Raw genomic sequence first — 144,179 nt, forward strand, 5'->3', positions numbered from 1 at the left:
GACCCCTCAGCCTGCACATGGACCTCACGGCCCGCACAGGGACCCCTCAGCCTGCACAGGGACCCCACGGCCTGCACACAGGGACCTCACGGCCTGCACAGGGACCCCTCAGCCTGCACAGGGACCCCTCAGCCTGCACAGGGACCCCACGGCCCGCACAGGGACCTCACGGCCCACGCAGGGACCCCTCAGTCCACAAAGGGACCCTGCACCCCGCTGCCCATGTCACGGTGCCCGTCTCTGCGAAGGCTCTGCCCGCAACAAATCTGCCCCTAGCCTCGGTGCCACCCCACTGCCCAAGTGCCCTCCACACTGACAGCACTCCCTCTCCTCCTTCCACATCCAGGGAGAGGCGCGGGCTGAGGAAGGCAGCGGCTCCTTGGGGAGGGAGCCGGGACGTGAGGTGAGAGCAGGAAAGGGAAGCGCTCCCTCTCCGCGTCCCCTCCGTCGGGCTGGCCGGCTGCCCTCCCTCGCTTCCCGCCTCCCGCTCGGGCTGCTGGCTGCCATCCAGCCGCGGCTCCGGCCTTGGGGCGCGGGGCGGAGCCCGCCCGCCCCCGCCCCCTCGCTCCGTGCGCCCGGCGGCCCCTCTGACGGCAGCGGCGGCGTCTGGTGGTCCTCGCTCCGCGGTGAGTGCGGGCCGCGGCTCCGCCGGTGTCTCGGGCGGCCGGGAGGCGAGTGCCGAGTGCCGGCCCCTCCGCTGCCCGTCGGCCGCGGGCAGGCAGCGGCGGGGCAGCGCCGCCACATGCGGGCCCGGGCGGAGGGCGGTGGGCAGGGCCCCGCGGGGGGACAGGGGGGCCCGGCGGGGGACAGGAGGACCCGGCGGGGGACAGGAGGACCCGGCGGGGGGATAGGGGGGCCCGGCGACTCCCGGCCCTGGCTCCCGCGTGGAGGGCTGGAGAGGGTCTCTGTGCTTGCGGGGAGAGGACGGAGCAGCCCCAGAGAGGCTCCATCTCGGCGCGGAGGCGGCTCCTGTGGCTCCGGGCCCGGCGGCCGAGATGGGTCTGTCCGGCGAGCGGAGCGGGCCGGGCACACGGGCACCGCCATCGGCCTCTGCGGGACACAGACAGAGGAGCAGATGGAGCTTGGTGAAATGCGCGAGCGTGGAAGAGTTGTACTGTTCTGTCCTCCTCTAGGTGAAGGTTTTGCATTAATTTTCCTACTGTAACAACTCGAGCCTTGTCTGTTGGTATTTCAGTAGTATCTAAACAGTAGAGGATAGTGCACACAGCAACCCTCCTATGTTCCAAAAACACCAGTAGATCTGCACTACAAGTGACATAAGGAAGGGAGGGAAGAAACGAATTGGAAGGGGAAGCCTGGAAGTTGTCAGGTTTTAATTGTTTTGGGTGACAAAATTGTCTGTGTTGTGTTCATGGCACAGGCAGCAGGTGCAGGTGCTCTATAATAGTTGTGGAGATCGTAGCCTGGATTGCAGGTATTTGCTTTCCAGTCTAACCTGGCTGAGGACTGTGGCCGTGGGGTTGCCCAGTTTCAGAATCTGGATCGGGTGTATATTGGGATTGGTCGCTGTGTATCTGTTCACTGCATTGCCATGTTTCATAACACCACCAGCGTTCCCTTTTGTTTTTTAACTGGTGGTTGTACTTTGATATTTATTCCTACCTCTAAAGCTAGTGTGAGTGGGGGATGGGGGGAAGACCGAGAGGTCTGGACTTCTTTAGTATTAGCAGGAAACTTGGTCTAAACCAGAGGATTCTCTTACCAAACAAATGAAATTGAATGAATATCTCTGAGCACTCCGGGCTGTTGCTATTGTTCAGACTAGCTCTATCAATCCACAATACCTAAGTAAAGGAAGACCACCCTAGAGAAATATTAACACTGGAATGTTTATTTAGTGTTGCTTTGCTTAAAAGCAATTGTGCTCCATTAGAATGTCCTGGTAACTTCTGGGGATTGTTACTGCTTCAAAGAAAGTTAGAGAAATGTAATGGGCACAAAATGGGAAAGGTAGCTGATTCTTGTGCCCTCCAGGATCTGTACAATGTGTGAGGAGATACTGGAAAAAATATCAATACTTTCTAAGATAGAGGCAGTTCCTGGGGAAGATTTCCATGTGTGAAGTAGTCTCATCACTTAAGAGTGCTTTGCAGAGTATATCATGCAGACTACTGCTGAATTGAAAAGGCTTTCAAACTGCATACTTTGTCGTATTATATTTGTACTTTAGTCTGTTTTTTTTCTCTCTGGTTCCCTTTGGCCAGAGGATGATATGCTCCAACTTTGATACTACTTAGTGAAGCTCTTGTAGTAATAGTGGAAGAGCTGAAACAATAAATGCGGAAAATCAGAGAAGAAACAATATTTGAACAGTAAGAAAACCAGCAAATCTCTTTCACTAAGTGTTTTCCAACATAGACTGTCACAGTAGGCTTTTACCACTTAAGGGCTGAAAATTTTCTCCCTGCCTCTTGTGACAGTCCACTTAAGCTAATTGGAAAGATATGAATTGAAGAGTGGTCCTTTTCCATCTTTTGAAATACAGGGAAGATAGAGAGGAGTCTTAATTTCCAGACTGCTGTATTTGTGTGAAAGGGAGGTAAGATTTTTTCAGGGTTCTTGCCTTCAGTGCTGGCTTAGGGAATGGTTAGTGTAGAAGATTTTCTCTAGGTATTTTGTGCTTCATTGGAGGAACTGGAACATCCCACAGTTCCAGCGTCAGGACTCCAGATGCTTGTGAAAAAGGGTGTTTAGTTCATGTCGGTTTTCCCCCCCCCACCCTTTTTGTGTGAAAACTGGTCAGAAAACGTCGAATTAAAAATGTTTTGCGGAAACTTAGTTTGCCTCCCCATGGAGCCTGGCTGGTAAACTCTGCTAACAGCTCCTTTGAATTTATGAAATTGTATCAGATATACACTTGTTCTGCTTACAGACATGGGTTCTAGTCATCTACATGAATAGTTGAATAGCTGATGAGGTTGTAGGCAACAGTTTTTGTTGTGAGAAAATTGTCTTTATTTTCAGACCACAAATTCAGGATTTGTCTTGAAATGGTATGAAAAGTTAGGACTTTTCCCCCACCATGCCGTATTATTTCACAACAGTTGTAGTCCTCTCATCAGGTCTTTATCCTGAAAGGGCTCCTTCCATGTATGTGTTTCTGGTAACTCTGAAACAGTCCAGATGGCAAGTTGCAGAAAAGGAGTTTTAGAATTGTAAAGACATCAGTTCACAGAGGTGGTGTAATGGTACTGGTGTGAGTAGAGATTCACAGTGCTCCTCTGTTGTTTTTGCTTCCCCATGCGCCTCTGTAGTGTTTCTTCACTTTTCACATGAGTCTTTTGAAACTAACAGAGCAATACAGAGATGTCTTTTAATCCTGCCTACTGAAATTGAATCCAAATTTCAGACTAAATTTTTGGACACAGTTACAACACTCTCTGTATTCAGACTTCTTGCAGCATTTCCCTATTTTTTCTATTTTTTTTAACTAACACTGAAAGCTAGTTCTTTGTTAAAACTGGTCCAAGCTGCATATTTGTTAATGAACAGTCTAATGCTACTAACATAGGATAAAAGAGCAGCAAGTTTGTACAGACTGAGAAAGTAAGTTAAAGTTCAAAGTTGCCCTTTCAGGAGGAGGGAAAAAATATTTCAAGGCTTCATTTTTCAATGTTTGTAGTCTCCAAATAAGGTTCCCTGTATTCTCAGGCATATCACTGCTCATTTTAATTCATCAAAAAGGAAAATTAATCTCTGCTTTTTAACTGGGATGCTCAGTGGTGAGTCTGTTGACACAGCACCCCTGTAACACTTACACCTCCTTAATTACGGTCTGGATTTTATGAAGACTGTATTGTGTTCTAGAGGCTGTCTGAGAATACCAGACACGTGTGCTTCCTTGGGTTACAAAAAGCATGGTGAGATCCATAGAAGTGTTTTGACTGTCCCTCTAAGCTGTAAGTGCACAAAAACTGTTAAGTGAGAGAGGAGGAAACGTTTGGCTTTTCAGAGGGTTGACTTGAGGGAGTTTAATATCTATGTCTTGTAACTGGGCATGCATCTAAACTTCCAGCTGACTTGGAGCTGGAGTTACTTTAAGACCTAAAGGTTTGATTTCACAAGCTTGATCTATGAGCTGAACTTTCAGTTCCTTTATGTGCAATATGGCACTGCTAACAAAGTGAAATGGTCAAAATGCTTATGACAGCCTGTGAAATACATAGATTATAGGAATATGCAACTAGTAGGTAATCTGTCCAGTGCATTGGAAGTGTAGCACATTATGGCTTTAAATAATTGCAGTCAAAAGTTTTGGCTGTAAGGAGAAAGCAGTACAGTCTGCAACCCAGAGCCCTTGTTTTTTTCATGTGAGAGAGTTCTTGAATGTTAGAGTTGGAATGGGCTCCCTGAAACGTTGCCTAGAGATTGTTTAAAAACCGCTTCTTTATATATTACTGAATTTTCTTCCAGTGTGGAATGCAGTTTATACCAGAATAGTTGGTCGGTCATCAAATTGTTAGTGGAGTTCTCTTTTAGAGTCTATATGTAATGATGGACTTCTCTGTAATGAAGAAACACAAAGATTCATTCTCCAATCTCTGTTAGCACTGAAATCTCACCACTGACTGTTGACAGCAGTACAGCAGTGTGTATTTTTTGTATAGGGGCCTTATCTGTCCCAGGTACATTAAGTGTTAAGTAGTAAGAGATTCTCTTAATCAAAACAAGAACCCCATCTTTATTGCAATAGTAGTTACACTTATCTGTTCTTTGCACATTGAAAAGTAATTATAGCATTTTATAGTTTTATAAAACAAGACTCTACTTGTTCTAGTAGTGATGTTGAAGTCTATCCAAATGCTGGGGGCATGTGTGGGCAAATGTTTTTTTTTTTGCTTTTTGGTTGGTTGGTTTTTTGCTATTTTTTGGGTGGGTGGGGTTTTTTGTTGTGTTGTCACTGTGTCCAATTATCTCTGTTCATCCATACATTTCCCCTGGGTAACAAAAGCATTTTTCTTAGACAACTTAGATATTTAAACAAAAAACGTTTTCTACACACAAATATATTTATTAGTTTTTTGGGGGTTTTTTAAGCTGAATTGAATTATGGGTGGATTTACTTACCACAGTTTTACTACTACAGACGTCCAACTAATATTGGAAAGGTTGCCTTTTCATATCAAAAATGCAGACTTTTGTCAATGTGCTTAACCTGGGTATTTTCCTTCCTTGCTTTTCAGGCAAGATAGGCATACACAGAGCATGCTGCAATTCCAACAGAGCAGAAGTTCCTACATGCTGGACCTGCTAAGAGATTTTTGTTCATGGCTAAGCCGTCTATATAATGTGGGCAAACTGGAAGCAGTTATTAACATTTTTAATGAAGGCCCATTGCTGAGTAGATGTGAAACCATGAGAAGAGCTGTGTAAGTTTTAGAGGCTCAGGGGCACTGAGCAATAGCCCTGAATTTAAGAAGTGCTGTTCAGCCATATGTAACTGCTGGTAATGTCACAAAGTGCATGCTCAATGTTGTGATCTTGTATTTACAGCTCAGTAGGCCACTGCTCTACTGCAGCTCCCTTTGGATTGTTTCAGTCCCCAGCTTTTGCTTTTTTAGAGGTGCTTGTTGCATATTTGGCAGCTAAGTACAGATACATGGCACTTACATAGTCAGCTGAGTGGACTAAACTAAGAGAAATAACTTGAGGGAGTAGGAATGATAATTGAGATCAGATTCAGCGTGGGTGGAAAATGTATTTTCCAAGCAAGGCCGTGAATGTTCCCTATGTCCTCTGCCTTATCACCAGGCAAGGACTTTATCACAGCGTTGCTACCACATCTCCTCTTCTCTTCCTAGTTTTCAACTGGAAGCTTCAGCACGGAAACATTGTATTTTGTCATGTTTTTTCCCAGATTTCCTTCAAGTACCTGCACGTCTGAGCCTTTCCCTTCTTCTTGATGACTGATAAAATACCCTCTTTGCTTTGGCTGAGTCTAACCTTTTTTAGCATTTCTAGTGTCTGGTAGGGTGTTCAAATTAAAATGCTTCTTTACCGAGTATGTGCTTCGCAGTGGTGTCCAGGAATTTACCCACGTTTCAGGAAAAAGATCATCTATTACTTGAAATCTGTTTTAGTTCAGCTATTAGGTCTTTAGTTTTATGAAGAGGTATTTAAAATTAACCTCTTCCCGTTAATAATGTAGGCACCTCGCATTTAAATTTAATTTAAAGGACAGCAACTAAGAAACCAAAGATGGAATAGAAAACTGGAAAGTACTATGTGCTACAGTTTTCTCTTTTTCTGAATAGTGAGAGATAAGTGGGATGCTCTGATATCCATAAAACACTCCAAAACAATGCTGGTATTGATCTGGTTACAACAAATGATTATGAGACTAGTTGTTTTTTTTAAAAAATAATCCTTTTTTGTGGTGTGAAAGAGATCGTTGCTTTTAGTTTGATTAGCTGTGTTCAGTTTCACATTCAGCTCTAAAGAGCGTAGAATAGTATGTTAAAGTGATGTCTAGAATTGTTTTCAGGTTTTTTTCTCAAGTGTAGTGAGAGGTTAAGCACATTTTTTTCCTCTCTATGATCTTCATGAGATAATTTTTTCAACTGCAAAGTCACAGGATAAATTAGGATGCTTTTTCAATTCTACTGATTTCAATAAAATTTCTTTTGTTGTGTTTGTTCCAAGTTACTGCTTTTAAAGTGGTCTGAAGTAGAGTGTAGGAGCCACAGTCAATCAAGAATGTAACAAAGTCCCTTCCCAATCAAGGCTATGATGTGAGTAGTGCTGTGTTTATGTTGGACACTTAGAAAAGTTAGAGTAGTGGAAGGTTTGAAATCAGCACATGCAACAGATGTTTAAGCCTCCTGTGAATGTTCTTTAAAAGAAAAAGAAAGATTCTAAGTTACATTCTTTAATCTTTGTTGTGGAGATCCACATGAGACTTCAATATGCTTTGAACGTATTTGATTCAGTAACTATGAAGAGAAGACAAGGAAAGAGGATGGATAGACGTCTTTTTCCTTGTGTTCCCTTGGGCTTGTGCATGTTTCTTACGTCATGAGCATCATGGTTTTCAAACACCATAGAGGTCCCTACAGCCAGTAGGCATTTTTGCACTGATCTTTTGGTGCTAGTAAATATCTGAGCTCTCATGGTAAAAGTTGAGTTTGCTGGCTCACTCAATACAGGTGAAGTGAGGAATGTTGTTGTACACAGATTTTGTCAGTGCAAAAGCTGTATTAGAGTATCACAATGTAAAATTTGTGTTTCCAGAGTAATTTGAACCCTCCTGTGTCATGTCTAGGGATGCAAACAGTATGGAACAGCTGTTGTGGCCAAGGGTTCATTCTCTACTTGAAGGGCAAGATGTTGCATTCACAAAAAACAACTTCTTTTTATATTTGGAAAGTTTTGACCTCATCCAAATAAATTTGCTCCTCCTCATAGTTAGAATCTTTCTGCACTTTTTCTTGCATGGAGGAGAGAGAATTGGAGCAAGGAGGGAGGAAGGCCAGAAATCAGACTGAATGATGAGCTGATGTGCAGTCTGGCTAAAATGAGACATGTCCTTACAAGAGATGGAGATAGGTAGTACAGTGCTAAGCTGCTGCACTGCTGTAAGAAGGTGAGTGGAAACCAATACTGATACTTAGTGGCTACAGATTTAAAGATGATCAGCATTAGTATAAGCTGAATTGTGGGTGTTGGCAGGATTTTATTAGAAAGTACAGGAAGGGCTAAGTGAAAGCTGTCGTTTGTCTGGTACAGTTTATACCAGTCCTGTAACCCTCAGAGAAGGTTCCTGTTGTGAGATTGCTTGCAAAAAGTGAATTTCTGAGCAATCCAAACTGCTTCAGCTCCATGAGAATCATGCAGATACTTCAGCCTGCAAGGACACACACCTGCTGTTTGTCCGGTAGGCGACGGTCACTCCTTGCAAGTGTTTTCATGAGAACGTCTCAACTGTCTTCCTGACCTCCGGACATGGACCTCAAAACATTGGAATGAGATAATACAAACACTGGACTTGTGAGAGACAGGCTTTTAACCAATTAGAAATTCTAGGGTGTTGGGGTGAGACCCTTTTAGCCAATAAGATGTACCTCTAACCCTATATAAACCGTGTGCTGTGTGAAATAAAAGGTCTTCACTATAAACTTCATAAGCTTGTTGGTGAAGTCCTTTCTCTCCGCAAAAGTTTGTTTACTTTAGATTCCAGCAATGAGGTGCTACTTTTTTGTTTTTTCCTTGTTCCCCAATCAGACCATTTTCGTGGGCTCAGTGAGCTGGAACAGCTGTAGTCTGGGGCTGTGTCTGGAATTGCACAAACAGTAAAGAACATCTCTCTTGATAACTGGAGAGGGGAAATCGCTTCAGCTGGTATTGCTACCATTTTCCAAGGCCAGGATGAGCCCCGTTTGTGTGGGTGGCTGTTATTGTTAGGAACCTCTTAAAAGGAATTTGCCTTCCTAAGGCCACTATTCCACATTTTCAGGTTAAGGCAATCCACAGTTTCAGATGTGTCCTCCACACAAACAGTTTTAACGTTGTTGGGCAAAGGTTCCAGTGCTTGTTTTGGTAGGTCTGGGCAGGTATTACTGTGTCATGGGCTGGCCATGGTCCTGTGTCCTGCACTGGTCCCAGGAGCACAGGCGTCTGCTCCCCTCCCCTGTGTGCCAGCCTGTTTGCATATTTACATTTTAGTGCCTGCAAAACGTGAGTGAAGATTCTGTGCTCCAATTACAAGTTAACCTCTATCAAGTTAATAAAAAAGTTTATCTGTCACAATGATTACTTTAAAAATTTTTGTATGCTCAGTGTGCAGTCTTGCTCACTTGCATCTTTTTCCCATTCTATCTTGAGTTTCATGCTGTGGCCACTCGGTTTACACTTTACCCTGTGGAAACATAGTTTGTGTGATTAAGGCTTCTCTGGCTCTGTGAAATTTGCTATGGCAGTGCTGCTGGCTGGTATTTTTCTAGAGACTTTAGTTCTTTTTAGGTATTTCTGAATGACTTCCAGGGTTGTGACAGAGTTGTTCGTATTGGTGGGACCACACGGGTGAAAAGGATTATGCTTTGGTCAGACCACAGATTGGCTTGTTTGTGTAATTCACTTGATGAGAGAAGGTTTATACTTAGGTACCTCATACTGTGAACTAAAAATGCTCTGTTCAGGAAAGAGGGTGATATCTGGTAAAGAAAAGGTTAATATGCAGATAATGTGTCACAGCATCTTGAATTGCTTTGATTTACCAAGACACGGACTTGGATGGGAAATGTTAGAGCTGCAGTTTATACTTGGATGAGAATATGTGAAATGAGTACAGTGGACTGATTATGGTCATATCAAAGTAATGATCTGCATTATCTGTCAGGGGATATTCAAATATTTTCTTCAGCTACTCTTAGATTTTCCCATGAGAAGTGGATATGCATTAAATGATGTTCTTAGCTTGGAGGCAAAAAAGTAAAGCTCATCACGAGTGTAGCTAGCAAGGAAAGGAAGGAAGAAGTTAATTTTGATAATGCTCAATTGTAGAAGCAGAGTTGGCTTAGAGAAATACCTGAATATTCTATGCTGTTTCAAGATAATGACATCTAAACCTTGATGGGTGTGTGTGAGGGATGAGTATCTGCAAAGCTGGAAAGAGGAATCTCAGAAAATAAATTGTAGATGGGAATGGCAGAAGTGATGTATTTCAGGAGGTGTGTTTTGCAGTCCATTCATTTGCCAACCTTTTGGCTTCCCTGGTCATTCAGCTTTTTATCTAAAAATATCCAGTTTTGTTTGACTGAATTCTGGACATTTTTCTTTCTTTTACAGTATCTTGCTGCTTTACACTCTGGACCTTCCTTTGTCACCATTTCTTCTATCTCTCCTTGGTTGTTGTCTTCAAAGTACATGAATTTTGAATTTCAATAATAGTGGAATACTTCCTCCAGAAATGTATTCTATATAGTAGTATTTCCTGAACAGTCAATGAAACTGACAAGTGAGATAAATTAATTAATTCTTTGGCCTTGCTTTTTCTGTTTTTGGTGAATACTGGACTGTGTGCATCCTTTTGCACCAATCTCCAAGGCCTGTCAAAGGATACATCTCATACCTTGTTGTGGGGTTTTTTGTTTGCAAAATTAGGGTTGGGAAGATATTGTTCCCTGAATAAAGACAGGAACAGTGCTGTGGGAAAACATCAACAGATCTGGAAATCAGACCCGTGATTATTTCTCTTCTAAAAAAATTTTAATCATGACTGGGAATGTTGCCAGACACTGCAAGAGAATTCTTCGTACTGTTAAATCATTATCTTGATCCTTGGCATGTTTTGGCCTAAGCCTGTGCTCCCAAAAGAGGCCTGGGCAGAGTTCAAGTCTTCAGTGCATCCCAGGAACTGTTCCATTAGGCAGTTTGCATGCAGTTAACCTTTTCTGGAGATAAAGAGGTATTTATATAGTGAATTTAGGCCACTCTGTGGTAGTTGGCCTTGATATTGGGAATACCTCAGCATAGTTTAACTTTTGTAAGTGAACCCTAAAAGTTCAGGGTCCCAGTGGGATGCTCTATCCAGTAAGCCATTAGGATAGCCACAAAAAACCAAAATAAAATTAGAAAACCCCAAACCAAACAACACTCCCCCAACCCCCCCCGCCTCAAACTAAAATGATGTTTACAATAGAGTCTACCTGTATTTTCCTTTCAGTGGTGACCCTAACAAAATATCTGAAATCAGAGGTGTTCCTTTTGTCTGTGAAAGGGTTTGTAACATTAGTCTGTAACACTTTTTCTCAAATAAAACTATAGTGTTTTCTGTTTGCATTGAATTGTTTTTAATTTTAAATGTAAATGCCTGTCTGTTTAGCTTTAAATCAATGACATTCTTGCTAGTTTTTGCTGGGATACAGCTAATTTTCTTCCTAGTATGGGGCTGTGGTTTGGATTTGTGCTGGAAATAGGGTTGATATCACAGAGGTGTTTTTGTTACTGCTAAGCAGGGCGTCCACAGAGCCAAGGCCTTTGCTACGCCTCATGCCACCCCACTGGTGGGGAGGTTGGGGGCCCACAAGGAGTTGGGAGGGGGCACAGCTGGGATTCAAGGGGTAGTATCCCACAGCATATGGCATCATGCTCAGCACATAAAACTAGGAGAACATTTGAAGAGTGATGGTTTTTGTTTGCCTGAGTCACCATGATGGGGGCCCTGCTTTCCTGGGATTTCTTGCCCATGAGAAGTAGTGGATGAATTCATCATTTTGCTTTGCTTGTAGGCCTGGCTTTTGCTTTACCTATTGAAACATCTGGATCTCAACCCATGAGTTTTCTCACTCTTACTGATCTGATTGTCTCCTTGATCCTACCAGGAGGGAGTATGGTGTGCAGTACCTGAGTTGTCTGGGGTTAGATCATAACCCACCTAAGAAATGCGACCACTGTCATGGTGGTTTGTGAATTGCAGAGACACAAAGAGCTGTCTGGAAGCAAAGAAGTGAAGAGTGAAGGTGTTGAACTTCCCGTTGTAAAACTGTGTCCAAAGAAGGGCAATGTCTTATGAAGAGTGGCTGCTGGAGCTGGGTTTCTTTAGCCTGGAGAAGAGGAGGCTGAGGGGGGACCTTGTGCTCTACAACCACCTAAAAGGAGGTTGTAGCCAGATGGAGTTGGTCTTGACAGGATGAGAGGAAATGGTCTCAAGTTGTACAAGGGGAGTTTAGGAGAAAGTTTCTTCAGGGAGTTGAAATAGGTTGCCCGAGGAAGTGATGGATTCACCACCCCTGGAAGTGTTCAGAAGGTGTGTCAATGTGGCACTTCAGAATGTGGTTTAGTGGTGGACACGGCAGTGCTGGGTTTTCATTTAGATTGGGTGGTCTTAGAGGTTGTTTCCAACATTAAGCTTCTGTGATTCTAAACCATGGAGTATATCCATATTTTTCACACTTTTATCTCTGAGGAAATGTTGCATGTAGATTTGTAGTGAAAAGGGCATGACTAACAGTATATTTTTGTCTTATTGAAAGTTGGGACAGATACATTGTGGGCTGTGGGACATGTACTTTGTATGCAGGACAGATGTCATGAAAAAAATCCTTGATTTTTCTTGTGTTTAGGAACTCTGAGGGACTTGAACAACCATGAGCAACCCATTTGTACGGATTGTGGAGCCACTGGACCCAAAACAGCCTCTGAAGAAGTTCTTCAATCTGAGCAAATTGGAAGATGTGAGATACGGTATGTTGACAGCATAAGGAAAGCATTTTGTTAATATTGAGCTGAACCTGAACAGACTTTGCTCCGCTGGATGATATTTGGTCTCTGAAGAGAATTCAAAAGATGGTTCTTGAAAACAGAATTTGAGCAAAATTTAATTCTGTAAATTTAGGACTACAAAAATAGTGGCAAGATCAGAGTGATATTTTCTCAAGATACTGTGCACTCAGCAGTCTTGTTTTTCCTGAGCAGATGAGGAAGGCGAGGCAAAACTAAGAGCACAAGTTTTCTCATATACTGATAAGCTACCGTGAAAGGCTGGAAGGGATCCAGCACTGATATGATTTAATCATGTAGAAAGATAATTCAGTTTCAAAACTAGTGGTGCCTAGAGATTCCTTTCTGAGGAGACTTTTTCTTTACTTCCTCTGACACTTCCCAAATCTTTCATGTGGCACTGGTAAAAATCTTATAAGCTGTGCCACTGACTTAGATAGTGAGTATCTATAGCTTAGAGCTGTCTATGTCGGGTGCTTTTGGCCTTTCAAAAAAGACATAGATGATTAAGAAAAAATTAGGAAGCAAGAGGAGGAACATTTTCTTTGAATGTCAGCAACGTATATCCATTACAGGCTTCAATAAGTGAGAAATCAATAAGTAAGTGAGAAATCAATTAATGTTGGACTTGATGTGCGAAAAAAAGAGACGAGTGTTAAGAAGTCAATAAATACATGTATGGCATTACCAATTGATCCATTCCAGGACTGCAAGAGTGATAAAATCCAGACTCTTTAAAAAAAAGGATGCAATTCTCACTATCCAGCAGGAAAATGGAATAACTTAGTAACAGAAAAATGGGGCAGGGAGGGGCAGAAGAATATTTTAAAAAACCCCGACACAGTGGCAGCAACAATAATCTGCCAAAACCCCAAGCAAACAAATAGCCCCAAAACAAACGAAAAAACCCAACCACAAAAGCAACCGAAATTATTCTGAGTTACTGTGTCCTGAATAATGGTTGTTTGGGGTTTTTTTATAATAGCTGTGATGAGGTCTCACTGTGGTCTTGGGGACCCTGTGTAGAAGGTTGGGACAAACTTCTTGAGAGATTTTGAAACGTAAAAATATTCTTAGAGACAATCAAATGGCTGTTATTACAGTGGACCACAGGAGGAAGTCTTGAGAAACGCATGTTTCTTTCATTCACTCCCATTGCTTGTAGTAAAGTTGTCAGGATTGCTCCAATAGTATTTTGCATCATCTTCTATATTTCTAATTTGAAATAGATTAGCAGATGTACATCTGACTTCCATTCAGTTTCACTTTCCAACTCTTGAGAAGAGAATGCATAGACCACTCAAACTGTACTTTCCAACATGTTAGGTAGAAAAATATGTTTTTCTAGTGCATTTATGTCTGTGTTCAGTGGCTAGAGTAAGAGGAAACTGCAGAAAAACAAGGTGAGCATAGCATGTTTTCAGAGTAGCATTGCTGTGGAGGATAGAAAAGCTGTGGAAAAGTCCTTTCAGCAAAGATGTCTGTTGTTGCACAGGAGCTGAAATAATAAATCTGCTCAAAGAATTGAGTGGAAGAGGTCAGTTAGTACTGACCTCCTGACAATGCTGGAGTCTGGAAAAGAGGGTTTGATAATTTGGAATAAAGCCTTGTGAGAATATGGGGTCAGCACTTGAGAACTGTCTGCCCCAGGCATGGAGATTTGCACTTGCTGACATATGACTTAAGGTAAAAACTGCATTTATTTCTTGCCTCTTACCCATGCAGCACGCCTGCCATTTTCTATTCGAGTCCTCTTGGAAGCTGCGATCCGTAACTGTGATGAGTTCCTAGTGAAGAAGGGAGATGTTGAGAATATTCTCAACTGGAAAGTGATGCAACACAAGAATGTTGAAGTGCCATTTAAGCCTGCAAGAGTTATTCTGCAGGACTTCACGTGAGTCTAATGCTCTCCAAAGCTAAGAATATGGGCTTCTGAGAGTGCAGCAATGCTCAGCTTGGGTTGGAGGGATGAGCTGAGGGAAACAATAGCAGTGAGAGATTTGGAAAAGCTTTTTTCAGCTTTCCTGGATGTCATGCTACAGTCAGACACAAAAGGTAAAAGCATTGAGTGAAACTCTTCTGGGATGGAGAAGTAAATATCTTTACAAAACTACAAAACTGAGGGGAAGAAAATGAGATGGATTGCATTCAAATGCATTTGGACTGCATCCAAAAGAGGGAATTCCGAGCTTAGGGGTTTTGTTCTTTGAAGGTGAAGGGCATGTTGTGGTTCATTTTTTAATTTTTTTTTGGTTGTTTTGTTTGTTGTTTGTTTTTTGTTCCCCAGGATATCTTGCTTTCAATTTTCTACCCTTTTCCGTTCTTTTATTACCCACATCATTAGTTTCTCTTCCAAGACAAAATTATTTCAGATACATTTTTAAAGACTTCTCTGCTATTGAAAACGTGAATGTCTTTTTTTCCAGAAATTCAAACTGAGAATCCTACCTAATGGACTCAGAAAACTGCTTTGTTACTGCAGCGTGTTTAGCCCCATGTGTCAGTAATAATCACATAACAGTCCTGGTAAATATGGATAGTCCATTTTCAGGTGGAACAATAGCTTCTAACTGTTTTTAATACAGCATTTGACTTGCAAGTCGATTGTTATTTGTACCTTCATCCTCTTGCTTTATAAAACAGTTTAGTTCATTGATGGTAAGCCAGTTGATTTTCTTTCTCAACAGTAAAATGTCTGGACTGTCATATCTTCTATTTGACATTTTCGCAAAGGTTATTCAAGTGCCAGAGACCCAGTACAGCTCAACTCCTGAAAACATTAGGAAAAATGGGCAAAACCTCAATTAAAAGAAGTGCTGATTTCCTAGCTATTTTTCACCTGCTGGCTGTTAACATTTTGAAAAGCTGGAGCACAAAGAAAGATGAACTTCCAAGCTACTGTGGGTTCCCTCTGTTACTGCACTTCTTTTTTGCTTCTGCTGAGTTTTAGAAATTTTCCTGTAAGTGTGCAGAGCAGCTGCATTCCTGAAAAATGAGATCTTGGACAGGCCTCTGAGGAATATTTTGAAAAAGGCACCTATGGCAACTTTTCAAAAGCCATACAACAATTACATTCAAGTTGGCCTGGTTTAGAATAATTTAATTTCCTAGTTTGGAACATTCTGTAATTATTCTAAATTCTTCTAAATACTGTAGATGGATGTTGTGTCTGTTGCATTTGAGTTGTATAACATGTGGAAGCTGGCAAAATAATTCTTCCACTGCTTCTTTCCCACTCCTGCCCTCCCCGAAATTCCCCTAGGTACCACTATAGAGTATTTGCTATTTTCCTTGTAATATGGGCATCCTGGGATGTCAAACTGCTTCAGACTACTGAACAACATCAATTAATTGTGTCAAGATTAGATAATGTGGACCCTTTTTCCCATCTGTTCTTTGTAAACATTCATGATTTTCAAGGTAAAATTCTGTGGGAATTACAAAGCCTTTAGTGTTTGTGTTGCTAAAATGGCAATAGCTTCCTTATAGTCAAAGCTGAAAGTGTAAACTCTTACTGCTTTGGGCTGCTCTTGCAGAAATGTAGTATTTTCAGCAGGTTGCTGACTGATGCCAGATCCTTGAGTGCACATCAGAGAATTCTTTTTGTCTCAGCAGCCAGCAAAATCAGATAGGCAAATGTGTAAGAGGGTTTCCCAAGCTGATTGAAAGTATCATGGTAAAACATACCTCAGTACAAGCTGCGAGAGTGAGAAGCTGAGGAGGGCCAGAAGCTTTGTTAAATACTGAAATGTGTGTGATCACTTCAGTAAGTCACGTGTTGAAAGACCAGAAGTTCTGGTTACTTATTCCTTATTTGCTTATGGATAAACTTGCATTGAAAATGGAGAATGAATGAGAGTCTATGGTGCGTTAGTTTGACCTTTTGTACAGTTTACCAGCCTCATTTAGGAAGGAAGACAGGCTTAACTTCGGGATTTAAAAATCATTCTGTTGAATGAGACACACAAACATATAGAAAAAGGCCTTTTAACCTTTTTCTGAGTTATTTGGAGTTCAAGGTGTTGCTGGATGGTCACAAGATATGTGAGCAGACAGAAATGTGAATGTTGGCCTGTAGCTTGAGAACATGCTCTTTTGAATGCTGTTTGTATTATAAGGTCTATTGTCAGTGGTAAGTATAAGAATTTGTTAGTAGAAATGCATGATGCACCTTACTTCTGCCTTTTGTGTTTTTCCAGTGATCTGCCAGGATAGTTAAATCCACATCTGAAAATACAGTTATTCTGCAAGGGTGTTTTGCAGTCAAGTCCTTGTAATTTAAGAAATTTCATGCCCTGCTCTGCAATTTTCAGTTGAAGTGTAGAAGGTACCAAACAGCTCTGATTACAGAGAAGATTCTCCTGTGCTTGCAAAACTTGGAAGAGATGACCCTTGCCTTTAAATCAACTAAATAAACCTAGTAAAGAATAAAAGAAGTAACATTGTTGTTTTCCCTCTCCCCAATTCGTTTTTGAACAGACTGAGGAGGAGGGAGTGGAACAGAGCAAAAGAAGAGAAACCAGTTCAAGGTCCCCAAGGAATGCTGTCTAGGAATAAATTTCCAGATTCCCAGCCAGACATGTTAAACTGCTTCTATTACGTGATGAATTTTTAGCTTTTTAGTTTAGCTTTTAATTTTTGCAGTGCTCAGAATATAGATACAGTTCTGTCCCTTTTGCTCTTCTGACTTTGTCTTCTCAAGGGTCCCTGCTATAGATAAATAATCCCAATACTCAAGGTATGGCTGCGATTTGCTTTGCATGTGACAGTAGGTGTTTGTTCTGCATCTCAGGATCTTGGTTGTGTTTTTTTTTTCTCTTTTCCAAATTGTTTCACCATGCCTATTTATTTTCTGTTTCAGTGGGGTGCCTGCTGTGGTTGACTTTGCTGCAATGCGTGATGCTGTGAAGAAACTTGGTGGAGACCCTGAAAAAATCAATCCTATCTGTCCTGCTGATCTAGTGATAGATCACTCCATCCAGGTTGATTTCAACAGGCAGTAAGAACACAAAATTACTCTTTACTTCTTAGTGGTAGTAAGTAAATTTACTGATCATCAAGATAGTTCCACTGGTGATATTCCTAGCATTTGTATTATAACATCTTAGATTTTAAGAAGTATTTAAGTTAGACTGTTGTATCAGTTGCTGTGAGTTAGAGGGGGAAATTTTCTTTTTTCTCTGGTACATCTCTCACCAGCAGAAGCCTGGGCTAATAGAAATTAGAATGTTAATAGGAACAGGTTCAACCCAGACCTGTGGTGATTGTAATTTTCTGTAATAATACTGCATTAGTTGCTCAGAAATAGCTTTTTTTCTCTGTGCATCTTTTTGACCCCTTAGGCCTTTTTGTAAAGGACAAACAAGAATGTCTCTTTTCTTCCATACTTCTCCAAGAATGAACCCTAGGCCCAGCTCTGATGAGCTGCTTGCTGCTTCAGTGCTTCCATGCAGAAGAGCTTGATACTCTGCTTAATCTGGCCCCTGTAAGCACAGGGAAGGGACATGATGCTGTTCTGCCCCCTGCACCCTAGGAAGAGACACTCACTAGCGGTCACTAGACCCACAGTGAAATACAAGACCTCTGTATAGAGCTCATTCTGCTCTCCAAGGTGCATAAATATGTGCCTACTGAAATAATCTTCCAAATACATTTTGCAAGTATGTGTTTTATGATGGTTTTCTTAAAGTTTTTTGGTTTGCATTTAACCTTCCTGTTAAAATACTCTGTATTTATTGTCCTCCAGAGGAAGTAGTTTTGAAGCTGACCACCTAAGTAGTAGCATTGCAAAGAAAATTCCTGGAAGGTGAAAATTGAAGAATATAGGAACTCTTTCTCAGTGCCAGCATTTAGAAGTCTCTTTAAAATACAAATACTGAACTTCTGAGCAGTGATGTATTGTGAAGCCTGCTTCTTAGAAGAATGTTGCCAGTTTTCAAATATAGTTTTTTTCCTACTTTTTTTAACTGTAGACTAATAAAGATAGAAATTCTCACAGATGTCATTTCATAGTTGACAGGGGAGACAAAGGCCAAAAAATTTTGACTTAAGCAGCTGTCAAAAATCTACACCCATTAACTGTTTTTCTAGAGGTGCTGCTTCTTAACACTAAGGAGTTTAAAAACAGATGCAAAATTTTAAAGGTATTTGAGAAACAGTGTATTTCTGTGTGAACAAGATGTGATTATGTCTTTACCGCAGGACAAAATGAACTATTACGATTCTTCTTCTGTATTATTTTAATGACATTAATTTTATGTTATCAGTAGTATCCAGGACTTAATTTAGATCATTATTTCTAATCGTTGTTCTTTATCACAGCCTTATTTTATTTCTGCTAGTCTCCTGTATACATAGAGAGAACATCCGTCAGCTCTGTGCTTCAGTTCTTTCAAACTCTGCTGACATAAGTTAGGCAGCTGATTCAAGTGAAAAGTTTGTTTGTTAACCCTGTCTGCTTTGAAACACAGAGGCTTCAAGCAGCACCGTATCATAGTGATAACCTTTTTAACTGAAGTTGCAGGGCAGTTATGTAGTTTCCTTTACTGCCTTGCTGAGTACTTCTGATTTAGGTGTTGGAAAATTCGTATTTATCTATCATGTAGTGTTGTTTTTCTCAGATTAAAAGTTTTAGGCCTGCCAGAGATGTAATATGGAGATTAGCACCCACATTTGAAGCATTGGTTGCCTGCAGTGATATTAAAAAGATGCAATTGATCAGCATTCACATTAGCTAATAAATTTTCTTTTATTTCAGCCTTTGGGTATATTTAGCCAGACATAAATTTCAAGGGAATGCTTTTGGTTCTGACAGCTCATTATTTTTACTTGCAGACCAGACAGCTTGCAGAAAAATCAGGACCTGGAATTTGAAAGAAACAAAGAAAGATTTGAATTTTTAAAGGTACTGAAAAACTAGTCTCATTTGCAGCAAGGAAAGTACAGCGAATGAAAGTTGTTCCAGTGCTCATGTGCATTGAAAATTTTTGACTTCTATTCCTTTTGTTTCAGTGGGGGTCTCGGGCTTTTAAAAACTTGAGGATTATTCCGCCAGGCTCTGGGATCATCCACCAAGTGAACTTGGAGTACTTGGCAAGAGTGGTGATGGATCAGGATGGCTACTACTATCCAGACAGTGTGGTGGGCACTGACTCACATACCACCATGATAGATGGCTTGGGAGTGCTTGGATGGGGTATGTGCAGAAGTGTATTGTGAATATCTCTGGACTGAATAAGCTGTGTTTCAGGCTTTGTTTGGTGCTGAGCTGGCAGGTTAGCCCCCACACAAAGAGGTGTGAGTGTAGGAAAAAGAAATGAAAGAAGTGATGCAAGGACAGTCAGTCACCACCTCCCATTAGCACACCAAAGCCCAGCCAGTCCCTGGGTAGCGAGTACTTCGGAAAAAATTTGTCCCCATTGCCCCCCTCCCAGGTTTTATGATGAGCATGATGTTTTGTGATATGGAGTATCTTGTAGTTCAGTTTGAGTCAGCTGTCAGGACTGTCCCCCGAGTGTCTTGTCCACCCCTTTACTTGCTAAGGGGCGGAATGAGAAACAAGCTATTCTGTGAGACTGTGTTAGCACTGTTTAGCAATAGCTAAAACATTGGTATGTTACTGACATGAGTTTGGTCACAAATCTAAAACAGGGCAGTACATGGGCTTCTGTGAAGGAAAGTTACCTCTGTGCCAGCCAGGCACAGTACATAGACTAACCCCAAGGGCAAGTGACCTCATAAGATCTCTTATAGTTACTTAAGAATTTTAAAGTAAGCTCCCTGTTCTGATAATGGCCTCAGAAGATTTCTGCAGTGTGTGTTGTTGGGGTTTTGGTTTTTTTGCATATTTTTTTCTATTCTGCTTTTAAATCACAAGGAAGTAGTTAAGGAAAACATTTGATTAAGGGAATCGAAGCATGACTGACAATCCAGTTTTTCCCTTAGTCACTTGGCTACTTTCAAAGTATTGATTTATCAAAAAAGTACTGCAAATTACTAATCTATTAGATTGAAGGTGCTGAAAATTGAATCTGAGTGAGTTAAATATGACTGGAGAGGACATTATGGAAAACAGGATTGTGAAGTATGTTCTCATACCAGTACTCTGCAGAATACTTTCTACAGAAGTAAATATAAATAATTAATTTTTGCTTGTAGTGGTGAACTGCAGTGCTTGAATTATTGAATACATTAATACCTGTGGAATGAAAGTATTTGCAATCATCCCACATGGAAGCAAAAACAGTTGATCTTTTATTTTCCTGTGATATGGTGATAGGAGCCTTACTGAAACAGCTGTTGTACAAATACAGAACGCATTATGTTTTTTTATAAAACATTTGCTAGTTGATCACAAATGTGCTTGTGAAGTTCCGAGTACCAGATATGATAGCACTGTGTGTTTTTAATATCCTGCATATATTACTGTAGCAATATTGATTGATGGAGACTTTCTGTCAAGGGTGAAAGAGTTCCTGCTGGCTTAGAATACAAATGTAAACAAGTTCAATTTATTTAAAGTGTGACAGCTTTGGGATTAGACACATCTCTTATGCTATATGTGATTGCATCAGACACATGGAAACACCATTTAGATGATGTTGCAATACTGGTAGCCTCTTGGAAGAGTGTGACTCGGCCTCATTTGTCTCCAGAACTGGAAAAGTATGGCTGGACATTGTCTGTGCTGTATATGCTCAAAGTGCATACTTTTGGATTGAACATTCCTTGGTAGTGGCTGGTAATGCTGAACTTGCTTCGTGCTTGTCTGTGGTAGCCTCTTAGTCATGTCGACTCACTTGACTGTTGAAAAATGATTCAACACATAGTGAAAGGAGTCACATGATTGGATCTGTCACTCAATGATCTTTTATACTAACATAGATACATTTTTGCATAAAATAAATCAGAAATTATTTTTCAGAACCATTCTTAGACTGTGGAAAAGGTTGGAGTAATGAGTAGTTGGGCATACATAAGGAACTATTACAGGCAATTTGTTCTAGCTCAGTATTAATTAAGCTAAACAAAAGGTGGAATGAGGTTTGAAGGCAGAAGATAAACATAAGAGTGACTTTCTACAGGCAAATATTTATATATCTGTTTCATGCCAAATTGCCAGTAAATATCATGGGTTTGTTAGATTGCATATGACTATGACATCTTGATTAAATTAGCAAAATTAAGTAGTAACTTGAATTACATTCCTCTAATAGTGAAGGTGTGCTTACACAAAGGTTCCCACCTGCAAATGCCCAAATCCTGCTGAAATTTAATAGATGTAAGGGAAGATTTTTCTGTCTTAGCAAGTAGCTTTTCTGTTAGTATTCTTCAGTAATCTTCCTTTCCTTCAGAATAACTTTTGAGTTTTTGTTTGGTGACCAACAATCATGGTCTGCATACATTTCACTCACAGCACATTGCGTTCAATGCCATGTCAGTGGTTCTTGGTTTGTGCATTGCATGCTTAAGATGTTAAATAAAACTTTCACATCTGTTATTGTAAAAGCCGAGCATCCTCAGAATAAGTTACTTAAATTTACCTAATATCCTATCTAATGACTTAGGAATAAGATGAAAGTATGAAACAAAAAGAAATTAGAAAGCCCGACCTTGCAGAAACTGAAGCAAGATGAGGACTGCCTCTTAGCAAAAGTCTAAGGCTGTCTGCTTTCTCTCCCCTTTCAACCTTAAATAGAATACTCATCAGACAACTGCCTTCATGTGTTTATTTTTGGTATGTTACTGTCTTTCTGAGTAGTTGTGCTGTATACTGCTGTTCCATACAGGTGTTGGTGGCATTGAAGCAGAAGCAGTGATGTTGGGGCAGCCGATCAGCATGGTGCTTCCTGAGGTGGTTGGCTATAAGCTGGTAGGAAACCCTCAGCCACTGGTAACGTCCACTGACATTGTGCTCACCATTACCAAGGTAAATTACCAAGGGTTTATGTTTTTCTATTACTGCTCAGAGCTGTATGTGCTCTGTAGGACAGAGCCACTGTTCGGCAGGCTTAAGAACCCTGTGTGTGTTCCATGTAGTAATCTTGGACTTTTTAAAAGCTCTATCACTCTGTGTAGGTTGGAATCAGCTGTTGAAGGACATTTTTCTAGGCATATCTTTTTCCCAGAAGCCCAACAAAATGTGTATGGAGATATTTTAGAATTCAGTAATGTTTTAGAAAAACAGTGCTTTCTCCTCTGACTCAAAAGAAACACTGTTACTTGTTGTTGAAGTCCCCACTTAAATAAGGCAATGTAAACCCCCCAAAACAGACAGTAAGCACTGCAGTCTGATTTCTTTGATGTGCAGGTGTTTGACTCATGTCATATGTCCATAATATGTTTATTCACTCTGCATTGGCACTGAATTAAGAGTATTATTTGGTCAACATTAATGCTGGAGGTCAGAAATCTGGTACACAAGTTCATCATGGGATGCTCTCTCTAGAGAGGCCTCCAAATTGGGAAAGCCAACATTTTTTTATTATTTCTCCTGGGTACGTATGTTCAGTTTCACGTACTTGTGCAGTTGGTTCTCCTTGTTTCCTCATCTTCCTGTGTTTGCTGGCTGAACATTCCCCACACAGTTCTTCGCTTCTTAGAACATCATGTTGAGAAAAATACAGTTGTAAGATAGAGTCTAGTTTAAATGAGAGGAAGAGCAGGTTTTGGAAGGAATACATTCCTATGTTGTACCTTATTGTTGAAACTTTACATCTCTGTGTCCTCATCTTCATGATTTAGTTTACCAAAAGCTTCCTGGTTTCAAGTGGCTTAAGAAGCCTTCACAAGAGGTTTCTCTAAAGTTGAAGGCTAGATTTCATAACAGACATGCACAACTTTTTTTGACACATAACAGTGACACAGGCATTGTATTTTTGTAACAGCACCTTCGCCAAGTTGGAGTTGTGGGTAAATTCGTGGAGTTTTTTGGCCCTGGTGTAGCCCAGCTGTCAATTGCTGACCGAGCCACCATTGCCAATATGTGTCCAGAGTATGGAGCAACAGCTGCCTATTTCCCAGTGGATGATATTAGCATTGGGTACCTGATGCAAACTGGTGAGTGTAAAAAGAGACCACAAGTTAAAGGTGTAATTGGAAGCAGGACTCTAGGTCTGTATAGTGTAGTCAGCAGTGGGATTAAATCAGGTGGAGCCTTCTGAGCTTCAGTTAATTTTTATCGATACTTCCTTGTTGAGGCTGTGACTTGCTCTGAGGTTTCATGTTCAGGAAGAGCTCGGTGTTGGACTGTTTGGCAGTTAAATGCCTGCTTAGCCCTGCCTGAACCTAGCTTGTCCACATGACAGAAGTAGGAACCCAAGATTTTGTTCTGCAAAGGTCACTGAGTCTGTTCAAGTGCTTTGTTTTTAGTGAATCTCTAATATTTTTCTTGAAAGTCTTGTAGTGCCATGTACAGTGTGAACAGTGAAATAGCTTGTTATGCTTTTTCTTTTGTTCTGTCAGATGGTAATTCCTCTGTTTCATTTGCATTTTGCTTTTGCTATATCTGACTTTCTTCATAGGCCGTGACAAAGAGAAGGTTATGTGCACAAAAAAGTATCTTGAGACTGTAGGAATGCTAAGAGATTTCAAGAACTCTTCTCAGGATCCAGACTTCACACAGGTTAGAAACTACTCTTATCTTCTGACTCCTTGCTTTGCGCCCTGTCCTATCTTAGTGTGACAATTGTATGTTTTTCACACAAACTAAGTAATAGTCAAGGGACTCCTTTCCCCTTGGTTTTGGCCTCACAGCTATCTTATCCAAAGGCCCAGTGGAATTGGTCTGCTTACTCATCACATGTGAAAACTTGGGCATAGGTGTAGAACGGCTCTCAACTGATCTCAAGCTGGTGCAGATTTAGCAGCTTGTTCTGAATAGCTTGGAGACATCCTGTCCAGACTCAAGTGTAGCTATGAAAATAATATTGATGTTTTCTGTGTAAGCCTTGTTGCAGTTTTACCCTTTTTCTGTTCAGTAAGTTACATTACTGTGTGAATCAGGACACTTGTAAGCTCTGTGGGTTAACTACAGACCACACAAGTAATTCTATGGAAGAAGATCACAATCTTACTCTGTGTCCAGGAAGCTCAAGAATATTCTTGGCTTTCTCTACAGTAAAGTTTTGTCCTGTAACTTGTGTTTAGGTTTGCATGATTATTCAAAAACCTTAGTAGATATAGAAGATGCAGCACACTGTAAAAACAAAGTTGGAACATGGGTGAAGAATGGATGAATAGTCTACTTTGGTTTGTGTCAGTACCAGGATTTCTTCATACCATTGTTTTCCCTGCTGCTAGCATATAAAAGGATGAATTAAAAAATTCATTTTTATTGCTTAGATGCTTTGGTCACCTTGGGTTTTTCAGTAACTGTATTACTTTTGATAGCCATACCCGTGAGCTGGCAGCATCTAAAAGCAGAACTGTTCCTTTCCTTCTGATCTTTTCCTTCCTGTGTGTTTTTGATAATTTCTGAAAATAGACTTACAGATGTGCAGACTTAGCATTGATTCAACAGCAGAGGTAAAGAATACCTGTGGCTTAGGTGACTTCAGCTTAATGTGCAGTGCTGAACTGCTCTCTGTTCATCTTACTTGAATAGGTTGTTGAGTTGGATCTCCATACTGTTGTGCCTTGTTGCAGTGGACCAAAAAGACCTCAGGACAAAGTTGCTGTATCAGATATGAAAAAGGACTTTGAGACTTGCCTGGGAGCCAAGGTAGGGGCTGGGGACATTTGGGCATACAAACTAATGCCTGCTTCTAAAAGCTGTCTGGTGTTCAGGAACTACATCTGGGCTTAACTTTTGTGTCATTGGTTTGGTTTGTTTGCCTATTGAAAAGTAAATGAGGATGTTTGAATGCAGTTTTGAAGATGAGAGCAGCAATGGTAGTTTGAAATTGGGGTTTTGCTTCTCTTGTGGGAAAGTGTTCATGTACCATTGTAGTAGTAGCTCTTTCTGATCTTAGGCCTAACATGGTTTAGACATACACTAGAGGATTCTGAACTAACCACAATAGGGGGTTATTAGTTGAGGGGACAAAGTACCCACTGCACTGATCTCTGAGCAATTCAGCCCAGCTTTTCAGCTTGTTAAGCAGGTTATGCCCTGAGATCAACAGCATAGTTTTGCACTAAGTATTGAATCTGTTCAGCAGATCAAAACTGCATTTGTCATTGTGTCTCTTTGATGTTGGTAATAAAGACAGAAAACAGTGTCTTCCCTCTGCACTATCCAATTGAAAGTGGTTATTCAATAAAGATTTATATTTAAATCAATATTTCGGGACAGATAAGTTTTCTAAATTAGTTTGAATCCTTACCTCATTCACTAATCATCCTTGTTGAAGGCAGTGCAGAACTTCAGTGATGCATATCAAGAAGCCTAAACTACAGTAAATCCCAGTACTTTTACCTTTTTTTACAGTTTTCAAAGTCATTAAGTGACCTTATGCTTTCAGATCTCTAAATGTATGCATGTGCAGTGCCTTTGTACTGTTTTCTTCCCCAACTGTTAGGCTTTTGCCTCTCAAATCAGCTCCTGGCATAAATTTGAGTTGTTTGATAACCATGGCTTAAAATTCTTGTGTTATGGCTAAAATTTCAGGACTAGCTTGTGTATTAAGACTGTATGTGATAGGAATCTGGAACATACAGGAGCAGGAAGCACATGAGCAATCTGAAGAAGGATATATTGATGCAGGAAGAAAAGACAAATACATGCATTAAAGGCTGCCTCCTCTATTAGTAAATAGAGAGTAGGATAAACTCCAGAAAGAATAATTTTTATCCATCGCTTTGATTAAGCAGAGACACAAGTCTTCACCACCAGACCTAAAAGCACAAGCATGGATGTAACTGATAGATGCTTCTCACTGGTGAAAAAAACAGCCTGTACTAATTTTCAGTCAAAGTACTGATGTTAACCATGTCGTTTTGATTATCTTCTCTTCCTACAGCAAGGATTCAAGGGATTCCAAATTGTCCCAGACCGACACAACAGCGTAGTCAAGTTTAATTTTGAGTGCTGTGACTATGAGCTTGCTCATGGTTCAGTAGTGATTGCTGCCATTACAAGCTGTACAAACACCAGCAACCCCTCTGTTATGTTGGGTGCAGGTAAGTATTTGCCTAATGTGCAGTAGTTTCTCTGTGGTTCTGGCTGTGAGTTCTGTGGCTAAAGGCAACGACAACACTGATGTAATTCTACATGCACAGTGCTGGTTTTGTCATTTGGAGTGCTAAAACTAACCTTAGATTCAAAGAGTAGCAGAAGGAGTTCTGGAAATGGTAGCTAGAAATGTAGGTTGATCAAAGTGTGGTTTTTCCTGCACTATGCATATGGCAAGCTGGAACTTAACTAACCAACACTTTTGACTCTTTTTCAAGTGCCCAGAAGTAGTTATATAGAGCTGAGAAGAGGCTGTTGAAAGTCAAAGCTGCAAGAAAATGGACAGTGAAGAACAGTCTATGGGTGTAAGTCTGAAGGTGCTATGAACTCTCAGCAGAGTACAAAACACACTTAGTAGAGGTTGCCCTCTGTAATTGTTACAGGAGTTGTGAGGGCATATTAAGAGTGAGTAAAGGAGGCAATTGTGTTCTCAGGCATTACCATCTTTCAGAGCCTTTTCATTGCACTTTAACTTCATCCACAGTGGTTGGCAGTGGGCTTCGTATGTTCCACTACAGAACAGTTACTCTGATTTGGTTGTGTTAAATTTCTGGCCAGGACGTTGTTCATTTTTAACCTGGCTAGTCTAGGCAGAAAATTTCACATTCCTAATGCGGCAACAAAATATGAATGAAGAGTGTCGGCTCAAAGGGTTCAGTTTGTACTAGACAAGTTTGACCCACTTTCCCAGCTGCTTGGCTGCATGTTCACATATTTCCTTCTGTCCTCTGCAAGCATATACATAGATGGTATCTCTCACTGTAGGATCATCACTGCATTAGGATTTACTAGTTTATCAGACTGTTTGTGGAATGGAGACTTTTTTCCTACAAAGGTCAGAAGGGATGTGCAATGGGCAATACAAAGGCCCTTGACCAGAGAGGATTATCTCTTGGTTGAAATAATTTTTCTTCTTTGTTCCTGTGTAGTGCTGGGAAGCTTTTGGCTTGTCAACAGCTGCTGTCAACAGTCACTTTATCTTCAATTTTTTGATGAGATGTTTGTCACCTCTTCTTAGGGTAGCATCTCTCTGTGGGTACTTTACAGTACCAGCAGTTCACTCCCTTTCCTTGCACAAAAGGTCTTCTAAATGCTAGCAACAGGGACAAAGTTCATCATAAACCAAGATGTGGGGCAGAAAGGGAAGCAGAGGAGAGACCTATTTGTTTCTTTACTGCTTTGAGAGGAACAGAATTGAACAAAGTTTCCCAATTCATTTGCCCTTGACAGGACAGCCAAATCAGCATACCTCTTTCCTCAGGGCCGTTCTGATCCTGATCACAGAAATAGAGCTGTATTTATTTCTTCCAAGGATCAAGAGGTAGGTTTTCTCCAGGCAGATTATCTTTGTTCTGTTCTATTGCCTTAGTTCTAGGAGGGTGTGTCCCTCAGTTGTGCCACCGGTTTAGGAGAGTTTCCTGAAGTGTTTGGCACCTGCGTTAATGACAGACATTTTTAACCTTCTGTGAGACAGCTTGTTATCTTTTGGTCAGCTTGGCTTAATAGCTCCATAGTTTTGAAGTGTAAAATGCCTGCAGATACATGTAGAGTTGCTACTTTGAGTGCATTCACTACTACAGAATATACAGCAGCATGAAGAATGTAGTCCTTGTGATCTTGCACTGAGATTTCGTGGATGCTCTTTCCTTTGCTGCCTTTCTGTACAGCAGCACTTGTTTTGATCTTGGCAAGGAAGGAAAAAGTAATTCTGGCAGTCTCTGGTAACTGTTTGTAAACCACAGTGTTGAGAACCTACAAGATACCCACAAGAAACATGATAATTTAGCTTTCAGGGTGAAGTTTGAAATAAAAGCAAATAAAACATAGTGTTCCCACATTAAGTAAGAAAACTAAAAAATCCAAGATGTGAGAAGTTGTTTCAAACTACTGCTATATATCCTGTGCATTAAGCAGGGGCTGTCTGTCTGTGGGGATATGCTGTAGCAGTCTTGAAAACCTGATCTGACTTTACAAAGCTGTTGGATTAAGGTTGCTCAAAGCAATTTAAGGTCTGGCATTTCCTTGCCAATTTGAGAGTTCAACTTTGCCTTCTTTTCAGACCTGCTATGAGCAAGAAGACAGAATCCAGCACTTTTTAAACAGGCTGTCAAACTCTCAGGTCCAGTGATGATCATTTGTTCATGATCACATTTTCAAAAATATTCAAGAGCTCCAGTTTCCACAACTTCCTTTGGTAGCCAAGGAGCCTCAGCAATTTCAGGAATAAGACTGTTTCTATAAATTTGTGTGTGTAGACCATTTCACAAACATTTAAAAATGGAGGTCTGCAGGTCATGTCTAACAGAGCTACCAAAGACAGAACAATCTGACGACATCTTCTTGTTGGAGACACATTGGACTAAAGCAGAGCTGATGTATATTTTATCTAAATGGATGTAATGTGTGAGAGAGAATGCAGCATGGGAACGTGAAGTTTTGCGTAGTTTGCATATTTGCCGTTTCTTTTATGTTCATCCTGGAAAAGGGCTGGAGTTGACTAGTTTTTGGAACATTCATCAATGGACAATTTGTTTCAAAGGAAGGAATTCAGGATTATGCTCCACTAAAACATCTCTATGTATGTTACAAATCCAGGAGTGGTAAATCAGCACTTGTGCAATAAGCTGTACATTGTGAGATAGCTTGTTTGTGCTAAGGGCCAGCCTCAGTGCTCTTGCAGCCTTCTGCTTTTGAGGGCAGCAAGTCTTAGGGTTACTTCAGCACTGTGTTACAAGACCATGTAAGTTTGAATTTAACAAGTCTTCATTTTTTTGTGTGAGACACTTGTGTTACAAATAGTGTCCCGAGTTTTGAATGTCTACATGCTGCCCCAGTGTGAGTGCATCTTGTTGAATGCAACTTCTAGCAACTTTCTCATGGAACAGAAATTGCAATTGGATCTACAATTCAACAGAGCTGTTTAGCTCTAGCTGGTTATTATGTGATCAGTGCTGTTGGCTTTCTGTACCCTTGCATTGCTGGGGCTGGTGCCTGTTCTGTTCCCAGTTATTTAATGATACTTCTCTTAACCTGGTCTGCTGATCCACCAAACTGTCTCACTTCCAGGGAAAACTGCAACTATCCTTTGCATTTTTCAGGATTGCTTGCTAAGAAAGCTGTTGAAGCTGGTTTGACAGTGAAGCCATACATTAAAACTAGCCTGTCCCCAGGAAGCGGGGTCGTCACTTACTATCTGAGGGAGAGCGGAGTTATGAGTTACCTTTCCCAGCTAGGGTAGGTGTGCTTTTCTTACTGTTGTAGCTGCTTAACTAAAAGTATTGTAAACAATTGATGCTATAAAATAACTATTATTCTGTGCAGCTTAAAAGATACTGCAGGTACCTTGTGGTGTGATCCTGCATGAGTTAATGCATTGCTATTGTGCTGGCTGGCTTTGTAGCAATGATTAAGGAGGCCTTGAATACTTAAGTTTTTAAGCAGGAAAATGGGTTATTTTCAAGACTAATTGTTTTCAAATAGTATAAGTGACTCTATATTGTTGCTTTTCTTGCTGGGTAACACATTTCCCGTTCTGTTTGCATGGACAGTGACTGCAATGATAAAAGTAGAATATATCCTCAAAAATGCTGTTTTCAGCAGCAATTAATATATTAAAGCAGTAAATCTTCTGAAAGTAGGTGTAACCACCTGCTAAAGGGTTAAATGTCTTGCTCCAAAATGTCTTGTTGTTCATTGATGATTTTTGTGCTCTGTCTAGGTTTGATGTGGTGGGTTACGGCTGTATGACATGTATTGGCAATAGTGGACCCCTACCAGAGTCTGTTGTTGAGGCCATTACACAGGTATGTTGCTTTTCCTGTCCAGTTTATTTAGGTAAGCTGTTCTCTGCTGTGTGCTCTTCTGAGATGGATTATACTGTGTGCTGACTCTTCTCAGCTCTGTGCAAAATAAATTCAGTCTGTATTCTCTTTCTTTCCTGTGGGAAGTGTTTTGGGATTGTCTGGAAGGAGGCAGATCTGTGACTATCCAGTCTCTGCAGTTGCAGTGCAGTGAGGCTCTGCAGACTTTCTGCATGTGTGGATTCTGCACGAACCTCAGCTATCTTTCTCTCAAACTCTGTCTTACAGGGAGACCTTGTTGCAGTGGGAGTGTTGTCTGGCAACAGGAATTTCGAGGGGCGTGTCCATCCCAACACCCGTGCTAACTACCTGGCCTCCCCACCACTGGTAATAGCGTATGCAATTGCAGGGACCATCAGGATTGACTTTGAGAAAGAGCCTTTAGGTAAGATAGTATCAGGATGCTTCTTTTGACAGCTTATAAACTAAACTGTTTGGAATTAAGCTCTTCAGAAACATTTGTCCTAGTGAATTGCTTCAAAGTGCTAAATGCCTCTGGGAAACAAAACATGCAATTGTTAAGAAATAGAGCAACAAGGAGTCTGTAGGATGGAGAAGGTGAGAAGCCAAGCCTGAGCTGTGTTCTAATTCCACTGGGGTAAGCTTTTGGTTATATCTGAGCAATAGTCTTTCATAAGCAACTTAACTTCGTAGACTTTCCTTGAGCAGGAAGTTCAGCTAGACAACCTTCAAAGGTCCTTTCCTACATAAATGATTCTATAAATTATTCTGGAACACTACTGGAAGTCTCAGAATAAGGCTTATGCACAGGCATTATGAAGTTTATGACACACTTTTCTATTAGACCCCTGTAGCTGAAATAAAGTGTATCTTATGATTGTTAAAAGGAACACATAGCTAGAGGACACAATTATAAACTTTTCTTTCTTCTTAATGGAAAATTTATGGAATAAATAAATACCATTTTCTACAGGAATAAATGCTTCAGGGAAGAAGATTTTCCTGAAAGATATCTGGCCAACAAGAAATGAAATTCAGGCTGTTGAGCGTCAGTTTGTTATTCCTGCAATGTTCAAGGAGGTCTACCAAAAAATAGAGGTGAATTAATCCTCTGGGCAGTAACTTGATTGATGTACTATGCTATTCTGAAGATGTTAAATAAGATGTTCCTGATAATTAAATGAACCTTTTTCTTCTGTTGCTGTTGTTGCTGTTCTAAAAAATACTCAAATGAGCTTTTTAAAAAAAATGTCTTCTGGATAATTAATTGACTCTTACAGACAGTCATGTTCTGAAAATTGGTCCTTATGATTTTTTTAATGTAACATGTAGGTGATGTGTTTTAAACAGTCATCCCAGGCTGATATTAGAAAGTGAGATATTCCCGCTTTACAGATACTTGATTTTTTTCAGCTGACATAAAATTAATTTGCATTGACTAAAGAGTCACATTAGCAAAAAAGCCTGTACTTGGTTATGTCTTCCTGCAGGTCTGTTTCGAGTTTTAAAACAAAATATTCTAAAGTTTTATATATTTGGGAAGCTTCTTAAAGTTACTGATTAATAAACTAAAGAATTTAAAGTGTTATCTATGTACATAATACAAATTATTCTCAGAAAACAGGATGAACATCTTCTTTTTGAATGAAGTGAGAGTTTTCCTAACTCTTTTAATAGATAGAATCATTTAAAAAAACCCTCAAACATAATGGATATTGTTGTATATGTTTTCCAAAATGTTTGAAGAAATAGACAATGCTTTTCCTGAAGTCAAATTTGTAATTTTCTCTGGATTCTGAAGTAATTGTGTTGTTTCTGAAAACTTAAAACTCACTGGGAGGATATTGTTTTTCAGACAGTGAACAAATCTTGGAATGCCTTGGATGCTCCTTCAGATAAACTGTATACTTGGAATCCCAAGTCTACTTATATCAAGTCTCCTCCTTTCTTTGATCATCTGGTAGGTACACGCTTTCCCTTTGAATCAAGGCAAAGTTTGTAGTGACCTTGACTAATTTTAAAGATGAAACAAAGACACTTTGAGAGGCCTGAAATCATCCATCATAGCCTATTAAGGCCTTTGTTCTTAAATGTTAGAATTGCAATGTTGTTTTCATTTTAATACAAAGGCATGAGTGAATCTGAAAATTGTACGGATTCTCTGTCAATTCAGGGCTTTTGACAAGTCCCCTTTTCCTTTTAAGTTGAAATACTTTCAAATGGTCAGAAAGCAAGTGAAGAAATAGAATAGGAAAAAACTGCACAGTTCTGTCTGTTTGCACTTTGCACCAAATAGTTCAGTGTTCAGAGTGCTGTTTCAGTACTAAAACCAAAGTGTAGATGTTAATACATGCAGATATCTAGGTATCTCAGACTTTCATGCATGTATCACAGGAAGCTTCCATTAGTTGTCTCAACTATTTTCTTCATGCATGAACCTGATGACAGACAGCCAGGACATCAATATTTTATTCAAGAAAATGAATATTTTAATAGGGTTATTTTTTTCTTTCTCCTAACTGTGTAAGACGGGAGACTTTATTTTACAATTTTCACTTTTTGAGAAGGGTAAAGGAATTATTTTTCATATAATAATTATTGTTTGTGTTTATGATGACTTAGACTTTGGCTCTTCAGACCCCAAAAACCATAGAAGGTGCTTATGTCCTGTTGAGTTTTGGGGATTCTGTGACAACTGACCACATTTCTCCAGCTGGGAACATAGCAAGAAATAGTCCTGCAGCGCGTTATTTGACCAGCAGAGGGTAAGCACTACTTCTTGTTCTTGTTATAAATCGGGAAGAGGAAACAAACCGCAATTACTATACCACATTACAGGCACACATACCTTCTGTCTGTTCACATGCACTTGTATACCTTAACGGCTGCCCAGAGAACATATAAATTATGAAAGAAAAGCATTTCTCTTTGTGCTGCTTCAGCCGCTCTCACCAAGTGTAAAAAGTTGAATAGACTGTGCACATCTCGTAGCACTGTAAAGCTGATGACATTTTTATGAAGAGAGGGGAAGAACATAACTTACATGCTAATTTTTGCAGTAAATCTATTCATAAATAAGGGAATCTGGATTTGTCTCCCTATCAAAGCAAAAGGACCATGGGCCTTAGTGCCAAAAATTGGCTTTATATGCACTTCTAGCATGTGCAGCTATTTCATAGATCAAGGCTCTTAAAAGCTACAGAACATCTAAAAGTTTAGGTTTCAGTGCAGCTGCAAAAACTGACAAATCTATTGTGGTTAGAGTCCAAACTCATGTAAAATATTGGTCTTTTCCCATGGCCAGTCTGTCAGTTTAGTACTTGGGGTTCAACTTAAAGCAAGACTAGGACTTACCAAGTCCTATTCAGTCTTAATAAATATATAATGCTTTTACTTTCATGTTTAGCACTTTTTTCAATCTCAGTGCTGTTTTGAAGAACAGCACTGATATAAAAGATCAACCCATTACATCTAATCATTTTGGAGAGAAAAGGGGTTTAAAAAAATTACTGAAAACTAACTGCTCTGGACTCTTTGACCCTCTGCTATTGGTCACTTTAAAATCTGAATAGTCCTGCACACATTACAAAACAGATGTTGTATGTCATAACTGCTGTTTGGATATAGCCCAATGCAAACAACCTAATTTTCTGTCACATTCTGGCACATTTTTTTACTGGTTAGGCTGCGGTGTCCCCTCATTCTTATGTCTGTTTGCAAATGAACTTTTTCTTCTGTAGTTTTAACTTTCAGCAGTGGTTCTTGCTGCTTTTAGATATTTAGCACAGTGCCTTGCCTTTGTTCTAGATACTATAATAATATAAACAACAAGGAGAATCTTCAGTAGCCAGCTATTAAGTATTGTGTGGCATCTTTTGACTTAACATGAATTATATCCTTGCATCACTACTGGATCCTGTTCTCTAGAGCAGGGATTGAGAATACTATGGAAGCTACTTTTTATGACTAAACTCTAGCTGTTTTTTAATCATTCTTCCTTTCCTTCAAAACATCTTAAAAGTAGAGGTATTAGCTAATTACCAAGCTAGGAGCTATCTACATACCTGCTTAGGAAACACCAGTTAATTACTTTCTTTATGGAAGCACAGAGTGCTTTAGTTTTAAAACAACACAGTTTCTATTCTTCTTTTCCCTTAATAGCTTAACTCCTCGAGAGTTCAATTCTTATGGCTCCCGCAGAGGGAATGATGCTGTCATGGCCAGAGGGACATTTGCAAATATTCGCTTGGTCAACAAATTTATTGATAAACAAGGACCTCAGACTATCCATTTCCCTTCTGGGGAAATTGTAAGTACACGTGCTGATCTAAACTGGGGCTCATTGACAACAGTGTTAGTGCTGGCTTTTTTTCTTGCAGGTTAGGTCATTTACTCAAGTGTTTTTTAGCTAAAGCTAGTTGAAGGGACAGGAGCTGTATTGGTCTAGGGAAGCAGGTCACATGCACCTTTGTCATATGGTGCTTTCAGGCATGTCAGTGGAGGGTATAAGCACTGTAGAAGCAGCAGTGTAAGGTACATGTTTGTGTTGGGAGTGAGATCAGACTAGAAGCCACAAAGTTCTGTATAGTTAATATGCTTAAAGAGCTGCTTGGCAGAAGGTGTGGGCTTCAGCTGTTTATATGGGAACACTTTTATCCTCGTTTCTCTGGAACTGTGCTTCTACCCTAAAAAGTTTATAAAGTGTTTAGCATTTTTATTGCAGCTGGACGTGTTTGATGCTGCAGAAAGATACAAGCAGGCTGGTCATCCTCTGATTGTGCTGGCTGGGAAGGAGTATGGTGCAGGAAGTTCCAGAGACTGGGCAGCTAAAGGACCATTCCTCTTGGTGAGTGGCTACAATAAACTAGAAGAAAGACAGCACTTGAAAGTGCATTAATTTGCCAGGAAGACTAGCTGATGACCAACAACCTGGGTAGCTCATTCTCCCTTCAGGTAGCAAGAGGTATTTTGAAATCTCAGCTGTCTCCAAATGCCACAGCAGAGTTTCAAAACCTATTTGAATATTAATAGCTCTTGTTCAGACTGGAAAGTTTGACTGATTTTCAGCTAGAAATCTACAAGCCTATACCAAAAAGGCCAGTTTCTTTACTTCTGCTTCCCATAACCCAGTAAACCACAGGTCTGTTTCCAGATGCGTCCTTAACCTCACTTTGCAGGGAAGCTAGAAAGTGTAAAAGAAAAAGTATCAACAAAAATAGATTTAGCATCACTTTACCATGGAAGCCTAATAGAGATCCACATACACTGAAATACTTGTTTCTTTGTTTGTCCAGTCCTACACTGTTTACCAGCCCGAACTCTGATTCAAGCTTTCTTGGTGTGGAAGAATTTGTGTGTATTATTAGAAAAAGTTTTGAGAGTTGGTGTTTAAGATCATCTTAGTTTTTGAATTTTTTTTTCTCTGCTACTTTTTTGTGTTAACGGTATTAACATGTAAAATTTTAGAAATTATTTACACTGCACCCTGGAGCTTGTAGTGTAGGAGGGCAACACTGAATTAGGAAGAGTTAAGGAAATGACTACTGGTGCTCTACCTAAAACATGTTACAGTAGTATGCTGGTTTCCTGAGAAAGCCTGTGTAGTTCTTTTGATAGTCAGACTTCTTTTTAAGATGTTTGAAAGTTAATATATAATCAAGTCATCTGGACAGTCTGCTGTCAGACAGACCTGCTGACACTACCATTAGCTGGTAAATGACATGATGGAGTGGACCACAAAAGAACCGATTTTTTTCTTAGCAGTACAGAAAGACTGTCCTGAACCATGATGATAACTAAACCTGCTGTGTGTTTCACAGGGTGTCAAGGCTGTGCTTGCTGAAAGCTATGAGAGAATTCATCGAAGCAACCTAGTAGGGATGGGAGTGATTCCTCTGCAGTATTTACCTGGAGAGGATGCAGGGACTTTGGGACTCACTGGACGGGAGCGTTACACAATTATCATTCCTGAAAAACTAAAACCACAGATGAACGTCCAGATTAAGGTATGAGACACCCTAATAGCTGAATTTTCTGAATCACTGGAATTTCACTCAAGATTAATTGCCTTTTCAAACAATATGCTGTCATGTAGCAGTCAGCTTCTCTCACTTGAGAAAGAGAGGAGTTGAGATGGTGAAGACAATGAAAAAAGTCATTCTAGTAAGAATTAAACTGAAAAGAGGGTAGAATTAGATTAGATATACAAATAATTAGCTATGAGGGACTGGACCACTGCCCAGAGAAGCTGCGAATTCCTTCTCCATGGAAGGGTTCCAGGTAGTGTTGGATGAGGCTTTTAGCAACCTTGTCCAGTGGAAGGTTCCTGGCCCATGGCAGCAGTGGTTGGAACTGAGTGATCCTTAAGGCCCTTTCCAAAACAACTTTTCTATGATTTTATTAATCCCTATGAGTGGCTATAAAAGCTGAAACTGTTTTATTTAACACAAAACCATCCTGCATTTTGGACCAGTCTTTCAAAGTCCACTAAAAATTCTTCTGTCTCAGTTATAAATGAGGCAGCAAATACAATGAGACTTCATACTATGTTTATTATGGTTTGTTTTATACCACTTTCCTCTTCAGCAGTAGTCTAGTGTGAAAGGAAATACTCATGCCTATTCATTTTAGCTTTCTATCACAATTTTTTAAGATGGCAAAACTATCCTAGTAGTCCTTATTTTACTACAATGTCAAATAATATGTGGAAGGTTCTGCTGCTTGAATGACTTTCTTTGTCCCCAACAGCTGGATACTGGGAAAACCTTTCATGCCATCATGAGATTTGACACAGATGTGGAGCTTACTTACTTCCACAACGGCGGCATTCTGAACTACATGATCCGTAAAATGGCATCCTAATAAAAAAAAATTAAGCAAAAAGGTCCAGGCACAAGCCTGATTCCTGTGAGCACAATAAACCTATAGTAATCTTGTATTTGAAAGTGTGAACCATAAAGTGAACAATTTTTTTTCTTGGATTGTATTAGAAGGCTTGTTTACAATGCTGATTTTTTTATGTGTATCAGGAAACTGGACAGGCCCACATAAAGTGAACAGCATTATTTGTTCTGTATGGCAGTTGGCTGGACTTAGAATGCAGTGCAAAAGTCATTAAAATGCTGGAATCTGTAGAACTGTTGAAGATAATATTCTGATTTCATATATTTGGTCCATTTATTTTGACTCTGAAGTTAAGTTTTATGCTTGTATCAGTGATTTAAAAATTAACTGACAGTATAAAACATTTTCATGCCTTCCTGATTACCTGATACTGACCTGCTTTCTTATTCAGTTATCAGAATCTGAATCTAATGCTGAAATTATTTAGCTGTTTATTAATGTTAAAAAATGTGAACTCTTTAAAATCTCAGCCTTTGTGGAAAGGTGGACTTATTGGGGATATTTCTAACTGATAAAATTAAATTTATTTTTACGAAGTTTGGTAGTTTCTGTCATTTTATCCTGAGTACTGTGATGCAGAATAAAACTTTGATTTTAAAATCTTCTCATTGTCCCTGTAGGAACAGAGTCATACAAGTCTTGATTTCTCATGTTTTAATTCTTGTTTCATTAAAGAGTCTGCATAACACAGGATGAGTACAAAAACTGTCAAGATACTGGCAGTCTTCTGTAACCCAACAGAATACTGGTGTGGTCTACTTCCCTGTTTTGTGCCCTCAAGAAGACAATCTCCACAATTTCAAGATCATTGTCAGCAATTTTTACGGCAGCTAGCAACCAGTAATTACACTAATGCTTTCACTGAAGTCAGTGATTGCCCATTCAACAATAGCACATGAATCTATTTACAGTAATAATAAATCTCCTGTTACTTGGAGATAGACAAGTTTATAGTACTAATTCTCACTCTTAACTGTATTTAGAGCAACTGCCACAACAATTAACATAGTGGAGGAAGTCTTTCAAAGTAATATCCTCACGTATTTTTAGTACAGTTAGCTCTGGCTGTTTCTGGATAAAAAATAACTATTAAAAAGTTCTGAAGTCAAGACACTAAAGGAGGGGATAGAGATTGCACTGTACCTTCAGCAGGCTTCTTTCTTGATTACAACAAAGAGACCTTCACTAAGATGCTGCAGGGTCTGGAGCATCTCTGAAGAGAACAAGCTGAGAGAGTCAGGACTGTTTAATCCAGTGAAGAGAAAGATCAGGGACATTTCCTCTGTTTTTATACAAATACCTGAATGGAGGCCACAAAAAATATGTTATCTCCATCCTTGGTGTCTTAGTTTGAGGGAAGCTGAAATGTTTCCCAAGACCAGAGGAGAGGATTCCTCTTCAATAACCAGGTCACCCTTTATTAAATTTAGGAAAAACAAAACTTTAATTAGAAAATGTATATAAGAAGGATAACTGTTTTTAACTACTATATATGGATATAGATATAACTGTGATCAGACTAGAGCAAACTACTCCCCCAGCACCAAAAAAAACAACCCCCAAAAACTGTAGGTTCCTCCTGGAGCAGTTATATTTGCGGTCAGTGGCAGTGTCGCACCTCAGCTGCGAGGCGCTCTCAAGTCTTTTCCCAGCAAGGCAGAGACAAGAGGGGTGTGTGACTCACGTGGTGCAGGATGGAGCCTTTCCAGTCGGGGGAAGAGCAGACAATCTCTCTCCTTGTCCTTTGTTCAAAAGAATAAAACGCTGTGAGTTGAGGAGTGGTCGTAATTCTCAGAAATCTCCTTACTGTTGAAGTTGGTTCCCAGCAAAAAGGTCTGCAGTGTGTCCAGAAGCAGCTGTCACTCTCCTCTCTCTCCTCTCTCCCTGAAGCTCAGGGTGCCCAGAGATGGAGGGGCGAATGTGAGGAGCAGAGCCAGAAGGAGCTCTCACCAGCACAGCAAACAGTGGCTCTTTCCCAGCAGTTGCCCAAAACAAAGTGAGGCCAGCATCCAGGAAAAGTGTCTCCCCCTCCCAGGTGCTGGTGGTCTGGTCCTCACCTCTGCCCCACCATTCAGTTGGAATCTAGAGTTGTCAACAACTCCTTTGTTCTCAGTCCTGGCACTTCAACTCCCAAAACTTTTATGTTGGTGGGGTGAGAAAAATTACCTGAAGGACCCCTCCCCCCCTCCCTTTTTCTTTGTTTGAACCTTTGACACTTGGAGATGCTCAGATGGTGTCTGGAGGTTTTCCTGGGCAAACTGCCTTGGGTCACAAGGTGTCCTCTAGAGATCACTCACAACCTCATCTATTTTGTGATTCTGTGAAGCATCTTAACAGAGAGTTGGTATTATGGCCATAATCTTAGTAATTAATATGCAACTTTGGATTCAGTTTAAAAAATCCAGATATTCTCAAAGGCCAAATAAGAGTGCTGGTGTTCTTCCCCACCATCCCATCCCCACAGTGTACTGAAGGGAAGGCTTGTTATATCAATTTAAATTACCCCATCAACTTCTATTATTCTTTTAGGCTGAACTGCAAAATTGTTTTAGTTTGAAATCCTTGTATTCAAAGAATAGGAAAATACCAAAACTTCTCAAATTCTGTAACTTCCCTGTAGTTATTACTATAAGCTGTGAAATTTAGAGCTGGCTAATTTTTCATGTCAAGAATCCCAAAGAATCCTTTGACAGAACAAACTGAGACTTATGGACTGTGATTTTACAGGTACTTTTAATTTGAAAGGGCTAAAATGGCCTTTTTCAAAACTCTTTTGTTCCTAGTATTTTTGTAGAGGAGGCATTATCCAAACATAAATCATCTTTATTCATTGTTCTTTGTTTCCAAGGTGAAAACTAAGTACAGAGTAAATTAGTGTAGGACTGAGATTCCAGTTTCCTGTATGGTGCATACAGCTTTCACAGTAAAAGGCATGGACTGGGGTGGAACATAAAGCAGTGCTTAGAAAGTTCTTTTGCTTTTTAATGTCACACAACTTTTTAAAAAGAACACCATAAGCCTCACTGACTAGGATTTAGGTACTTTAAATATTTTTTGTACTCTTAAATTAGGTTCCTTTTGGTGGGTTTGGGTTTTTTTCCGAGTTCAAGTGTTTTGGACACATATTTCTTTACATACATATCTTACTACATTATCAAATGCATAAAGTGAACTGAGTGTCTTTGTTCTTGGTTACAGAAACACTGAATATTAAGCTCATTGAAGATGTGTAAAATCAGCAGGTGCTTTAAAGGTCTCAAGTATAACATTTAAAGGGTTCAAGGACAGCAATGTTTCGTAACTGTAGCAATTTCTGGTTTGTGTTAGAGGGCAGGAATGTTGAGTGCACTAAGGCCTAGACTTTGTAACAATGCTAAATCAGTTCTGACAGGAAGCCTGCAGAATTCCCAGTGTCTTGAGAGATTTCAGATGCCAATCCATGAGACAAGGCACCATGGTAAGTGCTAATCACCATTAAAACTGAGCATACTCCCATTAGGGCTTGTTCAGTTAAGCAACAGATAGGAGGGTTGGTTACATTCTGCACCTTGAGCAGCAGCAACGTGACACAGGTGCAGTGATATAAGAATGCTACCATTTTAATCATGAAGATGCATCTACAAAAGAGGGCTCTGTGATGCTCTATTGCATTTCTTAGACTGTTGTAGAAGCATTTTCTATTAAAGATGGATTTAAGAGATAAAGTAAAAAATGTCGATATTTTTGAGCTCCCCAGGTTTGGGCACGAGAGTCAAAGATGTGTCCTTCATAGAAGTATAGTCAGTGCTCTGATTTATTGTTTATATTACACACACACATATCGCATACTTTCTGAGTCCACAAATAATACAGGAGTATCATTGGTCAATGGCTAGGGTGTGCTTGGTTTACCACACAACGGGATTGGTACTTTTCTCAAAGCTATGCCCTTCTGTATCAATGTGTTTACCTGCTTCTCCTGGCAGCTGCCGCATTCTTTCTATTGTTTACTGCTCTTCTTGAAGCAGACTCAAGGATACAGGGGCCTCGTTTCTCTTTCCATGGGCTGCGTTGTGCACAAAAGCTTCTAAGTTCAAATTTTTCCCTATAAAGAGATGTAGTATCTTCCTTACAACGTATCAGCATAAAGAACCAAATTTTTTATACATGAAAAATGATCATCCACTATTTCAACTTAGTGCAGTAGGGTGATACATCCCTTAAAATGCTGAGTTCAGCTGGATGTTTCATCAAAATTCTTCAAAGATGAATTAATATTTTTCCATTTTTGAAAATCCATTTGTGTCCCAGTTTCGACATCCTCTACTACAAAGCTTTTGATTTTGATCACTGGTAGATCATCAAATTTCTTGTACTTCACTGTGATCCCCCAGTCATGCTCGCAGTTTGTTTTCTGGCAATGCATCTTCTTTTTTTTCTCAAAACCATCAAACACACGTGGTTTATCGTGAGGCTTTGTTATATAACGCTCCTTGAATGCATCTCCTAGGACAGTGTGATGAGAGTCCTGAAAGAACACATGCCAGAAGCACTTAACAGTAGAAACGTTTCTCATTTTTTCCTGATGTTCTCCTTCACTTCTCAAGTATGTTTTCCCTGTTAAGGTGCTTCCTGTCATTCAGCAGGCTCACCTTCCAGCCCCTTTGGCTCTTTTTTTTACCCTCTTCATTGAATTCCAGGGCCCAGGCATAGGCTTATCAAAACAAAAAATTGACTATGTATCACAAGTCACAAGCTTATACATACTTGAACTTACTAAGCATTTTAAAAACCATGTTGCAGTATTTGAGCATTGAGCATAAAACTAAGGGAGTTATTCAGACAATGGACAACTTTTGAGAGACTCCTGCTTCCCATGAGGGGTGATGCAATTACTTTGGAGTGGTAGAAAAAATAACCTCAACAAGATAAAGGAGCTACAGTTGGTGTTTATAACATTAAAAAATCAAAGATTACAGAAATTAACAACCTTACTTGAAAGCATATTTAAAATTTGAGCTGGAGTCTGAAAATGCATATTCCATAAAATATATAGTCTGAACTATGATGGAGCTCAAGTTTGTACGAATTATTTAAAATACTTTGAGGAGTTATTAGCAGAGTACTAAGCAAAAACTCTTACTGAAGGTTTTTCTGGACTTCTGGATCAGTTTGCACAGGTATAGGTGATAAGCCAGCAGCACAAAATGGAGTAAAAAGGTGCTCTAGATATCCCCTGATATCTGTCAAAGAAATATAGCCAAGTTTTCACAAAGCTGAGCTATTCCCAGCTTCTTGTCTGTGGATCTTGCCTGTGCAGAAGAGTAGTGAACTCCATCTACATTCCAAAAACAGCTGGTAAAATAATTTTCTTGATTAATAAGGGAAGTGCCTGAAGGCAAACACTCTGGAATGATCAAGCTGTGGCCTGAAGCCCCTTTATCACATCACAACTGCACTTTTCAGAGCAGCACAAATAGAAGCAGCTTCAAAAGAACAAATTGCAGAACTATAGAGGCTCAAAGTGCCCAGAAAAGCCTCTCTCTCCCATGATCACCACTTTCATGTATGGAGAGTATTGCCTTCTTTGGTCTACAGAAAAAATATTGATACTCAGAAACAGTACAATCAGCATGTCTCTATAAGGTACATAGAAACAATGTGAACTACCTAAAGAATGGAAAGCAAAATAATATTGAAGAATTAAAGGGCTCCTCTTTTGAAACCATGGTTTACTTGCTTTTCAACACTGAAAACTGGCCCATAAACCAAGGAGTTAAACAGTGAGTCAAGAGAAATGGTGGGAGAAATCTACTGACTGCTGGGAGACTTCCAATATTATGCTAATCAGGAAAGTAAATATCCAGCAGTAACACAGGTTAGGTAATTGAAGATCACATGTTTTCCACAATATTTGTCAGTTTCTAGGGTGTTCAGGAGAACTGAAGTGATTCCTGCCATATCACACATTTGGACACCTTGGACATCATCAGCTAATATATCAAACTACAGAAGTGGTCACACCTGTTCCTGTCGCTTACTGATTTACTCAGAATTTCTTTTCTTGGTCAGTTTGCACAAAATAGCCTACTTTTACACTGATTAACAATGCTGTTAGTTCAATAATGCTGACTTCCCTGATGTTCATTGATGTGGGTTTCCATACCTTTATAATTCTGATGTCATCTGTACAGCAGGCATATGCTTTGCATTTTCCACACAGGAGATTTTTTTTCCCTTCCACTACTTCATGTTTCATAGTTTCTTTCTTCCTACAATCTCGTAATACCTTTTCATTCATTTGCAGGTCATGCATCTTTATTAAATAGATAAAAATCAAGATCATTATGAAAGGAAGAGAAGTCCCAATGTCAGCCCAAGCATGACTCAGGATATGTAAAATTTAAGAACCTATTCCTTAAAGAATACAAAACAAAACATGCCTTGTTCTAGCAACTCACAGCAAAGAAAGAATATGATATAGTTGCCAGGTTTAGAATGTAGCACTAGAAAAAGGCTACATAATGGACAGCATTTATACTGTCTATTCCTCCCTCTCCTCTAACCCTGTATGACCTCTCTGCTCCTAAGGGTGTTAAGTTTGTGTGAAGATTAAGCCAAGTGAGACTCCCTGAAGTACAAGTAGCACTGCTGCTCTGGGAAGCTCATGGTTTGCAAAGTAAGCATGAGAAGCCACAGAAACTTCAGGTAGAAAAAGAAGCAACAAGCCACAGCCTGGGGCTGGAAACCAAATGCAGAAACAGAATCCTCTGAGAAGAAGTAGGACCAGCCACAGCAAGCCTTGGAGGTAGGAGAAAAAATTTCACAAAGCCAGAGGGCCTCGGACATCCTTTGTTGAACAGCTCAGTCTGTGAAAGCTTGTCTGGAAACACGACATGATCTGTAGATTCAAGGGGATATGGCAGAAGTGTGTACAAAGCCTTTTTGTCTGGAGTGGCTGCCACTGGCTTATTCCAGTCTTCCCTGAGCCCTGGGGAACACCACTGGCACTGGCCACCCCTTGTGTTTAAGTCCACCCCCATTCCCTGAGTCTGGTCATCCAGCCATTTTTTATCCAGTGAACAGTGCACCTATCTAATTCATAAGGAGACGGTGTCTCCAGGAGAATGCTGTGGGAAATGGTGTCAAAGGCTTTACTAAAGTTCAGGCAGACACCAACCACAGCCTTTCCCTCACTCACCAAGCAGGTCACCCTGTCCTATAAGATCAAGCTGGTCAAGCTTGACCTGTCTTTTCTAAACCCATGCTGTCTGGACCTGATCTCCTGTCCTGTACATGACAGGTGATGGGACTCAAGATGATCTGCTCCATGACCTTTCCTGGCACTGAGGTCAGGCTGACAGGCCTGTATTTCCCTGGATCCTTCTTCTGGTCCTTCATTTAGACGGCTGGTCACATTGGCCAACCTCCAGACACCCGGGACCCCCCTAGTTATCCAGGACTGGTGATAAATGATGGAAAGTGTCTTGGTGAGCTCTTCCACCAGCTCCCTTCGAAGCTTGGGTGGATCCCAACTGGTCTCATAAACTTGTGTGAGTCTAAGTGGTGTAGCAGGTTGCAAAACAGTTCCCTTTGGCTTATGGGCACTTCATGCTGCTCCCTATCTCTGTCCTGCAGCTCAGGGGGCTGGGTATTCTGAAAACTGCTGGTCTTACTGAGGCAAACAAGGCATTAAGTACCTCAGTCTCTTCTTCATCCTTTGTCACTCTTTCCCCCTACATCCAGTAATGGATGAGGATTCTTCTCAGTCCTTCTCTGTTGCTTATGTATTTACAGAAACATTTTATTGTCTATTACAGCAGTAGCCATATTAAGTTCTAGTTGGGCTTTGGCCCTTTTAATTTTTGGCTGCATAACATCACAGTATCCTTGCACACTTGCCCAAGATGGCCTCCAACTGTCACAACACCCACAAGTCCTTCTCTATTCATTTGCAACAGGTCATAAATTCTACCTCAATTTGGTTTTTGCAGTTATAGTACAGCTGACATTCTGCAAGCTGGCAGTACACACTATGCCTCCTCTGCTGATCTAACCTCTGAAAACAGATAAAGTGAACACTTTCCTTGGGTTATCACTTGGCCCTACACAGAGCTCTAGTAGGTGAAGATGGATATAGGTTATACTTGTAAGATTTCAGTATGCAAATTGCACAAATTACATACCTTTCTTGCAAATGTTGTTTCATCCCAATTCTGTAGGTTTTCAATAGCTGCATTCATCATTTCTTCCTTATAACGGTTCTGTTTTTCATTCTCAACCACTTCTATTTTGCTTGTCACAAGGATGCACTTGCTGTCTTTTGCCCTTCCACGACCTATACAGCAACATATTTATTCTCTAGTTACTCCTAACAACATGTGCAAATGTGGCAGCTCTGCCATAAGAGTATTAAGACACTTATGTGTGGTTGCTTTCATTTCCATATTCAGATTCATGTCATGCTGCTTCTAAACAGCAGCTCTTTTTTCTTCACTAAAAAACCAGAAGAAGCTGCCCCCTTCCAGATATTCTCATGGATATCCTCCAGCCAGTACTGTAGTGTCTGCTTCTATGGCCTCCCTCAGTTAGGTTCAGGCATGCTTTAAAATCCAATTATTGTATAGCTTCTTAATTCCTTCTTGTGGTGTAAAACGAAAAGGTAAAGGAGAAAAGTTTATCTCAGTCTTACTTAGTTTTCTGCCCTGCTAATTGGTGTCTACTAAAAAGCCCCCTGGCCTACATATCACAAACAACAAGGAACTGGATATACAGTGCTGACAAGAAAAGAGACAACAGTGTCATCTCTTCCTCCTGTCTATGCCTGCATGATTTTTGCTGCTGTTACACAGGCAAATTAAGAAATACAGGGATCTCGCACCAGTTTAGAAGTATTTCAGTTATAAAAAGTGTTCACATTTCATTTTGAGCTCCCATTCCACAAAAATCATGATTACATGTGCTTTAAAACTGACATAACCTGTTTTTCTTTGCACCCTTAATGGCTTTTTAAGAATAAACACTATACTTTCACCCATACAAGTGAATTCTGGGCCGATTATTTCATTATAAGACAAAGGTAAAATCACAGGACACAAGCCCTGAAAACAGAAGATGGAGATTACTTCCTGTCAAATTACAATGTTAACTGCTTGGGTGATGGGATAAAATATTGCAGATGCACCCTTGAAAGACTAGGCAGTTTTATGTCATTTAGGAATGTTAAACAGAAACCAGTATTTAGTGTGGCTCTTCATTCCCCTCTACTGGACGTACTGTAAAATCCCCAAAATTCAAGACCAAATTCTTGACACAGACTTCTTTAGACAAGCCAAGGTATTTCCTTTTTTTTTGGTCTTAAATGTTTAAGATCTGCACATGCAAAGGCCTCAGGTACCTGGGAGTAGCTGGGTTGGTAACAAACCACTGAGCAGGGGACAGCCTTCAGAAGCCAAAGCAACACATGAAACTCCATTGCAGCAGTCCTTTGTCACAGAATGATTTCCACTATTTCTGACTACAGCTCGTCCAACCATAGTTCTGCTTATATGTACAATTATCTACTTGAGGTATCAGTCCTCAGTAGTTCAATAACCTATGTAGCATGGCTAATTTGCCTGCCAGAAGAAAAATCATGTAACATCAAGGACAAATTTGTCATGTCCCATCTTTCATCTGTCTTTGCTCTAGGGCACAAAAGACCAACAGCAAGATATGTGTATGTTACTACAGTATTCCCAGTCTGCCATTCAGTAGCACTTCTAGGCCAAACAGGTTTCTAAAGTAGCAACTCTGAAATTCCATGCCTCTGACTTGGATCATTTTGGTGACATTTCCAAAGTACTCATAGAGCACAACAAGGTTGCACTCAGAAATATCAATGCCTTCATCCGCAACAGATGTAGCAATTAGCAGTCTGCTGTCTTTGTCAGTTTTGAATGCATCCAGTACATTCTTCTGCATTGGCAGGGTCATACCTATAGCAACAAAAAACAGCATCCGGAAATATCTGCATTTGCTCTTACTTAAGTGACTAGAAATTAGTATGTCCTCTTGAACTGGAAAACTACTCTTAAGTTTGCATATGCAGTTGGATGTATATTACAGCCACTGAGCAGGGATTCCTGTTGAAGTGTCACAGGAATTGTCATTCTGGGAAACACCATTTCAGACACAACATCCAGCTGATCTCTACTGGAGAGCTCAGTTAAAAGCCAAGCTAACTTGACTTAAGCTGTAGATAAAACATTTTGGCTGTAGATTCTGTTCTACCTTAAAATGTCTTTGTCCTATCAAACACAAAATAAGAAAGGGAACTATAAAAGGAACAGGGAAAATACTAGAATTAATCACAAGAAGCCATGATAGGGAAATTTTCTTTTGCTGCTTTTTAACCAGCAAAAGAATCCTATCTAAAAGGGCCACTGACAATGTTACTGCTGCTTTAACCTAAAATTTTGGATAGAAAACACAAGAATCTACTTAGTATTGGTTAAATGTCTTCTAGATATAGAAGAACACTAGTGCAAACTTTCATGATCTACCTCTGTTTAAGAGCATAGAAGATGAACACAGGAAGAGCAGAACAATTTTAGCAGCATAGCTACCATATGTTTAGCCTATGCTATATCTCAGCATAAATATGTGTACCTGTTTCATGCCTTCTTCCCTGACCCATTAACACATCTGGCTTGATGTGTCTAAGTAGAGGGTTTGCTTCCATCCACTTCTTCAAAGCCTGGAAAGCAAATCAGGTAGTTAGATCCTCTGTCCAGATTAAATGCTAGCTTGAGATAGACAGGTAGATCTTGCCTAGGCTTGCCCAGACAATTAATACTTCCAAAAGAAAAACCAAAAGCAGGAAAAAGGTGGAAATTGTGTGCCAGGAGGGAATGTTTATTACTAGGTGAGAAAGTAAGGGTCACAGCCATGAATGTCAGATTTAACCATGCCACAGCTGATTTCCACTTTTCCTACTCCTGCAACTTAAAGACTGGCTACAGGACAAGCAACGTGTCACTGCTAAAAAGTATGTCTTTTTCTGTTATAAACAAACAGATTACTGAATGCTATACCTCTGGGATCAAAGGAAAGGAGTTGCTATTCTCTCTCACTACACAGTGAAAGCAGCACCTTCAAACTGCTCTTACAGAAGAACAACATTCAGCCAAGCTACTGTAGGCTTTTAAATATAAAATGGAAAACTGCCAGCCGATGCTTGGTGTTACTAGTCTGGACTTTAACCTGCCTTTAATTTTTTTGTGGTTTGCAATTCATCCAGCATGTCTCTACCCAAGGATAAAACCGGGGGTTGTGTCTCTCAGCTGATAAATCTGTTTACAGTAGCCAGAGACTAATGTTATCTTGCAATAAATGTTTTAAAACTACTGGAGCTAATGATTAGCAGCACATTTACTTAAAGCATGAACCTTTTCTGGGAACAAGGTATTGGAAGGGAGAAAAAAGGGTCATCCAGCCTATATCCTTGATCCTAGCCAAGTATGAAATAAACCAGTGATAAAGAATCCAGAGAACATCTGCTCCCCAAAGTCTTTCCTTTTGCTTGATCAAAACCAGGTGCTAGAACATAGACCTTCTTTAGGCCCATATGAATCCTCTCAGAAATGCATAAATACCTTCTGATGTGCAGTCAATAATAGAGTAGAGCTGCTGATTTATAACACTGCCACATTAAAGCCAAGACCCTTGGTAACACACCTTGTTAAAACTGACTTTAGACCAAAGTAAAAATCTGATGGCTTAATGATCAACTATGACATGTAGCAAGATGTGATGGACATTACCCCTTCACTGCAGTTTTCAGAAAAAGAAAAAAAATCCACTTATCCTGTCCCAGAGCATCACAGCTGGAAGATACAGTAAGAGGTATTTTGCCACTTCCCACTTTAGAAGCTTTAAAAAGGGATGTCTTACAGCTACTAAGGCTCTTGTCTTGGCAAAGAGAATAGTGCGAGTCTGTGGGTTATAGCGGTATGCTTCATCCAGGATGGAAGCAAGCTCTTCCAGCTTGGGATTCTCATTAGATTCATCTTTTGAAAGGGCAGTCAGTTCTGGTTCTTTCTCTGAAAGAAAAAAAGAAGTGTCTTGAATAACTTACCTTCTTTAATGCAGAAAGCAGGACTCCCACACAAACCTACTTTCACATACCACACACATTCAAACTTTTCTTTTAATTTGCTATTCCATATTTTCAAATGCAAGCAAGGAAAGCTGTTGATTAAATGCAACAAAGCCCGCAGGAAAAACAAAATTATGAATATCTCACATTTTGTAGCAAACTGATAGAACTGCTGTGATAAACTGTGCATCAAAACACAGCAACAAAACAAAATCAATTCATGCACACAGCACTGCTATTTCTTCTTAGGAAACAACTGACACTCCAAGGCAAGACAGCCCAGTGATTTAAAATTGCCATCAGCACTTCAACACACCAGAACACAGGCTGGAATATAGACCACTGCTAACTCAACCAGAAGTCAGAGAACAGTGCCACCCCTAACTCTGAATCAGAAGAGTACAAGAACTACCTGTTTGCACCCAGAAGTCTGGGATTCATCCAGGAATATTGGGAGGAGGCCAGGCAGTGCACCGGTGCATATTGGCTTATCTAATGGTACCAGCATGCATGATTGTAGACCATCTCCCTACTTGTACAACACACCCACAAGGATACTGCTGCTTTACCTCCAAGTCAGGCCTACTACAGGATCTAGCTACAATTACTACTATTTTCTTAGCTCCTGCATCAGAAGTTTGCAGTTCCAGAGAGTAAGTGTCCCCCACCTATCCTAACACTACATTTTCACCCACACAGACACTAGATCTTCTGCAAAGTGCAGTTTCAGGAAAAACTGTGCTTACTCTGAAGAAAACATCTGAACCATCCTAGCATAAACTCTCCTCTCCCCTGCAACTGTCACAGGTACTGTGGAAAATACCTTGAAATTTGTCCATCAGTTGTTTCTCTAACTGTGTATATGGTCCATTTTTTACATTTGTGAAAAATTCATTTAGGTAGGCTAAAGCATCTTCGATACGTGCATCTTCACTGATAATGAGAGCATCGTTGAATTTCTGCTCAGAAAGAGATATACACACTTAAGCCTCTTCTTCCATGGGACAGGGTGAACATAAATTTTATTTAGCTAGATTAAATACTACAAACTTGTGATGTTCTTCTGTTTCCATGACAACACAAGCACCACAAAGTCTACTCTGCACTCTATTCTGAGTGAGTATATGAAGACAGAACTCTTACATATACTACGCTTTAGCCTGTGTCTAATTGTTGCAGTCTTCAACACCCTCATGGAGGGGAGCAGAGCAGCAGGCACTTATCTCTTCACTCTAGTGACAGTGACAGGATGGGAGGAAATGGCATGAAGCTGACTCAGGGGAGGATATTAGGCTGGATATTGGGAAAAGGTTTTCCAGCCAGGGGCTGTATGGGCACTGAACAGGCTCCCCTGGGAAGTGGTCACAGCACCAAGCCTGACAGAGTTCAAGAAGAGTTTGGACAATGCTTTCAGGTACATGTTGTGACTCCTGGGGTGTCCTTTGCAGGACTCAGTGGTCCTGACGGGTCCCTTCCAACTTGGTCAATCTACGATTCTGTGATTCTCAATAAAACTATTAGATTCAAGACCTGCTTCAAGGTGAACTACCTGTATCAGAAGGAACAGAATGACTCCACCTATTAGTGGAAGAAATGAAGATACACACTTACCCGCAAGTGTTCAGTACAAATGAAAAGGTCTCTACAAATGTTACTCTCTTTCTCCTTATCTACAAGTTGTAACAGTCTGCATTTCTTCTGAGTATGAACTATCCACTGTTCGTATTTCTGTGTTCCAAAATCATTCCTGTTCATTTGGGAGATAGTGTCTAGTAAAGAAGAAGTAAAAAAACCATTTGTTCATCTTGAGTAATAAATAATAACCATTACCTAGAATTAATGCTGGCTCTGAAAAACCTATGCAGAAGAACCCTATTACAATACAATCACAGAACCACTGAAGCTGGAAGGCACCTCTGGAGGTCTTTAGTTCAACCTGCTCAAAGCAGATGCCCTAGAGCTGATCACTGTGCTCTGGATCATGTCCAAATGGACTTGGAGTTCTTCTAAGCACAGAGACTCTACAACTTCTTTGGGCAACCTGTTCCAGTGTTTGACCACCTTCCCACAAGAAAGTTCTTCCTGTTGTTTAAGTATTTCTGTTTGTGCCCACTTCCTCTTGTCCTGCCTCAGAGAACCATCTGCGAAGAGTTCGTGTCTTCTGCACTCCTCATGTTTCAACATACACCCAGATGTTAGGCTAAAATGAACTCAGTACAATTCAACTGAGGATCTGTGTACACACATCTGCAGACTTTAGGAATAAAAGTAGAGCTCACATCCTATAAGAAGCCTATAGAATTCAAATAAACTGCATGTGCATTGTTCCTTGAATTACCAGCTGAATAGTTAAGCATTCATTTGTGAAATAGTCCACAAGCGTATTATCTCAGGACCTGTCCTTGAGGCAGAACTAGGTAGTACCTGTATGTTATACACATACTCAGCCTGAGTGTTACACAGACTTCAGTAATCAGAGGGTCCACAGAAGGGAAGCCAATGGCATTCACAGAATTATAGAATCATAGAATCAGTTGGGTTGGAAAAGACCTCCGAGATCATCAAGTCCAACCCTTAATCCAACCCCACTTTGATTGCTAGATCATGGCACTAAGTGCCATGTCCAGTCTCCCCTTAAAAACCTCCAGGGTCGGAGAATCCACCACCTCCCGGGGCAGGCCATTTCAATGCCTGACCACTCTCTCTGTAAAGAACTTCTTCCTGATATCCAACCTAAACCTTTCCCGGCAGAGCTTAAGCCCATGCCTTCCTGTCCTACTGTTGGTTGCCTGAGAGAAGAGACCAATCCCCACCTGGCTACAACATCCTTTCAGGTAGATGTAGAGAGTGATAAGGTCTCCCTTGAGCCTCCTCTTCTCCAGGCTAAACAACCCCAGCTTCCTCAGCCTTTCCTCACAGGACTTGTGCTCAAGTCGTTTCACCAGCCTCGTTGTTCTTCTCTGGACCCACCCCATCATCTCAATATCTTTCCTGAACTGAGGGGCCCAGAACTGAACACAATACTCAAGGCGTGGCCTCACCAATGCAGAGTACAGGGGAAGGATCACTTCCCTGGTCCTGCTGGCCACACTGTTCTTGATACAGGCCAGGATCCCATTGGCCTTCTTGGCAACCTGGGCACACTGTTGGCTCATGTTGAGCTTCCTGTCAATTAGTACCCCCAGGTCCCTTTCTGCCTGGCTGCTCTCCAGCCACTCTGTGCCCAGCCTGTAGCGCTTCATGGGGTTGTTGTGGCCAAAGTGCAGGACCCAGCACTTGGCCATATTGAACTTCATCCCACTGGAATCAGCTCATCCCTCTAGCCTATCAAGGCCCCTCTGCAAAGCCCTCCTTCCTTCCAGTAGGTCGACACTCCCTCCCAACTTGGTGTCATCAGCAAACTTTCTAATGATGGACTCAATCCCCTCATCTAAATCATCAATAAAGATGTTAAACAGAACTGGGTCCAACACTGACCCCTGGGGGTCACCATTGGTGACCAGCTGACAGCTGGACACAGCCCCGTTCACCCGCACTCTCTGGGCCCGACCCTCCAGCCAGCCTCCTAATCCAGCAGAGAGTGCCCCTGTCCAAGCCACGGGCCGCCAGCTTTTCCAGGAGTATGCTGTGGGAGACAGTGTCAAAAGCCAGTCTAAGCACAGACAAAGCCCTTTAATTCAGAACTGGAGAGACCAAGACTGATCCTGAGCACAGCCATCCATGGGTCTCTGTCGCAGCCCTATCTTCTCTCTGGTGTTGTTTATGTTCCACAGATCCCACTCAGGAAAGTTAACTCAAATGTTTTTCAATAGAAAATAATGAAGACCTGGTATACAGTGTAATTAGAGGTAATCCAGAGGCATGAAGAGGAGGGAATACTGACCAGAAAAGGTGGCCAGGGCACACCTAGAAATAACTCTTGAGTGTAACTGAGAGGCCAGAAAAAATACAAGTGGTGTCAGAGCAGCAAGTGTGAAAATAAACTTTTGCTAGAAGGAAGAAATTACAACATTTAAAGTAACATCATAATTGTAATCCTTCTTGTTTTCTAACAGAGACAGATTTACGTATGAAGCATTTGAAGAAATGTTTAAATAAGAACATACAGGTATTTCTCATCAATGAAATGCAGCTCATTGCATTTTACATGCAAGCCCATTTGTTTCAGAGTCTTTAAATTCAGAAGGATTTGACAGTTTCAAAAGCACACCTTCCTAGCTTATGAAACAGAGCTGAAATTCAAGCAAAAATATTTATGATTGCCAAACTAATCACATGTAACAGGAAAAGAGTTGACTATCCTATCTGTAATCTCTTATTTAGGAAATAATTGTTAAAGGGAAGTTAAAAATTAAGAAGTAGAAAGGAAGTGGAAAAGGAGTGACTGCTCCAGCTGTTATGAGGATTCATACTGATATAATCCAATGAATTGCAGACAGGCATATTTCAGAATCTTACCCACTGAGTAAATCTTCCTCATCAACGCCTCTGTCTCAGACATCAGCCCTGAGATAATGTCTGCAAAGTGATTCTGTGCTCGCATTTTAACCCATCTGAAATCTAGAGAAAAGAAATGGAAGTCAGTAGCCTGAGTAAGTAAAGCATTTCCCTCAGAGCAGAACTAAGTCTTGTCTAGAAGAATGCTACATATGGTGCTCTATGCAACCATAATCAAGTTTACTGCCAATGAGTATTGTACGTGCACATAGAGAAACAGCCCCCAGTCTTCACTGACAGAACTGAAAAAAAGCCCAGAGATTGTGAATTACAGCAAAGAGAAAATGTGCCCAAATGAGCACTGCCTTACTGCAGGGCAACAATGAAATGCAAACCTAAACTTCATTCAGGGTGGCAGGAAGCAAAGTTCCAGCTTAGTTTTAAGCTTTTACCTTAATCTAAAAAAGGAATTGGATAGCTGCCTTAACCATGGTGCTTTTCCTCTCCCAGGAAAGTAAAAAGGAAGAGTGCTTACGTGATTCTGGCTTGTTTCTGAACCTCTGCAGATCCTGTTTGTTCTCTCTGACAGTGGATATGGCCTGTATGTCAAGGCAGGAGCAGAGAGTACATATGTGCTCTACAGCCTCCTTGATGGTCTTGGCATTACCAACTCCTGTAGAAGCAGTTAAACCTACAATCTGAGCACACACATGAATAACAGTGGTTGTTCTTCTGACATGAATGGAATAAAACTAGGAAACACTGCTACCAATCACCAAATAGTCACCATCTTCAAATACAAGAAGATGAAACAGGCAACAGAAGTAAACAAGAAGCAAGCATGAAACCTTAGGAGCGGAATCTTGTCTGCACTAGCGCCATCTCCAAGGCAGTCAAACTTAATTTAAACTTAAATTATCCAGCCACTTAAATCCAAAACTAGCTGTATTTGTCAATTCTTACCACACAGAGAAACAGCAAACCCAGTCCCAGAACCATCCTTTGCACTCATTAAGAGCTATCTTCTCAGCTGAACGTAATCCTCCTGCCAGGAGAGGCAGTAATCCCATTTTATTTTCACCAAAGAGAGCAACAGAAAAGTGACAAGAAGATTACTAAATTACATGCTTCCTTCTTAGTTCAGCTTTCCTGTTTGCTCTCAAGTACTCCAGTCTCTGTCACATTTGATCACTCCTTGGCAGCTGCAGGGAGGATGTAACATGGGAAAAAAGCCTAGAGGTGTCCAAGAATGAAAAAGTGTTCCAGATGCTACTGTTTCAGTTTGCAGACATTGTTAAATGGAAGTTTGAACTGGATAGCACAAAAGGCAAGATTCAAAGCTTTGCTGACTGCATTGCAAAATGCTTTTCTTTAATATTTCCACTACTGATAAGGTGGGCGTTACCTGAGGCAGTTGGTTTGCAGAAGAGTCAAATTTCTCTTCCAGGTATCTGGTCATTAACACATTGTATGGGTGGTTGCCTGTGGTGTTGTGACACTCATCAAATATCACCAGAGTGAAAATGGAGAGAGAGCTAAGGATCTCAGTCTCGATGCTATTCACAAGAATCTGGGGTGTTAGCACAATGATATCACTGTCCTGTATAACACGTTCTACAGAGACCTTTGCAACTGTTTCACCACATATTCCTTGAACAGAGTATCTAGGAAGAAAATGCAAAATAGAGTATGAAAAAAGACGTCTTGCTGGGAAAATAAAGCTAGAAGAACAGACTTTTCAGCAAGCCTGAAAGGCAGTTACTAAGTTCTAAATGTCAAATATTTACAGCAGGCAGTTTGACCATAGAAGCTGAGAAAAAAAAGTTCTGAGGGTAAACAATTGGATTTGCAACTACCATTAACTTAAATGTATTAGATTTGAGGAGTGATGAATTTGTGCATTTAAGCTGTATCTGTCAGTTCTCATCCTTTTCTGTCTATGCCTGACATCATGGGACTGTTTTCTGTTCAGCAATCTCGTTTTCTTACAGCTATAAGGATATATATCTGGATGTTCAGTAATCAGGTCCTTCAAAATCAAAAGTTACAGGCTAACTATGCCCCTCTAAGCAATTTTCTGTCCCATTTTTTTTCTGACTAGAGGCTGAAAAAACAAAGCAGTTTGGTTCCTTCTGTTTGGAAAATACAGAAGACTCTGAGAATGACAAGAGGAATCCCACTGCTGCTGTCTGAAGCTGCTTCATCTTTGGAAGCAGGGATGAAAGGAATCTCACGACAGAACACACTTCACCCTTTCCCAGAAACAAGCACAGATATACCTTCACTTTGCTGTTTCCATAGACATGAAACAACCAGTGCTTAAACTTTCCAAAAGTAGACTTCAGATTCTCCAAACAAAGTCTGCCATGGCAATGCCATTCTTGCAGTTAGGCATCATCCTTTTGTTCATGTCCAACACTTGTCTACCAGTGAACATATATGCCCCTAGTCACCAGTGACCTAACGTGAAGTTTCTTTTCTGTGGAGGAAGACACGAGGTAAAATTATACTTACCCACGTCTTTCAAAATGCTGCCTGAATACATTTTTCTGTTGTTCATACACCGGCACTTTGGTTGCAAGAAATACAACTTTTGCCTTCTGTCCTGAGGGCACATTTTGCAAATGATGTTCACAAATTAGAAGTGCCACAAAAGTTTTTCCAGATCCTTTAAACAGAAAACATGAAAGGTAAAGCACTAATATGAAAGCATGCACCTGTTACACTTCCAAACCCTCTCTTTTCTGAACATACGCTTGCTGCTTACTCAGGTGGATAATCATCCCTTTCTCACTCACAGTCTCAGTCACTAAAGGCCATCAAGCAGAGGGAAATAAATATCCATTTCCAGTTGTATTTTAGCTCTTTAAAATCACTGAAACTAGTTTTGCTCGTAGGACACGCTCTCACATCAAATCAGACTATGATATAGACACTGGGCACTTTCAGCTTCCATCCTTCCTTATGCAGGCTTGCTCCCCTCACACTTCTTTTCCTTTGGCAGTCAGGCTCACTGTGCAGGCTCTCCAGAGCTCTTCTGTGTCCCTGCCTCTCCAGGGTTCGGGGAAAATAAGGCTAGCAACATGGAAAACACAGGTGCAAAGAAAGGTGACTGATCTCTCTTTTCTTGCTAAACTTCAATCTTCTTCTCAGCCCTGAGGTACTGGAAAATGTCTGTGCTATCTTGATGTTGTAGGCATTACAGTACAGAAGACAGGGGAGCCTCAGGCTAACTCATCCTATTTTTCCTTTGACTTGCAAGTAAAATGTCTTAAATATCTGCAAAGATCAGTGATGGATTTTACCTCAAAAATTCACATCAGGGAGTGAGAAAGTTGAAGTCAGAACACGGAAATCTGAATACAAGCACTGAAGTGCCAAGAGAAACTTCTGTCTTGCTCAGTCTCTGTGCTGCCCACAGTCATTAATTTCAGGTTAGATAAGGATCTACTGCTAGAAAGACTGCTCTTAAATATAACGGCTGAAAAAGTTTGACTCAGCCTTTACCCTTCCCTATCCTTCATCACCATCTACACCAAGAGAATCTTTCCAGGAAATGTCTGTTTTCTTACCTGTGGGGGCGCATATCAATGTGTTTTTCCCATTGATAGCAGGCTGTGCAAGTTCAGTCTGATAGCTCCGAGCCTTCATTGGTTCATAAACAGATGAAGACTGATGGACCATTCCTAGGAGAGAACCATGTTTTTGTGAAGAATGTGACAACAGAAATGCATAAAATACATTGTTCCCCATACAACTGCTATGTAAGACAATAGAGGTAGTAGAGTCCTTGCAATCTACCCAAACCCTTCTCTGACAGCCTTTAAACAGGACAGATACACCAAACAAGAATTTTGTGTAGGTTTGATGGCATACTTTTGTTACCCGTCAACTGTTCCTCTTAAAAAGGACTTGTTTCAATGTCTTGGCTAACAACTCTCACTTAAACAGGAACTAAAAACCACTGGTGATGTAAAATTTGCCATACAAGACACGACAGCCACTGCACAGATCCATTGTGACAGTCATCTCTGTAAATTGTTTACTATCTCATCATCTGTGAACTAGTTATGTCAGAGAAGAGGTGCAGCAATAACATTCTGGTGTTTGGAGACCTTTTTGATAATGTGCTGACACAAGAACTTTTCACTAGAAATATGATAAATGAGGGGCCACCCCTAACATTTGCAATGCCCAGCATGAGATCCTTTAAACATTAAGACAGTTAAATCAAGTTAGAGCTTTGTACTAGTTCCTCAGTACCTTACTCTGTGGTACATCGCATACGTGTCCTTCAGGAGTCTAAGAAAACGGAGAATATCACAAACTGCTTTAAGTTCTTAAGACTTACCTGAAACTGAAGAAAGATTTTCACTGAGATTATCACACTCTGCTTCTTCAGAAAATGTCATCATGGTTTCAATGCAGGTCTCAGAAGTACCTGTCACTTCATCATCAACACCTTTGCCATTACCTGTGTAATCTGGAAAAAAAAGAAAGCATGTTAATTGACCCTATTGATTTTAAAATGCTGTATTTGGTGTGATGACATGGTGAAGGAGTTGACTGCTGGCATGGAAAGGCTACATAAAATGATGCTGCGGAAAGATGGATAGCATGGAGAATCTTGGGTTTAGAAGAACCACATATGCAATGCATGCATAGATATACATTAACAATCAAAGGAGGTAATAGATTGGGAGGAAAGTGAAATCCTGTGTTTACTGACAAGATGACACTATGTAACATGGATTAAAAATACTTAGGAGTTCAAAGCTGCTTTGGAAATTCAAGACTCTGTTCTCCCTTTCTGAAATGACCTAGAAGTTGTAAGATTACCTCCATGCTATAATTGAAGGACATTACAAAGATGCTAAAATTTTCTTTGGCCTCATAATTTACCTTCTCAAAGAACCACCCCTGGGCTTTGCATAAAGAGTTTCTTTGCAAACAGAAAACATGATCAAAAAGTGCTGCTTTTGGAGAGGAAGAAAGAGCACATTTGCACCCCAATCCAGCTTCAGAAAGCACACAATATCTGCAACTAACTTCTACTAGCAACTCTTCTTAATTGCTAGTAGTAAAATACTTCCAGTATGGACAATGTTTCTTCACTAGGTCAACTTTGACTGTTGAATTGGGTGTTAGAGGAAGGTGCCCCAAAAGACAGTGATAACTTTAACTTATAAAATATAACTGGTAATCAAATAATATCTACACCCACCAGCTACATGAAATAGTATCTATATACATATATGTATTATTCTTATATATTATTTTACATATAATTAAAAATCCATTAAGTATGTATATAACTTTATACATATATAATAATCAAATCTCCAGATAATAGGTTACACCCTTTGACTACCACAATAAAACAATTTCAAAAGAAGACATTATTTAAGAAACCACTTAAATATACCCACTTGCTGAATAAAAGCAATTCAAAAAAGCACTTAGGGTTTGGGAAATAGCAAATGTAGATATGAAGAAATACAGTCCAGTTTATCTAAAATAACTTATTTTGCAGCAAAATAATGTATTCTGCTCTAAACTCTGGCATGCTGCAGGGTACCATATCAGTATTTTTCGGGTAGAGAAAGGTAAATTCAATGACAAAAGCAAAATCTCGTGAGGCAATTCTGCACTTTTAGAAAATATGAACATAGTCACTTGGTAAGGGCTGCTTATCAATTTGCCAAAGAAAAAAGTGTATGATCTGCTCTGTGGATCATAGAAGCACATCACTCTCTAGACTAAGAAATTACTAAGGAAATTTTATCAGAAAATATTGCATCTATCACAACTCAAGCAACCAAAAAGATAGCAAATGGTGAAATATAGAAGAGAAGGAAGTAAATAATGGTTTTGCAAGTTTTATGTCTTCAGAGCCTGTGCTGTCTGATTCTATTGACCAAAAAAAGGCATTATTCCTATTCATATGGGAGGTAAAATACTCAAAAAACTGATTTCTGACTGTTCATAGGATAATACTTGTGTTTCATTTTATATAAAAGACATTTAAAATAAATTTTCAAAAGGTTTTACTTTTACACAACAATAAGCAACGTAGCCTGATGATATCCTTTTTAATTGGTTTTATTCTCCTGAAAAAATATTATTCTATCTGGTACAAGAACAGGAAAAGAGCATCATAAAAACAATTCACAGTTTACCTTCTCTGAAATCCCACAGTTCACTTGCATTGTAATATCCTGCCTTATCCAATGCCAGCTGAAGACTTTTCGGCCAGTTTTCCTTATCCGAGCGACAGAGACATTCAATAAGTTTAGTTATCCCGGCTGCTTTGCTTCTGTACTCACTAATCTGCACATATGACAAACAGAAATTGCTGTAGGTTCTGTGGGATCAAAACCACTGTTCTTTACTTCACAGTTCACTTGTTATGTTTGATGTTCAGTTGAAAATTCCATTCCCTTCTTACTGAATAACATGGTTTTCCAATAAAATTCAGTCATATACCTACTACTGCTTCAATTCTCCCAGCTTAGCTGTATACTGAATTAACCCAGACTACAGCAATAGTTAGGCTATTTGCTTAAATATTCACAAGGTCTGAAACATCACAGAGCTATTCAGTGAATTTTCATCTGGCAAGATCCGTGTAATAAGCTGCATTTGCCATAAACGTACCATTCCAGAACAGGGAAAGCCGAAAATACAACATTTGTGACAGACCTGACATTTGGTCAACTGCAGTAACTTTCCAAACGTTACATACCTCCATAAAGAAAAACCACTTTAAAGATAAAAGAGTCCCAAGACCAAGAATACCTAATACACTCCTTCACAGAGCATCAATACTTATTACTGACTAGTTGCAAAAGATGAGTAACTGGTAACATCACTCCTTATCATTCATTGATAACAGCACTGAGTTAGAAGTGTATAGCACTGCAGCAGCTTCACATCCAAAGGCAATGAAAACACTATCAACTTCTGTGGCACAGCATTTAGCTCATGACTTCAGAAGTTCCATTTCACTCTACCTTTGGGTGCTGACAAAACTCAAAAAGGCTACACAAAGTTCCTAGTAGTTGCTACAGTTAAGGTAATAGCATATGTTAAATCCCATGACAAGCAAGAATCAATTCAGGCCACACCTAAATGACACTTTAGCTACTTCCATCTGTATTTTTAGGAGCATTAATGCAATATGAATGCTCTAGAAAGGGGCCTATTTCAAAGATATAGTTAGGCACTCATTCTCCTGCAATGTGGCACCTTCCAGAGCCCTTGAGGTCTCTTCACGTGAGACTGAACTCCACAAAGATGTACACCTGAGCACTGTCAATGCCAAAACCTCACCATCTTGCTTCCCTGCTTGCAACCCTTTTGCATGCCTCCTAGTTCTCTGAGCCAGAATGGTGAAGAATGAGAAGTGTAGTTGTTGCAGACATCACTGCTGTTGGATGTTGCAGCCACACAGCAAGGCCTCCTTTAAGGAGAAGAAAGCACAGTCCTTCCCCAGGGCACTGTGGCCAGCCAACCTCCCCACCCAGCCAGCTGTCACATGGGCACCAGGATTTTATCATACCTGCAGGATCTCATCACATTCTCTCTCTATCAGGCATGTGTTTATGTAAGGCATGAGTGCTACTGGATCAACTTCTAGCATTGTTGCTTCTATCCGCTTCAACAGCTGTCTATGCAGCTCCAGTTTTTCCAGTTTGCTGAAGTCCCAGTTTTCTATTGCTTCTGCCAGTCCAGTGTAACCTTTCAGAAAATGAGACAAATTGTTACAATGAATTCAATCTCTATCTAGAATAGGTAGGAACAAGCTGAATAAAACCCACTTTCTCAGCCACAATGGAGAAATTGAAATTATTTTGCCCTGTAAATTATAAAAATCTAGGTAAACCACAAACAATTTTACTCTAACAAGTGACTATTTTCCTTTAGAAAAAGCAGACACAAGTTTCCTTGTACATTTTACATGAAAAGCCCTATGGCAAAGGAGTGGTAAGACCTGCAAAGAGGTCACATCATCAAAGCAACCATAACCACTCCCATTTTTGGATCATACAATCCTTAGATCCTTCAGTTCATGATACTCTTCCAGAGGATTTCCACAGGACACTGTTCAGAACAATAAGCTGCTTGGGTAATCCTCTCTTTTACTTACCAGCCTTTTATCTTCTAGTCCTGTCCTGGTTTTCACCTCCCTTCAAAAATCCCTACCGTACTCAATTAAAGTGAGTCCATAACTGAAAGCAGTGCAGACACCTGCAACCTAGACAGTTATCAAACAGCTGAAAATACTGTCCTGGAACAGAGTGCCAGGGAGGCATATTTTAAGGACTTGTGTGATTTACTGTGTGTAGGCTTCAGGGGTGGAAAAAGGCATGTCTGGGTCCCAGAGGAACTTGTGGGTTCACAAAAAGAATTTGCCTAACTTACTTTGTTTTGGAGCAGCAGGAGAATGGTGTTTATACTTACTACCATGTCTGTAGTCTAGTAATCACCTATCCCTGCATCTGCCAAAAACAGAAGAGTAATCCCAAATTCTAGTCTTGAGCCCAATTAACAAGTACTTGGGATAGCACCTGGAGTCAGCAAGTGAACTGTTTCAGTTTCCTGCTGAATATACACCAAACTGAACACTGCCAGCATGTTCAAAGAAGAATTTTTTGCAGTTCAGAAAGTAGGACTGTCACAGGCTGGTAATAAGTTGCTCTGGACCTACTGTTTGCTTTAAGGGAAGAGTGGGCTACATCCAAATGATATGAAATTTTGTAATATTTCTTCACTGAGATACTGTAACAATTAATAGTTAATGATGAGGAAATTAAAATATAAGTGGCCTATGGCATGAGAGTTTGTGGTTTGAGATAATGTATCACCAACAAGAATCTATGATAGAATATACACTTGTAGAGGAAAGCCAGCAAATCCTGCGGATTTTATGTTTTTGCACTGTCTTCTGTCTCTTTTTGCAAAGGAAATTGGATTAGGACCTCACACATCAAGTAGTCATGGCTACTGAGGAATGATCAATTCCTTTGTAAACTACTAATGGTTACTTTCATCTTGAAACAGAACACTTTCAAGATCACTGAATACTTTTTAAAAATCACTTCCTAATTTAACATGCTGTCCTTGAACGAAGTTATCCCACGCTACCAGTTAACCCCCTCCTCCCCTCCCCTCCCACTCCCCTCCATCCTGAAACCCATTCAGCTTTCTCTTTCAGAGGACTTAGCTTCCTTTCATAGCATTTGGTGAGCTGCAGCTCTGGCAGGGCAGGGAGAAGCGGACAGGACCACGCTCGCGAGTGGGAACCGACCTGCTGCAACAAGGGCATCCAGGAAGCCTCGGAGCCAGCCCTCCGTTTCCAGCAGCAGTATGGTTATCAAGGAACAGCGCAGCGGCCGCCATCACCCCCTTCTCCTCCTCCTTTCGGACCTTCTCCTTCGTCTCTAGCAAGAACCCAGCACAAGCAGCGAGTGAGGAACGGGGAAAGGCGGTGGGGGTGGTGGCAGGGAGCGTGGACCTCCCACCCACGGGGCCGGGGGCAGCGGCTGCTGCCGCTCTCACCGTCTGACAGCCAGTCCGTCATGTTGCTCAGGATGTAGACGGGGTTCAGGCTCCTCTCGATGTACCGCCTGTAGCACTGCAGGTTCCTCTTCTCCTCCGCCGTCATGGCGAGGCCGGCTGCGCACCGCCGGCGGCGGTCGTCCCGGTCTCGGTCCCGGTCCGGGTCCCGGCTGCGTTTGCCAAACCCGCCCCAGCCCTCGAGCAAGGAGGGACGGCGGGGAGCAAGTGGAAGCCGCCCCGAAGTAGGGAGCGACGGGAAAAAGAAACTTCAGGTTACACTAGAGAATCGAAAGTGAAAGCGGCTCAGAAGGGAGGCTTTGCTTTTCGCTTGTGTCTGTCCTTAGCGAAAGAAAAAGGGGGGAACCCCCAAACTAATCATTTGCGCGTGCACATACTTGAAAAGCTTGAGACCAGCCCCATTTACGGTTGTCTGAGAGGGAAAGCACAACGAGGTAAGAGTAACGGCATCACTCTATCTCATCTTCCATTTGCCTCTGGAAAACCCTGTACGGGTTTTTATGAGCTGTAACCCAGTTTTTAAAAGATTGAAGCACTTAAGGTTTTTAAAAAGTGAACGTCAATGGAGAAGGCTCACAAAGGGGGACATCACGTTACAGAGCAGAAATCACATGACAACTCGATATGCAAACCTCCAGTTCAAAATAAATAAATAATATCCACAACTACAGAATTTGTCCACTAATGAGACTGGGATTACGGTTTGACTTTACGGCTTTCAGCTCTTTATCTATTATGAAAAGGCACTAACTGTTTCCACTCACTTTATGAAAAAAAAAGTTTAATTTTCAGCGTAGTGTTATGGCAAACAGCCTGTTTTGACTTCTCAGGGATTACTTTTGGTTTTGTTTATCCAGTCTGCTACAGTAGAAGATCCCTCAGGACTTGATTTTCTTGTGTGTAACAAGGTGGAAGTGTCAGCCTTTGGGATATCTCCCCAGCTCAGACTGCAGAGCACGGCTATCAGATGGGCTAGTGATAGACACAGCAGAGGGCATTTCCTGCTCAGCCCCTGGCTTCACAAGTGCCTGTTACAGCTTTCAATCTACTTAGTGACAAGTGATTTTAGCACTCAGGCTTCATCTAGCAGAGGGAAAATGTGTTCAGGGACTCAAAAATCAGTGTTGCAACTGGGTAGGAGAAACCTTGTCATGCTGAAATCCAGTCCCATGTTACGAGAACAAGTGGGAAACAAGCTCCTTGCCTGATGCTTCTCCAGCCTTGTGTCACAGGTGGGAGTGGAAGTCTTAGGCAGAATTTATTAAAAAGAGCCCTGCTGTTGAGTCATGAAGTGCAGAAAGGACTCCTTTGCTTTCTAGACTTCTCAGAGAGGAGTCCAGGTGTAGCTGAATCCAATCTCTTATCCTCCAATTATGTCAACGGTTTACAGAATTACAAAGGTGTGATTGAACCACTTTTGTCCTGCAGGTTTTAATGACTGGCAAAAATGAGAATATTTATATAAAATTAATCATTTAGTGTTATGAATGGTCAGATAAAAAATCTTAATCAGACTTATTTACTACACAATATAAACACTAAAACTACTAGTAGTAGAAGACAGGATAGTGCACTATATTGAAGCAATTATTGAAGCAAATATATTAAAGCTACCAAAAAAAATAATTATTAAGTAGAGATTTCATGTAACTCAGCCATATCTACTCTCACGGAGTGACCTCTTTTGCTCAGCCTCGAGGAGTAGTGTTATGGACAGGTCCAAGGGGGATCGCACACACCAATATGGTGTTCAGGCAAATCCTAACTTTATTCAAATTAGACAACATATATAACCCGAGGTAACCCCGCCCCGGGCACAGCACATCTGACTCCATAGGCTGAGGTTAGAAACATGTACTTATAAGGTAAAATCCGAAGCCCCTTCTGGGTGAGATGCTGGGCTTGTTTGACCTCTGAGTCTGGTGTCACCTGGTTCTTCTGGACCCACTGGAGTCAGTGGGCGGCAACATCTCCCCCTCTCGTTTCAAAAAACAAAACAAGAATACAAATAACATAATGCACATAATAACACGGTAATACTAAGTCTCAGCTCCCTAGCCACTTATCCAATGGGACTGAAAAATGGGAAAAAATTTTGAAAGATCTTATATTTTGCTAATTCAAGACATAACAGGGCATTCTGCGGGTTACACATTCCTACCTCCCCCTCTTTTTTCAAAATAGACCTTTTGAAGAGGGTACAGTAACCTTTGTAAACTGACACAAACCGATACATGGCCAAGACATGTAGGCTTGGGATTTACAAACTTACAACCAGTGCAAAACAAGAAACTTTTCTCTCACGTGTGAGGTTGTGGTCCTTCTGTGTAGTCGTCACTACACAAACCACTGTAAAGAAAACAACAAATTCTATTAACAGTGTCTGAGTGCAGTGACTTCACTTAGCAAAGTGCAGCTCCAGTTCAGCTGAGCTAATTCCCTTATGCAGTATTTCAAGGTCAATTCTCAAAACTTCTGTGTGGCCATCACAGAGTTTATTGAGTGTAGCTTGGAGTCTCAGTCACTTTAGACACTCCTGGTACTGCAGTACTGCTGTCTGGAAACAAATGTGAATTCACAGAGAAAATTCGCAGAGGCTAAACATAACTAACACTGAAAGAGGGTAAGTACTGATGATCTTACGCTCGCTCTCCAGAAAATGTTCAGTAGCTGAGGGGGAGCAGGTGTCCTTACCCCTGCAGCCTGCTGGGTAACTTGGCAGTGCAATAAGCTTAAAACTGCACTTAGCTGAAAATTAACAGGATTTACTTGACAAACTTTTAGACACCTTCGTGCCTTTAGGATTTGTTTGCAACTTGGAGATACAGGCTAAACAACATGCCAGCTTGAACTGGACTGTTCTCATCTGATTGGACAGTCAATGACAAGTCCTGCAAGTAAGTAAACAAATCATAATAACATCCAGAATTAATACTCCCTGTACCAGCACAGCTTCTTGCCAACTGATTAAGCTCAGGGAATGAACCCATTTTTCTAAAGGAGAAATGTTAACAGTTAGCTTGTCAAAATTATTTTTCACTACTTGTATTTTATCATGGACTTCTTTGGAGTGTTTGCGTAATTCTGTGTAACATATCCCTTCAAACTCATCACATCTGTAACCATGAATCATTAGCAAGAATTTTAGGGTCTGTCTATTTTGCAATACTGTTTGTTGTATCCCATCAGCATCTATTGAGAGATTAATAAGCACCCTTAAAATGATGTTAAATTGTTCTTGCACCCAGCTATTCAGCATCCATACCAAACGTAATGCTCTGTTTACACCAATTGGAGCAAAAACTGCTGCTATCAAGTTACCTGTATCATGGCAGGATTTTGTTATATGCCCTTTTTTCCCACAATTAAAGCAAGCTCCAGGGCTTTTACTCCCCTTTGGTTGGGTTGATTGTTTATTGAGAGCTGTGGCTAGAGCAGAGGCTTGTAGTTTTGCCTTTTCCTCCTCTTCCACCCAAGGTAGTCTGGCACAAGCCTCAATCAGCTGTGCCAATGTTGCTGTAGCGGGAAGGGAGGCAAACAGCTGCTTACACTGAGCATTGGCATTATTAGTTACCAGATCCTTCAATAAGATAGGTTTCATGTCAGGGGTAACATTTGGAGCAGCGTCAAGGGCCTCTGTTACCTTATCTACAAACTCCATGAATGTCTGCCCAGGTTTTTGCATGATCTGCATACAGGGTAGGGAAGGCTTCCCTATTCTAGGAAGGTTAGAAAAGGCAGCCAGGGCAGCACTTTTTGACTGTTGTAGAACCCGAGTGTGTAGTGCAGCTTGTGTTTGTGGGTCTTTGTAGTCACCTCCACCCATTAATTGATCTAGAGATGCTACTCTTAATGGATCTCCCACTGCCAGGTGTATGTTTTTTGCCTGTTCTTCAGTTAACTGCTCTTGCCACTTTTGCAAGAAGAGCATGTAAGCAGTAGGGGGCAAAATAAACTCCATTAATACCTTTATATCAGCAGGAACCAAATTGTTATACTTCATAAAAGCAGCAATTTGGTTCTTAACTGAGGCATTATCATAACTATATTGCATTACTATAGATCGTATATTTTGCACGAGCTTCCAATCTAGTGCCTCCCATTTCGGGCCCTGAGCAGTGGTGATAACTGGTGCGGATATCGGGAGTTGAATAGAGAATGTACCCCAATCAATTGCCTTTTCGGTTAAACCTTTTTATCTCTGTTGGCTATTAAAAGTAAGGTCAAGAGGTGGCACTGTGGCTCCATTGGCAGGGTCTGCTGGCACCTGTAGGGAAGACAGCTCGGAAAAAGAATTATTTTCAGATCGGGGGGTTAGCTCTCTCCTCAAAACACTTGGTTCCCCTTGCACTACACTCTGAACTCCTCCTCTCCCCACGCCGTCCCTCACAGCCAGCATGTCTGGGGTCAGCGGTTGGTGTCTTCAGGACTCAGCGCAGGCAGTGGGCGTAGCCATCATCGTGAGAACCGGTGGGGGAGGCGTGGGAACTGCGTTTGATTGACAGCTGGATCCGCCCCCGGCGTAGATGTCCTCCTCCCCCTGGGACGGCGCGGGGCCGGTCCCCGTCTCGGCAGGCTGCGGGGGCCCTGTGTCCCACGCATGCGTCTTGATCGGCGTGCAGTAGGGAGGGGGGTTGGGAGGTCTCGGGGCCGCGCAGCCGGATGCGCGTGCAGGCTCTTTGTCTGGGAGCCGGGTCTCGGCTGCGTGGCGAGCCGATTGCGCAATGTTTTTCACGGGCTTCCCAACCACATGGTTGAGTCCGCTCTGTGTTTTCGCGGGGTTTTCAACCCTTTGCTCTCGTGCCCATGCGGTAACGACGCGCGGTTCCGCCACAGAAAGCGCTTCTTCTTGCGTTTTCTCGGACCCAGGATATAATAAAAGTTCACTCACTCTCTGGTATGACTGGATATTTTCGGCGACGTCTCTTGTGGGGATGCTCTGGTTCCAGGGCGGCTGTTGTGGTCCCACCACCCCTCTTGCCGCGGCTGTGACCGGCGGCACAGGCAGGTACGATGTAGGAGGCAGCGGCGAGGACGCGGCAAGGGTAGCGCCGGTCCCTCGTTTCGGCTCCGGGCTCAGTGGCGGTGCAAAGACGGCCCCTTGGGTAGTCATAGGGTGGTGGGACGTCTCCGGCGAGCGGCGAGCTCAGCAGTGGTGCAGAGGGTAGTGGTGGGTGCTGCGGGGGGAAACCGCTCCACGGAGAAAAACTCCCTCCCCATGTTTGTCTTGGCTGGAGGCTTTCGCAAGCCCCGGCAGCTCTTGTATTACCGTGAAGCTGGGACAGCATCATTCTAATGGCTTTATATGTCGGAACTAATTCCAAGGCATCTCTGGAAGCAGCTTGGATTGCCTCCCACAGATCTGCCCCTATTTTTTCCCATGCCTCCATACAATATGCATGGCCGGCATCGGTTAAGTGTCCGTGATTCTGACACCAGAATAAAAGTCTCTCTAGCGCCGGCTTACCTATCTTATGCCCGGTAATATGGGCTATTTTCTCGAAGCCATTTAGCAACGTGGGCTTCTTTACCGATTCGGTATTTCCTATGCATTTTCCCCAACTCACTGGTCAGAGTTCCGTAGTCATCCAACGGGCGTTGCTGCAACACTTCAGCCTTTAGGCTGCCACCTACTCTTGGTCAGATCACTGTGATGACTCACGTCTTCCGTGGCCACACTCTTCCAGCAGCTCTCAGGGGCTGCTACACAGAAAAAGCACCTGAAGTTCTCAGGTTCCTCCAGCAACTCTCAGGGGTTGCTACACACAAGTGCCCGAAATTCGGCATGACAGCAACTCTCAGGGGTTGCTACTAAGGTTTTTGGATTTGTCCACAGCTGGATTTTGTCCCAGAAGATCACGTCCTGGGTCACCAAATGTTATGGACAGGTGCAAGGGGGATCGCACACACCAATATGGTGTTCAGGCAAATCCCAACTTTATTCAAATTAGACAACATATATAACCCGAGGTAACCCCGCCCCGGGCACAGCACATCTGACTCCATAGGCTGAGGTTAGAAACATGTACTTATAAGGTAAAATCCGAAGCCCCTTCTGGGTGAGATGCTGGGCTTGTAGTTGTTTGACCTCTGAGTCCGGTGTCATGTGGTTCTTCTGGACCCACTGGAGTCAGTGGGCGGCAACAGAGTAGTATTGGAGGGCATCTCTAACCAAGGGAGGAATGTCCACACATACACGCCAAGAAGGGTCATGTCAGAAGAACCTGACTGTATGAAAGGGGTCTGGAATTTAAAGGGATTGACTGCTAGTCACAAGTTGACAGGCCAGCTACCAGCTTATCTGTCACATCCACCCTCAAAAAGCAGGATGTCTGTTTGGAGTTTGATAAGCCAGGCTAGTTTATCATCATTCAACACTAAAAGCATTACCATGATGCCACTGGTAACTCATCACAGAGAGCTTGTAGTTGTAATCAAGCAAACTTGCAGCCCATGGTACAATTCAGTACTGGAAGGGGTTAAGTAAATTCTGCAGGTCTTTCCCTTGCTGCTTGAAATGGAGAAAAAAATCCATCTTGATTTATTAATTTCTAAATCAAGTGGGTTTAAACAATGAAGGAATTGGTTCTGTTCAAAAATTGTATATACAAAGGAATTGATGTATTCTCTGAGCAAAAAATACTTAAAGTGCCATGAAAGAACTGCTTATTTGTAAATACAGCTTTTATAATTTTATACATTTTGATGCCGTGAATGACCCTTCCCCCCAAAAACAGGACTTCGAGCCACGTTAGTGTAGGGTAAGATAAAAAGTAAAGGTCCTTTAATAACACAGGGCCTACAGCCCACAGGAATACAGGATGACATGCATGTGTGTTAGTTCTTGTTTCCATGGCTTTTATAATAAGATCCCTCCAATCATTGCTTTACACATTTCTCAGTCCAGCCCCAGTCCCACCCCGGTCCAACCCCCTGGAATTGGGTCTGGGGTCGTCAGGACCCTCTGTCTTCATCAGCTCTTCTTCCTCAGGCACAGAAAGATCTCTTGGAGTTCATCCAATTCTGGCTTTTGGGTCACTCTGACCTGTGTTTATGTTTCATTCTGTAGGCCTTCTGATATCCTTCAGCTCTTTACCTTGGAAAGGAGTCTAAACAAGATTAATTAACTAAAGGAATTTGAGCCCCCTGTTCTGGGACAGGGGTAGTGATAGAAAGGCATTAAACTTAAACTATTAGAAATATTAACCCTCTAAAAATCTACAACTACTGTGTTCCTAAAATCTACAAAATGTGAAAATCAGAACAAAAACCCTTTCGGCATCATTTGAAAACGTTCACAGAGAGACCATACTAGGAATCCATCACAGAGAAGAGAAAGAAAATGCCATTTTCTAAATTAGAGGCTTCAAAATGCTTTTTTCTGATACTTTAGATTGAACAAACTGTGGGGCGATGGCCACTCTGATAAGGCCTGATGGGTGGAAGAAGATGCCTCAGCCTCTGCAGGGGTGCTCCAGAGAGGACAAAGCGCTTTCAAACTGAAAAGATTAACAAAGGATGGAGTGTTAAGACAGCATGGCCTTCTTTTCTGATATCTTCTAGGCGCCACCCCACCTCAGGCGTCTGTATCATCACCCCCCCCCCAATAGATTGACTATTGGTCACAAAAGCACACAAAGGAAAAAAAAAAGGTATAAAAAGTGTTTGGAGTGTAAACCCCAATAAGAGAGGAGAGAAGGAGAAATGCCAGTGTCTCTGTGAAGGTAACTGCTGCAGCTTGTCCTGTCCTCCTCCTCTTGGAACAATGTAGGGGTGAGGAGGCCATGTGCTCTCTATATTTTCTAACTTTACTTTCTTTGCTTTCTTCCTTTCTTAGTTTGGTTCTTACTTTATAAACATTTCTTTTACTAACTGTGTTTTGCTACCTTAATACTAATAACAGTAACTTGCTTCACGCTTTGCTACTTTACATTGGTTATTGCTTTTTGCTATTCTTACTTTATAAGACCAGCTCTGTTTTGCTCTACAGTAACTTGCTTCACTTTCAAGGTGCAGTTTCTTTTTTCAACATGTATGTTGATAAGAAGCAGCTCTGCTCTTCCTTTTTGTTTTGTGTTACAGAGACAGTGGTGTGCAAGATATTATATTGTCTTATGTTGTTGAGAGAGTGTCTGGATAAATGTTTTAGGTGGCTGTGGTTTTAGTTAGTAGTTCTTTGTTGCTAGTTTCTGTCTATTGTGAAAATGGGATGCATGGCTGTATTGTAACTTGAGTTTAGTTTGTCTCTGTAGAATGTGTTTGGTGCTGATTTCTTTTGGAGTCTTTTATTATCAGTTAAATACAACCTTGCAGCAGAACGTTATCACTGGCAAAGCAGAACCCACAATAACTGTCACATATTTGTATTAATAAATGTTATTTCAGGAGCTGTTGTGAGAAAAGTTCTGTTTTGGCTTAAGTGTGGCTTCATATTAGAAGTCAGAAACCCCTCCAACCTGTGGGCTGTCCAGTAGTTGGCAGACAGCATTGGGGTACATAAGGATCTGATTGTCTGGGAGCGCTTACAGCTAATAACTTTTAATTAATACAGTTAAGACTAGAAATCTTTGTATTTCTGTCTCCCTCCTCCCTTTCATGTGACACAAACTAACAGAATCTGGATCCAGATGTTCAAAAAATGCATCCACAGCTTTGTGAAATCTTTTGTGACAGACACCCAAATCAAGGCACCCAGCCCTTCTAAGGCCTTCTCCAAATCTTTGCTCCTTTTCCTCAGCCCTGAGGTTAGCTGTGTCTCCTCAGCCCCTCAGATTATTCCTGTAGATTTTTAAGACAAAACACTACTGAAAAATGGAAGCTCAGGTTTTCAGTGTGTTTATTTGGAGTCACAACATATAAAGAAACATATGGGGGGGGTGTGTTAGCTTATCTTTAAGGGTGAATGAAAGTGAGGATTTGAGGAACTTATATGATCTAGATTAACTTTGTTCAACTTAGTTCATGAACAAGTGTATTCAAATAAAAATTAAGAAATTGTTCATAAGAGTCTCTGAAAACTACACTGAAAATTAATCCAGGCACACAGTGGAGCTGCACAAAGATATTACAAAATTATCTGGTTTATTATTTACTCTTCTCTTGCTAGTTTCTAAGATTGTAATGATTTTTTTTATTTTTTTTTCCTAGTGGACACTTGCTACTCTTTTCACATTGATATTTATTAGATGATAGATCTTGACATTCCCTTTTTCTTTTGGTGGGTTAAAACCTGCCAAATTTCCAGGACTGCCCAGCAAAGACAGCCTTCCATCCCCTGTTTCTGTGAACAGGTAAGTATCTGCATAGCCCAGCAGCCTCCCACCAATTTGCTTGGGCTGCTGATATGTATGATGCTGTCTTCAGAGAGGCAGCTGAATTGCTCAGACCTACTTTTTTGAGTGATGCTAAAGGCTAGTAAATTGGGGCTGAGTACCAAAACTGTATGGGAATGTCAAGGCTTTGAAACTAGCAGTTGTCAGTCTACTAATCCACCCCATTACCCTTTGGGCTAGAGCAGAAACAAAAGACTTGGAATACAGTCCAGCTATTACACTGAGAAAATACAACCTTTATGTAAACTTCGATCTTCTTCTAAGATTTTATGTGACATCATTATATGTGAATTAGTTCTAAAGACCTCTCCCTCATTCCTTGCAAGCTTAAACAAACATGTAATCATAGCAGCAGGTGGAGAACCTGCTGTTTGAAACAAAGGCAGACAAAAGCAGGAGGAAAGATGTGTTCTTTCACAGTTCATTTATGAAAATGGGGCAAAGTATGATTTCCAAAGAATATTGTCACTTCATAAGCACTCACTTCCAAGGTATTAAGAAATATGATCGAGAGAATGTCTCTGCTGTCAGTAACATCCACTTAATTATTGTCTGTATAACTGCCGGGGGAAAATTCCAGTCCACAGCAAATGTTAGTGGCATTAACATGCTAAAGTTTCTTTTTCTTATGGGTTTTCACCTGTTGGGAAAGTACCCTGTTTTTTGTACAGTACCTGCAAAATGTAAATAAGGTTTATGTATACCAAGAACAGTTGATTTTTTTCCTCTGTGGGGTCTGAAAAATTCTGAAGTGTGCAGGTCAAAACAAATCCCTCATTGAGAAAGAGGATTGTTACCTTCAGCTGCAGTATTACTTTTATTGCTATGGCATCCTTTTTCCCAATTGACCAAGCAGCCACACACATCTCATGGTAATTTCAGCAGGAATTGTAATTATTCCATAAGGTCATTAATAGACTTTTTTAAATATTCAGCCAGACTTTCATAGATAGAAAAAACATTATTTCCTTTATTTACTTTTTAGATCTCAATCATCTTCACAGCACTTGTATATCTCCTTTCTTTTATGTATATAAAACCAAGGCATAAATAATTCCCAGAGATAATGTCTGTATTTTGTACTCTCTGACTTCTCATTGGCTTCCAGCTTCCATGCCTGTGAAGAGGGAAACGAGACCTGTTGGGTTTCTTATGCTGTCACAAGTAGTTTAAAGCGGTGGTGGAAGAACTTTGCTAATTCTCCATCCACCATTTCAGTCAGTCTTCCAATACAAATTAATAAAGAATGCAGGTCTCAGCCTGATTTTGGTGACTCTGACAAGAAACAATAAAAGCCAGCCTTGATAAAGTAAGGAAAAATTGATCATAGTTTCTTGTAATTGAAGCTTCTTCACATACTAGGCCAAGATGCAGAATGAGACAATAGTGCATAAACAAAACTATGGTTACAGCAGATGAAGTAATAAGATAGTGGTTAATTTTTACAATTTGTCTGTTCTATCCTACAATAGAAATAATAGATAAAATCCATAGACCCCAAGTCTAAAAAGAAATGATAAAATGAAGTCCCAGGAGTTTATGGAATTTATTATGCAAGATGAAATATTACATTGGTGTAGTCCAGCATCCTGCTTCCAGCACCACATAGAACCATCAGCAGTTGCAAGACGCTCATGCTGGACAGCATCCAGGTCTCTACCTGCTAAAGATTCAACATGTCTGAAGCATGGCATTTACATTTCTTCCAGAATTTGTGTCACCCTTAAATATTAAATGGAAATTTATTTATCCTACAGATGCCTAGTTCTGCACTGAGCCCATGAATTCTCTCTCTAGGCTGAGAGCTTCTCAAGTTAGCATGCACACAGCTGGCATGAACCTCAAAGCAGTGCCCACAGTTTAGAATTTGATATACTTGCCAGGCTGAGTTGTCTGATGATCCCGTGACCATGAAGGGGAGAACTGTCATGCCTCACGGGCAGCTGAACCTGCTGATTCCCATCCCACAAGGTAGCACACACTAATGCTGATGTTAATATGTGATCACAATGCCTTGGAGAATGGCAGCCTTAGAAAAAGCAAGGTAGTGAAGGGCAGAGACAATATATGAGGGTCTCAGGTACCTTTTGCTATTTGCTGTTTTGCATTACATGACTTCTATTTTGAGCAAGAGAATTAGAACATCTTTCACATGTTATTGGGTGGGTGCATTTTTTAGGATAAAAATACTAATTTCAGTAATGAATGCCCATAGCTTACAGTGAATCTCTTGCTATGAAGTGATACCCCAGCACAATAAAGAACAGGACCACCTGTTCTCATGTATCCATGTCCAAATGGAGTAACATGATCTCGCATTCTGCTCACTCACCTCTACTATACTGCTCTTTATTGCTGGACTCATTCCACTGTTTCTCTTTATTAAATTATTCCCTTTCTGTTTTATCACTATTTGTATAATTTCTATCCAGAAAAACAGTGGTTCTGCTGGAGGGTGGGAAGGCTCTGCAGAGGAATCTGGACAGACTGGATCAAAGGACCAAGGCCAGTGGAATGAGGTTCAGCAGGGCACAGTGCCAGGCCCTACACTTCGGCCACATCAACCCAGGCTGGGGAAGAGTGGTTGGAAAAGTGGCCCAGTGGAAAATGGCATGGGAATGCTCATTGATAGATGGCTAAACATGAGCCATCAGTGTGCCAAGGTGGCCAAGAAGGCCAATGTCATCCTGACCTGCATCAGCAGGATTGTGGCCAGCAGGACCAGGGCAGAGATCATCCCCCTGTACTCGGCACTGGTGAGGCTGCACCTCGAGTTCTGTGCCTGGTTCTGGGTCCCTCAATTGAGGAAGAACATTGAGGTGCTGGAGCAGGTCCAGAGACGGGCAATGGAAGTGGTGAACAGTCCAGAGGGCAAGTCCTATGAGGAGAGGCTGAGGGAGCTGGTGTTGTTTAGCCTGGAGAAAAAGAGGCTCAGTGCGATCTTTCTCCTCTCTACAACTCCCTGAAAGAGGTTTTAGCCAGGTGAGGGTCAGTGTCTTGTCTCAAGCAATGAGGACAGGATGACAGGACATAGTCTAAGGCTGTGTCAGGGGAGGTTTAGGTTGAATATTGGGAATAATTTCTTCACATGAAAGGTGATTAGACAGTGGAGTTGGTTGCCCAGAAAGGTGATGGAGCCACTGTCCCTGGAAGTGATTAAGAAAAGACTGGAATTATTGGCATGGTATTATGATCCTGTTAGTAAAATTACTAGAAATGCCTCAGCCAGAATTCAGGTACAAATGAGACCAGATGCCAAAGTAGATAGTATGGGTTTTATTTGATAGTAAATGTCAGGCAGAGAAAGATATAGAAAGAAATAGGAAAATGGAGAGGGGAGAAAGAAAGAAGGAAAGAAGGAAAAAGAGAAGAAAAGAAAGAAGGAAGAAAGGAAGGAAGCAAGGAAGAGAAGGAAAGTAGGGAAGCAAGGAAGAGAAGGAAAGGAGGAGGAAGGAAGGAAGTGCGGAAGGGAGTGTAGAAGGAAAGGAGGAAGGAAAGAAAGAAAGAAAAAGAAAGAGAAAGAAAGAAAGAAAGAAAGAAAGAAAGAAAGAAAGAAAGAAAGAAAGAAAGAAAGAAAGAAAGAAAGAAAGAAAGAAAGAAAGAAAGAAAGAAAGAAAGAAAGAAAGAAAGAGGAAAGAAAGAAAAGAAAGAAAGAAAGAAAGAAAGAAAGAAAGAAAGAAAGAAAGAAAGAAAGAAAGAAAGAAAGAAAGAAAGAAAGAAAGAAAGAAAGAAAGAAAAAGAAAGAAAGAAAAAGAAAGAAAGAAAGAAAAAGAAAGAGTCATTGAAATAAAAAAAGGATCACCACTGTCAAACCTGGCAGTGTCCTGTCATCCAGTTCTTCTGGTCTTCTTGGTGGTCAGAGTCCCACAAAATGCAGAGTCCAGTGGATTAATACTTGTTCAGGAGATGGCAGGCACCTCCCCTTGGCAGGGGAAGCTTTGTAGTCTCTTACAACAGGCTCTGAATTTGCTGCATCACTTGGATCCCCTTCAGTCCTCTGGTGCTGGAAGGCCTCAGGAATGAGTCAGAAGGTGCTTTGGAGATCTTTGTTGTTTTATGACCCTTCTCAGCTGCCTCTAACGTGAATGTCTTGTGTTCACATGGCCTTCCTGGGGTCAGGGGTAACTCCTTCAGTTTGATGTGGAGAGATTTCGTCATCACACCCCTAAAATCCTTCTCTTCCACCTCCCCTTGGGGCTTGTTTACTTCTCCACAGACCTGAGATGTTTAGACAATAGTCCCATCTCAAGTTCTCAGTCACAGTCCAAATTCTAGTCAGGAAGCACTGGAAGGTGGGTGCTTCAGTGGCCACAGACAGGCAGTTGCTTCCATGCAGTTTGACAAAAAGTCTTTCTGTGATTTTGACAATGTTTAAGATGTTACTGACATTTCAGACACATGGTCTAGCTGACATGGAGATATTTGGTTGTAGGTTAGAGCTGATGATCTCAGAGATCTTTTCCAACTTATTTGATTTGGTAATTTTTTTATTTCAGAGTAAATAAGGAAAGTGCTGTTCTTCTAAATTGAAACCTCAAATAGGAGTAACTAATTAGAATACCTGAGAGTTTGTTTTCTAATACCATAGGACACAACAATGGAAGAGGCAACATGGGATCATGGTCAGAAGTAAAAGAGAGACCTCTGAACATAGCTGGTTGCTGCCTGTATCAAGGAAAGCATTTTTGTGGCAGGTAGGGAAATACTCCTTCCTTAGGTGGAATATGTCCTGTCTGTGAATACTGTTCTATGGCTTAATACATATACTTTTTGCGGCCCTTTTTTTTTTTCTGTTTGTTTGTTTGTTTCTCTTTTCCACCTTTCCCCACCGCTCAAGGCAGTCATGACTCCCAAAAAAATGAAAGCTGTTGCTCCTGTTACCAGTAGAGGGGTGTCAATACAGACAGAACCCTCTAAAAAGGATGCAGCCACTCAGGCCTCCGGCTGCATAGACTGTCTGAGTCTGGACCCACTACCAGAGGACAGTATGAGAAGCGCCTGCATACGATGTGAGCAGGTGAACGATTTGCTGGGTCTGGTGGCAGAGCTAAAGGAAGAGGTCGATAGGCTCAGAAACGTAAGGGAGAGTAAAAGGGAAATTGACTGGTGGAGTCACACCCTTTCCACTCCTAAGGAAGCCCAGCAGGAGGTGGTGAAGCCCAGCCCCTCCTGACATCAGGCAGACAGAACAGACCATAGGGATGGGGACAAATGGAAACAGGTGCCTGGTCATAGAGGCAAAAACACCCCTTCTCGACCCCTTTCACCTGCCAGGGTGCTCTTAAAAAACAGGTATATGGCCCTGGACTCGGACAGTCTGTTGGAGGACAGTCAGGAGGAGGATCTGTCTACAAGGTCTTCTGGTTACCCCCAGTCTACCGGATGGGTTACAACTACAGGTAAGAGGAAAAAGAGAAGGGTTGTTGTAATCAGTGACTCCCTTCTGAGGGGAACTGAGGGCCCTCTATGTCGGCCAGACCCGTCCCACAGGGAAGTTTGCTGCCTTCCCGGGGCCAGGGTGAGGGATATTACCAAAAGACTTCCTAAGCTTATCCAACCCTCAGACTATTACCTGCTGTTGGTTGTCCAGGTTGGAAGTGATGACATTAATAAAAGGAGTACCAGAGTAATTAAAAAAGATTTCAAGGCACTGACCCGATCTCTTCATGGGACAGAAGCACAGGTAGTAATTGCCTCAGTTCCTGTGCTAGCTGGGATGAATGAGGAGAGGTTTAGGAAAGCCCAGCTTACCAATAGGTGGCTTAGGGGATGGTGCTATCGTCAAAATTTTGGGGTTTTTGATCATGGGGCAAACTCTGTGTTGCCCAGTCTCGTCAAAGCAGATGGGCTTCGTTTATCTAGAAAGGGCAAAAGAATTGTAGTCCATAAGTTGGCAGGGTTGGTTTGGAGAGCTTTAAACTAGGTTTGAAGGGGGAAGGGAGGGCAACTGGGCTCTCCAGAGATAGGCCTAAGGGCATAGAGCCCGAGTTGAGAATGAAATCAATGGCCCAGCTGAAGTGCATGTACACCAATGCACGCAGTATGGGAAACAAACAAGAGGAGCTGGAAGACATAGTGCATCAGGAAAACTATGACATAGTTGCTGTCACAGAAACATGGTGGGATGAATCACATGACTGCAGTGCTGCTATGGGGGGCTACAATCTCTTCAGAAAGGACAGGCAGGGAAGGAGAGGTGGATAGATGGCTTTATATGTTAGAGAGTCTCTTGACTCTGTTGAACTTGAGGTCAGCAGTGACAAGGTTGAGTGTCTGTGGACCAGAATCAGGGGCAAGGCCAACAAGGCTGACATTCTTGTGGGAGTCTGTTACAGACCGCCCTGAGATGAATTATTCTACAAGCGGCTGGCGGATGTCTCAAAATCTCCAGCCCTTGTTCTTGTGGGTGACTTTAACCTGCCAGATATCTGCTGGGAGCTTCATACTGCAGAGAAGAGGCAGTCAAGGAGGTTCCTGGAGTGTATAGAGGACAATTTCCTTCGTCAACTTGTAAATGAGCCTACCAGGGGTAAGGCCCCTCTAGACCTACTTTTTACAAACAGAGAGGGGCTGGTAGATGATGTAGTGGTTGGAGGCCGCTTGGGGCATAGTGACCATGAAATAATAGAATTTTCAGTCCTCAGGGATGTAAGGAGAGCCACCGTTAAAACCTCTACTTTGGACTTCCAGAGAGCAGATTTTGGCCTATTCAAAAAACTGATTCAGAGCATACCCTGGGAAACAACCCTTAAAGGCAAGGGGGTCCAGGAGGGATGGACATGTTTTAAGAAGGAAATTTTGAGTGCACAGCAACAGGCTATACCAGTGTGCCAAAAGGCCAGCGGAGGGGAAGATGGCCAGCTTGGTTAAATAGGGAGATTCTGCAAGAAATCAGGGATAAAAAGAAAGTTTACAGACTATGGAAAAAGGGGCTGGCTACTTATGAAGAATTTACAGATAGAGCTAGGTCATGCAGGAAAAAAATTAGGGAAAGAAAAGTGGAATTAGAAGTAAATTTGGCTATTTCAGTTAGGGATAACAAAAAGTCCTTTCATATATACATTAATAACAAAAGGAGGGGCAAGGAAAACCTCCATTCCCTGTTGGACTTGGAGGGAAATATAGTTAAGGAAGATGAGAAGAAGGCTGAGGTACTTAACACCTACTTTGCCTCAATTTTCACCAGTAAGACAGGTGGCCCTCAAGACAACTGGCCTCTGGAGCTGGTGGACAGGGAGAGGGTGCTGAATAGCCCTCCTGTATTCCAGGAGGATATAGTTACTGACATACTGAGCCAGCTGGATCCTAACAAGTCTACGGGACCAGACGGGATCCATCCGAGGGTGATGAAGGAGCTGGCAGAAGAGCTTGCCAAGCTGCTGTCCATCATCTTCCAACAGTCCTGGCTCTCTAGGGAGGTCCCAGATGATTGGAGGTTGGCCAATGTCACCCCAATCCACAAAAAGGGCTGCAAGCAGGACCCTGGCAACTACAGGCCTGTCAGCCTGACCTCAGTGCCTGGCAGGGTTATGGAGCAGTTCATCCTGAGTGCAATCACACAGCACCTTCAGGGTGGACAAGGGATTAGACCCAGCCAGCATGGGTTTAGGAGGGGCAGGTCCTGTCTGACCAACCTGATCTCTTTTTACGATCAGGTGACCCACCTGGTGGATGAGGGGAAGGCTGTGGATGTGTCTATCTGGACTTCAGCAAGACCTTTGACACTGTCTCCCATAATATACTCCTGGAAAAGCTGGTAGCCCATGGTCTGGACAAGTGTACCCTCTCTTGGATTAAGAGCTGGCTGGAGGGTCGGGCCCAGAGAGTGCTGGTGAACGGAGCTGCATCCAGCTGGCGGCCAGTCACCAGTGGTGTTCCCCAGGGGTCTGTATTGGGTCCAGTCCTGTTTAACATCTTTACTGATGATTTAGATGAGGGGATTGAGTCCATCATCAGCAAATTTGCTGATGACACCAAGCTGGGAGGGAGTGTCGATCTGCTGGAAGGCAGGAGGGCTCTGCAGAGGGATCTGGATAGACTTGAGAGATGAGCTGATTCCAATGGGATGAAGTTCAATAAGGCCAATTGCCGGGTCCTGCACTTTGGCCACAACAACCCCCTGCAGCGCTACAGGCTGGGGTCAGAGTGGCTGGAGAACAGCCAGGCAGAAAGGGACCTTAGAGTACTAATTGACAGGAAGCTCAACATGAGCCAACAGTGTGCCCAGGTGGCCAAGAAGGCCAGTGGGATCCTGGCCTGGATCAAAAACAGCGTGGCCAGCAGGACCAAGGAAGTGATCCTTCCCCTGTACTCTGCATTGGTGAGGCCACACCTTGAGTACTGTGTTCAGTTCTGGGCCCCTCAGTTCAGAAAGGATATTGAGATGCTGGAGCGAGTCCAGAGAAGAGCAACAAGGCTGGTGAAGGGACTGGAGCACAAGCCCTATGGGGAGAGGCTGAGGGAGCTGGGGTTGTTTAGCCTGGAGAAGAGGAGGCTCAGAGGTGACCTCATCACTGTCTAGAACTACCTGAAGGGAAGGTCTAGCCAGGTGGGGGCTGGTCTCTTCTCCCAGGCGCTCAGCAATAGGACAAGGGGGCACGGGCTTAAGCTCTGCCAGGGGAAATTTAAGTTGGATATCAGAAAAAATTCTTTCCAGAGAGAGTAATCAGGCATTGGAATGGGCTGCTCAGAGAGGTGGTGGATTCACCATCCCTAGAGATTTTTAAACGCAGATTGGACGTGGCACTGAGTGCCATGATCTAGTAAATGGACTAGAGTTGGACCAAGGGTTGGACTCGCTGATCTTAGAGGTCTTTTCCAACCCAATCGATTCTATGATTCTATGATTCTGTGATTCTAAACTTACAGCTTGTGAAAAGGTTATGAGATAATGTCATGTATGTTCTCCATTGCTGTTCCTCCCCCATCTTCTTTCCTGAGATAAATTTGGACACCAGCTGCTTTCAGAAAGTGCCCTCTTGAATGCAGGGGTAAGTCAGGGACAAGAACAAGCAGGTATCTGAAACATTTTACAGTTAAGCATTAAAACAAGTTGTAAAATTTGCATACCTGACCTAATTTCCATGATTTGTCTGCCTGTTTTCAAACAGTGCAGCTGATAATGGGCGTTTCAGCATACTGTCAGAGACCTATGCCACAGAAAACATGGAAAACCTCAATTTGCCTCCAGAAAGAGATGAAAGATTCACAGGGAACAGTTTTCCCTTCTCTGATATCTCCCTAGAAAAGGCTACAAAGGTCTTTAGGGAGCTTTGTAAAAGCCTTGACATTGTTTGTTTTGTAAACCTGATGCTGGACAGCATGAGCCAGAGCAGCACATGGATTGCTGCAACAGGGTAGACAAGGGGCAGCAGGACTTCCATGGGTAATTGCATTTACCTTCTGTAAATCAAGAGAACATTAATATCCCCATAAGAAACCCCAGGAATTTCAGGGGCCTTCTTTCCATCATAGTAGCCTTACACAAGAAGGCTGCTTGTGGGTCGATGCCTCTGTTTAAGGGCTAGACTTCCTCCAAACACAGGAGCAGAGCTGCTGAGGTCAAGGGGATCTGGCAGCAAATGAGGTCCCTGTGGGAGCCAGAGGGTCCTTTTCTCTGCATGGCTCTTTGCATCCATCCCTACCTGACTGACTACCCAGGGATCCTATATTGCTCACACTGTCCTTGACTGCAACATGCAGACTTCTTCCGGAGCTTTTCCATGCCTAATGACAGTGAAAATAAAATACACAGGAGAAGACTTGCTTTGGCATTGAGATCCAAAAGAGCTCTTGATGGTCCTGAGACCATAACATCATTTGTATTGTGAGCAGTTAAGACACACTGACTATGAATAGCAATGCAAAATTAGGTTTGTTAAGCCTCTCATGTTTGGTGTGAAAGACTTGAACTGACTGTATGCTTGCCTGAGAAATGTTTTAATAAGTTAGGCTGTAACTCCCTCTGGTGATCAAGACTTGTATCAAATTTGACTAAAAGTCAAGTGTACAGCAGCTTTCTGAGTGTAGCTTTATTTCTACAGAAGGAATTTAAGGTGATCTTTAAAACTGCCCATTTCCATAAGTTCCCCAGTAATCACTCACTATACACAAAATAATAAATTAGAACAAAATTAAATAAATGTCAGTATTAAATTGCAATTAATGTCATGTGAGACCAGATGGTAGGTTCTGTTGTGGCAGGAGAAATGGATAAAGTTTCGATAGAGAACAGCAGACAAGAAGGGCTACAAGTCCTAATCCCTTCATTACTGCAGAACATATAGGTATGCTTCAAGACAATATGCAGCACTGGACTAGTTGCATTGTGGCATTGTCTTCGTCTCTCTGGCAGCCTCAACTTGCAAGATTTTAACAGCTCTAAACCAAAATTCCGGAAGACTTTTTGGACAAACACTGTTGTCCTCCTTCCTTCATGACTCCTCTATGTGATCCCATAGAACCTCCCCTTGGGTTAAACTGAAAGAGCAGAAAATATCTTTTGAAAGTGGCATTTGACATGACATTTTATGTTTCATGGGAAAAAACATGGTGTCAGTGGTTTAAAATTGTTTTCTCCACCCTAAAATGTTTCTCTTTTCTCGAGATTTTTATTTCCTATCATTCATGAAGGCATGAGAAGGCACACTTGCAGAGTTCTCAGAGGAGAGTAAATTATGCTAGTTTATTGCTATCCTTGGTAAGTCAAAAGAGAAGAAATAGAAAAAAGATTATTCTCTGTCAGGAACTCAGCACAGCTCATAAGTAGTTTTGTAACAGAGAAATGATCCTACTGTCATTTGACGAAGACTTGAATTTCCTCTAATGCTTTTAGCCTTCACCTATGAAAGTAACATAAGTTTTTATTGCAATATACTTTGTCTCTAGCCCCCGGGGTCCTGAGAGATGAAAACTACACCTGAACCCAAGAGCTGAACATATAAAAAACCAGAGGGAAGAGCACAGGGACTGACAACTGTTAATGTTTTGTGTCTCGTGGAGCAGACCCGGTGAGTGTTGCCAGCAGGACTGTTCAGTGCTGCTAACTGAAAAACTCTGTCCATCTGTGAGCTAAATTTAATTTTCACATGACTTCTAAAGCACCTGTGTCAACCAATGTGTATGACACGTCACTCTTGTTTTCAACAGGCGTTTGGTGCTCCACAGTCCTCTCCTCCAAAATACTTTCAGGAGCCAATGGTCCAAGGATCCTGATGTACAGACACTCATATTTTCAAGTCTCAGTCTTGTGTCCCTTCAGCACAGTCTTGCTGACCACATAGCTGCATTTAGGCTCAGTTTCTTCCAGATCAAGTGTTTTCATGATACTGAAACCCACTTGCACCCATGCAAATATTTGGTTCCTACAGACACCATAAGTAGGGCAGGTACTCGGCTGAAAAACAAAGACTTTGGGGTGCACTTCAGTGCCACAGCCATTGGAGTCATGTACAGCTATGGTTTTGTTTTCACCAAACTATTGGTCACATGATAATCCAGTTGGATTCAGGAGGTAAAATATGCTGCTGTGGAATTCAATGGGAGCTCTACCACCCTTCTCAAGGGCAGCAATACTCTCACAATAAGACTGTCCATGTTTGTGTGTCAACATAACTGTGTCTGGTTGACCCACCTGTGGGTTCATCTTTGAGTGAATGAATGAAAAATGCTTACATTGAGCAAGCATACTACATGTTTGCTCAAACAAACCAAAGGTTCCAGGAAAATCAAGATGTCTTTGATTGCTGCCAAAGTCAAAATGAAAGAAATATTGGCAAATATATTACTAACTGCACAATTGCTTTCTTTTATAGCCTTATTTAAAAAATTGCATAACTGCAACTTTTGTCCCATAAATATATAATTTTTAAATAGTTAAACTCAGTTTTGACTTGATTTGATTGTGGAGTTCATGGAAAACCTGTTGGAGGACAGCAGCGAGATGAGGAATTTATCAAGTGGCAATGCTACTATAAAAGATGGGTTGACGAGGACACAGAGGTTCAAGACCCTACACCTCTTAATGGAGAAACTTTGCAGCAGTTGAACAAGGACTATGGCGGCGTCAGGAACTACACTGATGTTTCCCTAGTTTGAATGTTGTATACCCAAAATGTCAACCCTATTCATTTTCCCTTAGCAATCCCTATCCAAGTTTCTTCTTCCCACAAACGCTTAGGGCAGTTTCCCGCCAACTTGCTCCTGATTGGCCCCCATTTGCTGCACTGCATCACTTTCCCTATTTGGTCATGTTTGAATCCTGTCCTCCCATTGGTTCACTCTCTGCTCCTCCTTCATCCCTCCTCCTAATTTACATACCACCCAATGAGGTTCATCGCCCCTCCCCATCTCCTCCCATTTCTCCGTCCAAGTTCTAGAAAGTCCCATGCCACCCTTTATAAGCCAGTGTGTTCCCATAAATTTGCTTCTCTGCGTTGACTCCTGACCTGTGTGGACCTTATTCCTTCGAGGGGTTGCCACCGGGCCAGGAGCGGGAGAAGCCATCCCGAGCTTCTAAGGGGCTTGATTCTCGGGAGCTAATACCCATGTTCTTCGAGCCCTGCTCCTAGAGGCTGGATCCTCAACACACTGTATCAGTGGACTTGACAATCTGCTGATAAAAACCCTATTTTTTTTCTCCATTTCCCGACTTGTATCCTTCAATAGAGTAGTTGGATCATTAAAATGTAATTATACATTTACACATAGGCACACGAAAGGACATAGCTTTGACATAGCAAGAACAAACCCTACAGCTTTGTTAGAAGTTGGAAACAGAAAATTGCAGCTGTCAGTGTAGTCAGTTTCTTTCATTATGCAAATGGAAAGGGTATTTTTAACTTCCATTTCAAGGTTGAAGGCATTTTTTTAGTTTGAGATCAAATATCCTTAGAGTGCTGGGAGTATTTAAAACTGAAAGAAAGCTGGTCATATGTAAATAACACTTTTTGTCCTTTTGTTTTAGTACTACACCCTAAACTGTGAAATTCATTCTTTTATGTTCTGCTCAGTGAGGTATGCATACATATATTTTAGTATCAGAACATAGTTTTCCTCTTACAGAAAAAAAAGAAAACAGTTTATACTGCTGATTTTTGCAGGAAACTACTAATTCCAATTCACACATTACAATATAGTGATATTTTTCTTAGACTCACCAAATATCCCAATTTGGAAGGGACTCATAAGGATCACTGAGTCCAACTTCCTGCTCCTTGAAGGACTAAAATTTAAACCATCTGATTAAGAAGCATTGTCCAGACATTCCTTGAACTCTGTCTGTCTTAGTGCCCTGATTTCTTCCCTGGAGAGCCTGTTTCAATGGCTCCCTCAGTAAAGAACCTTTTATTTTTGTCCAATTTGAACTTCCCTTGATGCAGCTTCATTCTCTCTATCCTTAGATCCTATCACTGGTCACCCGAAAAAGATCAACACCTTTCCCACTGCTGCCCACCTTGAGAAATGTGTAGACTGTGATGAGATCACACCTCTACCTACTCTTCTCCACGGTGAACAAACCAAGTGCCCCTAGCCTCTCCTCCTAAGTCTTTTTAATTCCTTAGTCAGTGGACTAAGCACAGGCTGACTCACATGGATCTTACAAGTCCTTTAACCTCTCATTGTCCTCGCAGGCTGTTTCCACTAATGTGACACCACTGACCTCAATCCAAGCAGCAGGTGGAAAAGCAGTCCCAAAGTCCATCAGCAATGAACAGCTCTGTGTTATACTACCCTGATAGTGTATGTTAGTATCATCCAATAAAAATTCTCACTGTAAGCGTAAAAACACTGTTCTCATTGAGTGAACATATCCAGGAGCTTCTCACATTTCCTGAATTCCCATGTGACCCTACTTCTCAGTCACTAAAAGGTGGCTTACAGAAGTGCCACAGCATGCAAACTAATTACTCTGTGAAACAAGTGTCATTCTATTAAAACATGTAGAATTTTGGTTTTGTTGATGTTAACTTATAATTGCTAACCCACTTCTGTTTGCTAGTGCATTTCAGAAATAACTAACAATTTCATTCATATTCACAATGGTCTGCTGGAGAGAAGTCTGTCCTATGACGTGGATTGTGGACTTAGACACTAGGAAACCAATGGTATGTGCTGATGTCCGTGGCTTGTACATAGTTGGTATTAACACATCACCTAGACAAGGTCCTTCCCACAGAAAACAGGTCAAGAAATTGGCTGTGAGCATGGAAGACTTCAAAGACCTGTGAGGGAAGAGAAGGCAACATGTTCCCTGCTCCCATGGTGCAGGCACTGCTTGCCTGTGTCACAGTGGGGGTGTGGGCCAAAGCATACCTGCAGTGTTTGGCAAAGGATGTGCCTGCCCACAGGTGACCGAACTCCATCCACTGGAAGCATGAATTAAACAATGAAAGATATTTTCATGTGTAAGGTATGATGTTACCCACATTGACACTGATGAATGAGTCTGTATCTCATGGCATTGAAATAAGTCTTCTTCAAACATAGTACTTCTAACCACAAAATAAAAAGTCATAACTTATTTTCCAGCGAGCAAAAATACTTTGAACTTGGAATCCTTGACATCATTGCACAGTGCTCTTTCTCAATCACACAATTATACATTGGAAAGTACTCCTTGTTTTGTAATAGTATAATCACAAGAATTATTAATGTGCTGAGTGATCATTGCTGAGTTTTTAATGGAAAATGAAATTAAGGATTCAGTTTGTCACCCTTCCGAAAAAGTACATCTAGAAGAAAACACTGAAATACACTGTCTGACCCTTTTGACTGAGTTTGTGGCTGTAAAAACTCTTCTGAACAAATTACAAAGCACAAAGTAATCAGCTAATTATTTTAAGCATGTTAAGCGTCACAGCATCTGGTGATAAAGTAGCATGAGGAGAACTAGTTTCAGTCAGAGTTAGGGTTGAATCAAGTAGCAGTTCATACATGTTGGCACCACACCAAGCTATTAGAGTGTGGCTAAAAAATGTGCACAATAGTTCAAAGCAGAACTTCATTGTAAAGCTCTATTTCTATGCAACTGCAGAAAAACAGCAGTTTGAAGTATGTTTTTCAAAATAAGGCAAGTGATCAAGGACCTGAAGTCCAGATTTGCAAATTGTTATGTAACCAGATAGGGCATAGATTGACCTTTCAAAACAGACTTCTGACACTTAGACCTTAAAACCTTAGTTGTATATTCTTAAATTTTTTACGTTCTCAATTCCGTTGTCAATTTACTATTAGTGTATTGAGAGTTCTTCTTTTTCTATTACTGTAGTTAATTTGAAATCATAAAAGTGAACAAGTATTTAATGAAATGACAGAATGGCTGAGGTTGGAAGCACCTCTGGTGCTAGTTCAGTTCTCTGGTCAAAACAGGGTCAACCAGTATAGGTTGTCCAAACCAGTTTCCACTCACGTTTTGAATATTTTTGAATATTTCCAGGAATTAAGACTGTATTCTAGTGCTGAAGTACCTTTACAGTGCAAATAATATTAATTATGTTTAAGTAGAATTTCCTATATTTTACTTAGTGTTCATTGCCTTTTGTCTTTTCACTGGGTACTGGTGGGCAGAATCTGGCTCTTTACTTACATATCTAACAAGCTATACCTTTCTTTATTTCTTTTAAAATCACACAGAGCAGCAAAACGTAAGTTATGGGACCTTTTTCTATGAAATGTCGCCTTTTCCCAGTTGGCTTTTTTCCATTTGAGAATACAGTGTAACAATTGCACAATACTTAATACTTCTATTTTATTCCCTTCTTTGTTCATCTAACTCTTGGAAATCCATTTGATAGGGATTTTCAGGCCTTTAAACAAATTTGCATGTTTGTATTTAGAGACACACACACAACTTCTAACAGGTCTTCAGTGAATTTTCAAAACATACATCTATCCTCTGTTATTAAATCACACATGGATACGACAAATCTGGAACAAGAGGGCTTAAAAGATAGAAAATTAGTGTGAACCCTACTTACACGTGTCTCACTCAACAAAATAAGGACACCATCTCTGTCATTCACGAGAAATGTACAGCTAGGAACATTTCACTCATTGTTTTGGTTTGTCTGTGACTGATAAGCCTGTCTTTTTGGACCTTCACAGAAGCACCAAAAACATGCCAAGAGCTCAAAAGACAAGTAAAGTTATTTTCAGTTACTAAGGCTTGGAATTGCATTTTCCAGGATGTCAGGGGAATACACGGAGAAATTTTCAGCATAGCAATAGATCAATTTTACAGATATGCCATCCCTTTCTTGCATGTCCCCATAATCCTCTCTTTCAAAAGAGAAATAGTTCACCCATAATGAGCTATTTTATCCCACGTCTGGCTTTGCTCAGTGTTCTTAACTAAAAGTAGTCCTGAATTAGAGTTGCCTCTACTTTTCAGAGTACTTTAGTAACCCAGACTGTAATCTCAGCCTTAGAGTTTACCTATTTAGTTGGAAGAGAGGACTGCAAAGAAACAGGTTTTTGGTAATAAATGTAAATGAAACCTGCTCTTCTATTCATTCCTTCTCTCTCCCTAAGGCAGCTGCCAGTCCTTACCAACACCTTGGTGACCAGCATAGTCACTGCCTTTAAGACATGAGCACCTTCTATTCTCATGTATGCTACAATCAAAATGCATTGCTTTCCCGACCCTAATCTGACTCCACCCTCTAAAAGTAAAATAAATTGCCCAGATTCACACTTTCTATCTTCACAAAAATCTAAGCCTAAAGCTCACCTTGTCCTTAACCTTAAAAATATAAACTGGTTGTATTTGCTAACATCAGCAGTGAATGCTGCCATGGGAAGTAGCTGCACAGCTTGTTAGCATCCTCTCCTAGCAGTTACTTCACCTCCCCTTGAGGTCCAGAAAAATTACCTCATTCAAGTAGCACTTAGGGATGAAGTTTAGCCTCCGAGCACCAAGCATTAGGCTGTATGAACAGTGGAATTGCTAAAACCAGATGGCACCAGCCCTGACCTCAGCATGGCTTCTCATTTGACCACAAGCAGTTGCTCTTTGAAGCTGCTGGCACAGGCATTCAATGGGCCTGTGTGGACTGTGGTGCATGGCAATGGGGACGGGAGCCCTCAGCATGCCTGGCAGTGCCAGCCACACATAGGGCAGGAACTGAACCAAAACACACCCGACCCAACCACTGACTGCTGTTTTTCATGGGCACTGGAAGCCCAACTACAGCCTTGCATCTAGGGATGTCACCCAGCCATGCCACTGCACCATCAATAAAGAACTCTGCAGTTTACAAAAACACAACTGCAGACAAGCCTGTGAAGATGTTAACGAACATCTTTCTGCAGAAAAGCCTGTGAAGATGTGCCATCTATTGTGTTGGTCACAGCAAGCCACAGTTCAGGACCAATCTGTTCTCTAGCTTGTGTCACTCTCTTCCCATTACTTCCTTCAGGGCTGTACAGGCAACAGACAGAGCTCCCAGATGAACAAGCCAGACTCACAGCAAAGTCCTGGGCTGGTCCAGACTTGGGACAAGAGCTTGTAGGGTGCTGCAGGAGGAGTTCAGTATGTCGGTCCCTCATTTAACCACACTGTCTTCCTGCAATTTCTGTGCTTCTAGTAGAAATAAAACAAACCCCACAACCCCCCCAACAAACAAACAAACAAACCAAACAACAAAAATCCCCAAAACATCCTTAAAACTATAAAACAAAGGTGAAAAGTCCTTCACGTCCATATTTTTAAACTGTATTTTTCTCTCACAAATTAATTTCTGTATGGTTTTCTCAGGCATAAGCAGATTCAAATCTTTAGTTCATATTGTCACTAGATTCAGCAAAGCATGCAGAAAACATCTTATTAGAGAAACATTTTGTGGACACGCAGCTTACATTCTAACAGAGATACACTGTATTGAAATTCAAGGTAACTTGCATTAGGAGAGCTGCCCCCTACACAGGGAGCATTCTCTTGATTGGGACCAGAACCACTAACATCTGTCCTGTCTACTGGAAATATCATTAATATGTCCTCAAATCATCTGTCCTCTGGTTGTGTGTGTGTGTGTCTGGGGAAAACAGGAAAGGAAAAACGTGCTGGGCTTAAAATTATTACCAGGGATTAACAAAGAAAATAGTTTCACGTGACATTAACTAAGCACATAGTGTGTGAGGATTAAATCACTGAGACCCTCTCATCTAACACAGTGCATCGTTCCAGTTTTCACTCTTTCTGGGATCTCCAAGCTGAGATTAGGCTGTGTGATTTTTCACGAGGTTTTGGGACACCATGGAGTGTTGCCATTTGGAAAAAGCACAGTGTATATCCCTCTTAAACCCTTGTCCCACCACTCTGGCACAGCTAGAAAGGTGACTGGAAGAGTTGCTGAGTCTTTAGCAACGTCCTTCATCAGGAAAAAGTAAAGTGAACAACCTGTACGACATTAAGTGACATATACCAGAGTCTGTGTTTCCAGGAATGAGATACAAGGCCTTGACAGTTTTAGTTCTCACTTTTCAGCAAATCAGGCAGCTGCCAGGCTTGGACCTGACTTGCTTTCTTAAGCTTTGAGCTTACTGTCTAAACTGGTCTCAATTAATTCTTTGTCTTAAGGATAAGAGTTTTCTCACCACTTTAATTCTATTACTTAAAAGAAATGAGAAGTTTTGCTTTCATAATTTCTGAAGTCTAAGAATTATAATGACATCTGAATGCATGCAAATTTTAGAGCTAAGTCTGACATGAGTAGTGTAATTTATATGTGCATTTGTGCATAGAGCAACCATCACTAGAGCAAGAAAGAGGTTTCTTACCAGCTTCAGCCCCCTCACAGCACAGAACAAGTCTGGGAATATCACTGCTGTTCAGTATACTGACCTCAGAGGGTACCACTAAGGAGAGGCAGCTCTGCAGCCTCATTACTTTTTTAGCACTGAGGTCTGAGAGTGTAAATGACCCTGCTAGAAAGGGAAATGAGACAAAGCAGAGAGACCCCTGCTCCTGCAGCAGTTCTGGGTAAAGGTAGCTTATTGCAGCATCTCCCCACAGCCTGGAAATACGCCGTGTAGTTAGATTTCTTAGACATCTCTGTCCCAAATCCACTCCATTGTTCTTGTCCTGCTTGGTTGTGTTTCCTTTGTTGATAGATATGCACCAGGCCATCTCCTTCAATTCATACTAGAAAGAAAAATGCTGATGATCAGGTAATTTTTTAAAAAAACCATAAAGGCCTAAATTAAAAAATAATAAGTATTATGCATTATTATATCTTTCCACAAGAATTTTTGAACTCTTTCCAGGCACTCTGACACCATCCATTGTCCAAAGCCAAGCAGTCAAAGACATACGGACTTGGGAAAAAGCCTTGCTCAACAGGCATCTCCAAGGGAGATCAGCCTAGTTTGCTCTACATCCACAGAAATCTAGTGAGGGGGTTCAATCCTGCAAGCACAGGGCCAAAGAAACTGGACCATGCACAAATGAGACAACAACATCAAGCCAAATAGGAAAATGAATGACAGATGTTTAAACAATAAGTCCTTGTGGCTAAGTTAAATAATTAATTAATAAATGAACATAATTGTAAGCCCTCACATTCTCTAGTTATGTACACTTAGGTCCTGTGGAATGCCATTAATACTTGAGCACAGAACTGTAATCTTTTTGTTATTTATACATATGGAACTCAGCAGAATGAAACTTAAGAGGGAAAAGCTCATCAAACGTATGATTAACTACAATAAAATCTGACTTACTAAGGCTGACTTGGCCAATTACTCTCAAAATGTGACAAATCCCATTTATTTATTTATTTATTTATTTTTATTTCTGAATATGTAAATGAGCATTGCTGTTCTGAAATTTAGCTCAATATATTTCAAGCAGACTGCAGTGAATGTCAGCCCTTAGGAGGACAGATTTTCATCTAGAGTCAAAGTTGATTTCTGTCTTTCATTTTGAAAGGTTCATGTTTTAAAAATCTAGGTGTGATTACCGGCACATATATGTTATTCAAGGGCAAACAAAGGAGGTTTTGCACACTTCTCAGCTGAAAAGACAAACAATAATGATTATGATCAGTTGTGCATGTACACAGGCTTCCTGACTTTGAACTTCATACTAAAATATGTTGAGTCATTGAAAACAAAAGGCCAAGTTTGAAATTAGCAGGGAGTAAAAACACCGTAATGCTAAACAGAGACGTAGTCCATCCTACTCACATCAAACTTTGCCGGAAATTGACTTTTTTGATCATGATTTTATATTTGTTCTAAATACATGAGCAAATAAATTGTACACCTATAATGAGTTCTTACCTCCAATAGACTGTAAAAGCACTGATACATTTAATTATTTATATATTTCAATTTTAATTTATTTTCACTGTAACTATTACCTGTGTCAATGCAAGGGTGAACAGGTAAATAATTTGAAATTCTAAGCTGTCTAGAACTGATTAATGGTATGCAAGATTTGTTCTGGCAAAATTTGTGTCTGTTTCTTTTTCCACCAAGTACTTCTAAGACAGAAAACTGTTGTTTGGCAATTATCAAAAGTCAGCATTTTCATAATTGTTGCTGTTGGAAAACAAGATATTGATTACTCACTAGATTTGAAAATACCTTTTCTGAGTACTTCATTCTTTTCTACAACATTAAAGGGAAGTGTATTTATGAATTAAACATGCCGTTTATTTAACCAGCTTAGTCAGCTGTAGGAGGCAGGGCCAGGCACCCTGGATGCATAGGTGAGAGAGCTGTGATTCCTGAAACCCAGAGCAACCCTGGACTGTTGTCCTTCTGTATTTACAAACAAAGCAGACACAAATCCACAGTTTAGCCTTGCGCCCTCTTTGACTTGAACTATCTGTTTTGATGAATATCTTATCCTTAAATAGGCTGATCAAAGAGACAGATCTCAAACAGCACACACAGGCCTGTCTTAATGCATTTTGTTTGAGGACATCTTCCTGTCTCCATTGTCTCCCTTCTACTTGTTTTAGCTAAAAAAGAAAAGTAGCGCACACATAAAACTACAGACCTACTTTCTGTTGTTTCCCAGTACTCCTTGTAGTATATATTAAAAAAATATAAAAAAATAAAGCCTTAAACTATTTTAAGAATGCTATTTTAATAAAACAGTTTGTAAAATATGCTTGTGTTCCTCCTACTTCTACTGTTTCAATAATTCCATTTTTGGCCAGTCACCTCCTTAAGCATTTCAATGAGATGAAGAATCTGGAGACATGGGACAGCATGTAAAACATTTTGATCCTTGTTTTTCTGCAGCAGCAGGGAAATCCCCATGAATAATAAGGAAGGAAATCTAGGGGTTTCCCTGAGGATCAACAGACTGGCTGAGAACTTTCTAAAGGACAGTGCAGGAGGAATGCTAACAATCAAGCTGGAAATAGTATATACAAGCAAGAGAGGTTTGGTGGATATGCTTAGACTGCACTTTTACAAGAAATTAATAGTAACTAACACACAGCTCTTCAAGTAAGATGATTTTTCTTGCTTTCCACCACATCCAAGGGACAAGGAACCACAGATAATAACTGAAGTGTCTTTCAGCTTTGCATGTGGCAAGCAAGTGGGTGGAACAAAGCTGGACTAAACAGTCACATAAATTGTCTCTTCATTGCAAAAAGAAGTAGCACAGGGAGAAAACTGTTCTCAAATCATGCACAAATTTATCAAAACTTGTCTTTAAGAAGAGGACACAATAATTTTTAAAACTTCAAAACAGTCTGCTTCTCAGCATGTACTTAACTTAGAAAAGTTCTGCATTGTTACCCATTTTCAAAAAAACCCCACTTTTAGTTTTGAAAATGCCTTTTTTTAAACTTGAAAATAGGAGATAATTTAAGAAGAAGTTTCTGAAAAAAGAAAAAAGAATGGTGTTAAATAATCTAGAAATAAGGAAGAGGTGTTAGTAGAAATATGCAAAATATTTGGTTTGAGGTAAAACCCAGATAAATCTGGGGTAGTTTCTGGTTTGCTTTGCAGAAAGCAGTTCTGTTTCGGTCAGACTTTAGTTAGTTTCTGTTCCTTGTCCAATCAGCATTTCTTCCCATTCAGTCAGCAAGACAAAAGAGAATTAATTCCCCAACCTTTACCTGGAATAACTTTTCTAAACAAAGGGAAAATAAAGGGTGCTTAGCTGACCTTTAAAAACTCTTTGTCTCAGCCCTAATTCAATTATCTTTCTCTTATTCTACATTAAACAGACTTGGATTAAAATGAGTCATTTTTGGAAGAAGATTATTCTTTCTTATTCTCTTTGAAGGCCACAGTCATCACGTCCCTTTCCCTCTCTGTTCTTGTACGTTCCCTTTTGTGCAACAGCACATGTTTCAGTGCGTTTTAAGTGAAGCTTCTGAATTGGGATGCCCCAGAAAAGTAGACAAGACACATTTCTGGACTTGAGTGAGGTGTGAAATACATGGAAAACAGCCCACTTCACAGTAGGGTTTGTCTTGGACTGCTCAGAGATGCAACCACTGATTCCGAATAACTTTCAGGTAAAAATTATACAAGAAACTTGGAGACTGGGTGCTAGAGGACAGGACAGAGTATGCAATTGACCTGTAGTTCCCACTTTAGCTTTGAAAATAATTCTTTTAAACCTAGCACCAATTTCCAACTACAAAGTCATCCTCCTTTGCCTGGGGTAGTTGGTCACTGAAAATGCAGAGACTGTAAAAATGGAAGAACAGCAGAATTTAAGGCCAGAAAGATTCAAGAATATTGAAGGTTTAACATTTGTTGAACATTTAACTCAGTCTTTCTTTTCACCCTGCGAAATTTAGCTCTTCAGGACACAACAAAAATTATAAAGTTATATGGTTTTTATATTAACACAAGAGGAAACAGTCAATGGTTATTCATCTAACAATAACATTTAATAATCTTTTTTTTTATGCTACCTTCCTAAAATGTTTGTAATGAACTATTTCCTTTGTTCTTTTCCCTTGAGTGTCTCTGCATCTGAGGTTATCTTCAGGGAAGTCATCTGTATTTGACAAACTTCTAAGCAATGCGGTCACTAACACCTGTTAGCAACAAGATTTTAAACCTGCTGAAATGTACTCAGTCATCTGTTGCACCAATTAACACAGCATTAATAGAAATACTGTATGTTATTGTGAGTCTTAGAATTTCTACTTTTAAAGAACATATGCCCCATATTTTTAAACCAAGTAACTGATCTAACTGTAATAATGTTTATATATTTCAAATCTTTCTCATAGATACCTTTCATTTTTATTATTCACAAGCATTATATTCCACAAAAATCTACTGCCATATACCAAACAAGCCACAGTAATTCATTGTCATGGTCACCAGACTGTATACTAATTTCTCTCTGAGCCATTTGCTCTCTCACATAACCTTTTCGATTCTGCTTTATAAGGAAGTTGATCCATGATTTCAAGGCATGTACCTCCATATGTGCAGAAATAAGCTTGCCTTGATCTTGCTGTTCGGCTTCCTCAGTGTGGAGGAATTCAGGGCTTGGAGTGTTGTTATCTTACACCATAGAGTGGGAATTTACAAACTAACCACAACAGACTCTGATTCATCTGTCTATTGCTGAGTATCACATTCCTCTCACTAACACCTGAAAAGAACATTCTTATTCATAAAGCAAACTGATTTCTACTCAGACATCCAGGCTGAAATTGGAAACTTAACTCTTTACTTTCCTTCACATTAACTGTGTTGACTTGGTTTTGCTCCTCACATTTTGCTTGGACTTTGCTGAATATCCTTGGTTCCCTCCTATGCTCTTACAGAGTGCCCATGGTTCTGTCTCTGCTCATCTTTCTGGACATTGCATGTCTCATTCAGTAGTTAACTGCCAAGCCCTGCTCTTGTTCCATCTAATGCACAAATGAACAGGTTGGAGACAGCATTTTATTGAGGAAGGCTGGTGCTTTTTGAAGACAAGCCTGGAGAAACAATTCATGCAGTGGAAGGGAGGGATATGTTCTGCTGAGGAAACTGGCCAGACACCTAGCAAGAAGTGTGAGGAAAGACAGGGAAAGAAATCTATAAACTCTTGACTCTGGTATGTCTAGTTAGATTAAAGAATATTTGAAGGTCGTAAGGAGGACAGCTGATGGAAATCCAAGGCAGAGATATTCATGACCCTGGCTGTAGCAAGACTTTCTGTATTTAACAGAGGTACAAGGGGCTGGGGGCCGTTAAGAGAGATTCTCAGAGGGTCATGACCAAAGATAGATGAATGATTGCTCTATGAATGAAGCTAAATGGCTGTAAAAAGAAGTTCAGCAAAGTGTGAAAAAAACTTTTCATTGAAGTTTTGCTTTAGTTGTTGACAGAAATGTCAGACATTCCACTTGTAGCAGACAACCAGATATATGAATATATATGCCATGATTGATTTTTGCTTTGGTTGAGATTCTTTCAAAATTAGCAGGATTTTCTTGTTCCTACCTGCTGTAATTTTTAAAAACAGGAGAAATTTATTTTTCAAGCAACACTTCCCATATGTAAGGCATGTTAAGAAAAACACTTTTATTGATAGAAGGAATCTTACTGTGAGGGAAATCTTCCAAAAGAAACGGTACTTAGCATGCTATGGGACCACAAAATGGTGTGCATAAAAGTGAGTATATTACAACTACTAAAAATGTACTCTATTGTCCTTCTAAGCACCTTCTAAATACAAGGCATCTTCAGAAGCTCTGCATCAGCTGGCAGTTAGTGGGAGTTTCCAATTGCTAACATTAAAATCCTCAGTGGTGAGTTGCACCATCTTGTCACCAACAGGCCTGTGTAATTGTGCCATTCACTACAGGCATCTTTTGTGTTTTATGTTACCTTGCTTGTAAGGAAGGAGAGAGCTTGGAATCAAATCTCACTTCTCCAGTTTCAGCAAGACAGTTGATGTCTGTGACTTGCCTTCTAAGGTTTTCCAGTAGGAGATAATTTACAGAACAGAAATATATTCTTCATGAATGCTCTTTCTGTGTGGAATACAAACTTGTAAAAATATTAGGCTGGTAGAGGTGTGGACAAAGAAGAACCCCACCAATATATGTCTGTTGTTTTGGAGGATCCAGAAGTGAAGTAGCTCTGACTAATCTTTGAGACTCTGAACATGTTGCCCAGATTTGATAGAACACCATGACTTATTGCAGTATTTATGGAATCTGAATGTAACATGTCTGCACATTCAATCAGCACACAAAGCGGTTTTCTACTTCTTTTGAGTATTCGGTTATTTAATTTCCTACAATGAAACAAGTTCCAGGTAGAGATGAAAACATTTATTACACTTCCTTCTAACTTCACTCGGTATGGGAAATAGAGTGTAGGAAGAAACTCTGTGTTTTGTGATTCAGAATGAATTAATTGACAATAAAGTATGATAGGATCCAACACAATTGTTAACAGCCGTATCAAAGGCTTTTATTTTCTAGAGCTGCCATTTAGCTTATAACTTCAAATTTCTGCAAAGTATACAATAGACTGCAAACCTCTTCATGCCAAATTCCTCATGAATGTATGTGATGCAGGTAATTAAAAATTGCACAATATTTCCAAATAGTTTATAAGATTGCAAAAATGAGTTTTACATGTTTGGAAGAATGATGAACAACTAAACCACTGCAAATGTTGATGTACATTCTGAGTGCTTTGGTCTCAGTGTAAGAAATCAAATGTTAAGTTACAGATTCTAAGGTTCATGAAGAAGACTAACACAGCATGTGACTGGTTTTCTGTGTATGCCTTGGGAGGTTTATGGAGAGTCCCTATCAAATTCAATAGAATGAACCAATATCCTGTAGAAAACTGTTCAGTCCTCTCTTAAGGAATTCCAGTTACACAAGATCCTGGGTTAAACAGAGTTCATTTTCATCCTCCTGAGTAATGTTTCATACAACTTTTTGCCTTTTTCCAAATCAACCACCTTTTAAGTTTCGCTTCCCTAAATTGCTGGGTTCAGAATTAAAGGGAAACACTGCCCAAATGAAAATTAAAGGGTAGTCTGCCATTTTTACCTCATCTGAGAAGAATTTCACCAACTGTACCTAACTTTATTATTACTAGTATTTTATTGGCTGCAATTCCCTTCATATAATTCTATTTAACCAAAGACTTTGGATGTCATCCAGACGTTCACATAAATTATATTTTACTTGACTTGACACTGACCTCATTGATGTCCTAGGATGGCCATAAAAAGACTTGGCAGCTTTTTATAACCCTGAATCTCTAATCATATTTTCTAGAATTAATGTGTATTCTTATTGATGAAGTGATTATCAAGATAGAGGTGATAAGGAGAATTAGATTTGTCTAAGGAATACAACACAGAGAAAAACAGTTATTACTTCAAACTACAACACACTTTACTATGCTGGGTAGAACATTGATCATATTCATATGCTAAGAGTCTCCCACTTAAACAATACAGCATAACATAGCTTTGCTCCAAACTTAAATGACATGGACTTCATGAAGTTTGTCCGAATACCTGTATAGGTGTAGCTTACAGCAGAGTGGTGGTGTGGTCCATACCACTGCAACCCTGCTCCAGTTGTCAGCTCCTTCCCAAAGTTCTTGTTAATGCTAGTGAGCCTATGTGCTTGGGTAGGGAACAAGAGGGTGCATGCACACATTCCCCAGTGAAACAGCAACTCAATTGCTATTTATAAATAATCATTTTAAGTAGAAGAAAAGAATACTAAGGACATCAGTTCAAGTTCAGCCTACAGATTCTGCAAATCATCCTTCAAATATTATATATGTTTAGGAGTTCCACACACTTCCTGGAATTTATATTTTCTCTAAATTTTTAGGTCTCTTTCTGGGGTATGAAGGATATTTAGAAAGGTTATGAGATCTTTATTTTCCTAAAGAAACTCATGTAACGCTATTCTCCTACATGTTATTCAGCTGCACAAGCTTGCTGAACTAGTCAGCACTGAGTAGTTCCACAGCATTATGTTATGGATCTTTTCTTCCTCTTCCCAGAAGAGAAGAGTTTTCTTGAAAGGCACGTCTGTTGCTTCAATGAACTGCCCCTCAGGCAAACACACCCAAAACATGTCAGTGAGAGAGCTCTCCTAATGGTTGTCTGTGAAAGAGTTTTGTAAAATGGTGGAGATTCCACCTAGTGATAGCTTCACTCTGGACATAACAGAAGACTGAAAAAATCCAAAATGTTTAATTCTTCATCCCATTTGAATTCTTTGTTAGTGTGTTCTGTCACCACAATCCAACACAGTGACAGGACCCTGATTTTAGCAGGATGTAAAGACAAAGAAATCAATGGGAATTGCTGAGAACTATCTTGAGAAACACAAGAAATCCACATCACTTTGAGGAACCGTATTTTGTTTAGTCCACTTATGTGTCATTGGGACACTAACAGAAAGTAACAATGGGCATCTTTCCCATCATGTCTTGTGAGATAAGATGCACCTTGACAGCTACTGAAGAGCATCACACAGTGGAACAGATCTGCACATGGGTTCAGCAATTAGACCACCATTCAAGATGGTTCCCTAGTTTCAAGGAGCCTAAATTTGTAAATCTTTTCAAAATCTTTTCTTCAGCTCACAGGGACAGCCCCCTTATATCAACGACTAGCACTTCTGAAAAGTAATATGTGCCTCTGAAGCCAAACAACAAACGGCCTTGTGCACTCACAAGATGTCCACACAAGACAGTAAACCTGCAGAATAAATAAAAGCCATTACTAGACAGTTCCTATGAAATAAGGAACTTCCTTATCATTTTATTTTCAAATTGCTATTTTTCATGGTGTCTGATAATCACAGACTCCTCTCAGGATACACAAACCACAGGATTCCGATGACTCACACTGAAAGAGCTTTCACACACATAGAGGACGGAAGGGCATGCTGTTTATGCATTAAAGCTTCCTGCCAAAGCCCCAGACTAAGCATACATGAATATATTTGGACAAAGTTTTAGCAACAATGGTAAATTCACCTCACTGTAACCGTTCCGGTGAGACAGTGTTGCCCATGTTATGAACTGTCTGATTGCATCCTGTTTGCCATACACTTCCTTTTTGACAATCACAGCTGAAAGGAAAAGTACTTGTGAAACATTATTTGCACAGAAAGCTGCAATATTGGCTTTTTGATGCAAGGATATAATGCCCGTCTTGACTGATGATCAGCAGAAAAGGTGATTGGGGTGAAATTCTGAGTGTTCTTTGGACAGGACCTGTAATTTGTTATGACTTTATTTGATTGTTATCATAAAAAGCTCCTTACTTGTCAAGCTTTTGGTCTAACACCAATGGCATATTAAAATTTAAAGTGAAGTTCTGTCTTCCTGAAACTGCAAAGATAAATCTTACAGCTATGGCATCCTCCAAAATAGGAATACTAACCTAAATGCTCTGCAGTGTATAGGATTCTGTATGGGAAATCTTCAAAGGAAAGACATCTGGTGAGACCAAATATACACATATTGAAAATACAGCCTGGTGCTGTTACTGTCAGTAAAGCCTTTTGGCGTTTCCATAGTGCTTGTCTGGAGACATTCCATTGCACTCACCTGCTGTTTAATGCCTAGATAGCATTTCAGGGAAATAATGAAGCCTGTTTAGCCGCATCTTTCTCAAAACAAAGATTGAATATCCCTGAAGTAACTGTTCAGTTGAATTTAGGTAGTTTCTCAGGCCATGGCTTGTATTTCGTTGGAATGTGTCAGTGGAAGCTCAAGAAAACAGAGCAGATAAGTGCAAATGGTTTGCAAAACAATAAATTTTGGATTCAAATGAACACCAAGGGCCAGAAAAAGACCTACATTCCTAAATGTCCTTTGCAGAGTGAATGCCTGCATTGAGAAAATGGTGTGAATCAGTCATGCAAAATCTTGAGCAGATGAGCTAGTTTCAGAAGTGCAGAGCGAGATATCCTCTTGAGGACCTCAATTCTTGCTACCTGAATTTCATCCTCTGCAGCTGCAAGTGCACTGTTTTCAGTAATTTGTAGTTAATGTGTGTATACTATAGCCCCCAGATCCCACATACCAGCCCCTTGCTGACTGCAGCTCCATTATTGAGGACAGGGATAGGTGCTATAGCTACCAGACTGCACCCCTCAATATTGGTAGAATTTTGTTATAGGAATGGACCATTTGAGATCCCAAGCAAGGGGGAGTAGTCAGTTGCTGGATAGGATGACACATGTTTGTTGGGAACCCCTGTGTGATTGACAGGAAAACTAGGAGGGTAGAGTACAAGCTTTGGAAAGGTTCAATGAGGGCAAGAGGCAGGTGGTCTCATGCTTTTTTATGTATGGTTAGGCTTCATGAACAAAGATTTGGGAAGGGTTCTACCCAAGTGGGTGTGTCCTTCGAGCCTGTGCAGTGGATTTTTTAGGTGAGGCACAGTTTGAGCAGAACTGGCCCCAGCCTTTAACTCCTAATGTTCATTTGCCATGGCTGAGCGAGCTTGAATGGTGACATTGAAGTCCTCAGAACTAGAACCTACAGACCCCCATATTCCCAGGAGGTCTCCCATCCAAGTACTGACCAGGGCTGACCCTGCTGAGCTTCCAGATCTGGTGGGATCAGGTGACAGGATGGCATTTAACTGCCAGATATCCACCCAATTAACTACAACTTCTCCGTAGTGATGAGTACCTCTTGCAGTCTGTGCTTTTCACACTCCCACAGATAATTACTGCACTAATTCTCTTGCTTCTATCAGTTGCATTTGCAGCCAATGGATCTGCAACTGATACAGCTTTTTACTATTACTCTCCTAAGGTATCAATGTAAAATTCAGGGTAGATAGAACACCATGCATGAAAGATTTAAAAGGGTTTTCCTATTGCCATTCTTGCCTTTAAATATTTTCATACCATTCTAAGTTATTAGAATCATTCTTTATCCATTTGGGCATATTTTGCTACAATTACTATTTGACACTATAAAGGGCCTTGAAGAAAGCAATATTGTAAATGCACAGTATTATTACTGGAACACTGAGTTTCTTTACCCTATTTGTGTTAAAATTCCGTCCAAACTATTCCCTACATGAAAGTTTTCCTAAGAAACCAAAATCATAACCTGCTTTTCATGTAGATAACAAAAAGGAATGGTTGCAGAGCCAGTTTTTAGTTCCCTCTCTTCTGTGTCCCATTTAGAAGTTCAAAATCTGCATCATTCTAGATATTTGAAAGCGGCATGAACTTAATATCAAAGCAAAAGTGGGTATGTGCATGAAATAAGGGGACATTAGGTTCTGGAAATAAATGAAAAGCATCCTAGATGTACTCTGGCATGCAATCCAGTTTTTTTAGAGGTCTGGATTTAAATAAGCCTTTTGAAACACAGTCCTATATGACATTCTTTTAAGTGAACATGGTTTGGTTTGTACTATTCTAGGATGGTTGCTAAACATTTAGTTGGAAATTGGAGAGCACAATTCAAGTAAAGATAATACAAATGCCAAACAGGATGTACCTATAGAGTAAGTTTTCCTTGGGTCTGTCCCAGTCAGGTATTCAACAATCTTGTTAACCACTTAGATGATGAAAGAGTGGATGTGTTTCTTGCACCGTCACTGTGATCTTAGCTGCAAGGTTAGATGTGCTGGAAAGTAAGGTTAGAGTTCAGTGTGATTTTTGAACATTGAACAAAAGGTCAGGAAACACTGGGTTCAGTATTCAATTGTGACAAACATGAAACTCTAGACAAACAATGGCAATCAAATAAGGGTGGGAAGTGATAGGAGAGTTTCGCTCTGCCAAAAGGCATCTGGAGGGAGGTAGTTTTGATATCATTAGGTCATGTGACCAGGTGGCCAGCTTGAGACCTGGGGAGAAATTGCGTGTGCTCCACTGATAAATCTTCAGGTTATTTTTGTGCTCAACTTTATTTCAACTTTCCTGTCTTAAGAAAGGTGAAATATACATACAATTGCATACATTACCAAAAAAGAAAAATTAAGGTGATCAGAGGGCTAGAAAATAAAGCTGATAAACAAAGACTTAGAGATTTAGAGTCATCTGCTTGAGAGAAGATTTAAGGAAGGTTAGGACAACAGTAGGAGAGACAAGCTTAGGGAAACTGCACTAAGGGACATGAAAATCAGATAGGTCTGAATGATTCGAGTCCCTTGGGGAGTCTGTGAAGGCTCTCCACCCAACATCATTGTAAACACAACCAACAAATAATCCTCACTAATAATTTTCAGGAGGAAGGAGATGATCATGATTCATGTTTGAACTCGCAAGACCTTACAAAATGTCACAAGGACAGTAGAGAAGCAATATAAAAGTTTTTAGTACTTCTGAAAGGGTTGAGGGGATTAAACAAAAAAATATAAGATGCAAGGATATAATAATTTGCTCAGTCTTGAAGGCCATGTCCAAAATTAGGTCCTCAAAAAACAACAAAAATCAATTTTAGTGAGAAAAGCTTAGTTTTAATGGAAGTAGAATTAGGACACTTAATTTTATTAATTGGGACAACACTAAGCAGCTAAGTCAGATGGTCTAGAAATAGAAAGGTGTATGCATTTCTTCCTCAGCCCACTGTGTCTCCGCAAGGCAGATCTGTATGTCCATCGGTTGTTGCAGCCAACTTAATGACTTTTTGAGTAGCTGTAAAATTTTCCCAGTACTCTCTAGAAAATTCTGTCTTCTTTTCCAACCCTCCAATGCTCAGACATCTGGCCTCTCTCTAGTCAACAACAACTTAGACTTCTTTTCTTTTCAGAGAGTTGAAGTCAACCTCTTCACTTTTTAAAGGAACACAGTGCATCACTGAAAACATCCAAGCAACACAGACACAATCCATCACACCTTCATGGTGGAAAACATACAAAATTAAGATGACAGTAAACAAAGACAAAGAATTTCTACAGTGTAACACCAAAAGGAGTCACTTCTGACATCTGAGTTAGCCTCTTAAATTTTATAGATCACCAAATTTCTCTGCAATATTTTTCATCTGAAAAAAATATTTTTTCTTTAAATACCAAAATTGCAAATTATAATTTTCAGCTGAAAAACCTGTGGCATTTTAAAACATTGATTCAAAGATTATTTAGCCTTGCTGCTGCAAATCTGCACTTTATTTGTAATCTTCATGTGTCTTGCTTCAGTTGTCATTCTCTGGTTCCCATGGTATTTTCTTCTGCCAGGTTTAAGAGATAAAGTCAAAGGCTTACTCACTATCTTAGTTCTGACAGTCTGGGATCAGATCATCTCCTAACTTCCTCTTTGGTAAACCAACTATTTTGAGACTGCCAGTATGGGACATATTTTTCAAGCCATTACTCATTCCTGTGGCTCCTCCACAAACCCTTTGTACTTTACCAGCATCTTTAGTAGCATTGCAGAAAAAGTTCCATTGATGGCACAAATTAAATACAAGGTGGAAAAAAAGAAAAGTTTCATTTCAACTTAATACTTTCCAATGCATTTCTTAACCTGTTTAGGCACTGACAGTACAGGGGGAGCTTACATACAACCCCACAAAAATCTTGTCACTGGCTCCTATTTTGACTATTTTGCCTACCTTCTGACCCTGAGATAACAAACACTATTGCAGTTTTCTATAAATTTAGATCTGATTGCTAAATCCATAATGCAGTCTTTCCATGGTTCAGCAATTCTTCAATATTTGTCTTATGAAGAATTCCATTATATTTCTTTTCCTAATTAATTGACAAAGTGTCAAGTGCTTCAGATTTAAGCTTAATGGAATGGAAATGGAAAAAGCATGTCAAAACTTGCTTAAAAATGTATAAAACTCTGGTAATTTTCAATTTGAATGATTATGTTTCTGAATTTTCATCTTCTGTTTCTGACAAATTTTTGTGTTTGCAAGTCTCTGCCTGTATGCATTTGTATAGAAAAAAGCCCAAAAATATGTTGATTGATCCTGTTGACAGAAAATAACGGGGATTTTTTTGTCAAAATCACAGTTAAAAACAGGGTCCATATTGTTAGGATTTTGTAATGTTGTGTTTTGGTAGTGTCAAAACTGGCTATCAACATTTTAAAGGAAAATCCAATTTTTCAGATCAAGCAATTTTCATTGTTTACTTAGAAGTTCAGAAACACCTGGTATCAGAAGAGGATCTTTTACTATCAAAAGGCCCCAAAGTTTATAAAACCCTTAGTCAACCAGAGGTGCTTTCAAAGTGTTAATTCCTGCAGGTTATTTCAAAGGTTTATTTTGTTTCATTCTCCTTTGAAACAGACTGTGTCAGACTTCCTACAAAACAAAAAATACTGTACCCAACCAACTCTTATATTTGAACCTCTGTCAGTTTTCAAAGTGCTGTGGGCTGGTCACAAGGACAACAAACACCCAGATGCTGCAAAACAGGAAGGAATTGTAATACATGGTAGAAAAACAATGACTCACACGGATGCCAAACATTTGGGATGGTGTGATTCACATGCCTTATCATGCCTGCTTGCGGAACAGCACCTCCTCATCTGAGCAGAGAAACCCAGCCAACCAGATGAACACTTCCACTTGCAAACAGGATGTGTCCGCTACTGGCAAGTGCAAGTAGCTTTTGTAGAAGAAAAGCAACACTGAATGCATAGCCCTGTATGACCTGTACCCCCACTCCCTGAGGATCATTTCTGGCACCTTGTAGGGGCACTACCCTACAGCACAGTGCTGCTCCCTCAACACCAAGTGCTGTGGAGACCCCATGAGATTCTTTTCCTCTTTCTTGCCTGAAGCCTGTGGGTAGAGCCCACAGCTAGCTCAGATCAAAAGTAAACTAAAAAAAGTGAAGAAGTTAAGCTATTTTTCTTTTTCACCCCCACAGGACTGTCAGCCTTGCCCCAGTCTTTCACATCTGCAGCCAGCATTTTGCGTGGGTGAAAAAGAAAGCCAGGAAGCCAAGGGTCACGGTCTAGATGGGAAAATCTGAACTGCTCCCAGCACTGTGTGTACTTTCTGTTATCTCCAGAATAACAGATAGGGCTTTTTGTTTGATTTTCACCTTTCTTATTTCAAACTCTCTTTTCCACTTCTCAGAGGCACCACAGTCATCTAAGTCTTCCCACAGATTCACAGGAGCAAAACAGGAGATGTGGACTCCTTCCTCTACCTCTTGTGTCTCCAGGGCAAAGGAAATCATTGCCTAGGAGTGGCAAGGCAGAGGGGGTTTGGTGGGAAAGTTCTGGGGGCAAACCCATCTTCATGGGCTTTGCAGAGCTCAGTGGTAGATAGGGAGTACATGCTGTTATCAGCAAGGGGAAGGGAAGACAGCAGTATCTTCTTACACATCATGTTATCAAGTTCACTGCTGATGAGGAAGTTTGTGGATGTCAGGGGATGGCAAAAGTTCCTCTTTTCACAGTTGGCCAATCCCACCAATCTCATGAAGACAGAACTGCCCCATTGATTTCATATTTACCACAGAAGACCTACTTGGTGCAATACTGCTCAATGGCAACACTCTGTGAAAGTTGTTCTCACTAGATCCTTAAACATCTCACCTGAAAATTTTAAGTCCACAACATACCAAAGTAGCCAAAACGATTGATTTTTTTTTTTTTGGTGATATAATTTCTTGTGTTCTCCACTGTCTTCAGACTGTGCTTCCCCCTCTTTCTTTCAAGGTTCCTGTATCCAGAGCTATGTGAGAATGACTTGCATTAGTATTGTCACCTGCTTGAAGCAATTTCAAAGAAATTACACAATAGGCACCTCCAAGAACTATTACACCAGATACAAGCAGCAAACCTAGAGACCCACTTTTAAGACTCTCCCCTGTTTGTCTTCTGATGCATGTTTTTCAGCTCAAAGGAAAAAGAGAGATCCTCAAATAAGTAACCAAATTAAACTGTCAGAGCATATACCTGTTTACACACACAAATAATTGCTAAATATTAGCAATATTTGCTAAGTCACAAAAGCACCATCCTTCATGTAATTATTTATAAACATCTTTAGAGACTCTTTCCCTTTTTTCCTCCTATACATTTTGTGTATTTATCCAAATATTTGAATGAAACTCCTCCCATTGTGAATTTTTTCTTTAGGCAGAAAAAAATTATTGATTCAGATAAACTTTGCAACAATACTTTGGCTTGAGATTCAGACACTTGCACAAGTGACATTATAAATCTGGTGAAACCAGAAAATAGCACAATAAAAGATATTAAAATAAAATTTTAAAATATCTATAAAAACACTGGGTTTCAATCGCTTTGAGTTTGGCTGGTCATCTGGCTTTATGCAAATATCTGAAGAGTTTCCTAATTAGTAATGACTATTTTCAAAATAAATGTCTTGCAGTAATCTTTTCCATTAATAGATGGGGCTATGGGCAATATCAAGTGCTCTATTCCAAGGAAATAGCCCATGCATTTCAGAACACAGGTGGTTTCAGAAGCATTACAGATTATGTTAAGGTCTACCCCTTGTCTCTCATTGTAGTATTCAAAGAACAGCCTCAATAATTCAGACACAAAGGAAAGCAAGGGCAATGCCAAAGAAGTCCACTTAATGCACATAATTTATACTTAGAAATGAGTTTAGCTTCTTGTGGACTTTTTTTTGTTTTACATTTACACTTCTGTCAGAGCAATAGATCTAGGAATATGTTGGATGTTTTGGGCAGTCAGCAAAATTTATTAAAAAGCATTATCTTGAGATTGCCAGGTGAAAACAAATTTATGCCTCTCTTGGCAATTTGTGCTGAGACATTCTCATAATGTACGTCTATTTATTTGTTAACTATCTGTATCTACTTCTTAGTAACTGCATGGAAGCACTGTGTGCCCCGTAGAAAGTGCAGGTATAAAAAAACCCCTCACTTACTTAGACTGGCATAAAACCAGTACAACAGCATCTTAGCAGATCTCTATTGGATTCAGTTCTGAACTGAAGAGATCAGACAAGGTGAATACCTTAAGGAATGTCTTTAATCATGATCATGTCTGGGGTGTAGCATGGCAGCCTCTCACTCCAACTATGCCTTTTCCTTACAAAATCAGGATTTACAGGCTGTTGAAGGTGAATGAGTTCACTGAGAAAGGACTTAATTTTTTTATAAAACACAAACGTAAGCCAGTCAGATAACTGGCTCATTGTGGTCTGCACCAGGCTTTCCACAGCCCTTAGCCTTCTGATAGCCCCTAATTTCTCCTTCTTCTCCCTTAGTATTTGCACCCTGTAGTAAAAGCTGCCTCATCTTCTTCTAACCAAGTCCCATGTCAGACTCCATCACTTCTTTGAAACTATAGTGTCTCCTCCCATGGAAAAGAGGGGCAGCAGATGGAGAATGAGAGCTTTCATCTGGACATAGTTTCCAATGTCTCTGTGCCTATTGCTGGTACAATTATGGGTGTGCTGACTTGTGGCCAAGAGTCAGACAGTGCCTTGCCCTTAGCATTCATTTTACACTGTATCTGAGATTTTGTAAATTTAGCTTAGTTTAATTTGCAAGGTTTTCATATCTGCAATCAACCCACAGAAATAAATATTCTAAGAGCCTGGAGTAAACGACAATCAGTATAATCAGTGACCACAACAACTACTTTCCTGATTAACCACACATATGAAAGTTTATTTATTAAATACCTGCCTGTTTCTAGCTGCTGAAATACATGCAATGCTCTTTCCTCCACTGTGGAGGTACTACTACACAAAGGGTGTGTTATCTCGAACACCTTGTGTTTGTCTGTCTGCTGCCAGCTAGCTTTCCTTGAATGAAACTCATAGTGGAACATAGACATGGACAGACGCAAAGACAATCAAAAATAGGTCAAGATATGACAGCAATGCACAGAATTCCTGTTACTTGTAACTCTTCTATGAGCAGACAGCAAGCAGGGAGGAAAGTCAAGACAACACTAGCTAGCGAGACTGAACAGAAAGTACAATATGCATTATCTAAATTTAATTAATTCAAACAAATGCCTTGTTGCACTCAATATATCTCATGGGTCTAGTTTTTATGGCTTTAGGAAACAATATTGTGCATGCTTTCTTCCTCTTCCTATCCTTTGGATTTACAGCCTATTTTGGATTTAAAGAGAGTCCGGGGATTTTTCTTCCTGTTATGCACTATAATTAAATACTGTTTATGTACTTCTGAGTGGAAACCTTTCCAAATATTTTTTTCCTTTGATTATCAATCATTATCTACTGGAGCTTTTCTTTTTCCTTTCCTTTCCTTTCCTTTCCTTTCCTTTCCTTTCCTTTCCTTTCCTTTCCTTTCCTTTCCTTTCCTTTCCTTTCCTTTCCTTTCCTTTCCTTTCCTTTCCTTTCCTTTCCTTTCCTTTCCTTTCCTTTCCTTTCCTTTCCTTTCCTTTCCTTTCCTTTCCTTTCCTTTCCTTTCCTTTCCTTCCCTTCCCAAACCTTCCCAAACCTTCCCAAACCTTCCCAAACCTTCCCAAACCTTCCCAAACCTTCCCAAACCTTCCCAAGCCTTCCCTTCCCAAACCTTCCCTTCCCAAACCTTCCCTTCCCAAACCTTCCCAAACCTTCCCAAACCTTCCCAAACCTTCCCAAACCTTCCCCTCCCCTCCCCTCCCCTCCCCTCCCCTCCCCTCCCCTCCCCTCCCCTCTCCTCCCCTCCCCTTTTCTTTCCCTTTTTCTCTTTTCTTTTCTTTTCTTTTCTTTTCTTTTCTTTTCTTTTCTTTTCTTTTCTTTTCTTTTCTTTTCTTTTCTTTTCTTTTCTTTTCTTTTCTTTTCTTTTCTTTCCTTTCCTTTCCTTTCCTTTCCTTTCCTTTCCTTTCCTTTTCTTTTCTTTTCTTTTCTTTTCTTTTCTTTTCTTTTCTTTTCTTTTCTTTTCTTTTCTTTTCTTTTCTTTTCTTTTCTTTTCTTTTCTTTTCTTTTCTTTTCTTTTCTTTTCTTTTCTTTTCTTTTCTTTTCTTTTCTTTTCTTTTCTTTTCTTTCTTTTCTTTCCTTTTCCTTTTCTTTTTCTTTCCTTTTATTTTTTCTTCTTTTCTTTCTTTTCTTTCCTTTTCCTTTTCTTTTTCTTTCCTTTTATTTTTTCTTCTTTTCTTTCTTTTCTTTCCTTTTCCTTTTCTTTTTCTTTCCTTTTCCTTTTCTTTTTCTTTCCTTTTCCTTTTCTTTTCCTTTTCCTTTTTCTTCTTTTTTGACTTTCATGTCTCAGTCCTTTGTGTACATGTTACTGCTCCTTCATATCTTGCATGGCTGACCAAACTTTCACACCTACAACTTTTGGCATTTGTCCCTTAGAGCTGGGTTGCTGATTTTTGTTCTCCCACCCTATGCAGCTGCCTTCTCCTTAGATCATAAAATTAGTTGTAGGTTCTACCCATAAACACATCCGTCAGCCTCTGTTCCAGACAGATTAAATTTTGCTTCCTTTTTCATCTTCTGAAATGCCTGACATCCTTCTCCACTATTGTTATTATCTTTATCCCCACCCATATCATACAGTATGTCTTTGGCTTATTCTGCCCTGAATATACAAGTCATTGCTTCCTTTTTTTCTCTTTTCATTTAGTCCATTGACCTCCATCCTCTGCCTCTTATTGTGGTCTAAAGTGTTAAATTGAACACTGAACGTCTATCCTGTCTGTTCTTCTCTCAATCTGCAGGGCCAATCAAAATGCCAAGTCAAGGTAACATTCCAAACTTACAATTTTCTCCAAGTCTCTGATGTCATATTGTCCTGTTTTGAGAGTTTTCCCAGCACTGTTGTTATTCTGCCATAAGAGGTACAGAGCATCCATTTACACACTACATGGATTTCAGGCTGCGATTACCTGTCTGTTGCCATTCAGTTCTGCAGTATCAGGCACAGATGTTCCACACCTGTATGGAACTATTTTAATACAGCTAAGAAAGAATAAATACAAATAGCTCAGATTATTTAACAACTCTGCAATTCAAATCTGTATGCATTTTGCTTAGGTGTCATTATATCCTATAATGACATCATTATATCCTATAATGTGATGCAAATTCTAGGCAACTCCAGCAGTAAAGAGTTTTTGCTTAGGTCATTCAGTCATTAAATGTTCAAGTTTCCAGATTTATATGATCTTCTCATTCTCATGTGTTAGAAGAGAATGCAAGACTGGGGATCATGATCCAAGCATTCTTCTTGCTTATCTTGAATGTCCAGCTGGAAAACATTTTTTAATTACTGGGTATGGGAAAACATATTTAACTGAACTATTAAACAGAGGTGATTTGGCTGTTTGTACCCATTTATACAACCCTAAGACTAAGTTCAACACATGGGGAAAGGGTTTCCTTGAGATTTGAGACACCAGAATCCCAGTGTAAAGGGTGATCTATCAGAACATGTCTTGAATCTTGTGCCCTTCCTAAAAGATCATTCACCCAGAGACAGAATCAAGGAAACTCACATGCATCAATAAAAGCTTTGTGAAGTCAGAGATAGACAAAAACATTTTATATATCATAAAAACATAAAGTGAAATTACCTAAAATTGAATGTTTGACAAGATAAATTACAGGATATCACTTAAAATTCTCAAACTATGCTCATTTCCCCCTATACTAGCTGTTTGTCAAATCATTCCTTTAAAATTTTTGAACTTCCTCTCTTCTCCTTCTCCCTCCTTCCCCCTGCCCCCGCCCTGGGATATTTGCAATTCAATAATGATACAAATGGATTTAGCCAACCACAGCCTTGTGTGAGTCCTTCAGAGTAATTCTTGTCGTTTATAAATGCCCCCTTTCCAATAGCATTTGCCAATTGACAGCAATTTCTCATTAGTGGGGCTCTGCTAGTGTTAGCCAAGGACAAATTATGAAACATGCAAGCCATAGAAAAACTGTTGTTGATACTAACAATTAGAAGTTGCAACACTGATAGCTGAAGAATCAGTGTTAACAGGATCAAAAAGGCTTTGTCTACAGATTTGCTGTATGCAAATGTCTGTCTTTGGCCTTACATATCTCAGCATCACATTGCTCAGAAGTTTAGGCTGCGTACACCAACACACATGGGAGCAGCAAGTTAAGCTTTTAGTTCCTTTCAAAGAGAGGTCCACCCACCTGAAACTAATAGATCTACAAAGACTGATAAATTAACCATGGCCACTATCTACATGCTGATTAATTTTGTACTTACTTCAGTAATTAAAGAGCATGAATGACTAGAAATGGCTGGGGGAAATAGAGGCATAGAGGCTGTCTTTCCAAACCCAATAGTCTTTAGTCAAGGCAAGTGTGGGCAGGCTTTGGTAGCTCATGCTGATGTGGTATCTGTGCACTGCATAAATGCTGCTGCCAGTGTTGGAATGACACTGCAAAGAGAAGAGGTGAGAGTGCCATGTACTCTTTACCACCTCACAATAGCTGCCAGTCACTCTTCAATTCAGCATTATTTTGACCTAGGCTCGTGCCACCACAGCAGTAGAGTGCTCCCCTCCAGAGGTTTCTGTTGAAAATTCCTGACTTCCTACAGAAAAGAGTTCCCAGTTGCAGAGTTTAATACTGAAATCTTCATGCTCCTACACAAAACCAGAATATTGAATCAGAAAGTTTCTTATAGTGCAATGTTCACCTCAAATACTTGAAGACTCAAAGTTCCCCAAAACACTTCATTGGTCCTCATTTTGAACGAATAGTCTCCGCTTCAGCCCCTCTACCCTCTGCCAGATGAAACACAGCAGATGCAGGAAGACTCAGTTGTCCTGTTTTTCCCAGCTCACTAAACCAGATGCTTTGTGAGACATTCACACCTTTCTTGACTGAGATCATGTATGAAGACAACTACTGTGAGAATTCCTGTTTACTGCCAGGAATTGTCACGTTCCCACCAGAAGCATTGCAAACCTAGTGGATGAAATGTGTGCTGAGGTAATTTGGAAAATCCTTACTCTCCTACCCAAAGGCAGTATGATACCTGGCCGGCAGAGGGAAGGGTCAGGGCTGTGCGTGGAGGGTAAATGTCTTCTGCAGAAGGAGCAGCATGCTCAAAGACTGTCTTTTCCAGAGAAGCAGACTTTGCTGGAGTGAGAATGGTATTTTTAATGTTGAAAAGCGCTGAGAAGCAGCTTATGTGTATTTCATGGGAGATCATAAAAGCAGCTGGCAGAGGATTTGAACTAGCACTTATGAAGATACAGCTGAAACAGAACTGGCAGGAATTCAGGTTGTGCATGGTTGGAGGCATTATCACTGACTGCATAGTAATCTTATTATTTGTGTTACTAAACCATGTAGCAGTCATGGTTGGCATTAATTTACCTTTGTTCTGGGTGTTACTACATATTCTCTGGATACTATTATATATTCTTGGCCAGAAGTCCCTGCCTTAGAGAGATCATAGTACTGTTAATGTATCCTTGTTGGATGAGAAGTAGTTGACCAAAAGCATGGAAAAACATAGTGAATATAAGAAGTGTTTGTTCAAATAAACTTTATAGTTTCATTCTTGTGACATTCTTAACATCTTTAAGTTTCTATCTGAAACATAAGAGGAGAAATTTCCTTTTTTCTGTCTGAAAGCACTACAGTCATTATAAATGTCCGTGAATTCACCATGGATTCAGATGGCTTGCAATCTACATTTTATGTATTATCTATTCCAGTAGAATGTGTTTAGGTGGTTAGGCAATTTCAAAGTATTTTTAATTATTCTTTTCCTGTAAATAATTAATAAATTTTGACACCAATTTGGACATAGTAAGTTTTCTGTATATTTCATTACTTGTGATGAACTGCTGCTATGTAGTGTATCAGCACTGGATTCAGAGAAGACAGAAATGAAACTGATGCACAGCATTGTATTTATAAATTTTTTTATCCACATGCCATATGGAAGAGTTAATGCAATGTTTTGGTTATGTTTTTTTTACCTCTTCATCTCTTTTCTGATTGTTGACGTGCCATTAGAGTTCCATATGAATGTCTGTGGCCTAAACTTCTGTTATTTTTCTTTGTTTTATAGAAAGAAAGGGAATAGCCACTTTAAAGACTGTGGTTGTACAGGTGGACAAAACATCCATGCTTACAGGTCATCATCATCAATTTTATACCGTTTGTCAGAGGTGAACCACCTGAGGTGATAAAGGCTCAGCACTCTTCAAAAAGCATAGAGGGAGTGCTTTTTTATGCAAGAACCAGGACTATTTCTATTTTGCCCCTTTATAGTTTGTTCTTCATATCTTTAAAATTATCTTCATTTTGGCACTCTGAAATCCAATTATCTATGTCTAGTCAGGCAATTTGAAATCCCAGCTTATTCCCACATGTTGTAGCTTAGTTTTTTAATAATTTCAAATTACTTGAACAATAATTTCTCTGAGTACTTCAGGTGAACTCCAACTTTCTGAAAAAAACTCTTTCTTTTACTTCTAAAAGGATTTTTTGGGTTTGGATGAGGTTTTTTGTTTGTTTGTTTGGGTGTGTGTGTGTGTGTGTTTGTTGTTGTTGTTGTTTTTTTTAATTTTGTAAAGATACATCTATCTATGAGAAGAGTTATGCTCAGTTTGCAGTGTTGTTATTTTCTGCTTCCCCACTGGCAGGCATGGGTTTAACCACAGTTACTCATACTATATATACCTCCTGTGACTCTCCCCGCTCTGGCTTGGAAACACTTGCTGCATACATGCTCTGATGGCTCATTTCAACAGACCAAATGAGCAACCTGAGCAAGTGTAGGAATACCATATCTCCTCCAGGAGCAACTTCCTTTTCCCAGGAACTCTGCACACAATCCTAGTCCCATCAAATGAAGGTCTTGGCTTTGGTGAGACCACTACATTCCACAATCCCATCATATTTTCAGAGTTGACAGCTGGGATTTCTGCCAATTAAAGGATACTGTCACTGCTCTTGAAGATGGAAAAATGAGACCAAAGGTGCAGCTTGCTTCAATTGGCCATCATAGATGGCTTAAAATTCACTGGATACTTCTCAAGAGTCAGCCTTCCCAAATATTGTCTTTTTTCTACTGAGCAGCCATTAGTTTATGTAAAACAGGGCAAGCCTCCAGAGGAAAAGGGCTGAGATGTTGGAAGAAACTCAGGATCTGCAAGATGTTTTGAGTCACTTTTCTGATTGCTTACTGCTGTTCTGTGTGTCTTTTTGAGCAGTTACCAAGTAAATACCTCCTTTTTAAACTTGAAATCTCAAGAGGAAAATAGTTCCTGCCACCAAATCAAGTTTTTGATACGGAATACAAAGTCCCAAACCTAGTTAGGACAAAAGATCAAAAAGAAGAAAAAAAAATTAGATGAGAAAAGTTGGAAATTCCAAATGTCATGATGAATTTTCTCCTCAAAAGCCATCAGCCAGGTCAACTTACTGATAAAATTAGTCTTGAGTAAAGGCACAGTGTAAACTTTCACAGTCCATAAGGAGTGTGAGACACCTTCTGACACAAATCCTTCCCCTTGATGGAGAAGTGGGGCCTTTTTCTTTGTAGTGACTCAAAATAGCATCCTCTGTTGTGGTGAAATAGGAAGATTAGTATTAGCCAGTTTGTTCTCCATACTGGTGTCTCTCACCCAAAAGTATTATAGAAATTACTTACTGAGAGAGCAGGGAGGAAAGAGAGACAAAAATATTAACTGCGAAAGTTTTTGGGATGACAGTTTGAAGAATCTTTGTGGGGTTTGGTTGTTGTGTGAAAACAGTTCTGAGCAGCACACTGTGACTGCAATATACATATAGGTCTGTATTCCAGGACATGCCTGTCTTTAGAGTGCTGTTTGATATAAAACCAGATATATACTCTTTAAAACTCTAATCTGCTCATTTCTTGGTTATAGTTATACATTTCTGTGTCACTGAGGCCATGTCACACAATTCAAAAGGAATCAGAAGCAGAAAGATTAGATAAACATTTTTATTTATTACGATAACCTTGAATTGCATTGAACTTTATGACAAATGAAATAATAAAATGTACTCACCTTTGTCCTTTAACTCATTGATTTAGAGACTACTTTTAAGCCTACAGCAAATATTTCCTGGAGAAATTTCTTTTACAGCTCTGCACACCAGCCTGGGTGCCAAGCTTTGGTATTTGCTGCCAGCAGCACTGGTGATTTGCATGAGTGCAGACTCCGGGTGGGTAGTGGAGGCTGACTTTCTCAATGCACTGCTAAGCACAAACCAGAGTTTGGAGACAAATGGAGACAAATGTGCTAGAGCAGGACACAGAAGGGAGTTTCGGTGAGAGAGGGGAAATCCCCTGTGTAAGGTCATTTGGCATTGTGTGCTGTTACCTTTCACTGGGCTCCTCCCAGCGCGTTGCTGCCCCTTGGTCCATTTGCTCACACCACAGGCACCTGCTCCCAGTGTTCATGCTGAGGGTTGAACGAGCTACTCCTACACAGCACACAGGGGCTCAGTTTTAACAAAAGCCAGAGAAGTTCATTTATTTGTTGTGTGCTACAGAGTGGTAGAGGGCAAGGACATTGAGGAATTTTGCTGTTTCTTTTGAAAGCATATATTAGGTTTCCCACAGCTGAGAGACATGTAACTTAACTTCTGTAGCAATTTCCCTTAGTTTTTTGTTCTCTGTGTAAATGGAAGAGGAAAGATGAAATCCAGGAATCATTCTCTCCTCAGCTGTTTGATTTATAAAACTTCAGATTCTGCTCTTCAAAGAGAGAATTAGTCAGGTCAAGCAGAGGCACATTGCCATCCACCCACACAGGCACAGGATTCTTTTGGTTTTCTGTTTTGTTGTGGGTTTTTGGGTTTTGGGGTTTTTTTTGTACACACAGCACTAACTGTCCTTTGAGCCAGAGGAAAGCACTAAGCGAACAGGCTAAGTAAAAGTTTATTTAAAAGTTTCAAAAGACTTTTAAATAAACTTTTAAAACTTGAATTTAAAATTCCACTCCCTTATCTTTGACATGAAACAATTCATGTGAGTTAGAGTAGCTCTTCTTTTGCAATTAAAATGAAACACTATAGTCAACTCCACATAAAAGATATTGAGTCCTCTACTTGATAACTGTAGAAACATTGAAACTCCAGATAAAAATGTATCTGTTTTCACTCTCGAGTTCAGTCTCACTTTCAGTCTCGAGTTCAGGCTCACCAGGAAGTAAAATTTCCCTTACACAGGATGAAATAAGGAAATCATCAGTTACCTTAGCAACCCTTCAAAAAAAAAGCATGTGCATCTAACCAAAGGGCAACTAATCTAATTATAAATTATTGTAAAAGTTATGTGAATAGCAGTAGCAAGGGGAAGACATGATTCATTATTTTAGTCTATGGGAAACAGTATTGCCATTGTACTCCTGCATGGGCTGTTATACCACTGCATTCTGCAAACCATCTGCCAAGAGCTCCTATTTATCTCCCAGGGGCTGATCAAAACACATCTACTGAAAAATATGGCCTGGGCATGCTGGGAGTCCAACTCTTTACCTCTTCTGGCTTGCAAATTTCTCACTGGGGAGGCTGGTGCCCAATTCAGGCATTGTCTTGTTCAATCTTGTATATTGCTCCAGAAATGAAGCTTTTCAGAAACACTTAAAGTGCCTCTTCTCGAGCAATGCTCAGGGCTGTCCACTTTTAAAATCACCATCTGCCTTTTAATATACAGATAGATGATGGGCAATGATATGTATTTGTATCATAACTGCCATTTAATAGCACTTCACTTATGGTGGGGTCTTAACTAACAATTCATGGCAGACTGGGCACATGGTATCAAGGAAACTTTCTTGTGCCCCAACACCTTTGAAAATAACATATGGTCCTCCTGAGCAATTTTACCATCAATTTACCCAGAAGTCTCTGTGTGCACTTTGGAGGTCGTGTCTCATAGAGCAGAAAAGGTCTTACCACAGACTTTAGCTTTCATCTTTGTTATGTATTTTAGCAGAAAGCTGAAGACTTCACAAATGCCATCATTTGAGCAGCAGAGAGCAGACATGATGAAACACTGGGATTGCTGTCAAAGTGAGAGAATGCCAGGTTTCATTGATGATCTCTGTGACACAAAAAGAGATCTGTTGCCTTTGGCAGGAACATGGCTTATAATGGGTGATTCAGAACTTCATTGTTTTCTAAGCAAGATCCTTACTTAAGAGGAAGAAACACAGGAACTTACAGGTTGTGTCTTCCTTAAACTGCTTCCTGTAGTTATAAATTAATGCAAAAAATGCTTCCTTTGCCAGTCTGCTTAAAACAGCTAAGAAACACTGTAAAATGAGCTCTACATCTTTACCCACTTTGTCAGCCTGTTGTTCCTAAAAAGTCAAGAACACAAACTGTGACCCTAACAGAGGGTGGTGGGCTTGAGTGATGGCTTAGGTTTCATTTTCATTTATAATGCCATGACCTTCTGTTCTCCTGGGACAGCACAAGCTGTGTGAACAGCCCTTAGCTTCCAAGGTACTCAGGAGCACCTGCCTTTCCCTAAAGCAAACAGCAGCTGTGCCCATCCCTCAGACTTGGGACCTGCACAATCCTGCTGAACATGAGTAGCATCCCAACCACATCCCAGTGGGATGTTGGATGTACTCACCAACCTCCACACACCCTCCTGTGCTCTAGAGGGAAATCCAAGAGCATATGAAACACAATGCTTTTGCTACATCTGGATGCCTCCAACTGTGTGTTGGATGTGTGTTGGATATGTTGAGTGTCACTTGAAATCTACCATTTTGTTGTCTTTGGTACAAATGGCATAGATTTCTAGACTTGCTTCAGGAGATTCTGACTGGATTCAGACTAGGAAAAACTTTCTGGGGAATCTGGAATCCCAGGAGATCTTCTGTATTGCATAAGTACAGACATGTACAGACCTTGTTTAGAAGCTGTGAGAACATCTGGTGAGATGGAGAATGTGAGAGGATGACTTTCCATTGCCTTCATAAGGAAGTTAACTGTTTTTACCTGAGCAAAATGAAAACTTGTGCAATGAGGTAGAATTTTGTGGTGATGAAGTAGAATCTTACATTGGTTTTCACAGGTGTGTATATGGACAGCAGGAGAATGAGACTAAACCAGACACAGAGGCAGTATGTTCATCTATCCCCAGGAAAATACAGAAAAGTGTGTCAGTAAGAGCCTGAAAAATGAAACCTGGGCTGTGAAGAAGCCATGAATTTTCAGTTTCAATTGCTCGAGGACTTCTCCTTTCATTCAATTCCCACTCTGGAAAGGCAATTTTGACACCTTCTCCCACCTCTGGATTTCCTTAGCACCGCAAAGAGCCAGAAAGGCCACACTGCCCCCAAAGCAGCCTCACACATGTCAATGAAAAAGAGAGTAACATACTCCTCCTTGTGCAGCACAAGCAAGGATTCCCCTGTTATTACCCCTCAGCTCTGGAGCCATCCAAGTCATTAAAGGAAACTTCAGACTTTTCTGGCGCTGTCTGAACAAAGAGCTGCAAATAGTTTTTGTGAGGGAGAGTATTAGCTTTGCTTTGTCAAGATATGTCTTATCCAGCATTAAAAGTGGGAAACGGAGGTATGGGGGAGTTGCAAGGTCACAGAGGAAATGTGCAGCTCAGCTGGAAATAAAAACACAGGTCTCCTGACTACTGTGACCAACAAGCTCTTTCCTTTTGGCAATAACAAAGACTACTCTGAAAAATATCTTTCATTTCTCTGACAGCACAAGAGTATTTTGTCTGAAGAATCTCCAGTGATTTTTATAATTATTGTTATTATTGTTGTTGTCCTTGCCATCGCCGTTATTCTATTTTTCTAGGAAAGCTGTTCACAAAGTGCTCAAAAAGGGAATATCTCAGTCCTGTGTAATTTTCTTCCTGCTTTAATCTTCTGTGCAAGTAAGAAGTAGTTAAATCTGCTTTGGAGGTGTGTTTCCGTACTTCTCAGTTATACTTCAAACCATCAGATCTCAGTTCTTTCCAACTGTTTTAACCCTGTGTAGTGGCACCACAATATCAGCAGTAATTCAACTGATGGCCACCAGGAGGAGAAACAGACCAATGTGTGATGCTCCACATACGAAGTACCCATAAAATGGTTTATGTGGAAAGATGATATTAATGGGAGCTTGAGGTGAAGTGAGAACATGGAATCACTCTTGCCAGCACTGCTTTTTGAGCTTCAGGGATATGCTGGTATCTCCACCACTCCTCTAACGCACAGTGTGACCTGGTTCATTATATCCATGGCTGTCAGACTTGTCACGCTGCACATGCATCCTCCACTTGACCCCTCTGTGTTTGCCAAGTCCATGTTGAGCAGCAAATATATACAAGTGTCACCACACCTTGATGCACAAGTTTTATTTTGCTCTTCTTAGGCCCAGTTTGCAGTGCTGCAATGCCTCTGGTGGTATGTCATAATTCCTGATGTTCCTTAACCCAATTATCATGAGACAAAAGGACCCGTGGGGAAGAAAGCTGCAGGAAACTGCATATGTTTTCAAGTGCATAAAGACTCTTAGGAGCTGAAGGACTTGGGAATTTCACTGAGACTGGCATCCTTGGTTTTGCGTAGGTTGTTATGATTCAACCATTAATGCCAGTGGTTGTACAATCTGCTGCTATATAAGAATACACAACAAATTCCTTTAAAAGGGTGTGGCCAGGCAACAGGGATGGAGGTTGCCTGTTTGCCTTGTCAGGCCTGCAGCAGCCAGGGCCAGGTAAAACCCTGCAGAGACACAGAAAGCCCTTACCTTTTCTGGCAGCTACCAAGCATGGCTGGGATGGAAAAACCCAGCAACCTGTGAGGTAGGGGTGAGAAGTCCCATCCAGAAGGTGCCAGCAGTGAGTCAAGAGCACCACTGCTCCCATTCAACATCTTTGAAAATCTCAAATGCGCACAAAGAAGTGCATCCCTTCACAGAAGCAGTACCTTTTTCATTTGTCACAACCATTTTCCATCAGCATAGCTTGGTCTTAAAAGTAGATGTTCCATTTAGGGTTACTATTTTCCTTTAATGTAGGGTTGGGAAGTTTTTTCAGTTGTTCCACATTGGGCTAACTTTCTGTAGCAAGAAAAAAATCAAATAGGACAAGGAGATGTATATTTATTAAATCAGTCTAGAGAGTTTAGCAAACACCATAGAAGTACACCCTGGAACTTCTGTGTAAGATCAAAATGAGAACATGAACTGGGATGAAAAAGCAGATTTTCACTTATGAACGTAGCAATGAAACATTTCTTCCAAATTGTAATAAAGAAAGTGGGATGCTAGGATGTGAGAGTAAATATGAACTGATGTTCACAATGCCTTTTCTGACTCATTGACACTCTCTTCAAACAAGATTTTTTTTTTGCAGAATAGTAGTTTTGAGACAGTGTGCCTTTCACACTATGCAGTAATATGCAGCACTATGCCAACAAATGACTTTTAAAGCAAGAATAATGGAGCAATGTCATGTAAAAGGAAATGAGAAAAAGCATATGCCTCAATCCACATCTAAAGGCTTTGCTGCAAATCCACATCTAAAGGCTTTGCTGCAAGACAGACTTGGACTCTAACAGGGAGTGGTATAGTACTTTTGTGTAGATTAATTTCAAACAATCTCTAAACATTAATAATGGATTTGTTAATTGCTCCTTCTTATGTGGCTGGTGTATATTCAGTGTGTGATTTGAAGAAAGAGAAATGTGAATGGAACTTAACACAAATTATTCTTTTTCTTTTATGAAGTCTGTTTGGCATTTTCCATTCAGCTAGGCAGGTGAATCAGCTTTTCTTAAGAGGTGTCATTTATGTTAAAATCAAAAATCCAGTATCATTATGATAATAAATGTGTGTATGTAGGTAAGATATGTGCCTTCTTCTGTCCACCTAGCTGCATTCTCAAAGGGTACCTTGATTTTCTAGTTATCCGTGTGCAGCACAGATTCTGGTGTTAGTTGCTGTTAGCTGAAGAGAAAATGACCCTGCTAGCAAAAAGTATGATTCCAACAACAGCATGAATTTCTGCACCTGTAAGTATAATCAAATTAATTTAGTCTGAAACATTTAAAACAGTTCTGTCAAAACCTTTGTCAACTTTATACTTATCAGATGAAACTTGCACTAAAGAATTTATTTTCTTCTAAATTTATTCTCCAAAGAAGTTGAACTGCTTTAGCTGAAGTAATCCAGCATTAAGAAGTAGTTACAGGATAATTTAGATTGGGAGGCTTTATAGGTAGTTTGCTCCAACTCCCACTTTGAAACGGGGACTTTGTCTGAATATCTCCAGGTACTACCCTGGACTTTGTTCCAAAATTGTTAATATCGGAATGTTACAGAAGATTTTCCTCATGCATAATGAAGTTTCCCCACATTCCAATATATGCCTGTTAGCTCTCAACCTGTGTGTCTCTGAGCAGAACCTGTCTTCCTCTCCACTGTACCTTTCCATATGGTCTCCTCTTCCTCTCCTCTTCCCAAGCTCATTGACCTCCACTTCCCCTCATATACCCTGTGTTCCAGCCATCACAATGACCTTCCATAGTACTCATTCCTGAATGTCAGCATTCGTTCTCTGCTGTGAGCCTGGGATAGCACACCAGGAGTGGTCTCAGCAATACTGAGAACCTATGAAGGATCCCTTCCCTTTGCTATGCAACCCTTTGCTGCATGGGTGTACTTCTGCCTTCTGGCCACGTTGTGTCCCACCAGGATCCCAGCAACTTTTCTGCAGAGCTGTTGTCAGCTTGTTGGCACCAACCTGTCCTATTGCAGGGCTTTGTCCATCCCCAGAAGACCACCTTTACATTGATGTTTATTCAGCAAATCCTGTGTGAGGTTCCCTTCAGCCAATTTCTCTAGCCTCTCCTGTTTGAACAGCAGCCCTATCTTTCAGCACATTGAGCCCAACTCCCCATTTCATTTCATCCGCAAATACAGCAAGAGTGCTGCAGTCCAAATCATCATCTGGGTCATTTAATGAAGGAAATAAACAGTACTGGTCCCACTGCTAGTACTTGAAACATACTATTTCTAACTGGATCTCTTGCCACCATTGCCACACTTTGACAGTCCAACCAGTTTTGGTCTACATATCCAGCCTATATCACAGGTTTGGTTTGAAGTAGTCTATGGGAGATCATGCTCAAGGCCTTGCTTAAGTCAATGCTGCTTTCCACTCTTCCTCAGACACTTAGGTCACTGTAGAAAGCAATCAAACCGGTCAGGCAGGATTTGCCCCTGTAGATCTGTCTGACTGGGCTATTCCCAGTCACATTTTTCTCCTTTCCATGGCTGGAAGTGGCTTCCAAGAGGATTTTACTCTCCCAGGAACTGCGCTGTGGCTGACCAGCCTGTGGACCACTGAATCCCTCGTCTTGCCCATCTTGAAGATGCACCTGGCCTTTCTGTCATCATCAGGAATCAAAGTAATCTAAGATGGCAGAGATGAAGTAGGTAGAGATGAAGATAATAGAGAGCACTCCTTGTGATGACACTGGCCAACTCATTCCATACCCTTGGGTGCATCCCACGTGGTCTCATGGACCTGTGTGATTTTAATTGCTTCACTCCTATGGCTTGTGCTAGTATGCTCAGGGGATTGCCTGGCCTGACAACAAAGCTTTCTGGTGAAAAGTGAGCCTAATCCTCCAGGGGGTATAGGGGAGGATGGAAAATTTAATCTGAAATAGTAGCAGTTTGGTCAAATAGCTGGCTACCAAGCTCCTCTAATGGGAGCTTGACTACTGAATGGGGTTAAACATCTGTGTACAAGAGAGAATTTTTTCTTCTTTAAAGACTGCTCAAGTTAGAGATTTTCCAGGAATATAACTGATTTAAGGACTCTTGAAGTCAATATGTTGGTAGCAATGTGACCTGTGTACACACAGTTGGATTTACCGTTTCACCTAGCAAGCTTCTGTGAAAGAAGTTTTGAGCTTGATTTATGAAGTCTTTGCTTTTAAAGGCTATAGGAAGGCATTTTACTTGATCTAGAAATGACAAATACATTATGCATAATGCAATGTGGTCCTTGTCTGTTGGGATGTCTTCTGCTTTAGTCTTCTGTTTGGAAGAATAGCAGGGGCAAAATCTTAATGTATCTGCCCTTGTTGTTCCCAAATACTCATTCGGGGAACAAATGAGTCCCAGAAGCACACATACCTACATGTACTTTGAAAGTAGAACACACAATAAAACAGGCATATGAGTCACACCTAAATAATTGCCTGTCATTAAATCAACTAGTGGCCATCTGAAGTTGAACACTGAAAATTCATGTGGTTTTCTGATTTCTTTTGTGTTATCAAGTTAAGATTTTAGAAACTTTGATTGATTTTTAGCATAAGCATAGTTGTGAAAAGGATATATAGCTTGTTATTCCAGGCAACAAAACTGAAAAAGAGATTTCTTTTCTTCTTGAAAATGCTTCATACATTCCTGAAATTTACCTCTTCTAATCACAAGTGTTATAACATTTCCTCTGGATATATGTTCAGAACAAAGCTAATCACAGTCATAAAATACCTCAAACATCATTTATTGCAATACCAACTACCAAAAGAGAATAAAAAGGATAAAATACTTAATACTCAATACAAAAGAGAATAAAAGAATAAAATACTTAAAACTTAATAAAAGGATACAAAAGGGTACAATACAGTTGAAATATAACTGATGCTGCAGCAGTTACTTTCTATCCCTGATGCTTGCTTGAGCAGACAGGCCAGGACTACCAGGATGGCAGAAGCTGGATGGCATCCATGCTTAGCGGGCGTCCCTGCAGAGCTAACAGGAGCTTGGTGGAAGGATGGATGTTGCTCAGCTCACTCACTCCTGGTGTTCCTATTTATCAGCTATCCATTATACTACATAGGGCCAGGATGCAGTATAAGGTGATGCCTGAGAGGCAGCCAAACACCACCTAGTAATTACAGAAGTGGCACCAGTCTGAGCATGTCACCTGTTGGGTAGTGGTCGTATGACCCCTGCCCACCTATTCTTCCTCCCATCATTAGCTTCCTCACCCCCTGTACAACCTTCACCATTATGTTCCCATGTGTGCAGCCAAGTCAGAGAGGAACAAGGTCTTGCTAATGAAGAACATCTAGCGTTGTATAGTTACTTTATATAGTACTCTGCCTAGTTTCCCAGCATGTACCTTCTCCCTCTTCTATGCTCCATTGATCATCTAAATTAAAAGTATCCCACTTACAAGTGTTTATTTGGCAATTGAGAAGTATGACGAGAATGCTTATAAAGCCGTAGCTTATCAAGCAGGAAGCCAATGGATCTTATTAAATTTCTTTAAAAGGTACCCTAATTCTAAATGTTGAAGATTGCCAAATAAACATTGTTACTAGTTTACAAGGTTAACAAAACTGGTCAAATACTGCCAGTAATTTTAGTAACCAAAGGGGAATAATTTCAGTGGATGCAATGTTAAAAAAAGAAAATTAAAAAAAAGACAAAATGTTAAAACATCCTTCACTTGGGAAAGAGGACTTTGCTTACCATAAAACTTGCTGTGAGATGCAGCTGAGTTCTATTCTATGAAACTCTGATGTCATATCAAAGAAGACCAATGCAATTTGGTTTGTTTATCTTCAGACCATCCATCAAAACAAATATACAGTATGGTCTCCACCTTGATCTTATGTCTCTTAGGTGTGAGAAATAAGGAGAAGTGCTGAAGCTTACAAGAATATCTGAGGCAAAGTGCTGAACTGAGCCCTACTCTTGTAATTCCCCAAACTGTGCTTTAAATGATCTGTCCCAGTACACACTAGAGGAGTTGCACTCCAGGAAGGAGGCTGACTTTAAAATGATTGTGAACACTGAAAGTTTATGACAAAGTGAGTTTTCAAATACTACCCTGTACATAAACCTGTCTGATTGTCCTTTTTTCTCACATATCTGAGACATAAATCGCTGGTAAACTCAATGCAGAGTCAATATCCAAAAGCTCATGGACTATCGACTACTTGCCTCTACCTCTCTGCCTGGCCCTTATCAAACACTTTTACAGTCCTATCCAAACTCCATTTAAGTTATCAAGGTTAAATAACACTGAATTATTGCACCATACACTTAGCTATGAAGCCTGGAGTGGGGCTTTGTTGATCCCTGTGGGTCCCTTCCAGCTCAAGATATTCTACAATGGTGTGATCTCTAGACAACACAGTTGTCTCTTCTAAGGTATCTCAGAGATAAAAATTACAAATGGCTTTCTCTATCTAATGTGAGAGCAGGCAAAATCCAGTACTTCAGAAAAAGTGTGGGTGTTTAAGCACCCCTTTCACTATGTGACTCATGAAATCAGTTATGAACTCCCTTTGATAAGAGTGGGCTAGAATGGCATCAAAGCGAAAATTTCCTAAATCATTAGGACATGATTTTACCCACTGGCATAAAGTAGACTGCCTCACTTCTGGTACTCAGCTGTCTTCAAATGTGTGCAAATTTATTGCAAAACTTGATACATAGCTGTAATCATTGCTGGAGTTTTACATGTTTCTACATGTAGAAGAAACAATCTGTCTTGACTTAGCTGTCTCCTGGTCCAGTTTTACAGGAATTAACCTTAAAAATACTTTGCTTGTTGTGAGTCAAGCTTAGTTTGCAAAGTAATTATCAAAACAGTAAATACTGAGTTCTATTATAGACTCTTTTCTAAACTGTAAATTTATATAAGAAGAAGAGTCCAGTCTCTGACTAAAATCTTAAAGATAAATAATTACTGCCTGTCTCATTTTTTAAAGTGCTAAACTTAACATATAATTGTTTAGCCCTATTTTCCCCTCTATAACAAAATATAATAAAACATTTACATGATCTTAATAATGGAGCTTATGCAAGGACATGTAAGATTTCAGAAGACCTGAGAGATTCAGGGGGGTTTTGTAGAAAGTATATAAAAAGTTGTTATGTCTTAATATATGAAGAAAACAAAAATTATTTTTAATTTTTCACAGTTGGTATTAAACCAGAAGACATTTTCAAGAACAAAAACTGGGAGTGGGGAAGTGGGAATGGGTAAGCCCTGAGATTCTTCAGAACAGCTATTGAGTACTGTATTACAAAGAGACAGGTAAATATATTATTTCATGCTACACTCATCTTTCCTTTGGCATATCAGTCCTACAGATAATTTAACTCTTGATTAGATTCTAAAGCAGTGAGATGCACGTACAAATGCTGGCATGACACTACATTAAGAGTATCAATGCACTTGCAAAAACTTTTTTGCTAGATTTGGAGTTATTGCTATGGTGGGGAAAAAATTATTTGCTCTTTTAAAAGTTTAACTGCTGACTGTGCAGCCTTTGAAATATTGCATTCAGAAAATGAACGAGAAGAAACTTATTTAGAATTAAATACGTAATGTGTAGTGCAAAAGATGATTAATTAATTTTGACAAAATTCTATCATAGCTTTGTTAAAATGCCCAGTTTTTTATGAGATTCTAATTCTCTGAGTCACCTCACAGTTTGTTTGGAGTACAGGATAATTATTATATAATAATCTGAATGCTTAAAAAATGTGTTCTCAAGAATTTTCATAACACACTTGGCTGTTGAAATCCTCTATTACCCAGGTGTTCCTATTTTGCTCGCATACATAAGGCACATTTTAAATAGAATATCAGGTGTTAGGAGAATACTATTAATCCATTTAAGTCCACTACATGCTGTCTTTCTGAAGATAATCATCACATTGTAGGACAGAGTGTAACAGTGAGAACAAACCAGCTGTTGCCCATGCAAAAATCACTGAGTTGTCAACATGGAGCATGAAGTGGAGCATTGCCTTCTCTCTCATGCATCATTAGCCTACTATCTTGTTACAGTCAGATTAGTAGTGCCCTCCTTTCTCATGTCCACACACAATGTGAACATATCCACTTGTTGCCAGCTGTCTCCCCCTTTGTTGCTTTCCCTAATCCTTAGCATTTTAACGTATCTCCACAGTTCCTCCTTGATGATGGGAAAGGCTTGTTGTTTTATCTGTCCCCATGAAGAAAATCTGGTTTAGTATTTTATTCCATGGGACATATGGAGAAAGTTCACAAAGAAAACTTGCCACTTCAGTGACAGTATCTCTAGCAAACATCCTGACTTCTCTGTTGTCAAGCCACAGGGTATTTTAGCTAAAAGAAGTGCACTACCCATCCTCAAAGGATCAGCAAGAGAAATTCTGTCTTCTTTGCTGATAAATACATAGTAATCTCCTCTCAGAGATTAGGAGAGTGTGTAACTAAGGAACAAGTGCAGTCCTCAGCTACGAATTGTTACTCCTTGCTCTTACCAGCTGCAGGCACCAACTACTGCAGCTAAACAGCACTCAGGCTGGTAAAAACTAGACTGCATTACTACTCTTCATTGACTCAGCTGTCAAATACCTTTGCTTTGGAGAAGGTAATAATGGGACACGGGGAGTCTCAGAGCCTCTCTTCTTGTTGGGAGGGAAAACAATCTCAACACAGTGAAGCAACATACTGCTGTATAGCCATGCTTCTGTCCTTAAAGACTTCAGAAGAGCCACAGTCATGCCTCTGCTCTTTTGCTTCCAGGCTTACATAGGATCCTTGTGGAGCCTGTGGCTTCGATCCAGGGACGTCACAGGACAGACATTTCTTTGCTGCAAGCAAACAGGGAAGGTGCTTTGTACAGCTGAGCTGCACTGCTCTTTCTGACAGTGGTGGTGTATTCCTTGTTATTTCACAGATTACAATGTAGCAAATATTAAATATATTCTGACATTTATTACCATAGTCCACCTGACTGTTCACAACAGGAAATGGACACTTCAGTCTCCATGGGCTGGATAGAAGTTGCCTGTTTACACTAAGGATCTATGTGATGACTGTCATGCAGGTTGATCTCTGGTTTCTGGCCTGTCTAAAGGACGCATTTTTGATTGTCTATTAGAAATCATTTACCAAATTGTTATTGGCTTCCTCCCTCCTTGCAACTAGATGTCACACATTGTACACTAACCTCAGCTGTTTGTAAATCACGACTCAAATCAAAACAACTCTTAAATGGTTAATTTCAAAAGCTTAACTTCTGCCTTCAGACACTGCCTTTCTTTGGCTGACAATCTCTGCTCCTTGTAATCAGCTGCTTTGTGTCAAGCTATTTCCCATTTAAACTCTGCCTTTAAGCATTGATGGTTCAGCTCCTGTCCTGACACCCTCCAAGACACTGGTAAGACCCTAGAAAATTCTGTGTTAACAGCCTCCATGGCCTGCATTAAGACAAGCTCATCTTTGCTTTTTAAACAAAGCTCAATCATAAGCCTCTGTCTCCAAAAAGAATCAGCCAATGACATTTGCATTGACATCCCAGGCTTTCCCTCATCCCTGTGAAAAAAGGTGTGAGGACCCTTCAAACTGAATACCAACTGGGTGCATGCTCCCAGGAGCTCACTCAAGATCCCTTGAGAAAATGATAATGGCAGACAGATGCTGGATGTATTCCAAAAATGGAGAACAGGGGAAAAGAGGTCTGGTAGTCTATATCAAAATGATGAGGAAATAGGCCTGTTGAAATGTGCTTGTTGAAATCTAGTCAATATAAACCATTTTCCATAAGTATAGACTTCAAATCTTTAAATCTTAAAATGGATTGTTCTAGAGTTGTACTAATTATTCTGTCTTACAGTTTTACTGCAGACAGTAAGGCAGCTGTCTTCCTTGTTAAGACACAAAAAGACAGAATCTCCAATACTGTTTCTGGTAGGACATGCCCAGGAGTATTTTAGGAAATTCTGAAAGGAGGTATACAGTCCATGCGTGGGTGAGAAACTGAGAGTTCTCACTAGGTCATGGGTTATAACCAAGAGCATGTGACACCTGAATAAATTTGGAGTGATTGGAATACTTGTAAAAAAGGAAAATACGACAGGTTGCATCAAGTCATCTCCTATTAATCTTTTTTTAATTATTATTTTTGAAACATACAGATTTGTAATCCCATTACATATGTTTTAATCAAAATTCTGAGCCATAACATGCCAAATAGATGATTTAAAGACTATTCATTTTCCTGTATTTTTCATCTTCTTACATTTTGTGATGGCAAGAGAAAATAGCATTTTTTTCTTTAACACTTTCTGAGAAGTAACTCCCTGGACTGTATGAAAGTGTATAGAAATAGTGGTAAATATTTTTTATGATTTTACTGTATCATTAAATCCAGTAACAGAAGTTTAAGAATAATTCAGCAAGCTAGAATAATTTAAAATGAACTGCAACTTTCTTCTTGCATTATGTAGATTTTTAAAAAAAGACCTGCAGACATTTGCTTCCACTTTCAAATAGAGGCCGTCCCTTGGGGGAACAGAATTTGAGACTGGAACACTGTGCAGGACCAAGGTGTCTGTTAAGGTCAAGGCAGCCTGTTCAAGTGATCTGCTTTCCATAAGGTATATCTGAACAAGTTTCATTTCAGTTGATTCTGTGTTGCCATTCATCACCGTGAATACAGAGAAAAATAACCCTGGAGTTCCATTAACAGTTACTGTGCAGAAATGGCAGTCCTGAAGGACGATAGGGGAAGGATTGGTGCTGAAACTGTGCCAATTTTGCAGGCAATGAATGACTCAAAGAAATCTGTGGTGTGCTCACTATCATAATCTTTTTAGACCTTGTGCTAATGACCAGAACGTTGCCCTGGTCCCAAGGCTAAGTAGAACAAATTTTATCACAAGGCTATTTCATTGTATGATAAAAGTTTTTGCTTTCAAAGATGAAACAACCTCCAGTTAGTTCTGCAGTGCATGTGTTGCATAAAAGCTCAAGGCTGTGCTTGACTACAGAGGCCGAAGAGTGTGATTCAGACCAAAGTGTACCAAAGGCTTATGAATCAGAGTAGCTTTTACACTGCCTCACATTTTTGCTGAGAGACTTATTTTCAATGTTCCATGTACATATAGCTATGCAGTTACTCCATTTCTGCAGACACACAACTTATTTCCATCTTCTTATGTAGCCAGTTGCAGACTTTCACTTTAAAGCAAATTTCTAAATGTACGGCTGACAACATTCTGCAAGAAAGGGCACAAACTACTAAAACCATTAAAGACTGTTGATACTGTAGATGTAGGATTAGTCATTGGACAATGATAGAAAACACATAAAATTTTTTTAATTGTTCTTCAAATGAACTATGGATTATGTTTAAGGCAAACAAAGAGTTGAGTAGAATGCGACTATAGATGTCTATACTTTTTACTTGTACTAATAGACATACGTTAAATGCACTTGTGTGCTGGTTGTGGCTGGGGTAGAGTTGGTTTTCTTCACAGTATCTACTGTGGGGCTGTGTTTTGGATTGCGCTGAACAAAGGCTTGATAGTATAAAGATGCTTTTGTTACTGCTAAGCAGTGTATACACAGAGCCAAGGCCTTTTCTGGTTTTTGTACTCCATGCTGGTGAGAGGACTGAAGGTACATGGGAGGCTGGGGGGAGACAGGTGACCCTAACTCTCAAAAGGCGTATTCCATACTGTATGACACCATGCTCAGTGTATAAAATGGGGGAAAGAAGGAGGAAGAGGGAACACATTTGGAGCAATGGAGCTTGTCTTCCCAAGTAACCATTACAAGTGAAGGGGCCCTGCTGTCCTGTAGATGGCTGAACACCTGCCCATGGGAAGAACTCAATTAATTCTTAGGTTTTGTTTGCTTGTAGTGTGGCTTTTGTTTTCCCTATTAAACTGTCTTTATCTCAACCCATGAGTTTTCTGGCTTCTACCCTTTCAATTCTCTACCCAATTCTGCTGGTGGAGAAGTGAGCAAGTGACTGCTTGGAGTTTCTTTTCCAGTAGGACAAAACCATGACAACTTGAAAATCCTTGTCTTCTGGTCCCACCTTCCACTTTTAAACACTTTCACCACTAGTTACCTACTTAACAGTAGATTGGGAGTTTTCAGGCAACTGGAGAAAGCAAAGTCACAGAAACTTCCTGCCAAAATTCATATACCACCTCTTCCTTCAGGCTCAAGAACAATGCATCCTCATGAGCAAGAAATAGGACAAAGGAGACAAGAAACCACTGTGGATGAAAAACGAACTGCTCTCATTACTTTAAGCATAAGCAGGAAATACACAGGAGGTAGTAGAAGAGTCAGGACACTTGTAATGATTATAAAGAGCTTGTCAGAGTAAGTTGAAAAAAGATGAGGAAGGCCAAGACCCGCCTGGAATTAAATATGGCCAAGGATGTCAAGTAGAGCAAGGGCTTCTTTAAATATATCTCTAACTAGGGAATACTAAGGTTAGTGTGGGCAGGGGATTCTCGTAACAGAGGATGAAGAGAAGGCTTTGTTACTTAACACCTTCTCGGCCTCAGTTGTCACTGACAAGACCAGCCTTCAGGAATCTCTGACACAGGAGACAAGGGTAAAGTAACATTGAAAGGAAGGCTTTCCTTTGGTCAGGGAGGATTGCGTAACAGAACATCCAGGCAATCTTGACATCCACAAGTCCATGGCTCCAGATGGGGTGCAGCACAGGTGCCAAGAGAGCTGGATTTCCATTCTGGAGGTCATCTCTACACACATGGATGACAAGAAGGTCATCAGAAGTAGTCAGCATGGCTTCAATAAAGGTAAATCATGCTTGACCAACCTGGTGATCTTCTGTGATGAAATAACCCCCTAGATGGACAAGAAGAGAGCAGTGGATATTGTCTACCTTGACTTCATCAAGGCTTTAATACTGACTCTCACAACACCCTCATAAACAAACTCAGGAATTGTGAACTGGATGAGTGGACAGTGAGGTGGATTAAGAACTGGCTGAATGGGACATCCCAGAGGGTCACATCAGTGGCACAGGGTCTAGTTGGAGGCCTGTTCCGAGTATTCTTCAATGACCTGGATGAAGGGGCAGAGGCCTCCTCAGAAAGTTCACTGATGACACAAAGCTGCAAGGAGTGGCCAAGACCCCAGAAAGCTGTGCAGCCCTTCAGAGGGACCTTGACAAGTTGGAGAGATTGACAGAGAAGAATAGCTTGAAATTCAACAAAGGCAAATGCAGGGTCCTGCACTTGGGGAGGAATAACCCCACACACCAGTACAGGCTGGGAGCTGATCTGCTGGCAGCTCTGTGGACAAGGACCTGGTCCTGGTGAACAACAAGCTGTCCATGAGTCAGCAGTGTGCCTTGTAGCCAAGAAGGCCAGTGGTATCTGGGATTGTATTAGGAAGAGCATTACTAGCAGATCAAGGCAGGAGATCCTGCTTCTCCATTCAACTCTAGCAAGGCCACATCTGGAGAGCTGTGTCTGGTTCTGGGCTCATCAATACAAGAGAGACATGGAGCTCCTGGAGTGCATCCAGTCTGGAGCAATGAAGATGATCTGGGAACTGAAGCACCTCTTCTATGAGGAAAGGCTCAGGGATCTGGACCTGTTCAGCCTCGACAAAAGATGGCTGAGAGGGGACCTTATCAATGTCTTTAAGTATCTAGAGGAAGGGTGCCAAGAAGATGAAGCCAGGCTCTGCTTGGTGGTGCTGAGCAATAGAAGAGGCAATGGGCAGAAACTGATGCATAGCAAGTTCCAGCTGAATAAGATGAAGAACTTCTTTCCTGTGTGGGTGACCATGCACTGAAACAAATTGCCCAGAGAAGTTGTGGATTCTCCCTCACTGGAGACATCCAAGAATCACCTGGATGGACTTCTCTGCGATGTGCTGTAGTATGGGGTTGGATCAAATGATCCACTGTGGCCCCTTCCAATCTTACCTACTCTGTGATTGTGATTCTGTGAAGATAAGCCACTCCATCAGGTCTGACTTGGATTCCTGCTTCTGCACAGAAAGCCCTCAAGTATTTGGGGGAGTGGAAAATTAAATTGCAAAATTTTAATACAGGACAGAAACTCTCTCCTCAAGAGGCTTAATCTGTATGTGTCTGTCTTGTAACTTAACTTCTATGAGTATTGGAGTTATCTAGACTTCCTTGACCTGAAAAACTTTAAAGAAATTGTTAGAAATAGAATTGGAGTTTTGCCGAAGCCAAAGAAATTGTATAAGGAAAAGAAAAGGGAGGGGGTGTAATTAATTTTTTTACAATTAGGTACTCAAAAAGGCAGTTTCAACTTATTTTTCGCACCTTTGAAGGGGGAGTGGGAGTCTTGGACAGGTAGACAGGACAGACCAGATTGTAAACTCCCTAGTACTAGCCTTGGCTGAGGAAAGAGTGTAAAGGGCATAAAAACATCTTGGGGTATTTTTTTCTAAGTCTATCTCCTGTCTCTGTTAAATAAAAGTTTAGTTTTGCTTTGAAGACTTTGTCCCTTCTAAACTTTATTGGTGAGGGCATTTCTCATAAAATGACATGTCTAAATAACAGACAACAAATACTGTTGTCACTGAAGACAACAAAGAATGATTTCATTTGCAGCACCTCAAGTTAAATAAGTTTTTATCAGAATCGAATCATGTGATGAATTTGATTACAGCTTGATGTTTTCAAATCAGAGGAGGCCTAATGTAGTTTTTCACATAGCTTTTCTCTCAAACAGCACTGATGACAAGTGTGACACTCTCCAGAGTCACACTAGGGCTCATTTGTATCATAAACTCACATCTTTAATACATGTTCTCTGTTGTTTCATGCCCGCAGGAGTTGTCTTTCACGTCAAACACCTGCATATCTCTAGATGAAACCAGTCTTCCAGGTTTATACACAAAGCCCAGCTGAGCAGCCTCTGAAGTTAATCCTTTGAAAGATCCCCACTGGTCAAGAAGTGCTACTGCTGCTACTTGTTCTCATTAGTCAGTGGGTCCTTTCTATTTCTCTTGGCACAGAATGAGTTCTCTTTTCAAAAAAAAACCCCAGTCAGTGCTACCACTTACATAGACTTCACAGTCTGTTTTCACTGGGAGAAAGACTGGAAGAGCAGCCTTATCCAGAAAGCAGAAGACCTCACCCCTTCATATACTGCTAATGTCCTGTCAGACATCATGTCTTTCTGTGTGTCATCCATGTTTAATTAATTCCTGTTTGCTGGGTGGTAACACCTCTGGAAACCACCTTATATAGTGGATCAGAACCAAGTCACATTCTAACACTTCCTATAAATTTCAGGTTCATGGAATTTAGTAGATGATGGATTTTGTTAAAGACCCCTATCAACTTGGAGGACTGTAATTGGTTATTGAATTTGGTGGAACAGGTACATAACATGACTGAAAGGCTCTTCCTGCTTGCATGCGATAGGAATTTTCCATCAGGTACTGAGCAACTCTGTAAGGAAAGGAAGTATTATAGACAGCAGCAGCAGCTAGAACAGCAGGCTGTCTGGTTAATCCTTTTTTTCATGCCCCTTTCAAGAATGAACAGGAAGTAAACAAGCACTGCATTCAGACTCATCATTTATTAGAGATTAGAGATAAAATAATCTTATCTTCCTGATACCTCTTAATACCAAACATCCCTAAAAGTGATACTTTTGAACATCGCAGGGCCAGAAGACCAGGCTACTCTTTTGTCATATAAGGGGCACTTGTCCAGGAACAGATATATAATTTAAGGAAAAAGACTAAATGGTGCCTCACTCAGCACATCCTATTATTTTCAGTGGAATGTTTTCCCTTCCAGCAATTCTGCTCTGGAAGTTAATGAGCTGACTCATGCTGTCTAGCCAGAGAGAGACACAATGCTATCAAGCAATAGGTGGAGAGCAGGGAATGAAAAACTGTGTGCTTTAATGGATGTTTTCTAGTATTGGTATTGCACCTGAATCAAGAAAAACACCTAATAACAAACTTAATTAACAGCTTCTCTGGACTAAAGGCAATTCCCAAACATCCTCCCCACTTGCAGAGGGATAGAATTGTAAATCTGGACTTCATTCAAAGAAGCAAAACATCTCCTTCCTAGTGACTGAGCAAGCATCCCTTTATGGCTATACACCTTGTAACTCAGATGGCTGGAAGGGATTGTTGCAGACAGAGGAATGATCTGGCCTATGGTACATAAAATCAACAGCTGAATTTTGTAACCAAGTCCCTTGCTAGTCTGTAATGGAAAGAAAAAAATAGCTCCATTGGAGTCTTGCACTTTGTGCTGAAAGTAGCTCTTTAGTACAGCTAGATTATCTCTGAAAAGCTCCTGCAGCAAGCAAAGCTACAATGGAATTTACCAGAAATCGCATGCTTATGTTCAACGTTTTAAGTGAATGCGAAATAAATTGTTGTCCTTTACAATGTATTTGTCCAAGTCATTCTGCAGTGGTTTGCAGAATTCATACCTATTTTGTCTGGAGCATCTTCATTGCATCATCTCAGATAAATAGTAATAAAAATCTTTGGTCATAAAACTACTGAGCAAATGTTAAAAAAACCCTCACTTTTTTTTATATTTGGCAGTAATTAAAAAAAAGGGAAATATTAAAAAAAGAAAAGCTGGAAATAAAGCATAAGGTGCATATGTACCATTGTACTGTAATCACACATCTTCAGTGTTCTCTAACCATTACTTGAGCTTTGTTTCTAAATGCAGTTATAACAACAAAGATCTGATCAGTATCTAAGACAAGAGAAATGTCTGCAAAGTATAAATCCATTGGCAAATACTAGTGCTCCTTCTGCACATGGTATCTGTATTCATGTACAAAGACAGAAATTATTGTGATAGCAGCTCTCTTTGTTGTTTATTTCTACTACTCTGTGAACTCTGTATGGCCGTGTTAATGACAAGCAAAGTGGGAATATGTTTTATTTTGTGTATGCCTCCTATATGGTAAACAGTGTTGCATTAAATCATCTTTAGATCCTATAAACAATGTGCAACTTTCTAAAAATTGTGGGAATTATCTGCCATGGCCACACACATAACCACAATGTCAAATACAACCTAGCCTTCTAAATATTATCTCCTTTTACTTGCATGGTGACTAGTATAGACAACCAGGTTAACAGGATTAAAGCTGTTTTGTCACCAGTGGAAAATATTCTCTTGTCCACCTACAGGAAACACTGTTTCTTTGGGATATTTAAATAATTTTTGACATGCAATACTGCAATGGGAACCATAAGGCTCAGATTAAAAATAAACCACTATCTTTCAAAATGTAAGACTTGATTTTTAAAGAAATATTTGGGAATAAAAAGAATAAGAAAACTTGAAATGTTCTTACTTAGCTACAAAATCACCCAGCTCGGAGCACAAGAGCTATTTACTCTTTTCTGCTCACATCTCTTTCCTCAAGGCTTTTCTGATCTATAACTAACTAACCAGAGCTGCTCTAAAAAAAGCAGCAATGTGCTAAGGTCCCTCATGAAAGACACTGCAATTTACAGTCAAGCATGCTGCTGCTGGGGAGTGAAGGAAGGATCTTGGAAGAAGATCGGCTTGGTTTTTAAAGCATTTCAGCATGTTTTCTGCATCTGTTTTTCATTAGAGTCTTGCAGATGCAGCTGTAAGAAAAAGATGAGTCATACATCCACTCCCTTGGTGTTCTGTGACCAAGGCAGTCAAGTTCAGAAAGTGGAAGAACCAGTTTTTGGAAAGCTGAATCACTTCACCTAAGAGGGTCGGGCAATGCTAGTATAGAGCAATCTTAGGCTGCACTCCAAACAGCAAAAATAAATCTTGTAAGTATTGTGTGTGTCTCCTAGATGAATGGAAATTAAAAGGCAGTGAGGAAAGATGCTTTAAAGTGAGTGATGGACAGCAATGTTCAGGTTTAAAGACGGGTATTTATTTTAAAGCCCCATGGATTCCCACTTTTTAGAGAATATATGGAAAAACATATTTGGAGAATAAACTGAACATGGGTTGAATACAGAGTCAGTGAAAAAGTCAAAGGTTCACCTACCCCGATAATGCCTTGTTTTAGTTATTTTGGAGTTATGACGGTAGTGCTTCTTTGCTTTCTTCACTACTCTGCACTCTACTATTGTCTTTCGTGACATAATTATCCTGTGTAATCTGCAACTTCTCAAAATTACTTTCTGACTTCCTTTACTGAAGAAGTCTTCCCAACAGTTTGCTATGACTTGCTTCCAGAAATGTTTGACTTCTGTACCTATAGTTTGGGACACAGGAAATATTTTACACTGTCTTTTCTAGAAGATGTCATATGTTTAAATCACTACCACACAAATAGAAAAACTCTATACTTACATGATGTGTCTTTGAGACAAATAAAGTACTTTTTTTTTCTGCCTAGAAACGCACAATGAACTAAGTTTCTCAGAACTAAATTTGCATTTTTATAGAAGTTCACATATCTTTGGGGTTTAACGCTTTCACATCAGTTGTTCCTCTAGCTCATTTGTCTCAAAATTCAGTGCAAAAAAACCCTCAAACCAAAACAACAAAAAGCAAAAAACCCAAAGTAAAGCAAAAAACCCAAAGTAAAGCAAAAAAAAAAACAAAAACAAAAACAAAAACAAAAAACACACTTAAAAACTTGCCTAAGAACACAAAAACATTCTTGCTATTGAACTCAAAAGCTCCCCATGGTATAGACTGGTTTTTGGACACAAATTGTGCACCTTGCACTGCCATGTTGTGACACATGGCTAGTGGTCCTAAATATGATAACAAAAATGTCACTAGTGCATGCTAACTTAAATGGAAATTTTTCACTGTATTTAGCAACACATAAATGATAGCAATGTAGAACAGTACAGTAGAAATAATGTTCCACCAATTTCTTTTATATATGTGCATAATTAAGAAAACTTGTAAAAATAGGATGGTAACATTTGGATTTTTTAAAGAACATTAAAAGTATTCAAATTTGTGTACCCAAACCGAGGGAAGCCAATCATTCACCTTTAAAATGTAGCTATTTTTAATTTCAAATTATTTTCACAAAATCATAAAGTAATCAAGTTTGGAAGGGATCTCTGACATTAATTTATCACACTGCTTGAAGCAGGTGTAGTTAGGTCAGACTGCTCAGAGAGTTGCCAAGTCAGATTTTAATTTCTCCAAGATCAGTGATTTCAAATGCTTTCTCATGTGTTTTCACAGTGACTAATGGGATTTCCCCTATTTCAGGTCATATGCATTCCATCCCATTGACACAGGGACCTCTCAAGAAAATGGATTTTATCTCTTCTCCATAAAATCATAATGGTCTTCACTAATTTTTAATCAAACCTGTACTTGTTAACCTGGCAGCTTGTTAAAATATAAATGTTATTTTAATTTTTTTCTTTTAGCTTGTAGCCAAGTTTGTTAGTTATCTTGACCGTGCATAGCTGTAGACAAAAAGGAATTTAACCCTGTAGCTGTAAGATGATCTGTAAGAAATAAACCAAAACCATACTGAGATTAGAGACTGAGCTGTAAGAAATAAATCAGAAAATCTGTCTAAATTAGAGGCCTGAAGCAGTAACATTGTTTAGTTAAAAGAAAGTATCAGGCTGCAGAGGTGAGAGCAGCCCATTAGAACTGTTAGGAGTCACCCAAAATATACTGCTTAACTATGGGGAGGAGTTTTCAGTTGTAACTAAGTCTATAAACCTGGAAACACAAAAGTCTCCTTAAACACGTTTTGCTGCAGTTAACCCCCATGTTCCCAGTGCTGAATAAAAGGAAGGCTTTTGCTCTGTTCTATTGGATTTGACCTTCTCAATTCACCATCCTGTTACTCTTCACCACTGGGAAGAGTTTGGCTCCATTTTCTTTGCTCTCTTCCGCTAGAGAGCTGCAGAAAGGAAGAAGTTCTCTGTGTCCCTCATCTTTCCCAGGCAGAACCAACCGCTACAATTCAATAATCAGAGAGGAGCAAAGAGAGCTCTCTGTGGATTGAAGAAAGAGCTTTAGCTTCAAGTATTCCCTGAAATGAGATTAAAATTCAAACAAAGTTGTATGTTGATACCAAACCCCAATATTTTTATTTTATTAATTGTAAAAGAGGCAAAGAGAAAGGAAAGGAAAAAGAGAAAAGCTGGAAAAAGCCTAGGTTACTTTAAAAGCGAAGAGCTGGTTTACCACTGTGTTCTACCTTTCTGCTGAGATGTGGAGGGTGAAGCAGTTTCTGCCTTTCTTCTTCTTTTTTTCTGCCACTTGTGATGGTTATCTTCTAGCCATGGTGGGTCTGGCAGCTGGTTAAAATACAGCTGTCTGGAATGCAGCCATGATGCATGGACCCTGCTGCTCACATTTTAGCCATGTTTCAGTCAGGCAGCCACTGGGCAGTGCAAAGTCACAACTTTCGTCTTGGCAGGCAGCGACTTAGGCTCTTAGAAATATGGTAGGGATTCAGGAACAGGGTTTTTCAGAATTCACACGTATAGCACAGCTGGTTAATGTTGTCCCCTGTCTGGCAGCACCTCAGCTTCCGGTCATAGACTTCACAGGTGGTGGTGAGGAGAGGTGCAGGGGAAAAGACTGGCCAGCTCCAGTCTCCCCAGACAGAGAGACTCGCAGAGCAGGTGCCTCTCCTCTCCTCTTCTCCTGGTTTTGCACAGTTTTTGCTTCACTTCATATAAGGTTTAGGACCTTTCTGCTTTGGTTCATTTTGCATGTAACCTTCAGGTACCCAAAAGGACAATGGTAAACAGGCACAATGACAGAGCATTTTTTGAAGCTTTGTTGTTATTACCAGTTTTCTACACCAGCCCAGCGACCCCCTCCCACCCATCCTTAAACACTCTGCTCTCCAATCCTGACCATCACAGTGACCCTTCTCTGAACCTATCCAGAAAGAAATTCTTTACTGTAAGAGCAGCAAGGCACTGGCACAAGTTGTCCAGAGAAGCTGTGGATGCGCTGTTCCTAGAAGAGTTGAAGACCTGGCTGGCTGGAGCTCTGGTCTAGGGAAAAGTGTCCCTGACCATGGCAGAGGGTTGGAACTAGATGACCTTTAAGGTCCCTTCCAACCCAAACTGTTCTATGATTCAGGTCCCTGCACACAGCAGTCCTGACCTGTAGCACACTGCTTGCACCACCCAGTTCGCTCTTGTTGCCAGCCACGACTTGTCATTCATCACATCACCTGTGTTGTCAATAAACACATTGAACAAAGCTGTGACACTTCCTCCTTGCCTATATCCCAGACTTTTGTTTGTTATTTCAGGCCTGTAGATGAAGACAGAGTGTGCCTATTGCTGACAGAGGACAAGTTTTCAGTCTGTCCCATCCCAAGGCTGTCCACTTCTCCTTGTACTCTGTGGGTTGGGCTTTTGACTCTGTATGTATGTATGTATGTATGGCCAGACTTTGGGAACAAAGATTTGGGAAGGGCTCTCCCCACATGGGTGTGCCCTTCCAGCCTGCACAGTGGATTTTTTAGGTGAGGCACAGCGTGCGCAGAACTGGCCCCATCGTTTAAGTCCCAAGGTCCATTTGCCACGGCCGAACGAGCTTGGACAGTGACAGGGAAGTCCTCGGGACTGTCACAGACCCCGGTACTAACCAGGGCTGATCCTGCTGAGCATGCGAGATCTGATGGGGTCGGATGGCAGGGAGGCATTGAACTCCCAGGGGACGGTCCCCACTGAGACTCAAACTCAGGTCCCTGGGATTCAGAGTCCCAAGTGCTATACATTACACCACAGGACCGCCTTTGACTCTTTAGGGTATCTAAAAAACCCCGTGGAGATCCTGTCCTTCCTAATGCTACGCAGTCTGCTAATCTCCTGCTGCCACTCTTGAAATGACCTTTTCAAGCATGCAATCTATGACTGAGGTTCAGAAAAGACACATCTTCCTCATCACCTTCACCAACATGAACCTGAGTCATTGGGTTTTGGAAAACTGTTTAACATTATTTGGCAGTATGACATTGCCCAGGTATGAGCATTTTGGCACCTTTGTATGGTCTCAGAAGCCCATATATGACATATCCTGTGAGTGCCTTCTGAACAGAAAGGACTGCCTGAATTCACTGCAAGTGCTGTGTTGCACAATAGGCGTTTAAAATACAGATACATGTTCACATTACAAATATTTCTGAAACACTGAAGTTGTGATGAAGATAACAATATTTTGCTCTCTACAAGATGTTGTGGGTATGGCTGAGTGCAAATATTCTTAAGAGAAGCTTCTCATCTTTGACGAAAAGCAATAAATTTTACATGAAATTGCCCATGTAGGTATAAAACAAACTATTTTTGTAATGCCCTTCTGAAGTGTAAACATCTCCTTCCTGCAGGAGTGGCTCTAACTTACTGTTTCAATATTAATAATCAGGCTGTGTTTGCCTGACTCTTCAAGGAACTCAAACAAAAGGGCTGGTCCTACACATCCTGGCAGAGCTACGGGCAGAATTACCTGTTGTGGCTCTGCAGATGATCAGATGTTCAGACACTTGAGTGTAAGGAGTACTCCTAACCATCACGCTTGCATGCAGAAGTGATTGTCATCCAGTCCTTAATTCAGGCAGAGGGGAAAGGTTCTAACAGTCAACAAGAGCTTATTAAATGCAATAAAACAAAAGTTCACAGTTCAAGCTCCTTTCTGCTCTTCACTATCTCCTCAGCCTGCAATCAGCTGACAAAGGGAAAGTAACTGTAATTCAGTTTATTGAACCAAGAAATGTTTTATCAGATAATAACCCTGGTAGGTATTTTAATCCCAGTGCTTATCTTTATGACAGGTATCCTGACTGAAATACATTTCAAATACTTATCTGAGGAAAGGTCTTACTATAAGGAAGACTATGGTCTTCAGAACCTAAAAACCTGAAATTCCAGCTGTGTCTCCCACATTCAAACATGGTATTTGTAAAGTGCAATTCCTCTTCCTTCAGTTTCATTCAAACTGAAGCATAAAAGGAAAATGTGTTCATCTGCTGTCACTGAGCAATTGGTTTCCAGAGCAATCATTCACTGACAATTTTCAGCTCTGGACCCAGTCTCTGGTCATCCCAGTTCTGACCTGGAAACAAACCAAACTTTGCTGTGCCTCAAATGAAGGCTGTTACCACTGGCTGATCTTCTGCAGTATCTCCTGCCAAAGTACACAGAAAAGCAAGGAGATGTGTAGTCATGAAAACAGAAATGTCTGACAGGAGTCTTTCTCATATGGATGAGAAATTTCCACTAAAAAAATTTCAAAAAACTTAACATTTCCTCTTCTGCCCTATGTCAAGTAACCAAGGCAAATAGCTAATCTGAATATTCCTCACCTGTCTCTAGCCATCAGATGATCTGCTTATCGCAGCCATTTTCTCTCTAACTCTCTCCACCCCTAAAGAGCTTAATTTCTTGTCCCTGAACAAAGGGCAACTGCCTGAGATGGCAACTTCGACCAGATCTGTGATGAATGAAACAAGGGTGCTGCAGGCCTGAGACAACACTGTTCACATGTGATGAGAGCAGAGCTCAGGGAAGAGTGACCTGAAAGGAACACTCATTTATGGAGAGAACATTGTGCTTGGCTTTTTTGAACCTCTCACTTCATATACTGACTACTGACAGGACACTGAGTGAAGGTGTTCAAATGGCAGTTCAGATACACTTGCTTCCACAGCCCTTAGATCAGAGATTGTCACTGTCTCTATTTGGAAGAGCTGTACTGCACTCCTCTTCTTTTTCCTTCATGATATTATTGAGAGTCAGAGGTGATAAGCCCTGTGGTTTCTGTGGACTATGGTACAAAGTTCAAGAGTAAAAATTAATGGGCTTGAGGAGGTGATTTGAGAATGCCATGAACAACTTGTTAGACTTTCTTTCTCAATCCCCACCCATAGTCACCTGCTTTTACAAAGAAGTTAACAGTGGTAACAGGGTACTTCAAGTTTCATTAAAACAACAAAAAATTCCTTCCTTGATCAGTTCACTGCAATTCCCAGGATTAAGTATGTTCACTGCT

The 144,179-nt window shown here is 40.5% G+C and overlaps 2 protein-coding genes across 3 annotated transcripts; one reads left to right on the forward strand and one right to left on the reverse strand.

Moving 5' to 3' along the window:
• The first annotated feature begins 519 nt into the window (after window positions 1-519).
• ACO1 (aconitase 1) lies at window positions 520-37,738 on the forward strand. Of its 2 annotated transcripts, none has more exons than XM_071581154.1 (21): window positions 520-626; window positions 12,081-12,201; window positions 13,963-14,131; window positions 17,099-17,236; window positions 19,072-19,141; window positions 19,249-19,432; window positions 22,026-22,165; window positions 23,124-23,295; window positions 23,760-23,860; window positions 24,842-24,958; window positions 26,199-26,358; window positions 29,509-29,644; window positions 30,129-30,213; window positions 30,499-30,655; window positions 31,205-31,329; window positions 32,087-32,191; window positions 32,854-32,996; window positions 34,393-34,540; window positions 34,955-35,077; window positions 36,051-36,236; window positions 36,979-37,738. In XM_071581154.1, the coding sequence occupies exons 2-21, from the start codon at window positions 12,105-12,107 to the stop codon at window positions 37,090-37,092; spliced, it is 2,670 nt and encodes an 889-aa protein (XP_071437255.1). In that variant the 5' UTR covers window positions 520-626; window positions 12,081-12,104; the 3' UTR covers window positions 37,093-37,738. The 2 variants fall into 2 exon arrangements, with proteins under 2 accessions (XP_071437255.1, XP_071437256.1); XM_071581155.1 differs by lacking the exon at window positions 520-626 and adding an exon at window positions 1,112-1,133.
• Window positions 37,739-39,895: 2,157 nt separating this feature from the next.
• RIGI (RNA sensor RIG-I) lies at window positions 39,896-64,381 on the reverse strand. The gene is given in 19 exon segments (XM_071581156.1): window positions 39,896-41,641; window positions 43,280-43,429; window positions 45,300-45,451; window positions 46,920-47,090; window positions 47,764-47,851; window positions 49,048-49,196; window positions 50,076-50,211; window positions 50,864-51,021; window positions 53,711-53,812; window positions 54,225-54,387; window positions 55,095-55,353; window positions 56,204-56,357; window positions 57,262-57,375; window positions 58,041-58,172; window positions 59,869-60,019; window positions 61,251-61,429; window positions 63,000-63,063; window positions 63,065-63,132; window positions 63,251-64,381. Coding segments are annotated over 19 exon segments (2,790 nt in total). The 5' UTR covers window positions 63,357-64,381; the 3' UTR covers window positions 39,896-41,347.
• Between the last annotated feature and the right edge of the window lie 79,798 nt (window positions 64,382-144,179).

The sequence above is a fragment of the Pithys albifrons genome, chromosome Z (assembly GCF_047495875.1).
Source record: "Pithys albifrons albifrons isolate INPA30051 chromosome Z, PitAlb_v1, whole genome shotgun sequence".
Classification (NCBI taxonomy): Eukaryota; Metazoa; Chordata; class Aves; order Passeriformes; family Thamnophilidae; genus Pithys; species Pithys albifrons.

What these genes read in the sequence shown, in the direction of transcription:
- ACO1 (XM_071581154.1), top strand. Translation starts at nt 12,105, where the DNA reads ATGAGCAACCCATTTGTACGGATTGTGGAGCCACTGGACCCAAAACAG. An exon ending in AGGATCCAGACTTCACACAG is followed by an intron (nt 23,861 to 24,841) that starts GTTAGAAACTAC and finishes TTACTTGAATAG; the next exon opens with GTTGTTGAGTTGGATCTCCA. An exon ending in CTCTGTTATGTTGGGTGCAG is followed by an intron (nt 26,359 to 29,508) that starts GTAAGTATTTGC and finishes TGCATTTTTCAG; the next exon opens with GATTGCTTGCTAAGAAAGCT.